The sequence below is a fragment of the Phaenicophaeus curvirostris genome, unplaced genomic scaffold (assembly GCF_032191515.1).
Source record: "Phaenicophaeus curvirostris isolate KB17595 unplaced genomic scaffold, BPBGC_Pcur_1.0 scaffold_101, whole genome shotgun sequence".
In the NCBI taxonomy this organism is placed as follows: Eukaryota; Metazoa; Chordata; class Aves; order Cuculiformes; family Cuculidae; genus Phaenicophaeus; species Phaenicophaeus curvirostris.
In genome coordinates this window covers 239,307-382,255 of record NW_027206722.1, presented here as the reverse complement: position 1 = coordinate 382,255, position 142,949 = coordinate 239,307, and positions in this window count along the sequence as shown.

Sequence of the window (142,949 nt, the reverse complement as noted above, 5' to 3'; positions counted from 1 at the left end):
TTGCTTTACCTTTCCTTGACTTGCTTTACGTTGCTTTACTTTGGTTTACGTTGCTTTACGTTTCATTACCTTGCCTTGCCTTGCTTTACGTTGCTTTACTTTGCTTTACGTTGCTTTACGTTTCATTACCTTGCCTTGCCTTGCTTAACGTTGCTTTACACGCTTTACCTTGCCTTGCCTTGCTTTACGTTGCTTTACGTTGCTTTACGTTGCCTTGCCTTGCTTTACGTTGCTTTACCTTGCTTTACGTTGCTTTACCTTGCCTTGCCTTGCTTTACATTGCTTTACGTTGCTTTACGTTGCTTTACCTTGCCTTGCCTTGCTTTACATTGCTTTACGTTGCTTTACGTTGCTTTACCTTGCCTTGCCTTGCTTTACGTTGCTTTACGTTGCTTTGCCTTGCCTTGATTTACGTTGCTTTACTTTGCTTTACGTTGCTTTACGTTGCTTTATCTTGCCTTGCTTTGCTTTACGTTGCTTTACTTTGATTTACGTTGCTTTACCTTGACTTGCCTTGCTTTACATTGCTTTACGTTGCTTTACGTTGCTTTACCTTGCACTGCCTTGCTTTACGTTGCTTTACGTTGCTTTACGTTGCTTTACCTTGCCTTGCCTTGCTCTACGTTGTTTTACATTGCTTTACGTTGCTTTACCTTGCCTTGCCTTGTTTTACGTTGCTTTAAGTTGCTTTACGTTACTTTACCTGGCCTTGCATTGCTTTCCGTTGCTTTACGTTGCTTTACGTTGCTTTACCTTGCCTTGCCTTGCTTTACGTTGCTTTACTTTGCTTTACGTTGCTTTACGTTGCCTTGCCTTGCTTTACGTTGCTTTACGTTGCTTTGCCTTGCTTTACGCTGCTTTACCTTGCCTTGCCTTGCTTTACGTTGCTTTACGTTGCTTTACGTTGCTTTATGTTGCTTTGCCTTGCCTTGCTTTACGTTGCTTTACGTTGCTTTGCCTTGCTTTGCCTTGCTTTGCCTTGCCTTGCTTTACGTTGCTTTACGTTGCTTTACGCTGCTTTACCATGCCTTGCCTTGCTTTACGTTGCTTTACGTTGCTTTACCTTGCCTTGCCTTGCTTTACGTTGCTTTACGTTGCTTTACCTTGCCTTGCCTTGCTCTACGTTGCTTTACATTGCTTTAGGTTGCTTTACCTTGCCTTGCATTGTTTTACGTTGCTTTAAGTTGCTTTACGTTGCTTTACCTTGCCTTGCCTTGCTTTACGTTGCTTTACGTTGCTTTACGTTGCTTTACCTTGCCTTGCCTTGCTTTACGTTGCTGTACCTTGCCTTGCCTTGCTTTATGTTCCTTTACGTTGCTTTGCCTTGCTTTACGTTGCTTTACGTTGCTTTACGTTGCTTTGCCTTGCCTTGCTTTACGTTGCTTTACGTTGCTTTACGTTGCTTTGCCTTGCTTTGCCTTGCTTTACGTTGCCTTGCGTTACGTTGCTTTACGTTGCTTTGCCTTGCTTAGCCTTGCTTTGCCTTGCCTTGTCTTGCTTTACGTTTCTTTACGTTGCTTTGCCTTGCCTTCCTTTATGTTGCTTTACTTTGCTTTACGTTGCCTTGCTTTACGTTGCTTTACGTTGCTTTACGTTGCTTTACCTTGCCTTGCTTTACGTTGCTTTACCTTGCTTTAGGTTGCTTTACGTTGCTTTGCCTTGATTGCCTTGCTTTGCCTTGCCTTGATTACGTTGCTTTACTTTGCTTTACTTTGCTTTACCTTGCCTTGCCTTGCTTTACGTTGCTTTACGTTGCTTTACGTTGCTTTACCTTGCCTTGCCTTGCTTTACGTTGCTTTACGTTGCTTTACGTTGCTTTACCTTGCCTTGCCTTGCTCTACGTTGCTTTACATTGCTTTACGTTGCTTTACCTTGCCTTGCATTTTTTTACGTTGCTTTAAGTTTCTTTACATTGCTTTACCTTGCCTTGCCTTGCTTTACGTTGCTTTACGTTGCTTTATGTTGCTTTACCTTGCCTTGCCTTGCTTTACGTTGCTTTACGTTGCTTTACGTTGCTTTGCCTTGCCTTGATTTACGTTGCTTTACGTTGCTTTACGTTGCTTTGTCTTGCTTTGCCTTGCTTTACTTTGCCTTGCTTTACGTTGCTTTACGTTGCTTTGCCTTGCTTAGCCTTGCTTTGCCTTGCCTTGCCTTGCTTTACGTTTCTTTACGTTTCTTTGCCTTGCCTTGCTTTATGTTGCTTTACTTTGCTTTACATTGCCTTGCTTTACGTTGCTTTACGTTGCTTTACGTTGCTTTACCTTGCCTTGCTTTACGTTGCTTTACCTTGCATTAGGTTGCTTTACGTTGCTTTGCCTTGCTTTGCCTTGCTTTGCCTTGCCTTGATTACGTTGCTTTACGTTGCTTTACGTTGCTTTACGTTGCCTCGCTTTACGTTGCTTTACGTTGCTTTACGTTGCTTTACATTGCTTTGCCATGCCTTCCCTTGCTTTACATTGCTTTACGTTGCTTTACGTTGCATTGCTTTACATTGCTTTACGTTGCCTTGCTTTACGTTGCTTTACGTTGACTTGCTTTACGTTGCTTTACGTTGCTTTACGTTGCTTTGGTTTACGTTGATTTACGTTGCTTTATGTTCCCTTGCTTTACGTTGTTTTACGTTGCTTTACTTTGCTTTACGTTGCCTTGCTTTACGTTGCTTTACGTTGCTTTACGTTGCTTTGCCTTGCCTTGCCTTACCTTGCTTTACGTTGCTTTACGTTGCTTTACGTTGCTTTACCTTGCCTTGCATTGCTTTACGTTGCTTTACGTTGCTTTACGTTGCCTTGCCTTGCTTTACGTTGCTTTACGTTGCTTTACCTTGCCTTGCCTTCCTTTACGTTCCTTTGCGTTACTTTACGTTGCTTTACCTTGCCTTGCCTTGCTTTACGATGCTTTACGTTGCTTTACCTTGCCTTGCCTTGCTTTACGTTGCTTTACGTTGCTTTACGTTGCTTTACCTTGCCTTCCCTTGCTTTAAGTTGCTTTACGTTGCCTTGCCTTGCTTTACGTTGCTTTACGTTACTTTACGTTGCTTTACCTTGCCTTGCCTTGCTTTATGTTGCTTTACGTTGCTTTATGTTGCTTTACCTTGCCTTGCCTTGCTTTACGTTGCTTTACGTTGCTTTACCTTGCCTTGCCTTGCTTTACGTTGCTTTACGTTGCTTTGCCTTGCCTTGCCTTGCTTTACATTGCTTTACGTTGCTTTACCTTGCCTTGCCCTGCTTTACATTGCTTTACGTTACCTTGCTTTACGTTGCCTTGCCTTTCTTTACGTTGCTTTACGTTGCCTTGCCTTGCTTTACGTTGCCTTGCTTTACGTTGCTTTATGTTGATTTACGTTGCCTTGCTTTACGTTGCTTTACGTTGCTTTACGTTGCCTTGCTTTACGTTGCTTTACGTTGCCTTGCTTTCGTTGCCTTGCTTTACGTTGCTTTACGTTCCCATGCTTTACGTTGCTTGACGTTGCCTTCGTTTAGGTTGCTTTACGTTGCTTTACGTTGCCTTGCTTGACGTTGCTTTACGTTGCTTTACGTTGCCTTGCTTGACGTTGCTTTACGTTGCCTTGGTTTACGTTGCTTTACGTTGCCTTGCTTTACGTTGTTTTACGTTGCCTTGCTTGACGTTGCTTTACGTTGCTATGCGTTGCCTTGCTTTACGTTGCTTTACGTTGCCTTGCTTTACGTTGCTTTACGTTGCCTTGCTTTACTTTGCCTTGCTTTACGTTGCTTTACGTTGCCTTGCTTTACGTTGCTTTATCTTGCTTTACGTTGCTTTACGTTGCGTTGCTTTACGTTGCCTTGCTTTACGTTGCTTTACATTGCCTTGCCTTGCCTTACGTTGCTTTACGTTGCTTTACGTTGCTTTACCTTGCCCTGCCTTGCTTTACGTTGCTTTACGTTGTTTTACGTTGCTTTACCTTGCCTTGCCTTGCTCTATGTTGTTTTACATTGCTTTACGTTGCTTTACCTTGCCTTGCCTTTTTTTACGTTGCTTTAAGTTGCTTGACGTTACTTTACTTTGCCTTGCATTGCTTTACTTTGCTTTACGTTGCTTTACGTTGCTTTACCTTGCCTTGCCTTGCTTTACGTTGCTTTACTTGCTTTACCTTGCTTTACGCTGCTTTACCTTGCCTTGCCTTGCTTTACGTTGCTTAACGCTGCTTTACGTTTCTTTACCTTGCCTTGCCTTGCTTTACGTTGCTTTACGTTGCTTTACGTTGCTTTACCTTGCCTTGCCTTGCTTTACGTTGCTTTACGTTGCTTTACGTTGCTTTATATTGCTTTGCCTTGCCTTGCTTTACGTTGCTTTACGTTGCTTAACGTTGCTTTGACTTGCCTTTCTTTACGTTGCTTTACGTTGCTTTACGTTGCTTTGCCTTGCTTTCCCTTGCTTTGACTTGCCTTGCTTTACCTTGCTTTACGTTGCTTTACGTTGCTTTGCCTTGCTTGATTTGCTTTGCCTTGCCTTGCTTTACGTTGCTTTACGTTGCTTTACCTTCCCTTGCCTTGCTTTACGTTGCTTTACGTTGCTTTACGTTGCTTTGCCTTGCTTTACTTTGCTTTACGTTGCTTTACGTTGCTTTACGTTGCTTTGCCTTCCTTTACGTTGCTTTACGTTGCTTTGCCTTACTTTACTTTGCTTTACGTTGCTTTACGTTGCTTTACGTTGCTTTACGTTGCCTTACCTTGCTTTAAGTTGCTTTAGGTTGCTTTAGGTTGCTTTACCTTGCCTTGCCTTGCTTTACGTTGCTTTACGTTGCCTTCCCTTGCTTTACGTTGGTTTACGTTGCTTTATGTTGCTTTACCTTTCCTTGACTTGCTTTACGTTGCTTTACTTTGCTTTACGTTTCATTACCTTGCCTTGCCTTGCTTTACGTTGCTTTACATGCTTTACCTTGCCTTGCCTTGCTTTACGTTGCTTTACGTTGCTTTACGTTGCCTTGCCTTGCTTTACGTTGCTTTACGTTGCGTTACGTTGCTTTACCTTGCCTTGCCTTGCTTTACATTGCTTTACGTTGCTTTACGTTGCTTTACCTTGTCTTGCCTTGCTTTACATTGCTTTACGTTGCTTTACGTTGCTTTACCTTGCCTTGCCTTGCTTTACGTTGCTTTACGTTGCTTTGCCTTGCCTTGATTTACGTTGCTTTACTTTGCTTTACGTTGCTTTACGTTGCTTTACGTTGCCTTGCTTTGCTTTACGTTGCTTTACTTTGATTTACGTTGCTTTACCTTGCCTTGCCTTCCTTTACATTGCTTTACGTTGCTTTACGTTGCTTTACCTTGCCCTGCCTTGCTTTACGTTGCTTTAAGTTGCTTTACGTTGCTTTACCTTGCCTTGCCTTGCTCTACGTTGTTTTACATTGCTTTAAGTTGCTTTACCTTGCCTTCCCTTGTTTTACGTTGCTTTAAGTTGCTTTACGTTACTTTACCTGGCCTTGCATTGCTTTCCGTTGCTTTACGTTGCTTTACGTTGCTTTACCTTGCCTTGCCTTGCTTTACGTTGCTTTACTTTGCTTTACGTTGCTTTACGTTGCCTTGCCTTGCTTTACGTTGCTTTACGTTTCTTTGCCTTGCTTTACGCTGCTTTACCTTGCCTTGCCTTGCTTTACGTTGCTTTACGTTGCTTTACGCTGCCTTAAGTTGCTTTACCTTGCTTTGCCTTGCTTTACGTTGCTTTACGTTGCTTTACGTTGCTTTGCCTTGCCTTGCTTTACGTTCCTTTACGTTGCTTTGCCTTGCTTTGCCTTGCTTTGCCTTGCCTTGCTTTACGTTGCTTTACGCTGCTTTACCTTGCCTTGCCTTGCTTTACGTTGCTTTACGTTGCTTTACCTTGCCTTGCCTTGCTTTACGTTGCTTTACGTTGCTTTACCTTGCCTTGCCTTGCTCTACGTTGCTTTACATTGCTTTAGGTTGCTTTACCTTGCCTTGCATTGTTTTACGTTGCTTTAAGTTGCTTTACGTTGCTTTAACTTGCCTTGCCTTGCTTTACGTTGCTTTACGTTGCTTTACGTTGCTTTACCTTGCCTTCCCTTGCTTTACGTTGCTGTACCTTGCCTTGCCTTGCTTTATGTTCCTTTACGTTGCTTTGCCTTGCTTTACGTTGCTTTGCCTTGCTTTGCCTTGCTTTGCCTTGCCTTGATTACCTTGCTTTACGTTGCTTTACGTTGCTTTACGTTGCCTCGCTTTACGTTGCTTTACGTTGCGTTACGTTGCTTTACGTTGCTTTGCCATGCCTTGCCTTGCTTTACATTGCTTTACGTTGCTTTAGGTTGCATTGCTTTACGTTGCTTTACGTTGCCTTGCTTTACGTTGCTTTACGTTGCTTTGCCTTGCCTTGCTTTACGTTGCTTTACGTTGCTTTACGTTGCTTTGCCTTGCTTTGCCTTGCTTTACGTTGCCTTGCGTTACGTTGCTTTACGTTGCTTTGCCTTGCTTAGCCTTGCTTTGCCTTGCCTTGCCTTGCTTTACGTTTCTTTACATTGCTTTGCCTTGCCTTGCTTTATGTTGCTTTACTTTGCTTTACGTCGCCTTGCTTTACGTTGCTTTACGTTGCTTTACGTTGCTTTACCTTGCTTTAGGTTGATTTACGTTGCTTTGCCTTGATTGCCTTGCTTTGCCTTGCCTTGATTACGTTGCTTTACGTTGCTTTACGTTGCTTTACGTTGCTTTACATTGCATTGCTTTACGTTGCTTTACGTTTCCTTGCTTTACGTTTCTTTACGTTGCTTTACGTTGACTTGCTTTACGTTGCTTTACGTTGCTTTACGTTGCTTTGCTTTACGTTGTTTACGTTGCTTTACGTTGCCTTGCTTTACGTTGATTTACGTTGCTTTACGTTGCTTTACGTTTACTTGCTTTACGTTGCTTTACGTTGCTTTACGTTGCCTTGCCTTGCCTTACTTTACGTTGCTTTACGTTGCCTTGCTTTACGTAGCCTTGCTTTACGTTGCTTTACGTTGCTTTACGTTGCTTTGCTTTACGTTGCCTTGCTTTACGTTGCCTTGCTTTACGTTGCTTTACGTTACCTTGCTTTACGTTGCCTTGCTTTACGTTGCCTTGCTTTACGTTGCTTTACATTGTTTTACGTTGCCTTGATTTACGTTGCTTTACGTTGCTTTATGTTGCCTTGCTTTACGTTGCTTTAAGTTGCTTTACGTTGCCTTGCTTCACGTTGCTTTACGTTGCTTTACGTTGCTTTGCCTTGCCTTGCTTTACGTTGCATTACGTTGCTTTACGTTCCTTTACGTTGCGTTACCTTGACTTGCCTTGCCTTGCCTTGCTTTACGTAGGTTTACATTGTTTTACCTTGCCTTGCCTTGCCTTACCTTGCTTTACGTTGCTTTACGTTGCTTTACGTTGCTTTACCTTGCCTTGCCTTGCTTTACGTTGCTTTACGTTCCTTTACGTTGCCTTTCTTTACGTTGCATTACGTTGCTTTACGTTGCCTTGCCTTGCCTTGCTTTACGTTGCTTTACGTTGCTTTACGTTGCCTTGCTTTACGTTGCTTTACGTTGCTTTACGTTGCTTTACGTTGCTTTACATTGCCTTTCTTTACGTTGCTTTTCGTTGCTTTGTGTTGCTTTGCCTTGCCTTGCTTTACGTTGCTTTGTGTTGCTTTACCTTGCCTTCCTTTACGTTGCTTTACGTTGCTTTACCTTGCCTTGCCTTGCTTTACGTTGCTTTACTTTGCTTTACTTTGCGTTACCTTGACTTGCCTTGCCTTGCCTTGCTTTACGTAGCTTTACGTCGCTTTACCTTGCCTTGCCTTGCTTTACATTGCTTTACGTTGCTTTACCTTGCCTTACCTTGCTTTACATTGCTTTACGTTGCTTTACTTTGCCTTGCCTTGCTTTAAGTTGCTTTACGTTGCTTTACGTTGCTTTACCTTGCCTTGCCTTGCTTTACGTTGCTTTACGTTGCTTTACGTTGACTTGCTTTACGTTGTTTTACGTTGCTTTACGTTGCTTTGCTTTACGTTGATTTACGTTGCTTTACGTTGCCTTGCTTTACGTTGTTTTACGTTGCTTTACATTGCTTTACGTTGCCTTGCTTTACGTTGCTTTATGTTGCTTTACATTGCTTTACGTTGCTTTGCCTTGCCTTGCCTTGCCTTACCTTGCTTTACGTTGCTTTACGTTGCTTTACGTTGCTTTACCTTGTCTTGCCTTGCTTTACGTTGCTTTACGTTTCTTTACGTTGCTTTACCTTGCCTTGCCTTGCTTTACGTTGCTTTACGTTGCTTTACGTTGCTTTACCTTGCCTTGCCTTGCTCTCCGTTGCTTTACATTGCTTTACATTGCTTTAACTTGCCTTGCATTTTTTACGTTGCTTTAAGTGGCTTTACGTTGCTTTACCTTGCCTTGCCTTGCTTTACGTTGCTTTACGTTGCTTTACCTTGCCTTGCCTTGCTTTATGTTGCTTTACTTTGCTTTACGTTGCTTTACCTTAACTTGCCTTGCTTTATGTTGCTTTACGTTGCTTTGCCTTGCTTTACTTTGCTTTACGTTTCTTTACGTTGCTTTATGTTGCTTTGCCTTGCCTTGATTTACGTTGCTTTACGTTGCTTTACCTTGCCTTGCCTTGCTTTACGTTGCTTTACGTTGCTTTACGTTGCCTTACCTTGCTTTAAGTTGCTTTACGTTGCTTTAGGTTGCTTTACCTTGCCTTGCCTTGCTTTACGTTGCTTTACGTTGCTTTACCTTGCCTTGCCTTCCTTTACGTTGCTTTACGTTGCCTTCCCTTGCTTTACGTTGGTTTACGTTGCTTTATGTTGCTTTACCTTTCCTTGACTTGCTTTACGTTGCTTTACTTTGCTTTACGTTTCATTACCTTGCCTTGCCTTGCTTTACGTTGCTTTACACGCTTTACCTTGCCTTGCCTTGCTTTACGTTGCTTTACGTTGCCTTGCCTTGCTTTACGTTGCTTTACGTTGCTTTACGTTGCTTTACCTTGCCTTGCCTTGCTTTACATTGCTTTACGTTGCTTTACGTTGCTTTACCTTGCCTTGCCTTGCTTTACATTGCTTTACGTTGCTTTACGTTGCTTTACCTTTCCTTGCCTTGCTTTACGTTGCTTTACGTTGCTTTGCCTTGCCTTGATTTACGTTGCTTTACTTTGCTTTACGTTGCATTACGTTGCTTTACGTTGCCTTGCTTTGCTTTACGTTGCTTTACTTTGATTTACGTTGCTTTACCTTGCCTTGCCTTGCTTTACATTGCTTTACGTTGCTTTACGTTGCTTTACCTTGCCCTGCCTTGCTTTACGTTGCTTTACGTTGTTTTACGTTGCTTTACCTTGCCTTGCCTTGCTCTACGTTTTTTTACATTGCTTTACGTTGCTTTACCTTGCCTTCCCTTGTTTTACGTTGCTTTAAGTTGCTTTACGTTACTTTACCTGGCCTTGCATTGCTTTCCGTTGCTTTACGTTGCTTTACGTTGCTTTACCTTGCCTTGCCTTGCTTTACGTTGCTTTACTTTGCTTTACGTTGCTTTACGTTGCCTTGCCTTGCTTTACGTTGCTTTACGTTTCTTTGCCTTGCTTTACGCTGCTTTACCTTGCCTTGCCTTGCTTTACGTTGCTTTACGTTGCTTTACGCTGCCTTACGTTGCTTTACCTTGCTTTGCCTTGCTTTACGTTGCTTTACGTTGCTTTACGTTGCTTTATGTTGCTTTGCCTTGCCTTGCTTTACGTTGCTTTACGTTGCTTTGCCTTGCTTTGCCTTGCTTTACGTTGCTTTACGCTGCTTTACCTTGCCTTGCCTTGCTTTACGTTGCTTTACGTTGCTTTACCTTGCCTTGCCTTGCTTTACGTTGCTTTACGTTGCTTTACGTTGCTTTACCTTGCCTTGCCTTGCTCTACGTTGCTGTACATTGCTTTAGGTTGCTTTACCTTGCCTTGCATTGTTTTACGTTGCTTTAAGTTGCTTTACGTTGCTTTAACTTGCCTTGCCTTGCTTTACGTTGCTTTACGTTGCTTTACGTTGCTTTACCTTGCCTTCCCTTGCTTTACGTTGCTGTACCTTGCCTTGCCTTGCTTTATGTTCCTTTACGTTGCTTTGCCTTGCTTTACGTTGCTTTGCCTTGCTTTGCCTTGCTTTGCCTTGCCTTGATTACGTTGCTTTACGTTGCTTTACGTTGCTTTACGTTGCCTCGCTTTACGTTGCTTTACGTTGCTTTACGTTGCTTTACGTTGCTTTGCCATGCCTTGCCTTGCTTTACATTGCTTTACGTTGCTTTAGGTTGCATTGCTTTACGTTGCTTTACGTTGCCTTGCTTTACGTTGCTTTACGTTGCTTTGCCTTGCCTTGCTTTACGTTGCTTTACGTTGCTTTACGTTGCTTTGCCTTGCTTTGCCTTGCTTTACGTTGCCTTGCGTTACGTTGCTTTACGTTGCTTTGCCTTGCTTAGCCTTGCTTTACGTTGCCTTGCTTTACGTTCTTTACGTTGCTTTACGTTGCTTTGCCATGCCTTGCCTTGCTTTACATTGCTTTACGTTGCTTTAGGTTGCATTGCTTTACGTTGCTTTACGTTGCCTTGCTTTACGTTTCTTTACGTTGCTTTGCCTTGCTTTGCTTTATGTTGCTTTACTTTGCTTTACGTTGCCTTGCTTTACGTTGCTTTACGTTGCTTTACCTTGGCTTGCTTTACGTTGCTTTACCTTGCTTTAGGTTGATTTACGTTGCTTTGCCTTGATTGCCTTGCTTTGCCTTGCCTTGATTACGTTGCTTTACGTTGCTTTACGTTGCTTTACGTTGCTTTACGTTGCTTTACATTGCATTGCTTTACGTTGCTTTACGTTTCCTTGCTTTACGTTTCTTTACGTTGCTTTACGTTGACTTGCTTTACGTTGCTTTACGTTGCTTTACGTTGCTTTGCTTTACGTTGTTTACGTTGCTTTACGTTGCCTTGCTTTACGTTGATTTACGTTGCTTTACGTTGCTTTACGTTTACTTGCTTTACGTTGCTTTACGTTGCTTTACGTTGCCTTGCCTTGCCTTACTTTACGTTGCTTTACGTTGCCTTGCTTTACGTAGCCTTGCTTTACGTTGCTTTACGTTGCTTTACGTTGCGTTGCTGTACGTTGCCTTGCTTTACGTTGCTTTACGTTACCTTGCTTTAAGTTGCCTTGCTTTACGTTGCCTTGCTTTACGTTGCTTTACATTGTTTTACGTTGCCTTGCTTTACGTTGCTTTACGTTGCTTTATGTTGCCTTGCTTTACGTTGCTTTAAGTTGCTTTACGTTGCCTTGCTTCACGTTGCTTTACGTTGCTTTACGTTGCTTTACCTTGCCTTGCCTTGCTTTACGTTGCTTTACGTTCCTTTACGTTGCCTTTCTTTACGTTGCATTACGTTGCTTTACGTTGCCTTGCCTTGCCTTGCTTTACGTTGCTTTACGTTGCCTTGCTTTACGTTGCTTTACGTTGCTTTACGTTGCTTTACATTGCCTTTCTTTACGTTGCTTTTCGTTGCTTTACGTTGCTTTGCCTTGCCTTGCTTTACGTTGCATTACGTTGCTTTACGTTCCTTTACGTTGCGTTACCTTGACTTGCCTTGCCTTGCCTTGCTTTACGTAGGTTTACGTTGTTTTACCTTGCCTTGCCTTGCCTTACCTTGCTTTACGTTGCATTACGTTGCTCTACGTTGCCTTGCCTTGCCTTGCTTTACGTTGCTTTACGTTCCTTTACGTTGCCTTGCTTTACGTTGCTTTACGTTGCTTTACGTTGCTTTACATTGCCTTTCTTTACGTTGCTTTTCGTTGCTTTACGTTGCTTTGCCTTGCCTTGCTTTACGTTGCTTTGTGTTGCTTTACCTTGCCTTCCTTTACGTTGCTTTACGTTGCTTTACCTTGCCTTGCCTTGCTTTACGTTGCTTTACGTTGCTTTACGTTGCCTTACCTTGCTTTAAGTTGCTTTACGTTGCTTTAGGTTGCTTTACCTTGCCTTGCCTTGCTTTACGTTGCTTTACGTTGCTTTACCTTGCCTTGCCTTGCTTTACGTTGCTTTACGTTGCCTTCCCTTGCTTTACGTTGGTTTACGTTGCTTTATGTTGCTTTACCTTTCCTTGACTTTCTTTACGTTGCTTTACTTTGCTTTACGTTGCTTTACGTTTCATTACCTTGCCTTGCCTTGCTTTACGTTGCTTTACACGCTTTACCTTGCCTTGCCTTGCTTTACGTTGCTTTACGTTGCTTTACGTTGCCTTGCCTTGCTTTACGTTGCTTTACGTTGCTTTACGTTGCTTTAACTTGCCTTGCCTTGCTTTACATTTCTTTACGTTGCTTTACGTTGCTTTACCTTGCCTTGCCTTGCTTTACATTGCTTTACGTTGCTTTACGTTGCTTTACCTTGCCTTGCCTTGCTTTACCTTGCTTTACGTTGCTTTGCCTTGCCTTGATTTACGTTGCTTTCCTTTGCTTTACGTTGCTTTACGTTGCTTTACCTTGCCTTCCCTTGTTTTACGTTGCTTTAAGTTGCTTTACGTTACTTTACCTGGCCTTGCATTGCTTTCCGTTGCTTTACGTTGCTTTACGTTGCTTTACCTTGCCTTGCCTTGCTTTACGTTGCTTTACTTTGCTTTACGTTGCTTTACGTTGCCTTGCCTTGCTTTACGCTGCTTTACCTTGCCTTGCCTTGCTTTACGTTGCTTTACGTTGCTTTACGCTGCCTTACGTTGCTTTACCTTGCTTTGCCTTGCTTTACGTTGCTTTACGTTGCTTTACGTTGCTTTATGTTGCCTTTCCTTGCCTTGCTTTACGTTGCTTTACGTTGCTTTGCCTTGCTTTGCCTTGCTTTGCCTTGCCTTGCTTTACGTTGCTTTACGTTGCTTTACGCTGCTTTACCTTGCCTTGCCTTGCTTTACGTTGCTTTACGTTGCTTTACCTTGCCTTGCCTTGCTTTACGTTGCTTTACGTTGCTTTACGTTGCTTTACCTTGCCTTGCCTTGCTCTACGTTGCTTTACATTGCTTTAGGTTGCTTTACCTTGCCTTGCATTGTTTTACGTTGCTTTAATTTGCTTTACGTTGCTTTACCTTGCCTTGCCTTGCTTTACGTTGCTGTACCTTGCCTTGACTTGCTTTATGTTCCTTTACGTTGCTTTACGTTGCTTTGCCTTGCTTAGCCTTGCTTTGCCTTGCCTTGCCTTGCTTTACGTTTCTTTACGTTGCTTTGCCTTGCCTTGCTTTATGTTGCTTTACTTTGCTTTACGTTGCCTTGCTTTACGTTGCTTTACGTTGCTTTACGTTGCTTTACCTTGCCTTGCTTTACGTTGCTTTACGTTGATTTACGTTGCCTTGCTTCACGTTGCTTTACGTTGCTTTACGTTGCCTTGCTTTACGTTGCTTTACGTTGCTTTAAGTTGCCTTGCTTTACGTTGCCTTGCTTTACGTTGCTTTACGTTGCTTTACGTTGCCTTCCTTTACGTTGCTTTACGTTGCTTTACGTTGCCTTGCTTTATGTTACCTTGCTTTACGTTGCTTTACGTTGCTTTACGTTGCCTTGCTTTACGTGGCCATGCTTTACGTTGCTTTACGTTGCTTTACGTTGCCTTGCTTTACGTTCCCTTGCTTTACGTTGCTTTACGTTGCTTTGCCTTGCCTTGCTTTACGTTGGTATGCCTTGCCTTGCTTTACGTTGCTTTACTTTGCTTTACGTTGCTTTACGTTGCTTTACGTTGCCTTGCTTTACGTTGCTTTACGTTGCCTTGTTTTACGTTGCCTTGCTTTACGTTGCTTTACGTTGCTTTACGTTGCCTTGCTTTACGTTGCATTACGTTGCTTTACGTTGCTTTACGTTGCCTTGCATTACGTTGCTTTACGTTGCTTTACTTTGCCTTGCTTTACGTTGCTTTACGTTGCTTTACGTTGCCTTGCTTTACGTTGCTTTACGTTGCTTTACGTTGCCTTGCTTTACCTTCCCTTGCTTTACGTTGCTTTACGTTGCTTTACGTTGCTTTAAGTTCCTTTACTTTGCCTTTCTTTACGTTGCTTTACGTTGCTTTACGTTGCCTTGCCTTGCCTTGCTTTACGTTGCTTTACGTTGCTTTACGTTGCCTTGCATTACGTTGCTTTAAGTTGCCTTGCTTTACGTTGCTTTACGTTGCTTTACGTTGCTTTACGTTGCCTTTCTTTAGGTTGCTTGTGTTGCTTTACGTTGCCTTGCCTTGCCTTGCTTTACTTTGCTTTAAGTTGCTTTGCCTTGCCTTGCTTTACGTTGCTTTACGTTGCTTTGCCTTGCTTTGCCTTCCCGTGCTTTTCGTTTCTTTACGTTGCTTTACGTTGCTTTGCCTTGCCTTGCTTTACGTTGCATTACGTTGCTTTATGTTGCTTTACGTTGCGTTACCTTGACTTGCCTTGCCTTGCCTTGCTTTACGTAGGTTTACGTTGTTTTACCTTGCCTTGCCTTGCCTTACCTTGCTTTACGTTGCTTTACGTTGCTTTACGTTGCTTTACCTTGCCTTGCCTTGCTTTACGTTGCTTTACGTTCCTTTACGGTGCCTTTCTCTACGTTGCTTTAGGTTGCTTTACGTTGCCTTGCCTTGCCTTGCTTTACGTTGCTTTACGTTGCTTTATGTTGCCTTGCTTTACGTTGCTTTACGTTGCTTTACGTTGCTTTACATTGCCTTTCTTTACGTTGCTTTTCGTTGCTTTACGTTGCTTTGCCTTGCCTTGCTTTACGTTGCTTTGCGTTGCTTTACCTTGCCTTGCCTTCCTTTACGTAGCTTTACGTTGCTTTACGTTGCTTTACCTTGCCTTGCCTTGCTTTACGTTGCTTTACTTTGCTTTACGTTGCGTTACCTTGACTTGCCTTGCTTTACATTGCTTTACGTTGCTTTACCTTGCCTTACCTTGCTTTACATAGCTTTATGTTTCTTTACTTTGCCTTGCCTTGCTTTAAAATGCTTTACGTTGCTTTACGTTGCTTTACCTTGCCTTGCCTTGCTTTATGTTGCTTTACGTTGCTTTACGTTCACTTGCTTTACGTTGCTTTACGTTGCTTTACGTTGCCTTGCTTTACGTTGTTTTACGTTGCTTTACGTTGCTTTACCTTGCCTTCCCTTGCTTTACGTTGCTGTACCTTGCCTTGCCTTGCTTTATGTTCCTTTACGTTGCTTTGCCTTGCTTTATGTTGCTTTGCCTTGCTTTGCCTTGCTTTGCCTTGCCTTGATTACGTTGCTTTACGTTGCTTTACGTTGCTTTACGTTGCTTTACATTGCATTGCTTTACGTTGCTTTACGTTTCCTTGCTTTACGTTTCTTTACGTTGCTTTACGTTGACTTGCTTTACGTTGCTTTACGTTGCTTTACGTTGCTTTGCTTTACGTTGTTTACGTTGCTTTACGTTGCCTTGCTTTACGTTGATTTACGTTGCTTTACGTTGCTTTACGTTTACTTGCTTTACGTTGCTTTACGTTGCTTTACGTTGCCTTGCCTTGCCTTACTTTACGTTGCTTTACGTTGCCTTGCTTTACGTAGCCTTGCTTTACGTTGCTTTACGTTGCTTTACGTTGCTTTGCTTTACGTTGCCTTGCTTTACGTTGCTTTACGTTACCTTGCTTTACGTTGCCTTGCTTTACGTTGCCTTGCTTTACGTTGCTTTACATTGTTTTACGTTGCCTTGCTTTACGTTGCTTTACGTTGCTTTATGTTGCCTTGCTTTACGTTGCTTTAAGTTGCTTTACGTTGCCTTGCTTCACGTTGCTTTACGTTGCTTTACGTTGCTTTGCCTTGCCTTGCTTTACGTTGCATTACGTTGCTTTACGTTCCTTTACGTTGCGTTACCTTGACTTGCCTTACCTTGCCTTGCTTTACGTAGGTTTACGTTGTTTTACCTTGCCTTGCCTTGCCTTACCTTGCTTTACGTTGCTTTACGTTGCTTTACGTTGCTTTACCTTGCCTTGCCTTGCTTTACGTTGCTTTACGTTCCTTTACGTTGCCTTTCTTTACGTTGCATTACGTTGCGTTACGTTGCCTTGCCTTGCCTTGCTTTACGTTGCTTTACGTTGCCTTGCTTTACGTTGCTTTACGTTGCTTTACGTTGCTTTACATTTCCTTTCTTTACGTTGCTTTTCGTTGCTTTACGTTGCTTTGCCTTGCCTTGCTTTACGTTGCATTACGTTGCTTTACGTTCCTTTACGTTGCGTTACCTTGACTTGCCTTGCCTTGCCTTGCTTTACGTAGGTTTACGTTGTTTTACCTTGCCTTGCCTTGCCTTACCTTGCTTTACGTTGCTTTACGTTGCTTTACGTTGCTTTACCTTGCCTTGCCTTGCTTTACGTTGCTTTACGTTCCTTTACGTTGCCTTTCTTTACGTTGCATTACGTTGCTTTACGTTGCCTTGCCTTGCCTTGCTTTACGTTGCTTTACGTTCCTTTACGTTGCCTTGCTTTACGTTGCTTTACGTTGCTTTACGTTGCTTTACATTGCCTTTCTTTACGTTGCTTTTCGTTGCTTTACGTTGCTTTGCCTTGCCTTGCTTTACGTTGCTTTGTGTTGCTTTACCTTGCCTTCCTTTACGTTGCTTTACGTTGCTTTACCTTGCCTTGCCTTGCTTTACGTTGCTTTACTTTGCTTTACTTTGCGTTACCTTGACTTGCCTTGCCTTGCCTTGCTTTACGTAGCTTTACGTTGCTTTACCTTGCCTTGCCTTGCTTTACATTGCTTTACGTTGCTTTACCTTGCCTTACCTTGCTTTACATTGCTTTACGTTGCTTTACTTTGCCTTGCCTTGCTTTAAGTTGCTTTACGTTGCTTTACGTTGCTTTACCTTGCCTTGCCTTGCTTTACGTTGCTTTACGTTGCTTTACGTTGACTTGCTTTACGTTGTTTTACGTTGCTTTACGTTGCTTTGCTTTACGTTGATTTACGTTGCTTTACGTTGCCTTGCTTTACGTTGTTTTACGTTGCTTTACGTTGCTTTACGTTGCCTTGCTTTACGTTGCTTTATGTTGCTTTACATTGCTTTACGTTGCTTTGCCTTGAATGCCTTGCCTTACCTTGCTTTACGTTGCTTTACGTTGCTTTACGTTGCTTTACCTTGTCTTGCCTTGCTTTACGTTGCTTTACGTTTCTTTACGTTGCTTTACCTTGCCTTGCCTTGCTTTACGTTGCTTTACGTTGCTTTACGTTGCTTTACCTTGCCTTGCCTTGCTCTCCGTTGCTTTACATTGCTTTACATTGCTTTACCTTGCCTTGCATTGTTTTACGTTGCTTTAAGTGGCTTTACGTTGCTTTACCTTGCCTTGCCTTGCTTTACGTTGCTTTACGTTGCTTTACCTTGCCTTGCCTTGCTTTATGTTGCTTTACTTTGCTTTACGTTGCTTTACCTTAACTTGCCTTGCTTTATGTTGCTTTACGTTGCTTTGCCTTGCTTTACTTTGCTTTACGTTGCTTTACGTTGCTTTACGTTGCTTTGCCTTGCCTTGCCTTGCTTTACGTTGCTTTACGTTGCTTTACGTAGCCTTACCTTGCTTTAAGTTGCTTTACGTTGCTTTAGGTTGCTTTACCTTGCCTTGCCTTGCTTTACGTTGCTTTACGTTGCTTTACCTTGCCTTGCCTTGCTTTACGTTGCTTTACGTTGCCTTCCCTTGCTTTACGTTGGTTTACGTTGCTTTATGTTGCTTTACCTTTCCTTGACTTGCTTTACGTTGCTTTACTTTGCTTTACGTTGCTTTACGTTTCATTACCTTGCCTTGCCTTGCTTTACGTTGCTTTACACGCTTTACCTTGCCTTGCCTTGCTTTACGTTGCTTTACGTTGCTTTACGTTGCCTTGCCTTGCTTTACGTTGCTTTACGTTGCTTTACGTTGCTTTAACTTGCCTTGCCTTGCTTTACATTTCTTTACGTTGCTTTACGTTGCTTTACCTTGCCTTGCCTTGCTTTACATTGCTTTACGTTGCTTTACGTTGCTTTACCTTGCCTTGCCTTGCTTTACCTTGCTTTACGTTGCTTTGCCTTGCCTTGATTTACGTTGCTTTACTTTGCTTTACGTTGCTTTACGTTGCTTTACCTTGCCTTCCCTTGTTTTACGTTGCTTTAAGTTGCTTTACGTTACTTTACCTGGCCTTGCATTGCTTTCCGTTGCTTTACGTTGCTTTACGTTCCTTTACCTTGCCTTGCCTTGCTTTACGTTGCTTTACTTTGCTTTACGTTGCTTTACGTTGCCTTGCCTTGCTTTACGCTGCTTTACCTTGCCTTGCCTTGCTTTACGTTGCGTTACGTTGCTTTACGCTGCCTTACGTTGCTTTACCTTGCTTTGCCTTGCTTTACGTTGCTTTACGTTGCTTTACGTTGCTTTATGTTGCCTTGCCTTGCCTTGCTTTACGTTGCTTTACGTTGCTTTGCCTTGCTTTGCCTTGCTTTGCCTTGCCTTGCTTTACGTTGCTTTACGTTGCTTTACGCTGCTTTACCTTGCCTTGCCTTGCTTTACGTTGCTTTACGTTGCTTTACCTTGCCTTGCCTTGCTTTACGTTGCTTTACGTTGCTTTACGTTGCTTTACCTTGCCTTGCCTTGCTCTACGTTGCTTTACATTGCTTTAGGTTGCTTTACCTTGCCTTGCCTTGCTTTACGTTGCTGTACCTTGCCTTGACTTGCTTTATGTTCCTTTACGTTGCTTTACGTTGCTTTGCCTTGCTTAGCCTTGCTTTGCCTTGCCTTGCCTTGCTTTACGTTTCTTTACGTTGCTTAGCCTTGCCTTGCTTTATGTTGCTTTACTTTGCTTTACGTTGCCTTGCTTTACGTTGCTTTACGTTGCTTTACGTTGCTTTACCTTGCCTTGCTTTACGTTGCTTTACGTTGATTTACGTTGCCTTGCTTCACGTTCCTTTACGTTGCTTTACGTTGCCTTGCTTCACGTTCCTTTACGTTGCTTTACGTTGCCTTGCTTTACGTTGCTTTACGTTGCCTTCCTTTACGTTGCTTTACGTTGCTTTACGTTGCTTTACGTTGCCTTGCTTTATGTTACCTTGCTTTACGTTGCTTTACGTTGCTTTACGTTGCCTTGCTTTACGTGGCCATGCTTTACGTTGCTTTACGTTGCTTTACGTTGCCTTGCTTTACGTTCCCTTGCTTTACGTTGCTTTACGTTGCTTGACGTTGCCTTGTTTTACGTTGCTGTACGTTGCTTTACGTTGCCTTCCTTACGTTGCCTTGCTTTACGTTGCTTTACGTTGCTTTGCCTTGCCTTGCTTTACGTTGGTATGCCTTGCCTTGCTTTACGTTGCTTTACTTTGCTTTACGTTGCTTTACGTTGCTTTACGTTGCCTTGCTTTACGTTGCTTTACGTTGCCTTGTTTTACGTTGCCTTGCTTTACGTTGCTTTACGTTGCTTTACGTTGCCTTGCATTACGTTGCTTTACGTTGCTTTACTTTGCCTTGCTTTACGTTGCTTTACGTTGCTTTACGTTGCCTTGCTTTACGTTGCTTTACGTTGCTTTACGTTGCCTTGCTTTACCTTCCCTTGCTTTACGTTGCTTTACGTTGCTTTACGTTGCTTTAAGTTCCTTTACGTTGCCTTTCTTTACGTTGCTTTACGTTGCTTTACGTTGCCTTGCCTTGCCTTGCTTTACGTTGCTTTACGTTGCTTTACGTTGCCTTGCATTACGTTGCTTTAAGTTGCCTTGCTTTACGTTGCTTTACGTTGCTTTACGTTGCTTTACGTTGCCTTTCTTTAGGTTGCTTGTGTTGCTTTACGTTGCCTTGCCTTGCCTTGCTTTACTTTGCTTTACGTTGCTTTGCCTTGCCTTGCTTTACGTTGCTTTACGTTGCTTTGGCTTGCTTTGCCTTCCCGTGCTTTTCGTTTCTTTACGTTGCTTTACGTTGCTTTGCCTTGCCTTGCTTTACGTTGCATTACGTTGCTTTACGTTGCTTTACGTTGCGTTACCTTGACTTGCCTTGCCTTGCCTTGCTTTACGTAGGTTTACGTTGTTTTACCTTGCCTTGCCTTGCCTTACCTTGCTTTACGTTGCTTTACGTTGCTTTACGTTGCTTTACCTTGCCTTGCCTTGCTTTACGTTGCTTTACGTTCCTTTACGTTGCCTTTCTCTACGTTGCTTTAGGTTGCTTTACGTTGCCTTGCCTTGCCTTTCTTTACGTTGCTTTACGTTGCTTTATGTTGCCTTGCTTTACGTTGCTTTACGTTGCTTTACGTTGCTTTACGTTGCTTTACATTGCCTTTCTTTACGTTGCTTTTCGTTGCTTTACGTTGCTTTGCCTTGCCTTGCTTTACGTTGCTTTGCGTTGCTTTACCTTGCCTTGCCTTCCTTTACGTAGCTTTACGTTGCTTTACGTTGCTTTACCTTGCCTTGCCTTGCTTTACGTTGCTTTACTTTGCTTTACGTTGCGTTACCTTGACTTGCCTTGCCTTGCTTTACGTAGCTTTACGTTGCTTTACCTTGCCTTGCCTTGCTTTACATTGCTTTACGTTGCTTTACCTTGCCTTACCTTGCTTTACATAGCTTTATGTTTCTTTACTTTGCCTTGCCTTGCTTTAAGTTGCTTTACGTTGCTTTACGTTGCTTTACCTTGCCTTGCCTTGCTTTATGTTGCTTTACGTTGCTTTACGTTGACTTGCTTTACGTTGCTTTACGTTGCTTTACGTAGCTTTGCTTTACGTTGATTTACGTTGCTTTACGTTGCCTTGCTTTACGTTGTTTTACGTTGCTTTACGTTGCTTTACCTTGCCTTCCCTTGCTTTACGTTGCTGTACCTTGCCTTGCCTTGCTTTATGTTCCTTTACGTTGCTTTGCCTTGCTTTACGTTGCTTTGCCTTGCTTTGCCTTGCTTTGCCTTGCCTTGATTACGTTGCTTTACGTTGCTTTACGTTGCTTTACGTTGCCTCGCTTTACGTTGCTTTACGTTGCTTTACGTTGCTTTACGTTGCTTTGCCATGCCTTGCCTTGCTTTACATTGCTTTACGTTGCTTTAGGTTGCATTGTTTTACGTTGCTTTACGTTGCCTTGCTTTACGTTGCTTTACGTTGCTTTGCCTTGCCTTGCTTTACGTTGCTTTACGTTGCTTTGCCTTGCTTTGCCTTGCTTTACGTTGCCTTGCTTTACGTTGTTTTACGTTGCTTTACGTTGCTTTACCTTGCCTTGCTTTACGTTGCTTTACCTTGCTTTAGGTTGATTTACGTTGCTTTGCCTTGATTGCCTTGCTTTGCCTTGCCTTGATTACGTTGCTTTACGTTGCTTTACGTTGCTTTACGTTGCATTGCTTTACGTTGCTTTACGTTTCCTTGCTTTACGTTTCTTTACGTTGCTTTACGTTGCCTTGCTTTACGTTGCTTTACGTTGCTTTACGTTGCTTTGCTTTACGTTGTTTACGTTGCTTTACGTTGCCTTGCTTTACGTTGATTTACGTTGCTTTACGTTGCTTTACGTTTACTTGCTTTACGTTGCTTTACGTTGCTTTACGTTGCCTTGCCTTGCCTTACTTTACGTTGCTTTACGTTGCCTTGCTTTACGTAGCCTTGCTTTACGTTGCTTTACGTTGCTTTACGTTGCTTTGCTTTACGTTGCCTTGCTTTACGTTGCTTTACGTTACCTTGCTTTACGTTGCCTTGCTTTCCGTTACCTTGCTTTACGTTGCTTTACATTGTTTTACGTTGCCTTGCTTTACGTTGCTTTACGTTGCTTTATGTTGCCTTGCTTTACGTTGCTTTAAGTTGCTTTACGTTGCCTTGCTTCACATTGCTTTACGTTGCTTTACGTTGCTTTGCCTTGCCTTGCTTTACGTTGCATTACGTTGCTTTACGTTCCTTTACGTTGCGTTACCTTGACTTGCCTTGCCTTGCCTTGCTTTACGTAGGTTTACGTTGTTTTACCTTGCCTTGCCTTGCCTTAGCTTGCTTTACGTTGCTTTACGTTGCTTTACGTTGTTTTACCTTGCCTTGCCTTGCTTTACGTTGCTTTACGTTCCTTTACGTTGCCTTTCTTTACGTTGCATTACGTTGCTTTACGTTGCCTTGCCTTGCCTTGCTTTACGTTGCTTTACGTTGCTTTACGTTGCTTTACATTTCCTTTCTTTACGTTGCTTTTCGTTGCTTTACGTTGCTTTGCCTTGCCTTGCTTTACGTTGCATTACGTTGCTTTACGTTCCTTTACGTTGCGTTACCTTGACTTGCCTTGCCTTGCCTTGCTTTACGTAGGTTTACGTTGTTTTACCTTGCCTTGCCTTGCCTTACCTTGCTTTACGTTGCTTTACGTTGCTTTACGTTGCTTTACCTTGCCTTGCCTTGCTTTACGTTGCTTTACGTTCCTTTACGTTGCCTTTCTTTACGTTGCATTACGTTGCTTTACGTTGCCTTGCCTTGCCTTGCTTTACGTTGCTTTACGTTCCTTTACGTTGCCTTGCTTTACGTTGCTTTACGTTGCTTTACGTTGCTTTACATTGCCTTTCTTTACGTTGCTTTTCGTTGCTTTACGTTGCTTTGCCTTGCCTTGCTTTACGTTGCTTTGTGTTGCTTTACCTTGCCTTCCTTTTCGTTGCTTTACGTTGCTTTACCTTGCCTTGCCTTGCTTTACGTTGCTTTACTTTGCTTTACTTTGCGTTACCTTGACTTGCCTTGCCTTGCCTTGCTTTACGTAGCTTTACGTTGCTTTACCTTGCCTTGCCTTGCTTTACATTGCTTTACGTTGCTTTACCTTGCCTTACCTTGCTTTACATTGCTTTACGTTGCTTTACTTTGCCTTGCCTTGCTTTAAGTTGCTTTACGTTGCTTTACGTTGCTTTACCTTGCCTTGCCTTGCTTTACGTTGCTTTACGTTGCTTTACGTTGACTTGCTTTACGTTGTTTTACGGTGCTTTACGTTGCTTTGCTTTACGTTGATTTACGTTGCTTTACGTTGCCTTGCTTTACGTTGTTTTCCGTTGCTTTACGTTGTTTTCCTTTGCTTTACGTTGCTTTACGTTGCCTTGCTTTACGTTGCTTTATGTTGCTTTACATTGCTTTACGTTGCTTTGCCTTGAATGCCTTGCCTTACCTTGCTTTACGTTGCTTTACGTTGCTTTACGTTGCTTTACCTTGTCTTGCCTTGCTTTACGTTGCTTTACGTTTCTTTACGTTGCTTTACCTTGCCTTGCTTTACGTTGCTTTACGTTGCTTTACGTTGCTTTACCTTGCCTTGCCTTGCTCTCCGTTGCTTTACATTGCTTTACATTGCTTTACCTTGCCTTGCATTGTTTTACGTTGCTTTAAGTGGCTTTACGTTGCTTTACCTTGCCTTGCCTTGCTTTACGTTGCTTTACGTTGCTTTACCTTGCCTTGCCTTGCTTTATGTTGCTTTCCTTTGCTTTACGTTGCTTTACCTTAACTTGCCTTGCTTTATGTTGCTTTACGTTGCTTTGCCTTACTTTACTTTGCTTTACGTTGCTTTACGTTGCTTTACGTTGCTTTGCCTTGCCTTGATTTACGTTGCTTTACCTTGCCTTGCCTTGCTTTACGTTGCTTTACGTTGCTTTACGTTGCCTTACCTTGCTTTAAGTTGCTTTACGTTGCTTTAGGTTGCTTTACCTTGCCTTGCCTTGCTTTACGTTGCTTTACGTTGCTTTACCTTGCCTTGCCTTGCTTTACGTTGCTTTACGTTGCCTTCCCTTGCTTTACGTTGGTTTACGTTGCTTTATGTTGCTTTACCTTTCCTTGACTTGCTTTACGTTGCTTTACTTTGCTTTACGTTGCTTTACGTTTCATTACCTTGCCTTGCCTTGCTTTACGTTGCTTTACACGCTTTACCTTGCCTTGCCTTGCTTTACGTTGCTGTACCTTGCCTTGACTTGCTTTATGTTCCTTTACGTTGCTTTACGTTGCTTTGCCTTGCTTAGCCTTGCTTTGCCTTGCCTTGCCTTGCTTTACGTTTCTTTACGTTGCTTTGCCTTGCCTTGCTTTATGTTGCTTTACTTTGCTTTACGTTGCCTTGCTTTACGTTGCTTTACGTTGCTTTACGTTGCTTTACCTTGCCTTGCTTTACGTTGCTTTACGTTGATTTACGTTGCCTTGCTTCACGTTGCTTTACGTTGCTTTACGTTGCCTTGCTTTACGTTGCTTTACGTTGCTTTAAGTTGCCTTGCTTTACTTTGCCTTGCTTTACGTTGCTTTACGTTGCCTTCCTTTACGTTGCTTTACGTTGCTTTACGTTGCTTTACGTTGCCTTGCTTTATGTTACCTTGCTTTACGTTGCTTTACGTTGCTTTACGTTGCCTTGCTTTACGTGGCCATGCTTTACGTTGCTTTACGTTGCTTTACGTTGCCTTGCTTTACGTTCCCTTGCTTTACGTTGCTTTACGTTGCTTGACGTTGCCTTGTTTTACGTTGCTGTACGTTGCTTTACGTTGCCTTCCTTACGTTGCCTTGCTTTACGTTGCTTTACGTTGCTTTGCCTTGCCTTGCTTTACGTTGGTATGCCTTGCCTTGCTTTACGTTGCTTTACTTTGCTTTACGTTGCTTTACGTTTCTTTGCGTTGCCTTGCTTTACGTTGCTTTACGTTGCCTTGTTTTACGTTGCCTTGCTTTACGTTGCTTTACGTTGCTTTACGTTGCCTTGCTTTACGTTGCATTACGTTGCTTTACGTTGCTTTACGTTGCCTTGCATTACGTTGCTTTACGTTGCTTTACGTTGCCTTGCTTTACGTTGCTTTACGTTGCTTTACGTTGCCTTGCTTTACGTTGCTTTACGTTGCTTTACGTTGCCTTGCATTACGTTGCTTTACGTTGCCTTGCCTTGCCTTGCTTTACGTTGCTTTACGTTGCTTTACGTTGCCTTGCATTACGTTGCTTTAAGTTGCCTTGCTTTACGTTGCTTTACGTTGCTTTACGTTGCTTTAAGTTCCTTTACGTTGCCTTTCTTTACGTTGCTTTACGTTGCTTTACGTTGCCTTGCCTTGCCTTGCTTTACTTTGCTTTACGTTGCTTTGCCTTGCCTTGCTTTACGTTGCTTTACGTTGCTTTGCCTTTCTTTGCCTTCCCGTGCTTTTCGTTTCTTTACGTTGCTTTACGTTGCTTTGCCTTGCCTTGCCTTACCTTGCTTTACGTTGCTTTACGTTGCTTTACGTTGCTTTACCTTGCCTTGCCTTGCTTTACGTTGCTTTACGTTCCTTTACGTTGCCTTTCTCTACGTTGCTTTTGGTTGCTTTACGTTGCCTTGCCTTGCCTTGCTTTACGTTGCTTTACGTTGCTTTATGTTGCCTTGCTTTACGTTGCTTTACGTTGCTTTACGTTGCTTTACATTGCCTTTCTTTACGTTGCTTTTCGTTGCTTTACGTTGCTTTGCCTTGCCTTGCTTTACGTTGCTTTGCGTTGCTTTACCTTGCCTTGCCTTCCTTTACGTAGCTTTACGTTGCTTTACGTTGCTTTACCTTGCCTTGCCTTGCTTTACGTTGCTTTACTTTGCTTTACGTTGCGTTACCTTGACTTGCCTTGCCTTGCCTTGCTTTACGTAGCTTTACGTTGCTTTACCTTGCCTTGCCTTGCTTTACATTGCTTTACGTTGCTTTACCTTGCCTTACCTTGCTTTACATAGCTTTATGTTTCTTTACTTTCCCTTGCCTTGCTTTAAGTTGCTTTACGTTGCTTTACGTTGCTTTACCTTGCCTTGCCTTGCTTTATGTTGCTTTACGTTGCTTTACGTTGACTTGCTTTACGTTGCTTTACGTTGCTTTACGTAGCTTTGCTTTACTTTGATTTACGTTGCTTTACGTTGCCTTGCTTTACGTTGTTTTACGTTGCTTTACGTTGCTTTACGTTGCCTTGCTTTACGTTGTTTTATGTTGCTTTACATTGCTTTACGTTGCTTTGCCTTGCCTTGCCTTGCCTTACCTTGCTTTACGTTGCTTTACGTTGCTTTACGTTGCTTTACCTTGTCTTGCCTTGCTTTACGTTGCTTTACGTTGGTTTACCTTGCCTTCCCTTGCTTTACGTTGCTTTACGCTGCTTTACCTTGCCTTGCCTTTCTTTACGTTGCTTTGCGTTGCTTTACGTTGCTTTACCTTGCCTTGCCTTGCTTTACGTTGCTTTACGTTGCTTTACCTTGCCTTGCCTTGACTTGCCTTGCTTTAAGTAGCTTTACGTTGCTTTACGTTGCTTTACCTTGCCTTCCCTTGCTTTACGTTGTTTTACGCTGCTTTACCTTGCCTTGCCTTTCTTTACGTTGCTTTGCGTTGCTTTACGTTGCTTTACCTTGCCTTGCCTTGCTTTACGTTGCTTTACGTTGCTTTACCTTGCCTTTCCTTGCTTTACGTTACTTTACGTTGCCTTGCCTTGCTTTACGTTGCTTTACGTTACTTTACGTTGCTTTACCTTGCCTTGCCTTGCTTTATGTTGCTTTACGTTGCTTTATGTAGCTTTACCTTGCGTTACCTTGCTTTACGTTGCTTTACGTTGCTTTACCTTGCCTTGCCTTGCTTTAGGTTGCTTTACGTTGCCTTGCCTTGCCTTACGTTCTTTACGTTGCCTTGCTTTACGTTGCCTTGCCTTGCCTTACATTGCTTTTCGTTGCCTTGCTTTACGTTTCGTTGCCTTGCTTTACGTTCCTTTACGTTGCCTTGCTTTACGTTGCCTTGCCTTGTTTTACGTTGCTTTACGTTGCCTGTTTACGTTGCCTTACATTGCTTTACGTTGCTTTACGTTGCCTTGCTTTACGTTGCTTTACGTTGCCTTGCTTTACGTTGCTTTTCATTGCCTTGCTTTACGTTGCCTTGCTTTACGTTGCTTTACGCTGCCTTGCTTTACGTTGCTTTACGTTTCCTTGGTTTACGTTGCTTAACGTTGCCTTGCTTTACGTTGTTTTACGTTGCCTTGCTTGACGTTGCTTTACGTTGCTTTACGTTGCCTTGCTTTACGTTGCTTTACGTTGCCTTGCTTTACGTTGCTTTACGTTGCCTTGCTTTACGTTGCTTTATGTTCCTTTACGTAGCCTTGCTTTACGTTGCCTTGCTTTACGTTGCTTTACGTTGCCTTGCTTTACGTTGCTTTATGTTGCTTTACGTTGCCTTGCTTTATGTTGCTTTACGTTGCTTTACGTTGCGTTACTTTACGTTGCCTTGCTTTACGTTGCCTTGCTTTACGTTGCTTCACGTTGCCTTGCCTTGCCTTACGTTGCTTTACGTTGCTTTACGTTGTCTTGCCTTGCTTTACTTTGCTTTACATTGCCTTGCCTTGCTTTACGTTGCTTTACTTTGCTTTGCCTTGCCTTACGTTGCTTTACGTTGCCTTGCCTTGCTTTACGTTGCTTTACGTTGTTTTACGTTGCCTTGCCTTGCTTTACGTTGCTTTACGTTGCTTTACCTTGCTTTACGTTGCTTTATCTTGCCTGGCATTGCTTTATGTTGCTTTACGTTGCTTTACTTTGATTTACGTTGCTTTACCTTGCCTTGCCTTGCTTTACGTTGCTTTACGTTGCTTTACGTTGCTTTACCTTGCCCTGCCTTGCTTTACGTTCCTTAAAGTTGCTTTACGTTGCTTTACCTTGCCTTGCATTGCTTTACGTTGCTTTACGTTGCTTTACGTTTCTTTACCTTGCCTTGCCTTGCTTTATGTTGATTTACTTTGGTTTGCCTTGATATACGTTGCTTTACGATGCTTTACTTTACTTTATGTTGCTTTGCCTTGCCTTGATTTACGTTGCTTTACGTTGCTTTACGTTGCTTTACGTTGCTTTACCTTGCCTTGCCTTGCTTTAGGTTGCTTTACGTTGTTTGCCTTGCTTTGCACTGCTTTACGTTGCTTTACGTTGCTTTACGTTGCTTTGCCTTGCCTTGCGTTGCTTTACGTTGCTTTACGTTGCTTTACGTTGCATTGCTTTACGTTGCTTTACGTTGCCTTGCTTTATGTTGCTGTGCCTTGCTTTACGTTGCTTTACGTTGACTTGCCTTGCTTTACGTTGCTTTACGTTGCCTTGCTTTACGTTGCCTTGCCTTGCTTTACGTTTCTTTACGTTTCCTTGCCTTGCCTTACGTTGCTTTACGTTGCCTTGCTTTACGTTGCGTTGCCTTGCTTTACGTTGCTTTACGTTGCGTTGCTTTACGTTGCCTTGCCTTTCTTTACGTTGCTTTACGTTGCCTTGCTTTACGTTGCTTTAGTTTGCCTTGCTTGACGTTGCTTTACGTTGCTTTACGTTGCATTGCTTTACGTTCCATTACTTTGCCTTGCTTTACGTTGTTTTACGTTGCCTTCCTTGACGTTGCTTTACGTTGCCTTGCTTTACTTTGCTTTACGTTACTTTATGTTGCTTTACGTTGCCTTGCTTTACGTTGCCTTGCCTTGCCTTACGTTGCTTTACGTTGCCTTGCTTTACGTTGCGTTGCCTTGCTTTACGTAGCTTTACGTTGCGTTGCTTTACGTTGCTTTGCCTTTCTTTACGTTGCTTTACGTTGCCTTGCTTTACGTTGCCTTACCTTGCTTTACGTTGCTTTACATTGCCTTGCTTTACGTTGCTTTACGTTGCCTTGCTTTACGTTGCTTTACGTTTCCTTGCATTACGTTGCTTGACAATGCCTTGGTTTACGTTGCTTTACGTTGCATTGCTTTACGTTGCTTTAGTTTGCCTTGCTTGACGTTGCTTTACGTTGCTTTACGTTGCATTGCTTTATGTTGCTTTACGTTGCCTTGGTTTACCTTGCATTACTTTGCCTTGCTTTACGTTGTTTTACGTTGCCTTCCTTGACGTTGCTTTACGTTGCCTTGCTTTACTTTGCTTTACGTTACTTTATGTTGCTTTACGTTGCCTTGCTTTACGTTGCCTTGCTTTAAGTTGCTTTACGTTGCTTTACGTTGCGTTGCTTTACGTTGCCTTGCTTTACGTTGCTTTACGTTGCCTTGCCTTGCCTTACGTTGCTTTACGTTGCTTTAAGTTGCCTTTACTTGATTTACTTTGCTTTACGTTGCCTTGCCTTGCTTTACGTTGCTTTACGTTGCTTTGCCTTGCCTTACGTTGCTTTACGTTGTCTTGCCTTGCTTTACGTTGCTTTATGTTGTTTTACGTTGCTTTACGTTGCCTTGCCTTGCTTTACGTTGCTTTACGTTGCTTTACGTTGCTTTACCTTGCCTTGCCTTGCTCTCCGTTGCTTTACATTGCTTTACATTGCTTTACCTTGCCTTGCATTGTTTTACGTTGCTTTAAGTGGCTTTACGTTGCTTTACCTTGCCTTGCCTTGCTTTACGTTGCTTTACGTTGCTTTACCTTGCCTTGCCTTGCTTTATGTTGCTTTACTTTGCTTTACGTTGCTTTACCTTAACTTGCCTTGCTTTATGTTGCTTTACGTTGCTTTGCCTTACTTTACTTTGCTTTACGTTGCTTTACGTTGCTTTACGTTGCTTTGCCTTGCCTTGATTTACGTTGCTTTACCTTGCCTTGCCTTGCTTTACGTTGCTTTACGTTGCTTTACGTTGCCTTACCTTGCTTTAAGTTGCTTTACGTTGCTTTAGGTTGCTTTACCTTGCCTTGCCTTGCTTTACGTTGCTTTACGTTGCTTTACCTTGCCTTGCCTTGCTTTACGTTGCTTTACGTTGCCTTCCCTTGCTTTACGTTGGTTTACGTTGCTTTATGTTGCTTTACCTTTCCTTGACTTGCTTTACGTTGCTTTACTTTGCTTTACGTTGCTTTACGTTTCATTACCTTGCCTTGCCTTGCTTTACGTTGCTTTACACGCTTTACCTTGCCTTGCCTTGCTTTACGTTGCTGTACCTTGCCTTGACTTGCTTTATGTTCCTTTACGTTGCTTTACGTTGCTTTGCCTTGCTTAGCCTTGCTTTGCCTTGCCTTGCCTTGCTTTACGTTTCTTTACGTTGCTTTGCCTTGCCTTGCTTTATGTTGCTTTACTTTGCTTTACGTTGCCTTGCTTTACGTTGCTTTACGTTGCTTTACGTTGCTTTACCTTGCCTTGCTTTACGTTGCTTTACGTTGATTTACGTTGCCTTGCTTCACGTTGCTTTACGTTGCTTTACGTTGCCTTGCTTTACGTTGCTTTACGTTGCTTTAAGTTGCCTTGCTTTACTTTGCCTTGCTTTACGTTGCTTTACGTTGCCTTCCTTTACGTTGCTTTACGTTGCTTTACGTTGCTTTACGTTGCCTTGCTTTATGTTACCTTGCTTTACGTTGCTTTACGTTGCTTTACGTTGCCTTGCTTTACGTGGCCATGCTTTACGTTGCTTTACGTTGCTTTACGTTGCCTTGCTTTACGTTCCCTTGCTTTACGTTGCTTTACGTTGCTTGACGTTGCCTTGTTTTACGTTGCTGTACGTTGCTTTACGTTGCCTTCCTTACGTTGCCTTGCTTTACGTTGCTTTACGTTGCTTTGCCTTGCCTTGCTTTACGTTGGTATGCCTTGCCTTGCTTTACGTTGCTTTACTTTGCTTTACGTTGCTTTACGTTGCTTTACGTTGCCTTGCTTTACGTTGCTTTACGTTGCCTTGTTTTACGTTGCCTTGCTTTACGTTGCTTTACGTTGCTTTACGTTGCCTTGCTTTACGTTGCATTACGTTGCTTTACGTTGCTTTACGTTGCCTTGCATTACGTTGCTTTACGTTGCTTTACGTTGCCTTGCTTTACGTTGCTTTACGTTGCTTTACGTTGCCTTGCTTTACGTTGCTTTACGTTGCTTTACGTTGCCTTGCATTACGTTGCTTTACGTTGCCTTGCCTTGCCTTGCTTTACGTTGCTTTACGTTGCTTTACGTTGCCTTGCATTACGTTGCTTTAAGTTGCCTTGCTTTACGTTGCTTTACGTTGCTTTACGTTGCTTTAAGTTCCTTTACGTTGCCTTTCTTTACGTTGCTTTACGTTGCTTTACGTTGCCTTGCCTTGCCTTGCTTTACTTTGCTTTACGTTGCTTTGCCTTGCCTTGCTTTACGTTGCTTTACGTTGCTTTGCCTTTCTTTGCCTTCCCGTGCTTTTCGTTTCTTTACGTTGCTTTACGTTGCTTTGCCTTGCCTTGCCTTACCTTGCTTTACGTTGCTTTACGTTGCTTTACGTTGCTTTACCTTGCCTTGCCTTGCTTTACGTTGCTTTACGTTCCTTTACGTTGCCTTTCTCTACGTTGCTTTTGGTTGCTTTACGTTGCCTTGCCTTGCCTTGCTTTACGTTGCTTTACGTTGCTTTATGTTGCCTTGCTTTACGTTGCTTTACGTTGCTTTACGTTGCTTTACATTGCCTTTCTTTACGTTGCTTTTCGTTGCTTTACGTTGCTTTGCCTTGCCTTGCTTTACGTTGCTTTGCGTTGCTTTACCTTGCCTTGCCTTCCTTTACGTAGCTTTACGTTGCTTTTCGTTGCTTTACCTTGCCTTGCCTTGCTTTACGTTGCTTTACTTTGCTTTACGTTGCGTTACCTTGACTTGCCTTGCCTTGCCTTGCTTTACGTAGCTTTACGTTGCTTTACCTTGCCTTGCCTTGCTTTACATTGCTTTACGTTGCTTTACCTTGCCTTACCTTGCTTTACATAGCTTTATGTTTCTTTACTTTCCCTTGCCTTGCTTTAAGTTGCTTTACGTTGCTTTACGTTGCTTTACCTTGCCTTGCCTTGCTTTATGTTGCTTTACGTTGCTTTACGTTGACTTGCTTTACGTTGCTTTACGTTGCTTTACGTAGCTTTGCTTTACGTTGATTTACGTTGCTTTACGTTGCCTTGCTTTACGTTGTTTTACGTTGCTTTACGTTGCTTTACGTTGCCTTGCTTTACGTTGTTTTATGTTGCTTTACATTGCTTTACGTTGCTTTGCCTTGCCTTGCCTTGCCTTACCTTGCTTTACGTTGCTTTACGTTGCTTTACGTTGCTTTACCTTGTCTTGCCTTGCTTTACGTTGCTTTACGTTGGTTTACCTTGCCTTCCCTTGCTTTACGTTGCTTTACGCTGCTTTACCTTGCCTTGCCTTTCTTTACGTTGCTTTGCGTTGCTTTACGTTGCTTTACCTTGCCTTGCCTTGCTTTACGTTGCTTTACGTTGCTTTACCTTGCCTTGCCTTGACTTGCCTTGCTTTAAGTAGCTTTACGTTGCTTTACGTTGCTTTACCTTGCCTTCCCTTGCTTTACGTTGTTTTACGCTGCTTTACCTTGCCTTGCCTTTCTTTACGTTGCTTTGCGTTGCTTTACGTTGCTTTACCTTGCCTTGCCTTGCTTTACGTTGCTTTACGTTGCTTTACCTTGCCTTTCCTTGCTTTACGTTACTTTACGTTGCCTTGCCTTGCTTTACGTTGCTTTACGTTACTTTACGTTGCTTTACCTTGCCTTGCCTTGCTTTATGTTGCTTTACGTTGCTTTATGTAGCTTTACCTTGCGTTACCTTGCTTTACGTTGCTTTACGTTGCTTTACCTTGCCTTGCCTTGCTTTAGGTTGCTTTACGTTGCCTTGCCTTGCCTTACGTTCTTTACGTTGCCTTGCTTTACGTTGCCTTGCCTTGCCTTACATTGCTTTACGTTGCCTTGCTTTACGTTTCGTTGCCTTGCTTTACGTTCCTTTACGTTGCCTTGCTTTACGTTGCCTTGCCTTGTTTTACGTTGCTTTACGTTGCCTTGCTTTACGTTGCCTTACCTTGCTTTACGTTGCTTTACGTTGCCTTGCTTTACGTTGCTTTACGTTGCCTTGCTTTACGTTGCTTTTCATTGCCTTGCTTTACGTTGCCTTGCTTTACGTTGCTTTACGCTGCCTTGCTTTACGTTGCTTTACGTTTCCTTGGTTTACGTTGCTTAACGTTGCCTTGCTTTACGTTGTTTTACGTTGCCTTGCTTGACGTTGCTTTACGTTGCTTTACGTTGCCTTGCTTTACGTTGCTTTACGTTGCCTTGCTTTACGTTGCTTTACGTTGCCTTGCTTTACGTTGCTTTATGTTCCTTTACGTAGCCTTGCTTTACGTTGCCTTGCTTTACGTTGCTTTACGTTGCCTTGCTTTACGTTGCTTTATGTTGCTTTACGTTGCCTTGCTTTACGTTGCCTTGCTTTATGTTGCTTTACGTTGCTTTACGTTGCGTTACTTTACGTTGCCTTGCTTTACGTTGCCTTGCTTTACGTTGCTTCACGTTGCCTTGCCTTGCCTTACGTTGCTTTACGTTGCTTTACGTTGTCTTGCCTTGCTTTACTTTGCTTTACATTGCCTTGCCTTGCTTTACGTTGCTTTACTTTGCTTTGCCTTGCCTTACGTTGCTTTACGTTGCCTTGCCTTGCTTTACGTTGCTTTACGTTGCTTTACCTTGCTTTACGTTGCTTTATCTTGCCTGGCATTGCTTTATGTTGCTTTACGTTGCTTTACTTTGATTTACGTTGCTTTACCTTGCCTTGCCTTGCTTTACGTTGCTTTACGTTGCTTTACGTTGCTTTACCTTGCCCTGCCTTGCTTTACGTTCCTTAAAGTTGCTTTACGTTGCTTTACCTTGCCTTGCATTGCTTTACGTTGCTTTACGTTGCTTTACGTTTCTTTACCTTGCCTTGCCTTGCTTTATGTTGATTTACTTTGGTTTGCCTTGATATACGTTGCTTTACGATGCTTTACTTTACTTTATGTTGCTTTGCCTTGCCTTGATTTACGTTGCTTTACGTTGCTTTACGTTGCTTTACGTTGCTTTACCTTGCCTTGCCTTGCTTTAGGTTGCTTTACCTTGTTTGCCTTGCTTTGCACTGCTTTACGTTGCTTTACGTTGCTTTACGTTGCTTTGCCTTGCCTTGCGTTGCTTTACGTTGCTTTACGTTGCTTTACGTTGCATTGCTTTACGTTGCTTTACGTTGCCTTGCTTTATGTTGCTGTGCCTTGCTTTACGTTGCTTTACGTTGACTTGCCTTGCTTTACGTTGCTTTACGTTGCCTTGCTTTACGTTGCCTTGCCTTGCTTTACGTTTCTTTACGTTTCCTTGCCTTGCCTTACGTTGCTTTACGTTGCCTTGCTTTACGTTGCGTTGCCTTGCTTTACGTTGCTTTACGTTGCGTTGCTTTACGTTGCCTTGCCTTTCTTTACGTTGCTTTACGTTGCCTTGCTTTACGTTGCTTTAGTTTGCCTTGCTTGACGTTGCTTTACGTTGCTTTACGTTGCATTGCTTTACGTTCCATTACTTTGCCTTGCTTTACGTTGTTTTACGTTGCCTTCCTTGACGTTGCTTTACGTTGCCTTGCTTTACTTTGCTTTACGTTACTTTATGTTGCTTTACGTTGCCTTGCTTTACGTTGCCTTGCCTTGCCTTACGTTGCTTTACGTTGCCTTGCTTTACGTTGCGTTGCCTTGCTTTACGTAGCTTTACGTTGCGTTGCTTTACGTTGCTTTGCCTTTCTTTACGTTGCTTTACGTTGCCTTGCTTTACGTTGCCTTACCTTGCTTTACGTTGCTTTACATTGCCTTGCTTTACGTTGCTTTACGTTGCCTTGCTTTACGTTGCTTTACGTTTCCCTGCATTACGTTGCTTGACAATGCCTTGGTTTACGTTGCTTTACGTTGCATTGCTTTACGTTGCTTTAGTTTGCCTTGCTTGACGTTGCTTTACGTTGCTTTACGTTGCATTGCTTTATGTTGCTTTACGTTGCCTTGGTTTACCTTGCATTACTTTGCCTTGCTTTACGTTGTTTTACGTTGCCTTCCTTGACGTTGCTTTACGTTGCCTTGCTTTACTTTGCTTTACGTTACTTTATGTTGCTTTACGTTGCCTTGCTTTACGTTGCCTTGCTTTAAGTTGCTTTACGTTGCTTTACGTTGCGTTGCTTTACGTTGCCTTGCTTTACGTTGCTTTACGTTGCCTTGCCTTGCCTTACGTTGCTTTACGTTGCTTTAAGTTGCCTTTACTTGATTTACTTTGCTTTACGTTGCCTTGCCTTGCTTTACGTTGCTTTACGTTGCTTTGCCTTGCCTTACGTTGCTTTACGTTGTCTTGCCTTGCTTTACGTTGCTTTATGTTGTTTTACGTTGCTTTACGTTGCCTTGCCTTGCTTTACTTTGCTTTACGTTGCTTTACGTTGCCTTGGCTTGCTTTACTTTGCTTTACGTTGCTTTACGTTGTTTTAGGTTGCCTTGCATTGCTTTACGTTGCTTTACGTTGCTTTACGTTGCTTTACCTTGCCTTGCCTTGCTTTACGTTGCTTTACGTTGCTTTACCTTTCCTTGCCTTGCTTTACATTGCTTTACTTTGCTTTACGTTGCTTTACCTTGCCTTGCCTTGCTTTACGTTGCTTTACGTTGCCTTCCCTTGCTTTACGTTGGTTTACGTTGCTTGATATTGCTTTACATTTCCTTGCCTTGCTTTACGTGGCTTTACTTTGCTTTACGTTGCTTTACGTTTCTTTACCTTACCTTGACTTGCTTTACGTTTCTGTACACGCTTTACCTTGCCTTGCCTTGCTTTACGTTGCTTTACGTTGTTTTACCTTGCCTTGCCTTGCTCTACTTTGCTTTACATTGCTTTACGTTGCTTTACCTTGCCTTGCCTTGTTTTACGTTGCTTTAAGTTGCTTTACGTTGCTTTACCTTGCCTTGCATTGCTTTACGTTGCTTTACGTTGCTTTACGTTCCTTTACCTTGCCTTGCCTTGCTTTACGTTGCTTTACGTTGCTTTGCCTTTATTTACGTTGCTTTACGATGCTTTACTTTACTTTATGTTGCTTTGCCTTGCCTTGATTTACGTTGCTTTACATTGCTTTACGTTGCTTTACCTTGCCTTGCCTTGCTTTAAGTTGCTTTACGTTGTTTGCCTTGCTTCCCCTTGCTTTACGTTGCTTTACGTTGCCTTGCTTTACATTGATTTACGTTGCTTTATGTTGACTTGCTTTACGTTGCTTTACGTTTCTTTACGTTGTTTTGCTTTACGTTGATTTACGTTGCTTTACGTTGCCTTGCTTTACGTTGTTTTACGTTGCTTTACGTTGCTTTACGTTGCCTTGCTTTACGTTTCTTTATGTTGCTTTACCTTGCTTTACATTGCTTTGCCTTGCCTTGCCTTGCCTTGCCTAGCTTTAAGTTGCTTTACGTTGCTTTACGTTGCTTTACCTTGCCTTGCCTTGCTTTACGTTGCTTTACACGCTTTACCTTGCCTTGCCTTGCTTTACGTTGCTTTACGTTGTTTTACGTTGCCTTGCCTTGCTTTACGTTGCTTTACGTTGCTTTACCTTGCCTTGCCTTGCTTTACATTGCTTTACGTTGCTTTACGTTGCTTTACCTTGCCTTGCCTTGCTTTACGTTTCTTTACATTGCTTTACGTTGCGTTACCTTGCCTTGCCTTTCTTTACGTTGCTTTACGTAGCTTTACGTTGCTTTAGGTTGCTTTACCTTGCCTTGCCTTTCTTTACGTTGCTTTACGTTGCTTTACGTTGCTTTACCTTGCCCTGCCTTGCTTTACGTTGCTTTACGTTGCTTTACCTTGCCTTGCCTTGCTCTACGTTGCTTTACATTGCTTTACGTTGCTTTACCTTGCCTTTCCTTGTTTTACGTTGCTTTAAGTTGCTTTACGTTGCTTTACCTTGCCTTGCATTGCTTTAAGTTGCTTTACGTTGTTTGCCTTGCTTCCCCTTGCTTTACGTTGCTTTACGTTGTTTTGCTTTACGTTGATTTACGTTGCTTTACGTTGCCTTGCTTTACGTTGTTTTACGTTGCTTTACGTTGCTTTACGTTGCCTTGCTTTACGTTTCTTTATGTTGCTTTACCTTGCTTTACATTGCTTTGCCTTGCCTTGCCTTGCCTTGCCTAGCTTTAAGTTGCTTTACGTTGCTTTACGTTGCTTTACCTTGCCTTGCCTTGCTTTACGTTGCTTTACACGCTTTACCTTGCCTTGCCTTGCTTTACGTTGCTTTACGTTGTTTTACGTTGCCTTGCCTTGCTTTACGTTGCTTTACGTTGCTTTACCTTGCCTTGCCTTGCTTTACATTGCTTTACGTTGCTTTACGTTGCTTTACCTTGCCTTGCCTTGCTTTACGTTTCTTTACATTGCTTTACGTTGCGTTACCTTGCCTTGCCTTTCTTTACGTTGCTTTACGTAGCTTTACGTTGCTTTAGGTTGCTTTACCTTGCCTTGCCTTTCTTTACGTTCCTTTACGTTGCTTTACGTTGCTTTACCTTGCCCTGCCTTGCTTTACGTTGCTTTACGTTGCTTTACCTTGCCTTGCCTTGCTCTACGTTGCTTTACATTGCTTTACGTTGCTTTACCTTGCCTTTCCTTGTTTTACGTTGCTTTAAGTTGCTTTACGTTGCTTTACCTTGCCTTGCATTGCTTTACGTTGCTTTACGTTGCTTTACGTTGCTTTACCTTGCCTTGCCTTGCTTTACGTTGCTTTACGATGCTTTACTTTACTTTATGCTGCTTTGCCTTGCCTTTCCTTGTTTTACGTTGCTTTAAGTTGCTTTACGTTGCTTTACCTTGCCTTGCATTGCTTTACGTTGCTTTACGTTGCTTTACGTTGCTTTACCTTGCTTTGCCTTGCTTTACGTTTCTTTACGTTGCTTTACGTTGCTTTTCCTTGCCTTGGCTTGCTTTACGTTGCTTTACGTTGCTTTACGTTGCATTGCTTTACGTTGCTTTACGTTGCCTTGCTTTATGTTGCTTTACGTTGCTTTATGTTGACTTGCTTTACGTTGCTTTACGTTTCTTTACGTTGTTTTGCTTTACGTTGATTTACGTTGCTTTACGTTGCCTTGCTTTACATTGTTTTACGTTGCTTTACGTTGCTTTACGTTGCCTTGCTTTACGTTTCTTTATGTTGCTTTACGTTGCTTTACATTGCTTTGCCTTGCCTTGCCTTACCTTGCTTTACGTTTCTTTACGTTGCTTTACGTTGCGTTACCTTCCCTTGCCTTGCCTTGCCTTGCTTTACGTAGCTTTACGTTGCTTTACGTTGCGTTACCTTGCCTTGCCTTGCTTTACGTTGCTTTACATTGCTTTACCTTGCCTTGCCTTGCTTTACGTTGCTTTACGTTGCTTTACCTTGCCTTCCCTTGCTTTACGTTGCTTTACGTTGCCTTGCCTTGCTTTACGTTGCTTTACGTTACTTTACGTTGCTTTACCTTGCCTTGCCTTGCTTTACGTTGCTTTACATAGCTTTACCTTGCCTTGCCTTGCTTTACGTTGCTTTACGTTGCTTTGCCTTGCCTTGCCTTGCTTTACGTTGCTTTACGTTGCTTTACCTTTCCTTGCCTTGCTTTACATTGCTTTACTTTGCTTTACGTTGCTTTACCTTGCCTTGCCTTGCTCTACGTTGCTTTACGTTGCTTTGTCTTGATTTACGTTGCTTTACGATGCTTTACTTTACTTTATGTTGCTTTTCCTTGCCTTGATTTACGTTGCTTTACGTTGCTTTACCTTGCTTTACCTTGCCTTGCCTTGCTTTAGGTTGCTTTACGTTGTTTGCCTTGTTTCGCCTTGCTTTACGTTGCTTTACGTTGCTTTACGTTGCATTGCTTTACGTTGCTTTACGTTGCCTTGCTTTACGTTGCTTTACGTTGCTTTATGTTGACTTGCTTTACGTTGCTTTACGTTTCTTTACGTTGTTTTGCTTTACATTAATTTACGTTGCTTTACGTTGCCTTGCTTTACGTTGTTTTACGTTGCTTTAAGTTGCTTTACGTTGCCTTGCTTTACGTTTCTTTATGTTGCTTTACCTTGCTTTACATTGCTTTGCCTTGCCTTGCCTTGCCTTACCTTGCTTTACGTTGCTTTACGTTGCTTTACGTTGCTTTACCTTGCCTTGCCTTGCTTTACGTTGCTTTACGTTGCTTTACCTTGCCTTCCCTTGCTTTACGTTGCTTTACGTTGCCTTGCCTTGCTTTACGTTGCTTTACGTTACTTTACGTTTCTTTACCTTGCCTTGCCTTGCTCTACGTTGCTTTACGTTTCTTTATGTTGCTTTACCTTGCCTTGCCTTGCTTTACGTTGCTTTACATTGCTTTACCTTGCCTTGCCTTGCTTTACGTTGCTTGACGTTGCTTTGCCTTGTCTTGCCTTGCTTTACGTTGCTTTACGTTGCCTTGCTTTATGTTGCTTTGCCTTGCTTTACGTTGTTTTACGTTGACTTGCCTTGCTTTACGTTGCTTTACGTTGCCTTGCTTTACGTTGACTTGCCTTGCTTTACGTTGCTATACGTTGACTTGCCTTGCTTTACGTTGCCTTGCTTTACGTTCCTTGCCTTGCTTTACGTTGCTTTACGTTGATTTAAGTTGCCTTGCTTTTAGTTGCCTTGCCTTGCCTTGCTTTACGTTGCTTTACGTTGCCTTGCTTTACGTTGCCTTGCCTTGCCTTACGTTGCTTTACGTTCCTTGCTTTACGTTGCGTTGCCTTGCTTTACGTTGCTTTACGTTGCGTTGCTTTACGTTGCCTTGCCTTTCTTTACGTTGCTTTACGTTGCCTTGCTTTACGTTGCCTTACCTTGCTTTACGTTGCTTTACGTTGCCTTGCTTTACGTTGCTTTACGTTGCCTTGCTTTACGTTGCTTTACGTTTCCTTGCATTACGTTGCTTGACAATGCCTTGGTTTACGTTGCTTTACGTTGCATTGCTTTACGTTGCTTTAGTTTGCCTTGCGTGACGTTGCTTTACGTTGCTTTACGTTGCATTGCTTTATGTTGCTTTACGTTGCCTTGGTTTACGTTGCATTACTTTGCCTTGCTTTACGTTGTTTTACGTTGCCTTCCTTGACGTTGCCTTGCTTTAAGTTGCTTTACGTTGCTTTACGTTGCTTTACGTTGCCTTGCTTTACGTTGCCTTGCTTTACGTTGCTTTACGTTGCCTTGCCTTGCCTTACGTTGCTTTACGTTGCTTTAAGTTGCCTTTACTTGATTTACTTTGCTTTACGTTGCCTTGCCTTGCTTTACGTTGCTTTACGTTGCTTTGCCTTGCCTTACGTTGCTTTACGTTGTCTTGCCTTGCTTTACTTTGCTTTACGTTGTTTTACGTTGCTTTACGTTGCCTTGCCTTGCTTTACTTTGCTTTACGTTGCTTTACGTTGCCTTGGCTTGCTTTACTTTGCTTTACGTTGCTTTACGTTGTTTTACGTTGCCTTGCATTGCTTTACGTTGCTTTACGTTGCTTTACGTTGCTTTACCTTGCCTTGCCTTGCTTTACATTGCTTTACTTTGCTTCACGTTGCTTTACCTTGCCTTGCCTTGCTTTACATTGCTTTACTTTGCTTTACGTTGCTTTACCTTGCCTTGCCTTGCTTTACGTAGCTTTACGTTGCCTTCCCTTGCTTTACGTTGGTTTACGTTGCTTGATATTGCTTTACATTTCCTTGCCTTGCTTTACGTTGCTTTACTTTGCTTTACGTTGCTTTACGTTTCTTTACCTTGCCTTGCCTTGCTTTACGTTGCTTTACGTTGTTTTACCTTGCCTTGCCTTGCTCTACGTTGCTTTACATTGCTTTACGTTGCTTTACCTTGCCTTGCCTTGTTTTACGTTGCTTTAAGTTGCTTTACGTTGCTTTACCTTGCCTTGCCTTGCTTTACGTTGCTTTACGTTGCTTTGTCTTGATTTACGTTGCTTTACGATGCTTTACTTTACTTTATGTTGCTTTGCCTTGCCTTGATTTACGTTGCTTTATGTTGCTTTACATTGCTTTACTTTGCTTTACGTTGCTTTACGTTTCTTTACCTTGCCTTGCCTTGCTTTAGGTTGCTTTACGTTGTTTGCCTTGCTTTGCCTTGCTTTACGTTGCTTTACGTTGCTTTGCCTTGCCTTGCGTTGCTTTACGTTGCTTTACGTTGCTTTACGTTGCATTGCTTTACGTTGCTTTACGTTGCCTTGCTTTACGTTGCTTTACGTTGCCTTGCTTTACGTTGCTTTACGTTGCCTTGCTTTACGTTGCTTTACGTTTCTTTACGTTGTTTTGCTTTACGTTGATTTACGTTGCTTTACGTTGCCTTGCTTTACGTTGTTTTACGTTGCTTTACGTTGCTTTATGTTGCTTTACGTTGCTTTACATTGCTTTGCCTTACCTTGCCTTTCCTTACCTTGCTTTACGTTGCTTTACGTTGCTTTACGTTGCTTTACCTTGCCTTGCCTTGCTTTACGTTGCTTTACATTGCTTTACGTTGCGTTACCTTCCCTTGCCTTGCCTTGCCTTTCTTTACGTAGCTTTCAGTTGCTTTACGTTGCGTTACCTTGCCTTGCCTTGCTTTACGTTGCTTTACGTTGCTTCACGTTGCGTTACCTTGCCTTGCCTTGCTTTACGTTGCTTTACGTTGCTTTACCTTGCCTTCCCTTGCTTTACGTTGCTTTACGTTGCCTTGCCTTGCTTTACGTTGCTTTAGGTTACTTTACGTTTCTTTACCTTGCCTTGCCTTGCTCTACGGTGCTTTACGTTTCTTTATGTTGCTTTACCTTGCCTTGCCTTGCTTTAAGTTGCTTTACGTTGCCTTGCTTTACGTTGCCTTGCCTTGACTTACGTTGCTTTACGTTGCCTTACTTTACGTTGCGTTGCCTTGCTTTACGTTGCTTTACGTTGCGTTGCTTTACGTTGCCTTGCCTTTCTTTACGTTGCTTTACGTTGCCTTGCTTTACGTTGCCTTACTTTGCTTTACTTTGCTTTACGTTGCCTTGTTTACGTTGCTTTACGTTGCCTTGCTTTACGTTGCTTTACGTTTCCTTGCATTACGTTGCTTGACAATGCCTTGGTTCACGTTGCTTTACGTTGCATTGCTTTACGTTGCTTTAGTTTGCCTTGCTTGACGTTGCTTTACGTTGCTTTACGTTGCATTGCTTTATGTTGCTTTACGTTGCCTTGGTTTACGTTGCATTACTTTGCCTTGCTTTACGTTGTTTTATGTTGCCTTCCTTGACGTTGCTTTACGTTGCCTTGCTTTACTTTGCTTTACGTTGCTTTACGTTGCGTTGCTTTACGTTGCCTTGCTTTACGTTGCTTTACGTTGCCTTGCCTTGCCTTACGTTGCTTTACGTTGCTTTAAGTTGCCTTTACTTGATTTACTTTGCTTTACGTTGCCTTGCCTTGCTTTACGTTGCTTTACGTTGCTTTGCCTTGCCTTACGTTGTTTTACGTTGCCTTGCATTGCTTTACGTTGCTTTACGTTGCTTTACGTTGCTTTACCTTGCCTTGCCTTGCTTTACGTTGCTTTACGTTGCTTTACCTTTCCTTGCCTTGCTTTACATAGCTTTACTTTGCTTTACGTTGCTTTACCTTGCCTTGCCTTGCTTTACGTTGCTTTACGTTGCCTTCCCTTGCTTTACGTTGGTTTACGTTGCTTGATATTGCTTTACATTTCCTTGCCTTGTTTTACGTTGCTTTACTTTCCTTTACGTTGCTTTACGTTTCTTTACCTTGCCTTGACTTGCTTTACGTTGCTTTACGTTGTTTTACCTTGCCTTGCCTTGCTCTACGTTGCTTTACATTGCTTTACGTTGCTTTACCTTGCCTTGCCTTGTTTTACGTTGCTTTAAGTTGCTTTACGTTGCTTTACCTTGCCTTACATTGCTTTACGTTGCTTTACGTTGCTTTACCTTGCCTTGCCTTGCTTTAAGTTGCTTTACGTTGTTTGCCTTGCTTCCCCTTGCTTTACGTTGCTTTACGTTGCTTTACGTTGCATTGCTTTACGTTGCTTTACGTTGCCTTGCTTTACGTTGCTTTACGTTGCTTTATGTTGACTTGCTTTACGTTGCTTTACGTTTCTTTACGTTGTTTTGCTTTACGTTGATTTACGTTGCTTTACATTGCCTTGCTTTACGTAGTTTTACGTTGCTTTACGTTGCTTTACGTTGCCTTGCTTTACGTTGTTTTACGTTGCTTTACGTTGCTTTACGTTGCCTTGCTTTACGTTTCTTTATGTTGCTTTACCTTGCTTTACATTGCTTTGCCTTGCCTTGCCTTGTCTTACCTTGCTTTACGTTGCTTTACATTGCTTTACGTTGCGTTACCTTCCCTTGCCTTGCCTTGCCTTGCTTTACGTAGCTTTACGTTGCTTTACGTTGCGTTACCTTGCCTTGCCTTGCCTTGCTTTAAGTTGCTTTACGTTGCTTTACGTTGCTTTACCTTGCCTTGCCTTGCTTTACGTTGCTTTACATTGTTTTACGTTGCCTTGCCTTGCTTTACGTTGCTTTACGTTGCTTTACCTTGCCTTGCCTTGCTTTACGTTGCTTTACGTTGCTTTACCTTTCCTTGCCTTGCTTTACATTGCTTTACGTTGCTTTACGTTGCTTTACCTTGCCTTGCCTTGCTTTTCTTTACGTTGCTTTACGTAGCTTTACGTTGCTTTAGGTTGCTTTACCTTGCTTTGTCTTGCTTTACGTTGCTTTACGTTGCTTTACCTTGACTTGCCTTTCTTTACGTTGCTTTACGTTGCTTTACGTTGCTTTACCTTGCCTTGCCTTGCTTTATGTTGATTTACTTTGCTTTGCCTTGATATACGTTACTTTATGATGCTTTACTTTACTTTATGTTGCTTTGCCTTGCCTTGCTTTACGTTGCTTTACGTTGCTTTACGTTGCTTTACCTTGCCTTGCCTTGCTTTAGGTTGCTTTACGTTGTTTGCCTTGCTTTGCCTTGCTTTACGTTGCTTGACGTTGCTTTGACTTGCCTTGCGTTGCTTTACGTTGCTTTACGTTGCTTTACGTTGCATTGCTTTATGTTGCTTTACGTTGCCTTGCTTTACGTTGCTTTACGTTGCTTTATGTTGACTTGCTTTACGTTGCTTTACGTTTCTTTACGTTGTTTTGCTTTACGTTGATTTACGTTGCTTTACGTTGCCTTGCTTTACGTTGTTTTACGTTGCTTTACGTTGCTTTATGTTGCTTTACGTTGCTTTAAATTGCTTTGCCTTGCCTTGCCATTCCTTACCTTTCTTTACGTTGCTTTACGTTGCTTTACGTTGCTTTACCTTGCCTTGCCTTGCTTTACGTTGCTTTACATTGCTTTACGTTGCGTTACCTTCCCTTGCCTTGCCTTGCCTTGCTTTACGTAGCTTTACGTTGCTTTACGTTGCGTTACCTTGCCTTGCCTTGCTTTACGTTGCTTTACGTTGCTTCACGTTGCGTTACCTTGCCTTGCCTTGCTTTACGTTGCTTTACGTTGCTTTACCTTGCCTTCCCTTGTTTTACGTTGCTTTACGTTTCCTTGCCTTGCTTTACGTTGCTTTACGTTACTTTACGTTTCTTTACCTTGCCTTGCCTTGCTCTACGTTGCTTTACGTTTCTTTATGTTGCTTTACCTTGCCTTGCCTTGCTTTACGTTGCTTTACATTGCTTTACCTTGCCTTGCCTTGCTTTACGTTGCTTGACGTTGCTTTGCCTTGCCTTGCCTTGCTTTACGTTGCTTTACGTTGCCTTGCTTTATGTTGCTGTGCCTTGCTTTACGTTGCTTTACGTTGACTTGCCTTGCTTTACGTTGCTTTACGTTGCCTTGCTTTACGTTGACTTGCCTTGCTTTACGTTGATTTACGTTGACTTGCCTTGCTTTACGTTGCCTTGCTTTACGTTGCCTTGCCTTGCTTTACGTTGCTTTACGTTGATTTAAGTTGCCTTGCTTTACGTTGCCTTGCCTTGCCTTGCTTTACGTTGCTTTACGTTGCCTTGCTTTACGTTGCCTTGCCTTGCCTTACGTTGCTTTACGTTGCCTTGCTTTACGTTGCGTTGCCATGCTTTACGTTGCTTTACGTTGCGTTGCTTTACGTTGCCTTGTCTTTCTTTACGTTGCTTTACGTTGCCTTGCTTTACGTTGCCTTACCTTGCTTTACGTTGCTTTACGTTGCCTTGCTTTACGTTGTTTTACGTTGCCTTGCTTTACGTTGCTTTACGTTTCCTTGCATTACGTTGCTTGACAATGCCTTGGTTTACGTTGCTTTACGTTGCATTGCTTTACGTTGCTTTAGTTTGCCTTGCTTGACGTTGCTTTACGTTGCTTTACGTTGCATTGCTTTATGTTGCTTTACGTTGCCTTGGTTTACGTTGCATTACTTTGCCTTGCTTTACGTTGTTTTACGTTGCCTTCCTTGACGTTGCTTTACGTTGCCTTGCTTTACTTTGCTTTACGTTACTTTATGTTGCTTTACGTTGCCTTGCTTTACGTTGCCTTGCTTTAAGTTGCTTTACGTTGCTTTACGTTGCTTTACGTTGCGTTGCTTTACGTTGCCTTGCTTTACGTTGCTTTACGTTGCCTTGCCTTGCCTTACGTTGCTTTACGTTGCTTTAAGTTGCCTTTACTTGATTTACTTTGCTTTACGTTGCCTTGCCTTGCTTTACGTTGCTTTACGTTGCTTTGCCTTGCCTTACGTTGCTTTACGTAGTCTTGCCTTGCTTTACGTTGCTTTATGTTGTTTTACGTTGCTTTACGTTGCCTTGCCTTGCTTTACGTTGCTTTACGTTGCTTTACGTTGTTTTAGGTTGCCTTGCATTGCTTTACGTTGCTTTACGTTGCTTTACGTTGCTTTACCTTGCCTTGTCTTGCTCTACGTTGCTTTACGTTTCTTTATGTTGCTTTACCTTGCCTTCCCTTGCTTTACGTTGCTTTACATTGCTTTACCTTGCCTTGCCTTGCTTTACGTTGCTTGACGTTGCTTTGCCTTGCCTTGCCTTGCTTTACGTTGCTTTACGTTGCCTTGCTTTATGTTGCTTTGTCTTGCTTTACGTTGTTTTACGTTGCCTTGCTTTACGTTGCCTTGCCTTGCTTTAAGTTGCTTTACGTTGCCTTGCTTTACGTTGCCTTGCCTTGCTTTACGTTGCTTTACGTTGACTTGCCTTGCTTTACGTTGCCTTGCTTTACGTTGCCTTGCCTTGCTTTACGTTGCTTTACGTTGATTTAAGTTGCCTTGCTTTACGTTGCCTTGCCTTGCCTTGCTTTACGTTGCTTTACCTTGCCTTGCTTTACGTTGCCTTGCCTTGACTTACGTTGCTTTACGTTGCTTTACGTTGCTTTACCTTGCCCTGCCTTGCTTTACGTTGCTTTACGTTGCTTTACTTTGCTTTACCTTGGCTTGCCTTGCTCTACGTTGCTTTACATTGCTTTACGTTGCTTTACCTTGCCTTTCCTTGTTTTACGTTGCTTTAAGTTGCTTTACGTTGTTTTACCTTGCCTTGCATTGCTTTACGTTGCTTTACGTTGCTTTACGTTGCTTTACCTTGCCTTGCCTTGCTTTATGTTGATTTACTTTGCTTTGCCTTGATATACGTTACTTTATGATGCTTTACTTTACTTTATGTTGCTTTGCCTTGCCTTGCTTTACGTTGCTTTACGTTGCTTTACGTTGCTTTACGTTGCTTTACCTTGCCTTGCCTTGCTTTAGGTTGCTTTACGTTGTTTGCCTTGCTTTGCCTTGCTTTACGTTGCTTTACGTTGCTTTGACTTGCCTTGCGTTGCTTTACGTTGCTTTACGTTGCTTTACGTTGCATTGCTTTATGTTGCTTTACGTTGCCTTGCTTTACGTTGCTTTACGTTGCTTTATGTTGACTTGCTTTACGTTGCTTTACGTTTCTTTACGTTGTTTTGCTTTACGTTGATTTACGTTGCTTTACGTTGCCTTGCTTTACGTTGTTTTACGTTGCTTTATGTTGCTTTATGTTGCTTTACGTTGCTTTAAATTGCTTTGCCTTGCCTTGCCTTTCCTTACCTTTCTTTACGTTGCTTTACGTTGCTTTACGTTGCTTTACCTTGCCTTGCCTTGCTTTACGTTGCTTTACATTGCTTTACGTTGCGTTACCTTCCCTTGCCTTGCCTTGCCTTGCTTTACGTAGCTTTACGTTGCTTTACGTTGCGTTACCTTCTCTTGCCTTGCTTTACGTTGCTTTACGTTGCTTCACGTTGCGTTACCTTGCCTTGCCTTGCTTTACGTTGCTTTACGTTGCTTTACCTTGCCTTCCCTTGCTTTACGTTGCTTTACGTTGCCTTGCCTTGCTTTACGTTGCTTTACGTTACTTTACGTTTCTTTACCTTGCCTTGCCTTGCTCTACGTTGCTTTACGTTTCTTTATGTTGCTTTACCTTGCCTTGCCTTGCTTTACGTTGCTTTACATTGCTTTACCTTGCCTTGCCTTGCTTTACGTTGCTTGACGTTGCTTTGCCTTGCCTTGCCTTGCTTTACGTTGCTTTACGTTGCCTTGCTTTATGTTGCTGTGCCTTGCTTTACGTTGCTTTACGTTGACTTGCCTTGCTTTACGTTGCTTTACGTTGCCTTGCTTTACGTTGCCTTGCCTTGCTTTACGTTGATTTACGTTGACTTGCCTTGCTTTACGTTGCCTTGCTTTACGTTGCCTTGCCTTGCTTTACGTTGCTTTACGTTGATTTAAGTTGCCTTGCTTTACGTTGCCTTGCCTTGCCTTGCTTTACGTTGCTTTACGTTGCCTTGCTTTACGTTGCCTTGCCTTGCCTTACGTTGCTTTACGTTGCCTTGCTTTACGTTGCGTTGCCATGCTTTACGTTGCTTTACGTTGCGTTGCTTTACGTTGCCTTGTCTTTCTTTACGTTGCTTTACGTTGCCTTGCTTTACGTTGCCTTACCTTGCTTTACGTTGCTTTACGTTGCCTTGCTTTACGTTGTTTTACGTTGCCTTGCTTTACGTTGCTTTACGTTTCCTTTCATTACGTTGCTTGACAATGCCTTGGTTTACGTTGCTTTACGTTGCATTGCTTTACGTTGCTTTAGTTTGCCTTGCTTGACGTTGCTTTACGTTGCTTTACGTTGCATTGCTTTATGTTGCTTTACGTTGCCTTGGTTTACGTTGCATTACTTTGCCTTGCTTTACGTTGTTTTACGTTGCCTTCCTTGACGTTGCTTTACGTTGCCTTGCTTTACTTTGCTTTACGTTACTTTATGTTGCTTTACGTTGCCTTGCTTTACGTTGCCTTGCTTTAAGTTGCTTTACGTTGCTTTACGTTGCTTTACGTTGCGTTGCTTTACGTTGCCTTGCTTTACGTTGCTTTACGTTGCCTTGCCTTGCCTTACGTTGCTTTACGTTGCTTTAAGTTGCCTTTACTTGATTTACTTTGCTTTACGTTGCCTTGCCTTGCTTTACGTTACTTTACGTTGCTTTGTTTTGCCTTACGTTGCTTTACGTTGTCTTGCCTTGCTTTACGTTGCTTTATGTTGTTTTACGTTGCTTTACGTTGCCTTGCCTTGCTTTACTTTGCTTTACGTTGCTTTACGTTGTTTTAGGTTGCCTTGCATTGCTTTACGTTGCTTTACGTTGCTTTACGTTGCTTTACCTTGCCTTGCCTTGCTTTACGTTGCTTTACGTTGCCTTCCCTTGCTTTACGTTGGTTTACGTTGCTTTATATTGCTTTACATTTCCTTGCCTTGCTTTACGTTGCTTTACTTTGCTTTACGTTGCTTTACGTTTCTTTACCTTGCCTTGACTTGCTTTACGTTTCTTTACACGCTTTACCTTGCCTTGCCTTGCTTTACGTTGCTTTACGTTGTTTTACCTTGCCTTGCCTTTCTCTACGTTGCTTTACGTTGCTTTGTCTTGATTTACGTTGCTTTACGATGCTTTACTTTACTTTATGTTGCTTTGCCTTGCCTTGATTTATGTTGCTTTACGTTACTTTACGTTGCTTTACGTTGCCTTGCCTTGCTTTAGGTTGCTTTACGTTGTTTGCCTTGTTTCGCCTTGCTTTACGTTGCTTTACGTTGCTTTACGTTGCATTGCTTTACGTTGCTTTATGTTGCCTTGCTTTACGTTGCTTTACGTTGCTTTATGTTGACTTGCTTTACGTTGCTTTACGTTTCTTTACGTTGTTTTGCTTTACATTAATTTACGTTGCTTTACGTTGCCTTGCTTTACGTTGTTTTACGTTGCTTTAAGTTGCTTTACGTTGCCTTGCTTTACGTTTCTTTATGTTGCTTTACCTTGCTTTACATTGCTTTACGTTGCTTTACCTTGCCTTCCCTTGCTTTACGTTGCTTTATGTTGCCTTGCCTTGCTTTATGTTGTTTTACGTTGCTTTATGTTACTTTACGTTTCTTTACCTTGCCTTGTCTTGCTCTACGTTGCTTTACGTTTCTTTATGTTGCTTTACCTTGCCTTGCCTTGCTTTACGTTGCTTTACATTGCTTTACCTTGCCTTGCCTTGCTTTACGTTGCTTGACGTTGCTTTGCCTTGCCTTGCCTTGCTTTACGTTGCTTTACGTTGCCTTGCTTTATGTTGCTTTGTCTTGCTTTACGTTGTTTTACGTTGCCTTGCTTTACGTTGCCTTGCCTTGCTTTAAGTTGCTTTACGTTGCCTTGCTTTACGTTGCCTTGCCTTGCTTTACGTTGCTTTACGTTGACTTGCCTTGCTTTACGTTGCCTTGCTTTACGTTGCCTTGCCTTGCTTTACGTTGCTTTACGTTGATTTAAGTTGCCTTGCTTTACGTTGCCTTGCCTTGCCTTGCTTTACGTTGCTTTACGTTGCCTTGCTTTACGTTGCCTTGCCTTGCCTTACGTTGCTTTACGTTGCCTTGCTTTACGTTGCGTTGCCTTGCTTTACGTTGCTTTACGTTGCGTTGCTTTACGTTGCCTTGCCTTTCTTTACGTTGCTTTACGTTGCCTTGCTTTACGTTGCCTTACCTTGCTTTACGTTGCTTTACGTTGCCTTGCTTTACGTTGCTTTACGTTTCCTTGCATTACGTTGCTTGACAATGCCTTGGTTTACGTTGCTTTACATTGCATTGCTTTACGTTGCTTTAGTTTGCCTTGCTTGACGTTGCTTTACGTTGCTTTACGTTGCATTGCTTTATGTTGCTTTACGTTGCCTTGGTTTACGTTGCATTACTTTGCCTTGCTTTACGTTGTTTTACTTTGCCTTCCTTGACGTTGCTTTACGTTGCCTTGCTTTACTTTGCTTTACGTTACTTTATGTTGCTTTACGCTGCCTTGCTTTACGTTGCCTTGCTTTAAGTTGCTTTACGTTGCTTTACGTTGCTTTACGTTGCCTTGCTTTACGTTGCTTTACGTTGCCTTGCCTTGCCTTACGTTGCTTTACGTTGCTTTAAGTTGCCTTTACTTGATTTACTTTGCTTTACATGGCCTTGCCTTGCTTTACGTTGCTTTGCCTTGCCTTACGTTGCTTTACGTTGTCTTGCCTTGCTTTACTTTGCTTTATGTTGTTTTACGTTGCTTTACGTTGCCTTGCCTTTCTTTACTTTGCTTTACGTTGCTTTACGTTGCCTTGGCTTGCTTTACTTTGCTTTACGTTGCTTTACGTTGTTTTACGTTGCCTTGCATTGCTTTACGTTGCTTTACGTTGCTTTACGTTGCTTTACCTTGCCTTGCCTTGCTTTACATTGTTTTACTTTGCTTTACGTTGCTTTATCTTGCCTTGCCTTGCTTTACATTGCTTTACTTTGCTTTACGTTGCTTTACCTTGCCTTGCCTTGCTTTACGTTGCTTTACGTTGCCTTCCCTTGCTTTACGTTGGTTTACGTTGCTTGATATTGCTTTACATTTCCTTGCCTTGCTTTACGTTGCTTTACTTTGCTTTACGTTGCTTTACGTTTCTTTACCTTGCCTTGACTTGCTTTACGTTTCTTTACACGCTTTACCTTGCCTTGCCTTGCTTTACGTTGCTTTACGTTGTTTTACCTTGCCTTGCCTTGCTCTACGTTGCTTTACATTGCTTTACGTTGCTTTACCTTGCCTTGCCTTGCTTTACGTTGCTTTACGTTGTTTTACCTTGCCTTGCCTTGCTTTACATTGCTTTACTTTGCTTTACGTTGCTTTACCTTGCCTTGCCTTGCTTTACGTTGCTTTACGTTGCCTTCCCTTGCTTTACGTTGGTTTACGTTGCTTGATATTGCTTTACATTTCCTTGCCTTGCTTTACGTTGCTTTACTTTGCTTTACGTTGCTTTACGTTTCTTTACCTTGCCTTGACTTGCTTTACGTTTCTTTACACGCTTTACCTTGCCTTGCCTTGCTTTACGTTGCTTTACGTTGCTTTACGTTGCATTGCTTTACGTTGCTTTACGTTGCCTTGCTTTACGTTGCTTTACGTTGCATTATGTTGACTTGCTTTACGTTGCTTTATGTTTCTTTACGTTGTTTTGCTTTACGTTGATTTACGTTGCTTTACGTTGCCTTGCTTTACGTTGTTTTACGTTGCTTTACGTTGCTTTACGTTGCCTTGCTTTACGTTTCTTTATGTTGCTTTACCTTGCTTTACATTGCTTTGCCTTGCCTTGCCTTGCCTTACCTTGCTTTACGTTGCTTTACATTGCTTTACGTTGCGTTACCTTCCCTTGCCTTGCCTTGCCTTGATTTACGTAGCTTTACGTTGCTTTACGTTGCGTTACCTTGCCTTGCCTTGCCTTGCTTTAAGTTGCTTTACGTTGCTTTACGTTGCTTTACCTAGCCTTGCCTTTCTTTACGTTGCTTTACGTTGCTTTACCTTGCCTTGCCTTGCTTTACGTTGCTTTACATTGCTTTACCTTGCCTTGCCTTGCTTTACGTTGCTTTACGTTGTTTTACGTTGCCTTGCCTTGCTTTACGTTGCTTTACGTTGCTTTACCTTGCCTTGCCTTGCTTTACGTTGCTTTACGTTGCTTTACCTTTCCTTGCCTTGCTTTACATTGCTTTACGTTGCTTTACGTTGCTTTACCTTGCCTTGCCTTGCTTTACGTTTCTTTACGTTGCTTTACGTTGCGTTACCTTGCCTTGCTTTTCTTTACGTTGCTTTACGTAGCTTTACGTTGCTTTAGGTTGCTTTACCTTGCTTTGTCTTGCTTTACGTTGCTTTACGTTGCTTTACCTTGCCTTGCCTTTCTTTACGTTGCTTTACGTTGCTTTACGTTGCTTTACCTTGCCCTGCCTTGCTTTACGTTGCTTTACGTTGCTTTACGTTGCTTTACCTTGGCTTGCCTTGCTCTACGTTGCTTTACATTGCTTTGCGTTGCTTTACCTTGCCTTTCCTTGTTTTACGTTGCTTTAAGTTGCTTTACGTTGCTTTACCTTGCCTTGCATTGCTTTACGTTGCTTTACGTTGCTTTACGTTGCTTTACCTTGCCTTGCCTTGCTTTATGTTGATTTACTTTGCTTTGCCTTGATATACGTTACTTTACGATGCTTTACTTTACTTTATGTTGCTTTGCCTTGCCTTGATTTACGTTGCTTTACGTTGCTTTACGTTGCTTTACCTTGCCTTGCCTTGCTTTAGGTTGCTTTACGTTGTTTGCCTTGCTTTGCCTTGCTTTAAGTTGCTTTACGTTGCTTTGACTTGCCTTGCGTTGCTTTACGTTGCTTTACGTTGCTTTACGTTGCTTTAGGTTGCATTGCTTTACGTTGCTTTACGTTGCCTTGCTTTACGTTGCTTTACGTTGCTTTATGTTGACTTGCTTTACGTTGCTTTACGTTTCTTTACGTTGTTTTGCTTTACGTTGATTTACGTTGCTTTACGTTGCCTTGCTTTACGTTGTTTTACGTTGCTTTACGTTGCTTTATGTTGCTTTACGTTGCTTTACATTGCTTTGCCTTGCCTTGCCTTTCCTTACCTTGCTTTACGTTGCTTTACGTTGCTTTACGTTGCTTTACCTTGCCTTGCCTTGCTTTACGTTGCTTTACATTGCTTTACGTTGCGTTACCTTCCCTTGCCTTGCCTTGCTTTACGTAGCTTTACGTTGCTTTACGTTGCGTTACCTTGCCTTGCCTTGCTTTACGTTGCTTTACGTTGCTTCACGTTGCGTTACCTTGCCTTGCCTTGCTTTACGTTGCTTTACGTTGCTTTACCTTGCCTTCCCTTGCTTTACGTTGCTTTACGTTGCCTTGCCTTGCTTTACGTTGCTTTACGTTACTTTACGTTTCTTTACCTTGCCTTGCCTTGCTCTACGTTGCTTTACGTTTCTTTATGTTGCTTTACCTTGCCTTGCCTTGCTTTACGTTGCTTTACATTGCTTTACCTTGCCTTGCCTTGCTTTACGTTGCTTTACGTTGCTTTACCTTTCCTTGCCTTGCTTTACATTGCTTTAAGTTGCATTACGTTGCTTTACCTTGCCTTGCCTTGCTTTACGTTTCTTTACGTTGCTTTACGTTGCGTTACCTTGCCTTGCTTTTCTTTACGTTGCTTTACGTAGCTTTACGTTGCTTTAGGTTGCTTTACCTTGCTTTGTCTTGCTTTACGTTGCTTTACGTTGCTTTACCTTGCCTTGCCTTTCTTTACGTTGCTTTATGTTGCTTTACGTTGCTTTACCTTGCCCTGCCTTGCTTTACGTTGCTTTACGTTGCTTTACGTTGCTTTACCTTGGCTTGCCTTGCTCTACGTTGCTTTACATTGCTTTACGTTGCTTTACCTTGCCTTTCCTTGTTTTACGTTGCTTTAAGTTGCTTTACGTTGTTTTACCTTGCCTTGCATTGCTTTACGTTGCTTTACGTTGCTTTACGTTGCTTTACCTTGCCTTGCCTTGCTTTATGTTGATTTACTTTGCTTTGCCTTGATATACGTTACTTTACGATGCTTTACTTTACTTTATGTTGCTTTGCCTTGCCTTGATTTACGTTGCTTTACGTTGCTTTACGTTGCTTTACCTTGCCTTGCCTTGCTTTAGGTTGCTTTACGTTGTTTGCCTTGCTTTGCCTTGCTTTACGTTGCTTTACGTTGCTTTGACTTGCCTTGCGTTGCTTTACGTTGCTTTACGTTGCTTTACGTTGCATTGCTTTACGTTGCTTTACGTTGCCTTGCTTTACGTTGCTTTACGTTGCTTTATGTTGACTTGCTTTACGTTGCTTTACGTTTCTTTACGTTGTTTTGCTTTACGTTGATTTACGTTGCTTTACCTTGCCTTGCTTTACGTTGTTTTACGTTGCTTTACGTTGCTTTATGTTGCTTTACGTTGCTTTACATTGCTTTGCCTTGCCTTGCCTTTCCTTACCTTGCTTTACTTTGCTTTACGTTGCTTTACGTTGCTTTACCTTGCCTTGCCTTGCTTTACGTTGCTTTACATTGCTTTACGTTGCGTTACCTTCCCTTGCCTTGCCTTGCCTTGCTTTACGTAGCTTTACGTTGCTTTAAGTTGCGTTACCTTGCCTTGCCTTGCTTTACGTTGCTTTACGTTGCTTCACGTTGCGTTACCTTGCCTTGCCTTGCTTTACGTTGCTTTACGTTGCTTTACCTTGCCTTCCCTTGCTTTACGTTGCTTTACGTTGCCTTGCCTTGCTTTACGTTGCTTTACGTTACTTTACGTTTCTTTACCTTGCCTTTCCTTGTTTTACGTTGCTTTACGTTTCTTTATGTTGCTTTACCTTGCCTTGCCTTGCTTTACGTTGCTTTACATTGCTTTAACTTGCCTTGCCTTGCTTCACGTTGCTTGACGTTGCTTTGCCTTGCCTTGCCTTGCTTTACGTTGCTTTACGTTGCCTTGCTTTATGTTGCTGTGCCTTGCTTTACGTTGCTTTACGTTGACTTGCCTTGCTTTACGTTGCTTTACGTTGCCTTGCTTTACGTTGCCTTGCCTTGCTTTACGTTGATTTACGTTGACTTGCCTTGCTTTACGTTGCCTTGCTTTACGTTGCCTTGCCTTGCTTTACGTTGCTTTACGTTGATTTAAGTTGCCTTGCTTTACGTTGCCTTGCCTTGCCTTGCTTTACGTTGCTTTACGTTGTTTTACCTTGCCTTGCCTTTCTCTACGTTGCTTTACGTTGCTTTGTCTTGATTTACGTTGCTTTACGATGCTTTACTTTACTTTATGTTGCTTTGCCTTGCCTTGATTTATGTTGCTTTACGTTGCTTTACGTTGCTTTACGTTGCCTTGCCTTGCTTTAGGTTGCTTTACGTTGTTTGCCTTGTTTCGCCTTGCTTTACGTTGCTTTACGTTGCTTTACGTTGCATTGCTTTACGTTGCTTTATGTTGCCTTGCTTTACGTTGCTTTACGTTGCTTTATGTTGACTTGCTTTACGTTGCTTTACGTTTCTTTACGTTGTTTTGCTTTACATTAATTTACGTTGCTTTACGTTGCCTTGCTTTACGTTGTTTTACGTTGCTTTAAGTTGCTTTACGTTGCCTTGCTTTACGTTTCTTTATGTTGCTTTACCTTGCTTTACATTGCTTTACGTTGCTTTACCTTGCCTTCCCTTGCTTTACGTTGCTTTACGTTGCCTTGCCTTGCTTTACGTTGCTTTACGTTGCTTTACGTTACTTTACGTTTCTTTACCTTGCCTTGTCTTGCTCTACGTTGCTTTACGTTTCTTTATGTTGCTTTACCTTGCCTTCCCTTGCTTTACGTTGCTTTACATTGCTTTACCTTGCCTTGCCTTGCTTTACGTTGCTTGACGTTGCTTTGCCTTGCCTTGCCTTGCTTTACGTTGCTTTACGTTGCCTTGCTTTATGTTGCTTTGTCTTGCTTTACGTTGTTTTACGTTGCCTTGCTTTACGTTGCCTTGCCTTGCTTTAAGTTGCTTTACGTTGCCTTGCTTTACGTTGCCTTGCCTTGCTTTACGTTGCTTTACGTTGACTTGCCTTGCTTTACGTTGCCTTGCTTTACGTTGCCTTGCCTTGCTTTACGTTGCTTTACGTTGATTTAAGTTGCCTTGCTTTACGTTGCCTTGCCTTGCCTTGCTTTACGTTGCTTTACCTTGCCTTGCTTTACGTTGCCTTGCCTTGACTTACGTTGCTTTACGTTGCTTTACGTTGCTTTACCTTGCCCTGCCTTGCTTTACGTTGCTTTACGTTGCTTTACTTTGCTTTACCTTGGCTTGCCTTGCTCTACGTTGCTTTACATTGCTTTACGTTGCTTTACCTTGCCTTTCCTTGTTTTACGTTGCTTTAAGTTGCTTTACGTTGTTTTACCTTGCCTTGCATTGCTTTACGTTGCTTTACGTTGCTTTACGTTGCTTTACCTTGCCTTGCCTTGCTTTATGTTGATTTACTTTGCTTTGCCTTGATATACGTTACTTTATGATGCTTTACTTTACTTTATGTTGCTTTGCCTTGCCTTGCTTTACGTTGCTTTACGTTGCTTTACGTTGCTTTACGTTGCTTTACCTTGCCTTGCCTTGCTTTAGGTTGCTTTACGTTGTTTGCCTTGCTTTGCCTTGCTTTACGTTGCTTTACGTTGCTTTGACTTGCCTTGCGTTGCTTTACGTTGCTTTACGTTGCTTTACGTTGCATTGCTTTATGTTGCTTTACGTTGCCTTGCTTTACGTTGCTTTACGTTGCTTTATGTTGACTTGCTTTACGTTGCTTTACGTTTCTTTACGTTGTTTTGCTTTACGTTGATTTACGTTGCTTTACGTTGCCTTGCTTTACGTTGTTTTACGTTGCTTTATGTTGCTTTATGTTGCTTTACGTTGCTTTAAATTGCTTTGCCTTGCCTTGCCTTTCCTTACCTTTCTTTACGTTGCTTTACGTTGCTTTACGTTGCTTTACCTTGCCTTGCCTTGCTTTACGTTGCTTTACATTGCTTTACGTTGCGTTACCTTCCCTTGCCTTGCCTTGCCTTGCTTTACGTAGCTTTACGTTGCTTTACGTTGCGTTACCTTCTCTTGCCTTGCTTTACGTTGCTTTACGTTGCTTCACGTTGCGTTACCTTGCCTTGCCTTGCTTTACGTTGCTTTACGTTGCTTTACCTTGCCTTCCCTTGCTTTACGTTGCTTTACGTTGCCTTGCCTTGCTTTACGTTGCTTTACGTTACTTTACGTTTCTTTACCTTGCCTTGCCTTGCTCTACGTTGCTTTACGTTTCTTTATGTTGCTTTACCTTGCCTTGCCTTGCTTTACGTTGCTTTACATTGCTTTACCTTGCCTTGCCTTGCTTTACGTTGCTTGACGTTGCTTTGCCTTGCCTTGCCTTGCTTTACGTTGCTTTACGTTGCCTTGCTTTATGTTGCTGTGCCTTGCTTTACGTTGCTTTACGTTGACTTGCCTTGCTTTACGTTGCTTTACGTTGCCTTGCTTTACGTTGCCTTGCCTTGCTTTACGTTGATTTACGTTGACTTGCCTTGCTTTACGTTGCCTTGCTTTACGTTGCCTTGCCTTGCTTTACGTTGCTTTACGTTGATTTAAGTTGCCTTGCTTTACGTTGCCTTGCCTTGCCTTGCTTTACGTTGCTTTACGTTGCCTTGCTTTACGTTGCCTTGCCTTGCCTTACGTTGCTTTACGTTGCCTTGCTTTACGTTGCGTTGCCATGCTTTACGTTGCTTTACGTTGCGTTGCTTTACGTTGCCTTGTCTTTCTTTACGTTGCTTTACGTTGCCTTGCTTTACGTTGCCTTACCTTGCTTTACGTTGCTTTACGTTGCCTTGCTTTACGTTGTTTTACGTTGCCTTGCTTTACGTTGCTTTACGTTTCCTTTCATTACGTTGCTTGACAATGCCTTGGTTTACGTTGCTTTACGTTGCATTGCTTTACGTTGCTTTAGTTTGCCTTGCTTGACGTTGCTTTACGTTGCTTTACGTTGCATTGCTTTATGTTGCTTTACGTTGCCTTGGTTTACGTTGCATTACTTTGCCTTGCTTTACGTTGTTTTACGTTGCCTTCCTTGACGTTGCTTTACGTTGCCTTGCTTTACTTTGCTTTACGTTACTTTATGTTGCTTTACGTTGCCTTGCTTTACGTTGCCTTGCTTTAAGTTGCTTTACGTTGCTTTACGTTGCTTTACGTTGCGTTGCTTTACGTTGCCTTGCTTTACGTTGCTTTACGTTGCCTTGCCTTGCCTTACGTTGCTTTACGTTGCTTTAAGTTGCCTTTACTTGATTTACTTTGCTTTACGTTGCCTTGCCTTGCTTTACGTTGCTTTACGTTGCTTTCCCTTGCCTTACGTTGCTTTACGTTGTCTTGCCTTGCTTTACGTTGCTTTATGTTGTTTTACGTTGCTTTACGTTGCCTTGCCTTGCTTTACTTTGCTTTACGTTGCTTTACGTTGTTTTAGGTTGCCTTGCATTGCTTTACGTTGCTTTACGTTGCTTTACGTTGCTTTACCTTGCCTTGCCTTGCTTTACGTTGCTTTACGTTGCCTTCCCTTGCTTTACGTTGGTTTACGTTGCTTTATATTGCTTTACATTTCCTTGCCTTGCTTTACGTTGCTTTACTTTGCTTTACGTTGCTTTACGTTTCTTTACCTTGCCTTGACTTGCTTTACGTTTCTTTACACGCTTTACCTTGCCTTGCCTTGCTTTACGTTGCTTTACGTTGTTTTACCTTGCCTTGCCTTTCTCTACGTTGCTTTACGTTGCTTTGTCTTGATTTACGTTGCTTTACGATGCTTTACTTTACTTTATGTTGCTTTGCCTTGCCTTGATTTATGTTGCTTTACGTTACTTTACGTTGCTTTACGTTGCCTTGCCTTGCTTTAGGTTGCTTTACGTTGTTTGCCTTGTTTCGCCTTGCTTTACGTTGCTTTACGTTGCTTTACGTTGCATTGCTTTACGTTGCTTTATGTTGCCTTGCTTTACGTTGCTTTACGTTGCTTTATGTTGACTTGCTTTACGTTGCTTTACGTTTCTTTACGTTGTTTTGCTTTACATTAATTTACGTTGCTTTACGTTGCCTTGCTTTACGTTGTTTTACGTTGCTTTAAGTTGCTTTACGTTGCCTTGCTTTACGTTTCTTTATGTTGCTTTACCTTGCTTTACATTGCTTTACGTTGCTTTACCTTGCCTTCCCTTGCTTTACGTTGCTTTATGTTGCCTTGCCTTGCTTTATGTTGTTTTACGTTGCTTTATGTTACTTTACGTTTCTTTACCTTGCCTTGTCTTGCTCTACGTTGCTTTACGTTTCTTTATGTTGCTTTACCTTGCCTTGCCTTGCTTTACGTTGCTTTACATTGCTTTACCTTGCCTTGCCTTGCTTTACGTTGCTTGACGTTGCTTTGCCTTGCCTTGCCTTGCTTTACGTTGCTTTACGTTGCCTTGCTTTATGTTGCTTTGTCTTGCTTTACGTTGTTTTACGTTGCCTTGCTTTACGTTGCCTTGCCTTGCTTTAAGTTGCTTTACGTTGCCTTGCTTTACGTTGCCTTGCCTTGCTTTACGTTGCTTTACGTTGACTTGCCTTGCTTTACGTTGCCTTGCTTTACGTTGCCTTGCCTTGCTTTACGTTGCTTTACGTTGATTTAAGTTGCCTTGCTTTACGTTGCCTTGCCTTGCCTTGCTTTACGTTGCTTTACGTTGCCTTGCTTTACGTTGCCTTGCCTTGCCTTACGTTGCTTTACGTTGCCTTGCTTTACGTTGCGTTGCCTTGCTTTACGTTGCTTTACGTTGCGTTGCTTTACGTTGCCTTGCCTTTCTTTACGTTGCTTTACGTTGCCTTGCTTTACGTTGCCTTACCTTGCTTTACGTTGCTTTACGTTGCCTTGCTTTACGTTGCTTTACGTTTCCTTGCATTACGTTGCTTGACAATGCCTTGGTTTACGTTGCTTTACATTGCATTGCTTTACGTTGCTTTAGTTTGCCTTGCTTGACGTTGCTTTACGTTGCTTTACGTTGCATTGCTTTATGTTGCTTTACGTTGCCTTGGTTTACGTTGCATTACTTTGCCTTGCTTTACGTTGTTTTACTTTGCCTTCCTTGACGTTGCTTTACGTTGCCTTGCTTTACTTTGCTTTACGTTACTTTATGTTGCTTTACGCTGCCTTGCTTTACGTTGCCTTGCTTTAAGTTGCTTTACGTTGCTTTACGTTGCTTTACGTTGCCTTGCTTTACGTTGCTTTACGTTGCCTTGCCTTGCCTTACGTTGCTTTACGTTGCTTTAAGTTGCCTTTACTTGATTTACTTTGCTTTACATGGCCTTGCCTTGCTTTACGTTGCTTTGCCTTGCCTTACGTTGCTTTACGTTGTCTTGCCTTGCTTTACTTTGCTTTATGTTGTTTTACGTTGCTTTACGTTGCCTTGCCTTGCTTTACTTTGCTTTACGTTGCTTTACGTTGCCTTGGCTTGCTTTACTTTGCTTTACGTTGCTTTACGTTGTTTTAGGTTGCCTTGCATTGCTTTACGTTGCTTTACGTTGCTTTACGTTGCTTTACCTTGCCTTGCCTTGCTTTACATTGTTTTACTTTGCTTTACGTTGCTTTATCTTGCCTTGCCTTGCTTTACATTGCTTTACTTTGCTTTACGTTGCTTTACCTTGCCTTGCCTTGCTTTACGTTGCTTTACGTTGCCTTCCCTTGCTTTACGTTGGTTTACGTTGCTTGATATTGCTTTACATTTCCTTGCCTTGCTTTACGTTGCTTTACTTTGCTTTACGTTGCTTTACGTTTCTTTACCTTGCCTTGACTTGCTTTACGTTTCTTTACACGCTTTACCTTGCCTTGCCTTGCTTTACGTTGCTTTACGTTGTTTTACCTTGCCTTGCCTTGCTCTACGTTGCTTTACATTGCTTTACGTTGCTTTACCTTGCCTTGCCTTGCTTTACGTTGCTTTACGTTGTTTTACCTTGCCTTGCCTTGCTTTACATTGCTTTACTTTGCTTTACGTTGCTTTACCTTGCCTTGCCTTGCTTTACGTTGCTTTACGTTGCCTTCCCTTGCTTTACGTTGGTTTACGTTGCTTGATATTGCTTTACATTTCCTTGCCTTGCTTTACGTTGCTTTACTTTGCTTTACGTTGCTTTACGTTTCTTTACCTTGCCTTGACTTGCTTTACGTTTCTTTACACGCTTTACCTTGCCTTGCCTTGCTTTACGTTGCTTTACGTTGCTTTACGTTGCATTGCTTTACGTTGCTTTACGTTGCCTTGCTTTACGTTGCTTTACGTTGCATTATGTTGACTTGCTTTACGTTGCTTTATGTTTCTTTACGTTGTTTTGCTTTACGTTGATTTACGTTGCTTTACGTTGCCTTGCTTTACGTTGTTTTACGTTGCTTTACGTTGCTTTACGTTGCCTTGCTTTACGTTTCTTTATGTTGCTTTACCTTGCTTTACATTGCTTTGCCTTGCCTTGCCTTGCCTTACCTTGCTTTACGTTGCTTTACATTGCTTTACGTTGCGTTACCTTCCCTTGCCTTGCCTTGCCTTGATTTACGTAGCTTTACGTTGCTTTACGTTGCGTTACCTTGCCTTGCCTTGCCTTGCTTTAAGTTGCTTTACGTTGCTTTACGTTGCTTTACCTAGCCTTGCCTTTCTTTACGTTGCTTTACGTTGCTTTACCTTGCCTTGCCTTGCTTTACGTTGCTTTACATTGCTTTACCTTGCCTTGCCTTGCTTTACGTTGCTTTACGTTGTTTTACGTTGCCTTGCCTTGCTTTACGTTGCTTTACGTTGCTTTACCTTGCCTTGCCTTGCTTTACGTTGCTTTACGTTGCTTTACCTTTCCTTGCCTTGCTTTACATTGCTTTACGTTGCTTTACGTTGCTTTACCTTGCCTTGCCTTGCTTTACGTTTCTTTACGTTGCTTTACGTTGCGTTACCTTGCCTTGCTTTTCTTTACGTTGCTTTACGTAGCTTTACGTTGCTTTAGGTTGCTTTACCTTGCTTTGTCTTGCTTTACGTTGCTTTACGTTGCTTTACCTTGCCTTGCCTTTCTTTACGTTGCTTTACGTTGCTTTACGTTGCTTTACCTTGCCCTGCCTTGCTTTACGTTGCTTTACGTTGCTTTACGTTGCTTTACCTTGGCTTGCCTTGCTCTACGTTGCTTTACATTGCTTTGCGTTGCTTTACCTTGCCTTTCCTTGTTTTACGTTGCTTTAAGTTGCTTTACGTTGTTTTACCTTGCCTTGCATTGCTTTACGTTGCTTTACGTTGCTTTACGTTGCTTTACCTTGCCTTGCCTTGCTTTATGTTGATTTACTTTGCTTTGCCTTGATATACGTTACTTTACGATGCTTTACTTTACTTTATGTTGCTTTGCCTTGCCTTGATTTACGTTGCTTTACGTTGCTTTACGTTGCTTTACCTTGCCTTGCCTTGCTTTAGGTTGCTTTACGTTGTTTGCCTTGCTTTGCCTTGCTTTAAGTTGCTTTACGTTGCTTTGACTTGCCTTGCGTTGCTTTACGTTGCTTTACGTTGCTTTAGGTTGCATTGCTTTACGTTGCTTTACGTTGCCTTGCTTTACGTTGCTTTACGTTGCTTTATGTTGACTTGCTTTACGTTGCTTTACGTTTCTTTACGTTGTTTTGCTTTACGTTGATTTACGTTGCTTTACGTTGCCTTGCTTTACGTTGTTTTACGTTGCTTTACGTTGCTTTATGTTGCTTTACGTTGCTTTACATTGCTTTGCCTTGCCTTGCCTTTCCTTACCTTGCTTTACGTTGCTTTACGTTGCTTTACGTTGCTTTACCTTGCCTTGCCTTGCTTTACGTTGCTTTACATTGCTTTACGTTGCGTTACCTTCCCTTGCCTTGCCTTGCTTTACGTAGCTTTACGTTGCTTTACGTTGCGTTACCTTGCCTTGCCTTGCTTTACGTTGCTTTACGTTGCTTCACGTTGCGTTACCTTGCCTTGCCTTGCTTTACGTTGCTTTACGTTGCTTTACCTTGCCTTCCCTTGCTTTACGTTGCTTTACGTTGCCTTGCCTTGCTTTACGTTGCTTTACGTTACTTTACGTTTCTTTACCTTGCCTTGCCTTGCTCTACGTTGCTTTACGTTTCTTTATGTTGCTTTACCTTGCCTTGCCTTGCTTTACGTTGCTTTACATTGCTTTACCTTGCCTTGCCTTGCTTTACGTTGCTTTACGTTGCTTTACCTTTCCTTGCCTTGCTTTACATTGCTTTAAGTTGCTTTACGTTGCTTTACCTTGCCTTGCCTTGCTTTACGTTTCTTTACGTTGCTTTACGTTGCGTTACCTTGCCTTGCTTTTCTTTACGTTGCTTTACGTAGCTTTACGTTGCTTTAGGTTGCTTTACCTTGCTTTGTCTTGCTTTACGTTGCTTTACGTTGCTTTACCTTGCCTTGCCTTTCTTTACGTTGCTTTATGTTGCTTTACGTTGCTTTACCTTGCCCTGCCTTGCTTTACGTTGCTTTACGTTGCTTTACGTTGCTTTACCTTGGCTTGCCTTGCTCTACGTTGCTTTACATTGCTTTACGTTGCTTTACCTTGCCTTTCCTTGTTTTACGTTGCTTTAAGTTGCTTTACGTTGTTTTACCTTGCCTTGCATTGCTTTACGTTGCTTTACGTTGCTTTACGTTGCTTTACCTTGCCTTGCCTTGCTTTATGTTGATTTACTTTGCTTTGCCTTGATATACGTTACTTTACGATGCTTTACTTTACTTTATGTTGCTTTGCCTTGCCTTGATTTACGTTGCTTTACGTTGCTTTACGTTGCTTTACCTTGCCTTGCCTTGCTTTAGGTTGCTTTACGTTGTTTGCCTTGCTTTGCCTTGCTTTACGTTGCTTTACGTTGCTTTGACTTGCCTTGCGTTGCTTTACGTTGCTTTACGTTGCTTTACGTTGCATTGCTTTACGTTGCTTTACGTTGCCTTGCTTTACGTTGCTTTACGTTGCTTTATGTTGACTTGCTTTACGTTGCTTTACGTTTCTTTACGTTGTTTTGCTTTACGTTGATTTACGTTGCTTTACCTTGCCTTGCTTTACGTTGTTTTACATTGCTTTACGTTGCTTTATGTTGCTTTACGTTGCTTTACATTGCTTTGCCTTGCCTTGCCTTTCCTTACCTTGCTTTACTTTGCTTTACGTTGCTTTACGTTGCTTTACCTTGCCTTGCCTTGCTTTACGTTGCTTTACATTGCTTTACGTTGCGTTACCTTCCCTTGCCTTGCCTTGCCTTGCTTTACGTAGCTTTACGTTGCTTTAAGTTGCGTTACCTTGCCTTGCCTTGCTTTACGTTGCTTTACGTTGCTTCACGTTGCGTTACCTTGCCTTGCCTTGCTTTACGTTGCTTTACGTTGCTTTACCTTGCCTTCCCTTGCTTTACGTTGCTTTACGTTGCCTTGCCTTGCTTTACGTTGCTTTACGTTACTTTACGTTTCTTTACCTTGCCTTTCCTTGTTTTACGTTGCTTTACGTTTCTTTATGTTGCTTTACCTTGCCTTGCCTTGCTTTACGTTGCTTTACATTGCTTTAACTTGCCTTGCCTTGCTTCACGTTGCTTGACGTTGCTTTGCCTTGCCTTGCCTTGCTTTACGTTGCTTTACGTTGCCTTGCTTTATGTTGCTGTGCCTTGCTTTACGTTGCTTTACGTTGACTTGCCTTGCTTTACGTTGCTTTACGTTGCCTTGCTTTACGTTGCCTTGCCTTGCTTTACGTTGATTTACGTTGACTTGCCTTGCTTTACGTTGCCTTGCTTTACGTTGCCTTGCCTTGCTTTACGTTGCTTTACGTTGATTTAAGTTGCCTTGCTTTACGTTGCCTTGCCTTGCCTTGCTTTACGTTGCTTTACGTTGCCTTGCTTTACGTTGCCTTGCCTTGCCTTACGTTGCTTTACGTTGCCTTGCTTTACGTTGCGTTGCCATGCTTTACGTTGCTTTACGTTGCGTTGCTTTACGTTGCCTTGTCTTTCTTTACGTTGCTTTACGTTGCCTTGCTTTACGTTGCCTTACCTTGCTTTACGTTGCTTTACGTTGCCTTGCTTTACGTTGCTTTACGTTGCCTTGCTTTACGTTGCTTTACGTTTCCTTGCATTACGTTGCTTGACAATGCCTTGGTTTACGTTGCTTTACGTTGCATTGCTTTACGTTGCTTTAGTTTGCCTTGCTTGACGTTGCTTTACGTTGCTTTACGTTGCATTGCTTTATGTTGCTTTATGTTGCCTTGGTTTACGTTGCATTACTTTGCCTTGCTTTACGTTGTTTTACGTTGCCTTCCTTGACGTTGCTTTACGTTGCCTTGCTTTACTTTGCTTTACGTTACTTTATGTTGCTTTACGTTGCCTTGCTTTACGTTGCCTTGCTTTAAGTTGCTTTACGTTGCTTTACGTTGCTTTACGTTGCGTTGCTTTACGTTGCCTTGCTTTACGTTGCTTTACGTTGCCTTGCCTTGCCTTACGTTGCTTTACGTTGCTTTAATTTGCCTTTACTTGATTTACTTTGCTTTACGTTGCCTTGCCTTGCTTTACGTTGCTTTACGTTGCTTTGCCTTGCCTTACGTTGCTTTACGTAGTCTTGCCTTGCTTTACGTTGCTTTATGTTGTTTTACGTTGCTTTACGTTGCCTTGCCTTGCTTTACTTTGCTTTACGTTGCTTTACGTTGTTTTAGGTTGCCTTGCATTGCTTTACGTTGCTTTACGTTGCTTTACGTTGCTTTACCTTGCCTTGCCTTGCTTTACGTTGCTTTACGTTGCCTTCCCTTGCTTTACGTTGGTTTACGTTGCTTGATATTGCTTTACATTTCCTTGCCTTGCTTTACGTTGCTTTACTTTGCTTTACGATGCTTTACGTTTCTTTACCTTGCCTTGCCTTGCTTTACGTTGCTTTACGTTGTTTTACCTTGCCTTGCCTTGCTCTACGTTGCTTTACGTTGCTTTGTCTTGATTTACGTTGCTTTACGATGCTTTACTTTACTTTATGTTGCTTTGCCTTGCCTTGATTTATGTTGCTTTACGTTGCTTTACGTTGCTTTACCTTGCCTTGCCTTGCTTTAGGTTGCTTTACGTTGTTTGCCTTGTTTCGCCTTGCTTTACGTTGCTTTACGTTGCTTTACGTTGCCTTGCTTTACGTTGCTTTACGTTGCCTTGCTTTACGTTGCTTTACGTTGCTTTATGTTGACTTGCTTTACGTTGCTTTACGTTTCTTTACGTTGTTTTGCTTTACATTAATTTACGTTGCTTTACGTTGCCTTGCTTTACGTTGTTTTACGTTGCTTTAAGTTGCTTTACGTTGCCTTGCTTTACGTTTCTTTATGTTGCTTTACCTTGCTTTACATTGCTTTGCCTTGCCTTGCCTTGCCTTACCTTGCTTTACGTTGCTTTACGTTGCTTTACGTTGCTTTACCTTGCCTTGCCTTGCTTTACGTTGCTTTACGTTGCTTTACCTTGCCTTGCCTTGCTTTACGTTGCTTTACGTTGCCTTGCCTTGCTTTACGTTGCTTTACGTTACTTTACGTTTCTTTACCTTGCCTTGTCTTGCTCTACGTTGCTTTACGTTTCTTTATATTGCTTTACCTTGCCTTGCCTTGCTTTACGTTGCTTTACATTGCTTTACCTTGCCTTGCCTTGCTTTACGTTGCTTGACGTTGCTTTGCCTTGCCTTGCCTTGCTTTAGGTTGCTTTACGTTGCCTTGCTTTATGTTGCTTTGTCTTGCTTTACGTTGTTTTACGTTGCCTTGCTTTACGTTGCCTTGCCTTGCTTTACGTTGCTTTACGTTGCCTTGCTTTACGTTGCCTTGCCTTGCTTTATGTTGCTTTACGTTGACTTGCCTTGCTTTACGTTGCCTTGCTTTACGTTGCCTTGCCTTGCTTTACGTTGCTTTACGTTGATTTAAGTTGCCTTGCTTTACGTTGCCTTGCTTTACGTTGCCTTGCCTTGCCTTACGTTGCTTTACGTTGCCTTGCTTTACGTTGCGTTGCCTTGCTTTACATTGCTTTACGTTGCGTTGCTTTACGTTGCCTTGCCTTTCTTTACGTTGCTTTACGTTGCCTTGCTTTACGTTGCCTTACCTTGCTTTACGTTGCTTTACGTTGCCTTGCTTTACGTTGCTTTACGTTGCCTTGCTTTACGTTGCTTTACGTTTCCTTGCATTACGTTGCTTGACAATGCCTTGGTTTACGTTGCTTTACGTTGCATTGCTTTACGTTGCTTTAGTTTGCCTTGCTTGACGTTGCTTTACGTTGCTTTTCGTTGCATTGCTTTATGTTGCTTTACGTTGCCTTGGTTTACGTTGCATTACTTTGCCTTGCTTTACGTTGTTTTACGTTGCCTTCCTTGACGTTGCTTTACGTTGCCTTGCTTTACTTTGCTTTACGTTACTTTATGTTGCTTTACGTTGCCTTGCTTTACGTTGCCTTGCTTTAAGTTGCTTTACGTTGCTTTACGTTGCTTTACGTTGCCTTGCTTTACGTTGCTTTACGTTGCCTTGCCTTGCCTTACGTTGCTTTACGTTGCTTTAAGTTGCCTTTACTTGATTTACTTTGCTTTACGTTGCCTTGCCTTGCTTTACGTTGCTTTACGTTGCTTTTCCTTGCCTTACGTTGCTTTACGTTGTCTTGCCTTGCTTTACTTTACTTTACGTTGTTTTACGTTGCTTTACGTTGCCTTTCCTTGCTTTACTTTGCTTTACGTTGCTTTACGTTGCCTTGGCTTGCTTTACTTTGCTTTACGTTGCTTTACGTTGTTTTACGTTGCCTTGCATTGCTTTACGTTGCTTTACGTTGCTTTACGTTGCTTTACCTTGCCTTGCCTTGCTTTACATTGTTTTACTTTGCTTTACGTTGCTTTATCTTGCCTTGCCTTGCTTTACATTGCTTTACTTTGCTTTACGTTGCTTTACCTTGCCTTGCCTTGCTTTACGTTGCTTTACGTTGCCTTCCCTTGCTTTACGTTGGTTTACGTTGCTTGATATTGCTTTACATTTCCTTGCCTTGCTTTACGTTGCTTTACTTTGCTTTACGTTGCTTTACGTTTCTTTACATTGCCTTGACTTGCTTTACGTTTCTTTACACGCTTTACCTTGCCTTGCCTTGCTTTACGTTGCTTTACGTTGTTTTACCTTGCCTTGCCTTGCTCTACGTTGCTTTACATTGCTTTACGTTGCTTTACCTTGCCTTGCCTTGTTTTACGTTGCTTTAAGTTGCTTTACGTTGCTTTACCTTGCCTTGCATTGCTTTACGTTGCTTTACGTTGCTTTACGTTGCTTTACCTTGCCTTGCCTTGCTTTACGTTGCTTTACGTTGCTTTGCCTTTATTTACGTTGCTTTACGATGCTTTACTTTACTTTATGTTGCTTTGCCTTGCCTTGATTTACGTTTCTTTACATTGCTTTACGTTGCTTTACCTTGCCTTGCCTTGCTTTAAGTTGCTTTACGTTGTTTGCCTTGCTTCCCCTTGCTTTACGTTGCTTTACGTTGCTTTACGTTGCATTGCTTTACGTTGCTTTACGTTGCCTTGCTTTACGTTGCTTTACGTTGCTTTATGTTGACTTGCTTTACGTTGCTTTACGTTTCTTTACGTTGTTTTGCTTTACGTTGTTTTACGTTGCTTTACGTTGCCTTGCTTTACGTTGTTTTACGTTGCTTTACGTTGCTTTACGTTGCCTTGCTTTACGTTTCTTTATGTTGCTTTACCTTGCTTTACATTTCTTTGCCTTGCCTTGCCTTGCCTTGCCTTGCTTTACGTTGCTTTACATTGCTTTACGTTGCGTTACCTTCCCTTGCCTTGCCTTGCCTTGCTTTACGTAGCTTTACGTTGCTTTACGTTGCGTTACCTTGCCTTGCCTTGCCTTGCTTTAAGTTGCTTTACGTTGCTTTACGTTGCTTTACGTTGCTTTAACTTGCCTTGCCTTGCTTTACGTTGCTTTACGTTGCTTTACCTTTCCTTGCCTTGCTTTACATTGCTTTACGTTGCTTTACGTTGCTTTACCTTGCCTTCCCTTGCTTTACGTTTCCTTACGATGCTTTACGTTGCGTTACCTTGCCTTGCCTTGCTTTACGTTGCTTTACGTAGCTTTATGTTGCTTTAGGTTGCTTTACCTTGCCTTGTCTTGCTTTACGTTGCTTTACGTTGCTTTACCTTGCCTTGCCTTTCTTTACGTTGCTTTACGTTGCTTTACGTTGCTTTACCTTGCCCTGCCTTGCTTTACGTTGCTTTACGTTGCTTTACGTTGCTTTACCTTGCCTTGCCTTACTCTACGTTGCTTTACATTGCTTTACGTTGCTTTAACTTGCCTTTCCTTGTTTTACGTTGCTTTAAGTTGCTTTACGTTGCTTTACCTTGCCTTGCATTGCTTTACGTTGCTTTACGTTGCTTTACGTTGCTTTACCTTGCCTTGCCTTGCTTTATGTTGATTTACTTTGTTTTGCCTTCATATACGTTGCTTTATGATGCTTTACTTTACTTTATGTTGCTTTGCCTTGCCTTGATTTACGTTGCTTTACGTTGCTTTACGTTGCTTTACGTTGCTTTACCTTGCCTTGCCTTGCTTTAGGTTGCTTTACGTTGTTTGCCTTGCTTTGCCTTGCTTTACGTTGCTTTACGTTGCTTTACGTTGCTTTGCCTTGCCTTGCGTTGCTTTACGTTGCTTTACGTTGCTTTACGTTGCCTTGCTTTACGTTGCTTTACGTTGCCTTGCTTTACGTTGCTTTATGTTGACTTGCTTTACGTTGCTTTACGTTTCTTTACGTTGTTTTGCTTTACGTTGCTTTACGTTGCTTTACGTTGCCTTGCTTTACGTTGTTTTACGTTGCTTTACGTTGCTTTACATTGCTTTGCCTTGCCTTGCCTTTCCTTACCTTGCTTTACGTTGCTTTACGTTGCTTTACGTTGCTTTACCTTGCCTTGCCTTGCTTTACGTTGCTTTACATTGCTTTACGTTGCGTTACCTTCCCTTGCCTTGCCTTGCCTTGCTTTACGTAGCTTTACGTTGCTTTACGTTGCGTTACCTTGCCTTGCCTTGCTTTACGTTGCTTTACGTTGCTTCACGTTGCGTTACCTTGCCTTGCCTTGCCTTGCCTTGCTTTACGTAGCTTTACGTTGCTTTACGTTGCGTTACCTTGCCTTGCCTTGCCTTGCTTTAAGTTGCTTTACGTTGCTTTACGTTGCTTTACGTTGCTTTAACTTGCCTTGCCTTGCTTTACGTTGCTTTACGTTGCTTTACCTTTCCTTGCCTTGCTTTACATTGCTTTACGTTGCTTTACGTTGCTTTACCTTGCCTTGCCTTGCTTTACGTTTCTTACGTTGCTTTACGTTGCGTTACCTTGCCTTGCCTTTCTTTACGTTGCTTTACGTAGCTTTATGTTGCTTTAGGTTGCTTTACCTTGCCTTGTCTTGCTTTACGTTGCTTTACGTTGCTTTACCTTGCCTTGCCTTTCTTTACGTTGCTTTACGTTGCTTTACGTTGCTTTACCTTGCCCTGCCTTGCTTTACGTTGCTTTACGTTGCTTTACGTTGCTTTACCTTGCCTTGCCTTACTCTACGTTGCTTTACATTGCTTTACGTTGCTTTAACTTGCCTTTCCTTGTTTTACGTTGCTTTACGTTGCTTTACCTTGCCTTGCATTGCTTTACGTTGCTTTACGTTGCTTTACGTTGCTTTACCTTGCCTTGCCTTGCTTTATGTTGATTTACTTTGTTTTGCCTTCATATACGTTGCTTTACGATGCTTTACTTTACTTTATGTTGCTTTGCCTTGCCTTGATTTACGTTGCTTTACGTTGCTTTACGTTGCTTTACGTTGCTTTACCTTGCCTTGCCTTGCTTTAGGTTGCTTTACGTTGTTTGCCTTGCTTTGCCTTGCTTTACGTTGCTTTACGTTGCTTTACGTTGCTTTGCCTTGCCTTGCGTTGCTTTACGTTGCTTTACGTTGCTTTACGTTGCCTTGCTTTACGTTGCTTTACGTTGCCTTGCTTTACGTTGCTTTATGTTGACTTGCTTTACGTTGCTTTACGTTTCTTTACGTTGTTTTGCTTTACGTTGATTTACGTTGCTTTACGTTGCCTTGCTTTACGTTGTTTTACGTTGCTTTACGTTGCTTTACATTGCTTTGCCTTGCCTTGCCTTTCCTTACCTTGCTTTACGTTGCTTTACGTTGCTTTACGTTGCTTTACCTTGCCTTGCCTTGCTTTACGTTGCTTTACATTGCTTTACGTTGCGTTACCTTCCCTTGCCTTGCCTTGCCTTGCTTTACGTAGCTTTACGTTGCTTTACGTTGCGTTACCTTGCCTTGCCTTGCTTTACGTTGCTTTACGTTGCTTCACGTTGCGTTACCTTGCCTTGCCTTGCTTTACGTTGCTTTACGTTGCTTTACCTTGCCTTCCCTTGCTTTACGTTGCTTTACGTTGCCTTGCCTTGCTTTACGTTGCTTTACGTTACTTTACGTTTCTTTACCTTGCCTTGCCTTGCTCTACGTTGCTTTACGTTTCTTTATGTTGCTTTACCTTACCTTGCCTTGCTTTACGTTGCTTTACATTGCTTTACCTTGCCTTGCCTTGCTTAACGTTGCTTGACGTTGCTTTGCCTTGCCTTGCCTTGCTTTACGTTGCTTTACGTTGCCTTGCTTTACGTTGCCTTGCCTTGCTTTACGTTGCCTTGCTTTACGTTGCTTTACGTTGCCTTACGTTGCCTTGCTTTACGTTGCCTTGCTTTAACTTACCTTGCCTTGCCTTGCTTTAAGTTGCTTTACATTGCCTTGCTTTATGTTGCTTTACCTTGTCTTGCTTTACGTTGCCTTGCCTTGCCTTGATTTACGTTGCTTTACGTTTCCTTGCTTTACGTTGCTGTACGTTGCCTTGCTTTACGTTGCCTTGCCTTGCCTTGCTTTACGTTGCTTTATGTTGCCTTGCTTTACGTTGCCTTGCCTTTCCTTGCTTTAAGTTGCTGTATGTTGCCTTGCCTTACGTTGATTTAAGTTGCCTTGCTTTACCTTGCCTTACTTTAGGTTGCCTTGCTTTACGTTGCTTTACGTTGCCTTGCTTTACGTTGCCTTGCTTTACGTTGCTTTACGTTGCCTTGCTTTACGTTGATTTACGTTGCCTTGCTTTATGTTGCTTTAGGTTGCCTTGCTTTACGTTGCCTTGCCTTGCCTTGCTTAACGTTGCTTTACGTTGCCTTGCCTTGCCTTGCTTTACGTTGCTTTACGTTGCCTTGCTTTACGTTGTTTTATGTTGCCTTGCTATACGTTACCTTGACTTGCCTTGCTTTAAGTTGCTTTACGTTGCCTTGCTTTACGTTGCTATACGTTGTCTTGCTTTACGTTGCCTTGCCTTGCCTTGATTTACGTTGCTTTACGTTGCCTTGCTTTACGTTGCTTTACGTTGCCATTGTTTTACTTTGCCTTAGCTTCCCTTGCTTTAAGTTGCTTTTCGTTGCCTTGCTTTATGTTGCTTTATGTTGCCTTGCTTTACGTTGCCTTGCCTAGCCTTGCTTTACGTTGCTTTACGTTGCCTCGCTTTACGTTGCTTTACGTTGCCTTCCTTTACGTTGCCTTACTTTACTTTGCCTTGCCTTTCCTTGCTTTAAGTTTCTGTACCTTGCCTTGCCTTACGTTGCTTTACGTTGCCTTGCTTTACCTTCCCTTACTTTAGGTTGCCTTGCTTTACGTTGCTTTAAGTTGCCTTGCTTTACCTTGCTTTACGTTCCCTTACGTTGTCTTGCTTTAAGTTGCCTTGCTTTATGTTGCCTTACGCTGCCTTGACTTGCTTTACGTTGCTTTACGTTGCCTTGCTTTACGTTGCCTTGCTTTACGTTGCTTTACGTTGCCTTGCTTTACGTTGCTTTACGTTGCCTTGCTTTATGTTGTCTTGCCTTGCCTTGCTTTACGTTGTTTTACGTTGCCTTGCTTTACGTTGATTTACGTTGCCTTGCTTTACGTTGCTTTACGTTGTCTTGCTTTACGTTGCCTTACTTTGCATTGATTTACGTTGCTTTACGTTGCCTTGCTTTACGTTGCCTTGCCTTGCCTTGCTTTACGTTGCTTTACGTTGCCTTGCTTTACATTGCTTTACGTTGCCTTGCTTTACGTTGACTTGCCTTGCCTTGCTTTACGTTGCTTTACGTTGCCTTGCTTTATGTTGCCTTGCTTTACGTTGCTTTACGTTGTCCTGCTTTACGTTGCCTTACTTTATGTTGCTTTACGTTGCCTTACTTTACATTGCCTTGCTTTACGTTGCCTTGCCTTGCTTTACCTTGCCTTGCTTTACGTTGCTTTACGTTGCCTTACGTTGCCTTGCTTTACGTTGCCTTGCTTTAACTTACCTTGCCTTGCCTTGCTTTAAGTTGCTTTACATTGCCTTGCTTTATGTTGCTTTACCTTGTCTTGCTTTACGTTGCCTTGCCTTGCCTTGATTTACGTTGCTTTACGTTGCCTTGCTTTACGTTGCTTTACGTTGCCATTGTTTTACGTTGCCTTGCCTTGCCTTGCTTTACGTTGCTTTTCGTTGCCTTGCTTTACGTTGCTTTATGTTGCCTTGCTTTACGTTGCCTTGCCTTTCCTTGCTTTAAGTTGCTGTACGTTGCCTTGCCTTACGTTGATTTAAGTTGCCTTGCTTTACCTTGCCTTACTTTAGGTTGCCTTGCGTTACGTTGCTTTACGTTGCCTTGCTTTACGTTACTTTACGTTGCCTTGCTTTACGTTGCCTTGCTTTAAGTTGCCTTGCTTTACGTTGCTTTACGTTGCCTTGCGATACGTTGCCTTGCTTTACGTTGCTTTACGTTGCCTTGCTTTACGTTGATTTACGTTGCCTTGCTTTATGTTGCTTTAGGTTGCCTTGCTTTACGTTGCCTTGCCTTGCCTTGCTTAACTTTGCTTTACGTTGCCTTGCCTTGCCTTGCTTTACGTTGCTTTACGTTGCCTTGCTTTACGTTGTTTTATGTTGCCTTGCTATACGTTACCTTGACTTGCCTTGCTTTAAGTTGCTTTACGTTGCCTTGCTTTACGTTGCTATACGTTGTCTTGCTTTACGTTGCCTTGCCTTGCCTTGATTTACGTTGCTTTACGTTGCCTCGCTTTACGTTGCTTTACGTTGCCTTCCTTTACGTTGCCTTACTTTACTTTGCCTTGCCTTTCCTTGCTTTAAGTTTCTGTACGTTGCCTTGCCTTACGTTGCTTTACGTTGCCTTGCTTTACCTTCCCTTACTTTAGGTTGCCTTGCTTTACGTTGCTTTAAGTTGCCTTGCTTTACCTTGCTTTACGTTCCCTTACGTTGTCATGCTTTAAGTTGCCTTGCTTTATGTTGCTTTACGCTGACTTGCCTTGCTTTACTTTGCTTTACGTTGCCTTGCTTTACGTTGCCTTGCTTTATGTTGCTTTACGCTGACTTGCCTTGCTTTACTTTGCTTTACGTTGCCTTGCTTTACGTTGCCTTGCTTTACGTTGCTTTACGTTGCCTTGCTTTACGTTGCCTTGCTTTACGTTGCTTTACGTTGCCTTGCTTTATGTTGTCTTGCCTTGCCTTGCTTTACGTTGTTTTACGTTGCCTTGCTTTACGTTGATTTACGTTGCCTTGCTTTACGTTGCTTTACGTTGTCTTGCTTTACGTTGCCTTACTTTGCATTGATTTACGTTGCTTTACGTTGCCTTGCTTTACGTTGCCTTGCCTTGCCTTGCTTTACGTTGCTTTACGTTGCCTTGCTTTACATTGCTTTACGTTGCCTTGCTTTACGTTGATTTGCCTTGCCTTGCTTTACGTTTCTTTACGTTGCCTTGATTTACGTTGCCTTGCCTTGCCTTGCTTTACGTTTCTTTAAGTTGCCTCGCTTTACGTTGCTTTACGTTGCCACGCTTTATGTTTCTTTACGTTGCCTTGCTTTACGTTGCCTTGCCTTGCCTTGCTTTACGTTGCTTTACCTTGCCTTGCTTTACGTTCCTTTACATTGCCTTGCTTTACGTTGCCTTACTTTATGTTGCCTTGCTTTACGTTGCTTTAAGTTGCCTTGCTTTACGATGCTTTATATTGCCTTGATTTACGTTGCCTTGCTTTACGTTTCCTTGCTTTACGTTGCTTTACGTTCCCTTATGTTGCCTTGCCTTGCTCTACGTTGCTTTTTGTTTCCTTGCTTTACGTTGATTTACGTTGCCTTGCTTTACGTTGCCTTGCTTTACGTTGCCTTGATTTACGTTGCCTTTATTTACGTTGCCTTGCCTTGCCTTGCTTTACGTTATATTACTTTGCCTTGCTTTACGTTTCTTTGCCTTGCCTGGATTTACGTTGCCTTGCTTTACGTTGCTTTACCTTGCCTTGCTATACGTTGCTTTACGTTGCCTTACTTTACGTTGATTTACGTTGCCTTGCTTTACGCTGCCTTGCCTTGCCTTGCTTTATGGGTCTTTACGTTGCCTTGCTTTACGTTGCCTTGCCTTGCTTTACGTTGCTTTAAGTTGCCTTGCTTTACGTTGCTTTACGTTGCCTTGCTTTACGTTACCTTGACTTGCCTTGCTTTATGTTGCTTTACGTTGCCTTGCTTTACGTTGCTTTACGTGGCCTTGCTTTACGTTGCTTTACTTTGCCTTGCTTTACGTTGATTTACGTTGCCTTCCTTTACATTGTTTTACGTTGCCTTACTTTACGTTGCCTTGTTTTACGTTGCTTTACGTTGCTTTACGTTGCCTTGCTTTACGTTGCCTTGCTTTACTTAGCTTTACGTTGCCTTACGTTGCCTTGCTTTACATTGCCTTGCTTTACTTTGCTTTACGTTGCCTTGCTTTACGTTGCTTTACGTTGTCTTGCTTTACGTTGCCTTACGTTGGCTTACTTTACGTTGCCTTACTTTACGTTGCCTTGCTTTACGTTGCTTTACGTTGCCTTACATTGCCTTGATTTAAGTTGCCTTGCTTTACGTTGCTTTACGTTGCCTTGCTTTACATTGCTTTACGTTGCCTTGCATTGCGTTGCCTTGCTTTACGTTGCCCTTCCTTGCTTTACGTTGCCTTGCTTTACGTTGCCTTGCCTTGCCTTGCTTTATGTTGCGTTGCGTTGCCTTACTTTATGTTGCTTTACGTTGCCTTGATTTACATTGCCTTGCCTTGCCTTGCTTTACTTTTTTTTTACGTTGCCTTGCTTTACGTTGCCTTGCCTTGCCTTGCTTTACGTTGCTTTACGTTGCCTTGCTTTACGTTGCTTTACGTTGCCTTGCTTTACGTTGCTTTACGTTGCCTTGCTTTATGTTGCTTTACGTTGCCTTGCTTTACGTTGCCTTACGTAGCCTTGCTTTACGTTGCCTTTCTTTACGTTGCTTTACGTTGCCTTGCTTTACGTTGCCTTACTTTACGTTGCTTTACGTTGCCTTGCTTTACGTTGCCTTGCTTTACGTTGATTTACGTTGCCTTGCTTTACGTTGCCTTACTTTAGGTTGCCTTGCTTTACGTTGCTTTACGTTGCCTTGCTTTACGATGCTTTATGTTGCCTTGCTTTACGTTGCTTTACGTTGCCTTGCTTTACGTTGCCTTGCTTTACATTGCTTTACGTTGCCTTACGTTGCCTTGCTTTACGTTGCCTTGCTTTACATTGCTTTACGTTGCCTAATTTTATGTTGCTGTACGTTTCCTTGCTTTACGTTGCCTTGATTTATGTTACTTTAAGTTGCCTTGCTTTACCTTGCCTTGCTTTACTTTGCCTTACGTTGCCTTGCTTTACGTTGCCTTGCTTTACGTTGCCTTACGTTGCATTGCTTTACGTTGCCTTGCTTTACGTTGCTTTACGTTGCCTTGCTTTACGTTGCCTTACGTTGCCTTGCTTTACGTTGCCTTACGTTGCCTTGCTTTACGTTGAATTATGTTGCCTTACTTTACGTTACCTTGCTTTACGTTGCTTAACATTGCCTTGCTTTACGTTGCCTTCCTTTACGTTGCTTTACTTTGCCTTACTTTACCTTGCCTTACGTTGCCTTACTTTACGTTGCCTTGCTTTACGTTGATTTCCGTTGCCTTGCTTTACGTTGCTTTACATTGCCTTAGTTTACGTTGCCTTGCTTTACCTTGCCTTGCTTTACGTTGCTTTAACTTGCCTTGCTTTGCGTTGCCTTGCTTTACGTTGCCTTACTTTACGCTGCTATAAGTTGCCTTACTTTACGTTGCTTTACGTTGCCTTACTTTACGTTCCCTTGCTTTACTTTGCTTTACGTTGCCTTACTTTACGTTGCCTTGCTTTACGTTGCTTTACTTTACGTTGCTTTACGTTGCCTTGTTTTAGGTTTCCTTACTTTACGTTGCCTTACTTTCATTGCCTTACGTTGCCTTAATTTACGTTGCCTTCCTTTACATTCCTTTACGTTGCCTTGCTTTACGTTGCCTTGCTTTACGTTGCTTTACGTTGCCTTGCTTTACGTTGCCTTGCTTTACGTTGCTTTATGTTGCTTTGCTTTACGTTGCCTTGCTTTACATTGCTTTACGTTGCCTTGCTTTACGTTGCCTTACATTACGTTGCTTTACGATGCCTTGCTTTACGCTGCCTTGCTTTACGTTGCTTTATGTAGCCTTGCTTTACGTTGCCTTGATTTACGTTGCCTTACTTTACGTTGACTTCCTTTACGTTGCTTTACGTTGCCTTATTTTACGTTGCCTTGCTTTACATTAACTTACTTTAAGTTTCTTTACGTTTCCTTATTTTACGTTGCCTTGCTTTAAGTTGCCTTACGTTGCCTTACTTTACCTTGCTTTACGTTGCCTTGCTTTATGTTACTTAACGTTTCCTTGCTTTACGTTGCCTTACTTTACGTTGCATTACGTTGCCTTACTGTATGTTGCCTTACTTTATGTTGCTATACGTTGCCTTGCTTTACCTTGCCTTGCTTTACGTTTCTTTAACTTTCCTTGCTTTACGTTGCCTTGCTTTACGTTGCTTTACGTTGCCTTGCTTTACGTTGCCTTGCTTTACGTTGCCTTACTTTACACTACTTTACGTTTCCTTGCTTTACGTTGCCTTGCTTTACGTTGCTTTAAGTTTCCTTCATTTACGTTGCCTTGATTTACGTTGACTTCCTTTACGTTGCCTTCCTTTACTTTGCTTTACGTTGCCTTGCTTTACGTTGCCTTACTTTACGTTGCTTTACGTTGCCTTGCTTTACGTTGCCTTGCTTTACGTTGCCTTGCTTTACGTTGCTTTATGTTGCCTTGCTTTAAGTTGCCTTGCTTTACATTGCTTTACTTTGCCTTTCTTTATGTTGCCTTGCTTTACGTTTCTCTACGTTGCCTTAATTTACTTTGCCTTGCTTTACGTTGCCTTGCTTTACGTTGCTTTATGTTGCTTTGCTTTACGTTGCCTTGCTTTACATTGCTTTACGTTGCCTTGCTTTACATTGCCTTACATTACGTTGCTTTACGATGCCTTGCTTTACGTTGCTTTATGTTGCCTTGCTTTACGTTGCCTTGATTTACGTTGCCTTACTTTACGTTGCCTTGCTTTACATTGCTTTACGTTGCCTTGCTTTACGTTAACTTAAAGTTGCTTTACATTGCCTTATTTTACGTTGCCTTACTTTACGTTGCTTTACGTTGCCTTGCTTTATGTTACTTAACGTTTCCTTGGTTTACGTTGCCTTACTTTACGTTGCATTACGTTGCCTTACTTTACGTTGCCTTTCTTTATGTTGCTATATGTTGCCTTGCTTTACCTTGCCTTGCTTTACGTTTCTTTAACTTTCCTTGCTTTACGTTGCCTTGCTTTACGTTGCTTTACGTTGCCTTGCTTTACGTTGCCTTGCTTTACGTTGCCTTACTTTACAATAATTTACGTTGCCTTACTTTACGTTGCTTTACATTGCCTTCTATTACGTTGCCTTGCTTTACGTTGCTTTACGTTGCCTTACTTTACGTTGCCTTGCTTTACGTTGCCTTTCTTTACGTTGCTTTACGTTGCCTTCCTTTACGTTGCTTTATGTTGCCTTGCTTTACATTGCCTTGATTTACGTTGCCTTACTTTACGTTGCCTTCCTTTACGTTGCCTTCCTTTACGTTGCTTTACGTTGCCTTACTTTACGTTGCCTTGCTTTACGTTAACTTACTTTAAGTTGCTTTACGTTGCCTTATTTTACGTTGCCTTGCTTTACGTTGCCTTACGTTGCCTTACTTTACGTTGCTTTACGTTGCCTTGCTTTATGTTACTTAACGTTTCCTTGCTTTACGTTGCCTTACTTTACGTTGCATTACGTTGCCTTACTTTACGTTGCCTTACTTTATGTTTCTATACGTTGCCTTGCTTTACCTTGCCTTGCTTTACGTTTCTTTAACTTTCCTTGCTTTACGTTGCCTTGCTTTACGTTGCCTTGCTTTACGTTGCCTTACTTTACACTACTTTACGTGTCCTTACTTTACGTTGCTTTACATTGCCTTCTATTACGTTGCCTTGCTTTACGTTGCTTTACGTTGCCTTGCTTTACGTTGCCTTGCTTTACGTTGCCTTGCTTTACGTTGCTTTAAGTTTCCTTCATTTACGTTGCCTTGATTTACGTTGCCTTCCTTTACGTTGCCTTCCTTTACGTTGCTTTACGTTGCCTTACTTTACGTTGCCTTGCTTTACGTTACCTTACTTTACGTTGCTTTACGTTGCCTTAGTTTACGTTGCCTTGCTTTACGTTTCCTTACTTTGCCTTGGTTCACGTTGCCTTGCTTGATGTTGCTTTACGTTGCCTTGTTTTACTTTGCCTTACTTTACGTTGCTTTACGTTGCCTTAATTTACGTTGCCTTACGTAGCCTTACTTTACGTTGCCTTACTTTACGCTGCCTTACGTCACCTTGCTTTAAGTTCCCTTGCTTTATGTTGCTTTACGTTGTCTTGCTTTACGTTGCCTTGCTTTACGTTGCCTTGCTTTACGTTGCGATGCTTTACGTTGCTTTACGTTGCCTTGCTTTACGTTGCCCTGCTTTACGTTGCTTTACATTGCCTTCCTTTACGTTGCCTTGCTTTACGTTGCTTTACGTTGCCTTAATTTACGTTGCCTTGCTTTACGTTGCTTTACATTCCTTTACTTTACGTTGCCTTGCTTTACGTTGCCTTAGTTTACGTTGCTTTACGTTGCCTTGCTTTCCCTTGCCTTACTTTACGGTGCCTTGCGTTACGTTGCTTTACGTTGCCATACGTTACGTTGCCTTGCTTTACGTTGCCATACTTTACGTTGCATTACATTGCCTTACTTTATGTTGCCTTGCTTTACGTTGCCTTGCTTTACGTTGCCTTCCATTACGTTGCCTTTCTTTACGTTGCCTTACGTTGCCTTTCTTTACGTTGCCTAACTTTACTTTGCTTTACGTTGCTTTGCTTTACGTTGCCTTGCTTTACGTTGCCTTACTTTACGTTGCTTTACGTTGCCTTGCTTTACGTTGCCTTGCTTTACGTTGCCTTGCTTTACGTTGCTTTACGTTGCCTTCCTTTACGTTGCCTTGCTTTACATTGCTTTACTTTGCCTCGCTTTATGTTGCCTTGCTTTACGTTTCTCTATGTTGCCTTAATTTACTTTGCCTTGCTTTACGTTGCCTTCCTATATGTTGCTTTACATTGCCTTACTCTACGTTGCCTTACTTTACGTTGCTTTACATTGCCTTGCTTTACATTGCCTTGCTGTACGTTGCCTTGCTTTACGTTGCTTTACGTTGCCTTGCTTTACGTTGCCTTGCTTTACGTTGCTTTACGTTGCCTTGCTTTACGTTGCTTTACGCTGCCTTGCTTTACGTTGCCTTACTTTACGTTGCTTTACGTTGCCTTAATTTACATTGCCTTAATTTACGTTGCCTTGCTTTACGTTGCCTTGCTTTACGTTGCCTTGATTCACGTTGCCTTACTTTACGTTGCCTTCCTTTACGTTGCTTTACGTTGCCTTACTTTACGTTGCCTTGCTTTACGTTAACTTACTTTAAGTTGCTTTACGTTGCCTTATTTTACGTTGCCTTGCTTTACGTTGCCTTACGTTGCCTTACTTTACCTTGCTTTACGTTGCCTTGCTTTATGTTACTTAACGTTGCCTTGCTTTACGTTGCCTTACTTTACGTTCCATTACGTTGCCTTACTTTACGTTGCCTTACTTTATGTTGCTATACGTTGCCTTGCTTTACCTTGCCTTGCTTTACGTTTCTTTAACTTTCCTTGCTTTACGTTGCCTTGCTTTACGTTGCTTTACGTTGCCTTGCTTTACGTTGCCTTACTTTACGTTGCTTTACATTGCCTTCTATTTACGTTGCCTTGCTTTACGTTGCTTTACGTTGCCTTGCTTTACGTTGCCTTGCTTTACGTTACCTTGCTTTACGTTGCTTTAAGTTTCCTTCATTTACGTTGCCTTGATTTACGTTGCCTTCCTTTACGTTGCCTTCCTTTACGTTGCTTTACGTTGCCTTACTTTACGTTGCCTTGCTTTACGTTACCTTACTTTACGTTGCTTTACGTTGCCTTAGTTTACGTTGCCTTGCTTTACGTTGCCTTACTTTGCCTTGGTTCACGTTGCCTTGCTTGATGTTGCTTTACGTTGCCTTGCTTTACGTTGCCTTACTTTACGTTGCTTTACATTGCCTTAATTTACGTTGCCTTGTTTTACTTTGCCTTACTTTACGTTGCTTTACGTTGCCTTAATTTACGTTGCCTTACGTAGCCTTACTTTACGTTGCCTTACTTTACGCTGCCTTACGTCACCTTGCTTCAAGTTCCCTTGCTTTACGTTGCTTTACGTTGTCTTGCTTTACGTTGCCTTGCTTTACGTTGCCTTGCTTTACGTTGCGATGCTTTACGTTGCTTTACGTTGCCTTGCTTTACGTTGCCCTGCTTTACGTTGCTTTACATTGCCTTGCTTTACGTTGCCCTGCTTTACGTTGCTTTACATTGCCTTACTTTACGTTGCCTTGCTTTACGTTGCTTTACGTTGCCTTAATTTACGTTGCCTTGCTTTACGTTGCTTTACATTCCTTTAATTTACGTTGCCTTGCTTTACGTTGCCTGGCTTTACGTTGTTTTACGTTACCTTCCTTTACGTTGCCATGCTTTACGTTGCCTTACTTTACGTTGCTTTACGTTGCCTTGCTTTCCCTTGCCTTACTTTACGGTGCCTTGCGTTACGTTGCTTTACGTTGCCATACGTTACGTTGCCTTGCTTTACGTTGCCATACTTTACGTTTCATTACATTGCCTTACTTTACATTGCCTTGCTTTACGTTGCCTTGCTTTACGTTGCCTTCCATTACGTTGCCTTTCTTTACGTTGCCTTACGTTGCCTTTCTTTACGTTGCCTAACTTTACTTTGCTTTACGTTGCTTTGCTTTACGTTGCCTTGCTTTACGTTGCCTTACTTTACGTTGCTTTACGTTGCCTTGCTTTACGTTGCCTTGCTTTACGTTGCCTTGCTTTACGTTGCTTTATGTTGCCTTGCTTTACGTTGCCTTGCTTTACATTGCTTTACTTTGCCTTGCTTTAGGTTGCCTTGCTTTACGTTTCTCTATGTTGCCTTAATTTACTTTGCCTTGCTTTACGTTGCCTTCCTTTATGTTGCTTTACGTTGCCTTACTCTACGTTGCCTTACTTTACGTTGCTTTACATTGCCTTGCTTTACATTGCCTTGCTGTACGTTGCCTTGCTTTACGTTGCTTTACGTTGCCTTACTTTACGTTGCTTAACGTTGCCTTGCTTTACGTTGCCTTGCTTTACGTTGCTTTACGCTGCCTTGCTTTACGTTGCCTTACTTTACGTTGCTTTACGTTGCCTTAATTTACATTGCCTTAATTTACGTTGCCTTGCTTTACGTTGCCTTGCTTTACGTTGCTTTACGTTGCCTTACTTTACGTTGTCTTACTTTACGATGCTTTACGTTGCCTTTCTTTACGTTGCCTTGCTTTACGTTGCCTTGATTTAAGTTGCCTTGCTTTATGTTGCCTTACTTTACGTTGCTTTACGTTGCCTTGCTTTACGTTGCCTTACTTTACTTTCCTTTACCTTGCCTTGCTTTACGTTGCTTTACGTTGCCTTGCTTTACATTGCTTTACGTTGCCTAGATTTACGTTGCCTTACTTTACGTTGCCTTGCTTTACATTGCTTTACGTTGCCTTGCTTTACGTTGCTTTACGTTGCCTTGCTTTAAGTTGCCTTGCTTTACGTTGCTTTACGTTGCCTTCCTTTACGTTGCTTTGCTTTACATTGCTTTACGTTGCCTTGCTTTACCTTGCCTTGCTTTATGTTTCTTTATGTTGCCTTGCTTTACGTTGCCTTGCTTTACATTGCCTTACTTTAAGTTGTGTTACTTTACGTTGCCTTACTCTACGTTGCCGTACTTTACGTTGCTTTACATTGCCTTGCTTTACGTTGCCTTGCTTTACGTTGCCTTGCTTTACGTTGCTTTACGCTGCCTTGCTTTAAGCTGCCTTGCTTTACTTTGCCTTGCTTTACGTTGCTTTACGTTGCCTTACTTTACGTTGCTTTACGTTGCCTTGCTTTACGTTGCCTTACTTTACGTTGCCTTGCTTTAAGTTGCTTTACGTTGCCTTACTTTACGTTGCCTTACTTTACGTTGCTTTACGTTGCCTTGCTTTACGTTGCCTTGCTTTACGTTGCTTTACGTTGCCTTGCTTTACGTTGCTTTACTTTACGTTGCTTTACGTTGCCTTGCTTTACGTTGCCTTGATTTACGTTGCCTTACTTTACGTTGCCTTACGTTGCCTTACATTACGTTGCCTTACTTTACGTTGCTTTACGTTGCCTTGCTTTACGTTTCATTGCTTTACGTTGCTTTACGTTGCCTTGCTTTACGTTGCCTTGCTTTACGTTGCTTTACGTTGCCTTGCTTTACGTTGCTTTGCTTTACGTTGCTTTACGTTGCCCTGCTTTACGTTGCCTTACTTTACGTTGCTTTAAGTTGCCTAGTTTTAGTTTGCCTTACTTTACATTGCTTTACGTTGCCTTGCTTTACGTTGCTTTACGTCGCCTTGCTTTACGTTGCCTTGATTTACGTTGCCTTACTTTACGTTGCCTTACGTTGCCTTACATTACGTTGCCTTACTTTACGTTGCTTTACGTTGCCTTGCTTTACGTTTCATTGCTTTACGTTGCTTTACGTTGCCTTGCTTTACGTTGCCTTGCTTTACGTTGCTTTGCTTTACGTTGCTTTACGTTGCCCTGCTTTACGTTGCCTTCCTTTACGTTGCTTTAAGTTGCCTAGTTTTAGTTTGCCTTGCTTTACATTGCTTTACGTTGCCTTGCTTTACCTTGCCTTGCTTTACGTTTGTTTACGTTGCCTTGATTTACGTTGCCTTGCTTTACGTTGCCTTACTTTACGTTGCTTTACGCTGCCTTGGTTTAAGCTGCCTTGCTTTACGTTGCCTTGCTTTACGTTGCTTTACGTTGCCTTACTTTACGTTGCTTTACGTTGCCTTGCTTTAAGTTGCCTTACTTTACGTTGCCTTGCTTTAAGTTGCCTTACTTTACGTTGCCTTACTTTACGTTGTCTTACTTTACGTTGATTTACGTTGCCTTGCTTTACGTTGCCTTGCTTTACGTTGCTTTACGTTGCCTTGCTTTACGTTGCCTTACTTTACGTTGCTTTACGTTGCCTTGCTTTACGTTGCCTTGCTTTACGTTGCCTTACATTACGTTGCCTTACTTTACGTTGCTTTACGTTGCTTTGCTTTACGTTGCCTTGCTTTACGTTGCCTTGCTTTACGTTGCTTTACGTTGTCTTGCTTTACGTTGCCTAGCTTTACGTTGCTTTACGTTGCCTTGCTTTACGTTGCCTTCCTTTACATTGCTTTACGTTGCCTTGCTTTACGTCGCCTTGCTTTACGTTTCGTTACGATGGCTTGATTTACGTTGCCTTGCTTTACGTTGCTTTACGTTGCCTTACTTTACGTTACTTAACGTTGCCTTAATTTACGTTGCTTTACGTTGTCTTACTTTACGTTGCCTTTAATTTACATTGCTTTACGTTGCCTTACTTTACGTCGCCATGCTTTACGTTTCCTTAATTTACGTTGCTTTACGTTGCCTTACTTTACGTTGTCTTACTTTACGTTGATTTACTTTGCCTTGCATTACGTTGCCTTGCTTTACGTTGATTTACGTTGTCTTGCTTTACGTTGCCTTGCTTTACGTTGCCTTACTTTAAGTTGCTTTACTTTGCCTTACGTTCTGTTGCTTTATGTTGCCTTACTTTACGTTGCCTTACTTTACGTTGCTTTACGTTGCCTTACTTTACGTTGCCTTACTTTACTTTGCCTTGCTTTACGTTGCCTTGCTTTACGTTGCTTTACATTTTTTTGCTTTATGTTATCTAACTTTACGTTGCTTTACGTTGCCTTACTTTACGTTGCCTTGCTTTACGTTGCCTTGCTTTAATTTGCTTTGCTTTACGTTGCTTTACGTTGCCTTGCTTTCGTTGCCTTACTTTACATTGCTTTACTTTGCCTTGCTTTACCTCCTTACTTTACGTTGCCTTACTTGCCTTAATTTACGTTGCCTTACTTTACTTTCCTTTACCTTGCCTTGCTTTACCGTGCTTTACGTGGCCTTGCTTTACGTTGCTTTACATTGCCTTACTTTACATTGCCTTGCTTTACGTTGCCTTGCTTTACGTTGCCTTCCATTACGTTGCCTTTCTTTACGTTGCCTTACGTTGCCTTTCTTTACGTTGCCTAACTTTACTTTGCTTTACGTTGCTTTGCTTTACGTTGCCTTGCTTTACGTTGCCTTACTTTACGTTGCTTTACGTTGCCTTGCTTTACGTTGCCTTGCTTTACGTTGCCTTGCTTTACGTTGCTTTATGTTGCCTTGCTTTACGTTGCCTTGCTTTACATTGCTTTACTTTGCCTTGCTTTAGGTTGCCTTGCTTTACGTTTCTCTATGTTGCCTTAATTTACTTTGCCTTGCTTTACGTTGCCTTCCTTTATGTTGCTTTACGTTGCCTTACTCTACGTTGCCTTACTTTACGTTGCTTTACATTGCCTTGCTTTACATTGCCTTGCTGTACGTTGCCTTGCTTTACGTTGCTTTACGTTGCCTTACTTTACGTTGCTTAACGTTGCCTTGCTTTACGTTGCCTTGCTTTACGTTGCTTTACGCTGCCTTGCTTTACGTTGCCTTACTTTACGTTGCTTTACGTTGCCTTAATTTACATTGCCTTAATTTACGTTGCCTTGCTTTACGTTGCCTTGCTTTACGTTGCTTTACGTTGCCTTACTTTACGTTGTCTTACTTTACGATGCTTTACGTTGCCTTTCTTTACGTTGCCTTGCTTTACGTTGCCTTGATTTAAGTTGCCTTGCTTTATGTTGCCTTACTTTACGTTGCTTTACGTTGCCTTGCTTTACGTTGCCTTACTTTACTTTCCTTTACCTTGCCTTGCTTTACGTTGCTTTACGTTGCCTTGCTTTACATTGCTTTACGTTGCCTAGATTTACGTTGCCTTACTTTACGTTGCCTTGCTTTACATTGCTTTACGTTGCCTTGCTTTACGTTGCTTTACGTTGCCTTGCTTTAAGTTGCCTTGCTTTACGTTGCTTTACGTTGCCTTCCTTTACGTTGCTTTGCTTTACATTGCTTTACGTTGCCTTGCTTTACCTTGCCTTGCTTTATGTTTCTTTATGTTGCCTTGCTTTACGTTGCCTTGCTTTACATTGCCTTACTTTAAGTTGTGTTACTTTACGTTGCCTTACTCTACGTTGCCGTACTTTACGTTGCTTTACATTGCCTTGCTTTACGTTGCCTTGCTTTACGTTGCCTTGCTTTACGTTGCTTTACGCTGCCTTGCTTTAAGCTGCCTTGCTTTACTTTGCCTTGCTTTACGTTGCTTTACGTTGCCTTACTTTACGTTGCTTTACGTTGCCTTGCTTTACGTTGCCTTACTTTACGTTGCCTTGCTTTAAGTTGCTTTACGTTGCCTTACTTTACGTTGCCTTACTTTACGTTGCTTTACGTTGCCTTGCTTTACGTTGCCTTGCTTTACGTTGCTTTACGTTGCCTTGCTTTACGTTGCTTTACTTTACGTTGCTTTACGTTGCCTTGCTTTACGTTGCCTTGATTTACGTTGCCTTACTTTACGTTGCCTTACGTTGCCTTACATTACGTTGCCTTACTTTACGTTGCTTTACGTTGCCTTGCTTTACGTTTCATTGCTTTACGTTGCTTTACGTTGCCTTGCTTTACGTTGCCTTGCTTTACGTTGCTTTACGTTGCCTTGCTTTACGTTGCTTTCCTTTACGTTGCTTTACGTTGCCCTGCTTTACGTTGCCTTACTTTACGTTGCTTTAAGTTGCCTAGTTTTAGTTTGCCTTACTTTACATTGCTTTACGTTGCCTTGCTTTACGTTGCTTTACGTCGCCTTGCTTTACGTTGCCTTGATTTACGTTGCCTTACTTTACGTTGCCTTACGTTGCCTTACATTACGTTGCCTTACTTTACGTTGCTTTACGTTGCCTTGCTTTACGTTTCATTGCTTTACGTTGCTTTACGTTGCCTTGCTTTACGTTGCCTTGCTTTACGTTGCTTTGCTTTACGTTGCTTTACGTTGCCCTGCTTTACGTTGCCTTCCTTTACGTTGCTTTAAGTTGCCTAGTTTTAGTTTGCCTTGCTTTACATTGCTTTACGTTGCCTTGCTTTACGTTGCTTTACGTCGCCTTGCTTTACGTTGCCTTGCTTTACATTGCTTTACGTTGCCTTGCTTTACCTTGCCTTGCTTTACGTTTGTTTACGTTGCCTTGATTTACGTTGCCTTGCTTTACGTTGCCTTACTTTACGTTGCTTTACGCTGCCTTGGTTTAAGCTGCCTTGCTTTACGTTGCCTTGCTTTACGTTGCTTTACGTTGCCTTACTTTACGTTGCTTTACGTTGCCTTGCTTTAAGTTGCCTTACTTTACGTTGCCTTGCTTTAAGTTGCCTTACTTTACGTTGCCTTACTTTACGTTGTCTTACTTTACGTTGATTTACGTTGCCTTGCTTTACGTTGCCTTGCTTTACGTTGCTTTACGTTGCCTTGCTTTACGTTGCCTTACTTTACGTTGCTTTACGTTGCCTTGCTTTACGTTGCCTTGCTTTACGTTGCCTTACATTACGTTGCCTTACTTTACGTTGCTTTACGTTGCTTTGCTTTACGTTGCCTTGCTTTACGTTGCCTTGCTTTACGTTGCTTTACGTTGTCTTGCTTTACGTTGCCTAGCTTTACGTTGCTTTACGTTGCCTTGCTTTACGTTGCCTTCCTTTACATTGCTTTACGTTGCCTTGCTTTACGTCGCCTTGCTTTACGTTTCGTTACGATGGCTTGATTTACGTTGCCTTGCTTTACGTTGCTTTACGTTGCCTTACTTTACGTTACTTAACGTTGCCTTGCTTTACGTTGCTTTACCTTGCTTTACGTTGCCTTGCTTTACGTTGCTTTACGTTGCCTTCCTTTACGTTGCCTTAATTTACGTTGCTTTACGTTGTCTTACTTTACGTTGCCTTTAATTTACATTGCTTTACGTTGCCTTCCTTTACGTTGCTTTGCTTTACATTGCTTTACGTTGCCTTGCTTTACCTTGCCTTGCTTTATGTTTCTTTATGTTGCCTTGCTTTACGTTGCCTTGCTTTACATTGCCTTACTTTAAGTTGTGTTACTTTACGTTGCCTTACTCTACGTTGCCGTACTTTACGTTGCTTTACATTGCCTTGCTTTACGTTGCCTTGCTTTACGTTGCCTTGCTTTACGTTGCTTTACGCTGCCTTGCTTTAAGCTGCCTTGCTTTACTTTGCCTTGCTTTACGTTGCTTTACGTTGCCTTACTTTACGTTGCTTTACGTTGCCTTGCTTTACGTTGCCTTACTTTACGTTGCCTTGCTTTAAGTTGCTTTACGTTGCCTTACTTTACGTTGCCTTACTTTACGTTGCTTTACGTTGCCTTGCTTTACGTTGCCTTGCTTTACGTTGCTTTACGTTGCCTTGCTTTACGTTGCTTTACTTTACGTTGCTTTACGTTGCCTTGCTTTACGTTGCCTTGATTTACGTTGCCTTACTTTACGTTGCCTTACGTTGCCTTACATTACGTTGCCTTACTTTACGTTGCTTTACGTTGCCTTGCTTTACGTTTCATTGCTTTACGTTGCTTTACGTTGCCTTGCTTTACGTTGCCTTGCTTTACGTTGCTTTACGTTGCCTTGCTTTACGTTGCTTTGCTTTACGTTGCTTTACGTTGCCCTGCTTTACGTTGCCTTACTTTACGTTGCTTTAAGTTGCCTAGTTTTAGTTTGCCTTACTTTACATTGCTTTACGTTGCCTTGCTTTACGTTGCTTTACGTCGCCTTGCTTTACGTTGCCTTGATTTACGTTGCCTTACTTTACGTTGCCTTACGTTGCCTTACATTACGTTGCCTTACTTTACGTTGCTTTACGTTGCCTTGCTTTACGTTTCATTGCTTTACGTTGCTTTACGTTGCCTTGCTTTACGTTGCCTTGCTTTACGTTGCTTTGCTTTACGTTGCTTTACGTTGCCCTGCTTTACGTTGCCTTCCTTTACGTTGCTTTAAGTTGCCTAGTTTTAGTTTGCCTTGCTTTACATTGCTTTACGTTGCCTTGCTTTACCTTGCCTTGCTTTACGTTTGTTTACGTTGCCTTGATTTACGTTGCCTTGCTTTACGTTGCCTTACTTTACGTTGCTTTACGCTGCCTTGGTTTAAGCTGCCTTGCTTTACGTTGCCTTGCTTTACGTTGCTTTACGTTGCCTTACTTTACGTTGCTTTACGTTGCCTTGCTTTAAGTTGCCTTACTTTACGTTGCCTTGCTTTAAGTTGCCTTACTTTACGTTGCCTTACTTTACGTTGTCTTACTTTACGTTGATTTACGTTGCCTTGCTTTACGTTGCCTTGCTTTACGTTGCTTTACGTTGCCTTGCTTTACGTTGCCTTACTTTACGTTGCTTTACGTTGCCTTGCTTTACGTTGCCTTGCTTTACGTTGCCTTACATTACGTTGCCTTACTTTACGTTGCTTTACGTTGCTTTGCTTTACGTTGCCTTGCTTTACGTTGCCTTGCTTTACGTTGCTTTACGTTGTCTTGCTTTACGTTGCCTAGCTTTACGTTGCTTTACGTTGCCTTGCTTTACGTTGCCTTCCTTTACATTGCTTTACGTTGCCTTGCTTTACGTCGCCTTGCTTTACGTTTCGTTACGATGGCTTGATTTACGTTGCCTTGCTTTACGTTGCTTTACGTTGCCTTACTTTACGTTACTTAACGTTGCCTTAATTTACGTTGCTTTACGTTGTCTTACTTTACGTTGCCTTTAATTTACATTGCTTTACGTTGCCTTACTTTACGTCGCCATGCTTTACGTTTCCTTAATTTACGTTGCTTTACGTTGCCTTACTTTACGTTGTCTTACTTTACGTTGATTTACTTTGCCTTGCATTACGTTGCCTTGCTTTACGTTGATTTACGTTGTCTTGCTTTACGTTGCCTTGCTTTACGTTGCCTTACTTTAAGTTGCTTTACTTTGCCTTACGTTCTGTTGCTTTATGTTGCCTTACTTTACGTTGCCTTACTTTACGTTGCTTTACGTTGCCTTACTTTACGTTGCCTTACTTTACTTTGCCTTGCTTTACGTTGCCTTGCTTTACGTTGCTTTACATTTTTTTGCTTTATGTTATCTAACTTTACGTTGCTTTACGTTGCCTTACTTTACGTTGCCTTGCTTTACGTTGCCTTGCTTTAATTTGCTTTGCTTTACGTTGCTTTACGTTGCCTTGCTTTCGTTGCCTTACTTTACATTGCTTTACTTTGCCTTGCTTTACCTCCTTACTTTACGTTGCCTTACTTGCCTTAATTTACGTTGCCTTACTTTACTTTCCTTTACCTTGCCTTGCTTTACCGTGCTTTACGTGGCCTTGCTTTACGTTGCTTTACATTGCCTTACTTTACATTGCCTTGCTTTACGTTGCCTTGCTTTACGTTGCCTTCCATTACGTTGCCTTTCTTTACGTTGCCTTACGTTGCCTTTCTTTACGTTGCCTAACTTTACTTTGCTTTACGTTGCTTTGCTTTACGTTGCCTTGCTTTACGTTGCCTTACTTTACGTTGCTTTACGTTGCCTTGCTTTACGTTGCCTTGCTTTACGTTGCCTTGCTTTACGTTGCTTTATGTTGCCTTGCTTTACGTTGCCTTGCTTTACATTGCTTTACTTTGCCTTGCTTTAGGTTGCCTTGCTTTACGTTTCTCTATGTTGCCTTAATTTACTTTGCCTTGCTTTACGTTGCCTTCCTTTATGTTGCTTTACGTTGCCTTACTCTACGTTGCCTTACTTTACGTTGCTTTACATTGCCTTGCTTTACATTGCCTTGCTGTACGTTGCCTTGCTTTACGTTGCTTTACGTTGCCTTACTTTACGTTGCTTAACGTTGCCTTGCTTTACGTTGCCTTGCTTTACGTTGCTTTACGCTGCCTTGCTTTACGTTGCCTTACTTTACGTTGCTTTACGTTGCCTTAATTTACATTGCCTTAATTTACGTTGCCTTGCTTTACGTTGCCTTGCTTTACGTTGCTTTACGTTGCCTTACTTTACGTTGTCTTACTTTACGATGCTTTACGTTGCCTTTCTTTACGTTGCCTTGCTTTACGTTGCCTTGATTTAAGTTGCCTTGCTTTATGTTGCCTTACTTTACGTTGCTTTACGTTGCCTTGCTTTACGTTGCCTTACTTTACTTTCCTTTACCTTGCCTTGCTTTACGTTGCTTTACGTTGCCTTGCTTTACATTGCTTTACGTTGCCTAGATTTACGTTGCCTTACTTTACGTTGCCTTGCTTTACATTGCTTTACGTTGCCTTGCTTTACGTTGCTTTACGTTGCCTTGCTTTAAGTTGCCTTGCTTTACGTTGCTTTACGTTGCCTTCCTTTACGTTGCTTTGCTTTACATTGCTTTACGTTGCCTTGCTTTACCTTGCCTTGCTTTATGTTTCTTTATGTTGCCTTGCTTTACGTTGCCTTGCTTTACATTGCCTTACTTTAAGTTGTGTTACTTTACGTTGCCTTACTCTACGTTGCCGTACTTTACGTTGCTTTACATTGCCTTGCTTTACGTTGCCTTGCTTTACGTTGCCTTGCTTTACGTTGCTTTACGCTGCCTTGCTTTAAGCTGCCTTGCTTTACTTTGCCTTGCTTTACGTTGCTTTACGTTGCCTTACTTTACGTTGCTTTACGTTGCCTTGCTTTACGTTGCCTTACTTTACGTTGCCTTGCTTTAAGTTGCTTTACGTTGCCTTACTTTACGTTGCCTTACTTTACGTTGCTTTACGTTGCCTTGCTTTACGTTGCCTTGCTTTACGTTGCTTTACGTTGCCTTGCTTTACGTTGCTTTACTTTACGTTGCTTTACGTTGCCTTGCTTTACGTTGCCTTGATTTACGTTGCCTTACTTTACGTTGCCTTACGTTGCCTTACATTACGTTGCCTTACTTTACGTTGCTTTACGTTGCCTTGCTTTACGTTTCATTGCTTTACGTTGCTTTACGTTGCCTTGCTTTACGTTGCCTTGCTTTACGTTGCTTTACGTTGCCTTGCTTTACGTTGCTTTCCTTTACGTTGCTTTACGTTGCCCTGCTTTACGTTGCCTTACTTTACGTTGCTTTAAGTTGCCTAGTTTTAGTTTGCCTTACTTTACATTGCTTTACGTTGCCTTGCTTTACGTTGCTTTACGTCGCCTTGCTTTACGTTGCCTTGATTTACGTTGCCTTACTTTACGTTGCCTTACGTTGCCTTACATTACGTTGCCTTACTTTACGTTGCTTTACGTTGCCTTGCTTTACGTTTCATTGCTTTACGTTGCTTTACGTTGCCTTGCTTTACGTTGCCTTGCTTTACGTTGCTTTGCTTTACGTTGCTTTACGTTGCCCTGCTTTACGTTGCCTTCCTTTACGTTGCTTTAAGTTGCCTAGTTTTAGTTTGCCTTGCTTTACATTGCTTTACGTTGCCTTGCTTTACGTTGCTTTACGTCGCCTTGCTTTACGTTGCCTTGCTTTACATTGCTTTACGTTGCCTTGCTTTACCTTGCCTTGCTTTACGTTTGTTTACGTTGCCTTGATTTACGTTGCCTTGCTTTACGTTGCCTTACTTTACGTTGCTTTACGCTGCCTTGGTTTAAGCTGCCTTGCTTTACGTTGCCTTGCTTTACGTTGCTTTACGTTGCCTTACTTTACGTTGCTTTACGTTGCCTTGCTTTAAGTTGCCTTACTTTACGTTGCCTTGCTTTAAGTTGCCTTACTTTACGTTGCCTTACTTTACGTTGTCTTACTTTACGTTGATTTACGTTGCCTTGCTTTACGTTGCCTTGCTTTACGTTGCTTTACGTTGCCTTGCTTTACGTTGCCTTACTTTACGTTGCTTTACGTTGCCTTGCTTTACGTTGCCTTGCTTTACGTTGCCTTACATTACGTTGCCTTACTTTACGTTGCTTTACGTTGCTTTGCTTTACGTTGCCTTGCTTTACGTTGCCTTGCTTTACGTTGCTTTACGTTGTCTTGCTTTACGTTGCCTAGCTTTACGTTGCTTTACGTTGCCTTGCTTTACGTTGCCTTCCTTTACATTGCTTTACGTTGCCTTGCTTTACGTCGCCTTGCTTTACGTTTCGTTACGATGGCTTGATTTACGTTGCCTTGCTTTACGTTGCTTTACGTTGCCTTACTTTACGTTACTTAACGTTGCCTTGCTTTACGTTGCTTTACCTTGCTTTACGTTGCCTTGCTTTACGTTGCTTTACGTTGCCTTCCTTTACGTTGCCTTAATTTACGTTGCTTTACGTTGTCTTACTTTACGTTGCCTTTAATTTACATTGCTTTACGTTGCCTTACTTTACGTCGCCATGCTTTACGTTTCCTTAATTTACGTTGCTTTACGTTGCCTTACTTTACGTTGTCTTACTTTACGTTGATTTACTTTGCCTTGCATTACGTTGCCTTGCTTTACGTTGATTTACGTTGTCTTGCTTTACGTTGCCTTGCTTTACGTTGCCTTACTTTAAGTTGCTTTACTTTGCCTTACGTTCTGTTGCTTTATGTTGCCTTACTTTACGTTGCCTTACTTTACGTTGCTTTACGTTGCCTTACTTTACGTTGCCTTACTTTACTTTGCCTTGCTTTACGTTGCCTTGCTTTACGTTGCTTTACATTTTTTTGCTTTATGTTATCTAACTTTACGTTGCTTTACGTTGCCTTACTTTACGTTGCCTTGCTTTACGTTGCCTTGCTTTAATTTGCTTTGCTTTACGTTGCTTTACGTTGCCTTGCTTTCGTTGCCTTACTTTACATTGCTTTACTTTGCCTTGCTTTACCTCCTTACTTTACGTTGCCTTACTTGCCTTAATTTACGTTGCCTTACTTTACTTTCCTTTACCTTGCCTTGCTTTACCGTGCTTTACGTGGCCTTGCTTTACGTTGCTTTACGTTGCCTTACTTTACGTTGCCTTGCCTTACGTTGTTTTACGTTGTCTTACTTTACGTTACTTTACTTCACGTTGCCTTGCCTTACGTTGCCTTACTTTATGTTGCCTTACTTTACGTTGCCTTACTATACGTTTCCTTGCCTTACGTTGCTTTACGTTGCCGTACTTTACGTTGCCTTACTTTACGTTGCCTTGCCTTACGTTGCCTTACTTTACATTGCCTTACATTGCTTTACGTTGCCTTACTTTACATTACCCTACTTTACGTTGCCTTTACTTTACGTTGCCTAAATTTATGTTGCTTTACGTTGCCTTACTTTACGTTGCCTTTCCTTACGTTGTCTTGCCTTACGTTGCCTTACTTCACGTTGCCTTGCCTTACGTTGCTTTACGTTTCTTTACGTTCCCTTACTTTACGTTGCCTTTCCTGACGTTGCCTTGCCTTGCCTTACGTTGCCTTAATTTATGTTGCCTTACGTTGCTTTACGCTGCCTTACTTTACGTAGCTTTACGTTGCCTTGCTTTAATTTGCCTTGCTTTACGTTGCTTTACGTTGCCTTGCTTTCGTTGCCTTACTTTACATTGCTTTACGTTGCCTTACTTTACGTTGCCTTGCTTTACGTCCTTACTTTACGTTGCCTTACTTTACGTTGCTTTACGTTCCCTTGCTTTGCGTTGCCTTGCTTTACGTTGCTTTACGTTGCCTTGCTTTACGTTGCCTTGTTTTACGTTGCCTTGCTTTATGTTGCTTTACGTTGCCTTGCTTTACGTTGCTTTACGTTGCCTTGCTTTAATTTGCCTTACTTTACGTTGCTTTACGTTGCCTTTATTTACGTTGCCTTGCTTTACATTGCTTTACGTTTCCTTGCTTTACGTTGCCTTGCTTTACGTTGCTTTACGTTGCCTTGCTTTAAGTTGCCTTGCTTTACGTTGCCTTGCTTTACATTGCCTTACTTTACGTTGCTTTACGTTGCCTTACTTTACGTTGCCTTGCTTTACGTTGCCTTGCTTTACGTTGCTTTACGTTACCTTACTATATCTTACCTTACTTTATGTTGCCTTACTTTACGTTGCTTTACGTTGCCTTGCTTTACGTTGCCTTACTTTACTTTCCTTTACCTTGCCTTGCTTTACGTTGCTTTACGTGGCCTTGCTTTACCTTGCCTTGCTTTACGTTTGTTTACGTTGCCTTGATTTACGTTGCCTTGCTTTACGTTGCCTTACTTTACGTTGCTTTACGCTGCCTTGGTTTAAGCTGCCTTGCTTTACGTTGCCTTGCTTTACGTTGCTTTACGTTGCCTTACTTTACGTTGCTTTACGTTGCCTTGCTTTAAGTTGCCTTACTTTACGTTGCCTTGCTTTAAGTTGCTTTACGTTGCCTTACTTTACGTTGTCTTACTTTACGTTGCTTTACGTTGCCTTGCTTTACGTTGCCTTGCTTTACGTTGCTTTACGTTGCCTTGCTTTACGTTGCCTTACTTTACGTTGCTTTACGTTGCCTTGCTTTACGTTGCCTTGCTTTACGTTGCCTTGCTTTACGTTGCCTTACTTTACGTTGCTTTACGTTGCTTTGCTTTACGTTGCCTTGCTTTACGTTGCCTTGCTTTACGTTGCTTTACGTTGTCTTGCTTTACGTTGCCTAGCTTTACGTTGCTTTACGTTGCCTTGCTTTACGTTGCCTTCCTTTACATTGCTTTACGTTGCCTTGCTTTACGTCGCCTTGCTTTACGTTTCGTTACGATGGCTTGATTTACGTTGCCTTGCTTTACGTTGCTTTACGTTGCCTTACTTTACGTTGCTTTACGTTGCCTTACTTTACGTTACTTAACGTTGCCTTGCTTTACGTTGCTTTACCTTGCTTTACGTTGCCTTGCTTTACGTTGCTTTACGTTGCCTTCCTTTACGTTGCCTTAATTTACGTTGCTTTACGTTGTCTTACTTTACGTTGCCTTTAATTTACATTGCTTTACGTTGCCTTACTTTACGTCGCCATGCTTTACGTTTCCTTAATTTACGTTGCTTTACGTTGCCTTACTTTACGTTGTCTTACTTTACGTTGATTTACTTTGCCTTGCATTACGTTGCCTTGCTTTACGTTGATTTACGTTGTCTTGCTTTACGTTGCCTTGCTTTACGTTGCCTTACTTTAAGTTGCTTTACTTTGCCTTACGTTCTGTTGCTTTATGTTGCCTTACTTTACGTTGCCTTACTTTACGTTGCTTTACGTTGCCTTACTTTACGTTGCCTTACTTTACTTTGCCTTGCTTTACGTTGCCTTGCTTTACGTTGCTTTACATTTTTTTGCTTTATGTTATCTAACTTTACGTTGCTTTACGTTGCCTTACTTTACGTTGCCTTGCTTTACGTTGCCTTGCTTTAATTTGCTTTGCTTTACGTTGCTTTACGTTGCCTTGCTTTCGTTGCCTTACTTTACATTGCTTTACTTTGCCTTGCTTTACCTCCTTACTTTACGTTGCCTTACTTGCCTTAATTTACGTTGCCTTACTTTACTTTCCTTTACCTTGCCTTGCTTTACCGTGCTTTACGTGGCCTTGCTTTACGTTGCTTTACGTTGCCTTACTTTACGTTGCCTTGCCTTACGTTGTTTTACGTTGTCTTACTTTACGTTACTTTACTTCACGTTGCCTTGCCTTACGTTGCCTTACTTTATGTTGCCTTACTTTACGTTGCCTTACTATACGTTTCCTTGCCTTACGTTGCTTTACGTTGCCGTACTTTACGTTGCCTTACTTTACGTTGCCTTGCCTTACGTTGCCTTACTTTACATTGCCTTACATTGCTTTACGTTGCCTTACTTTACATTACCCTACTTTACGTTGCCTTTACTTTACGTTGCCTAAATTTATGTTGCTTTACGTTGCCTTACTTTACGTTGCCTTTCCTTACGTTGTCTTGCCTTACGTTGCCTTACTTCACGTTGCCTTGCCTTAAGTTGCTTTACGTTTCTTTACGTTCCCTTACTTTACGTTGCCTTTCCTGACGTTGCCTTGCCTTGCCTTACGTTGCCTTAATTTATGTTGCCTTACGTTGCTTTACGCTGCCTTACTTTACGTAGCTTTACGTTGCCTTGCTTTAATTTGCCTTGCTTTACGTTGCTTTACGTTGCCTTGCTTTCGTTGCCTTACTTTACATTGCTTTACGTTGCCTTACTTTACGTTGCCTTGCTTTACGTCCTTACTTTACGTTGCCTTACTTTACGTTGCTTTACGTTCCCTTGCTTTGCGTTGCCTTGCTTTACGTTGCTTTACGTTGCCTTGCTTTACGTTGCCTTGTTTTACGTTGCCTTGCTTTATGTTGCTTTACGTTGCCTTGCTTTACGTTGCTTTACGTTGCCTTGCTTTAATTTGCCTTACTTTACGTTGCTTTACGTTGCCTTTATTTACGTTGCCTTGCTTTACATTGCTTTACGTTGCCTTGCTTTACGTTGCCTTGCTTTACGTTGCTTTACGTTGCCTTGCTTTACGCTGCCTTGCTTTACGTTGCTTTATGTAGCCTTGCTTTACGTTGCCTTGATTTACGTTGCCTTACTTTACGTTGACTTCCTTTACGTTGCTTTACGTTGCCTTATTTTACGTTGCCTTGCTTTACATTAACTTACTTTAAGTTTCTTTACGTTGCCTTATTTTACGTTGCCTTGCTTTAAGTTGCCTTACGTTGCCTTACTTTACCTTGCTTTACGTTGCCTTGCTTTATGTTACTTAACGTTTCCTTGCTTTACGTTGCCTTACTTTACGTTGCATTACGTTGCCTTACTGTATGTTGCCTTACTTTATGTTGCTATACGTTGCCTTGCTTTACCTTGCCTTGCTTTACGTTTCTTTAACTTTCCTTGCTTTACGTTGCCTTGCTTTACGTTGCTTTACGTTGCCTTGCTTTACGTTGCCTTGCTTTACGTTGCCTTACTTTACACTACTTTACGTTTCCTTGCTTTACGTTGCCTTGCTTTACGTTGCTTTAAGTTTCCTTCATTTACGTTGCCTTGATTTACGTTGACTTCCTTTACGTTGCCTTCCTTTACTTTGCTTTACGTTGCCTTGCTTTACGTTGCCTTACTTTACGTTGCTTTACGTTGCCTTGCTTTACGTTGCCTTGCTTTACGTTGCCTTGCTTTACGTTGCTTTATGTTGCCTTGCTTTAAGTTGCCTTGCTTTACATTGCTTTACTTTGCCTTTCTTTATGTTGCCTTGCTTTACGTTTCTCTACGTTGCCTTAATTTACTTTGCCTTGCTTTACGTTGCCTTGCTTTACGTTGCTTTATGTTGCTTTGCTTTACGTTGCCTTGCTTTACATTGCTTTACGTTGCCTTGCTTTACATTGCCTTACATTACGTTGCTTTACGATGCCTTGCTTTACGTTGCTTTATGTTGCCTTGCTTTACGTTGCCTTGATTTACGTTGCCTTACTTTACGTTGCCTTGCTTTACATTGCTTTACGTTGCCTTGCTTTACGTTAACTTAAAGTTGCTTTACATTGCCTTATTTTACGTTGCCTTACTTTACGTTGCTTTACGTTGCCTTGCTTTATGTTACTTAACGTTTCCTTGGTTTACGTTGCCTTACTTTACGTTGCATTACGTTGCCTTACTTTACGTTGCCTTTCTTTATGTTGCTATACGTTGCCTTGCTTTACCTTGCCTTGCTTTACGTTTCTTTAACTTTCCTTGCTTTACGTTGCCTTGCTTTACGTTGCTTTACGTTGCCTTGCTTTACGTTGCCTTGCTTTACGTTGCCTTACTTTACAATAATTTACGTTGCCTTACTTTACGTTGCTTTACATTGCCTTCTATTACGTTGCCTTGCTTTACGTTGCTTTACGTTGCCTTACTTTACGTTGCCTTGCTTTACGTTGCCTTTCTTTACGTTGCTTTACGTTGCCTTCCTTTACGTTGCTTTATGTTGCCTTGCTTTACATTGCCTTGATTTACGTTGCCTTACTTTACGTTGCCTTCCTTTACGTTGCCTTCCTTTACGTTGCTTTACGTTGCCTTACTTTACGTTGCCTTGCTTTACGTTAACTTACTTTAAGTTGCTTTACGTTGCCTTATTTTACGTTGCCTTGCTTTACGTTGCCTTACGTTGCCTTACTTTACGTTGCTTTACGTTGCCTTGCTTTATGTTACTTAACGTTTCCTTGCTTTACGTTGCCTTACTTTACGTTGCATTACGTTGCCTTACTTTACGTTGCCTTACTTTATGTTGCTATACGTTGCCTTGCTTTACCTTGCCTTGCTTTACGTTTCTTTAACTTTCCTTGCTTTACGTTGCCTTGCTTTACGTTGCCTTGCTTTACGTTGCCTTACTTTACACTACTTTACGTGTCCTTACTTTACGTTGCTTTACATTGCCTTCTATTACGTTGCCTTGCTTTACGTTGCTTTACGTTGCCTTGCTTTACGTTGCCTTGCTTTACGTTGCCTTGCTTTACGTTGCTTTAAGTTTCCTTCATTTACGTTGCCTTGATTTACGTTGCCTTCCTTTACGTTGCCTTCCTTTACGTTGCTTTACGTTGCCTTACTTTACGTTGCCTTGCTTTACGTTACCTTACTTTACGTTGCTTTACGTTGCCTTAGTTTACGTTGCCTTGCTTTACGTTTCCTTACTTTGCCTTGGTTCACGTTGCCTTGCTTGATGTTGCTTTACGTTGCCTTGTTTTACTTTGCCTTACTTTACGTTGCTTTACGTTGCCTTAATTTACGTTGCCTTACGTAGCCTTACTTTACGTTGCCTTACTTTACGCTGCCTTACGTCACCTTGCTTTAAGTTCCCTTGCTTTATGTTGCTTTACGTTGTCTTGCTTTACGTTGCCTTGCTTTACGTTGCCTTGCTTTACGTTGCGATGCTTTACGTTGCTTTACGTTGCCTTGCTTTACGTTGCCCTGCTTTACGTTGCTTTACATTGCCTTCCTTTACGTTGCCTTGCTTTACGTTGCTTTACGTTGCCTTAATTTACGTTGCCTTGCTTTACGTTGCTTTACATTCCTTTACTTTACGTTGCCTTGCTTTACGTTGCCTTACTTTACGTTGCTTTACGTTGCCTTGCTTTCCCTTGCCTTACTTTACGGTGCCTTGCGTTACGTTGCTTTACGTTGCCATACGTTACGTTGCCTTGCTTTACGTTGCCATACTTTACGTTGCATTACATTGCCTTACTTTATGTTGCCTTGCTTTACGTTGCCTTGCTTTACGTTGCCTTCCATTACGTTGCCTTTCTTTACGTTGCCTTACGTTGCCTTTCTTTACGTTGCCTAACTTTACTTTGCTTTACGTTGCTTTGCTTTACGTTGCCTTGCTTTACGTTGCCTTACTTTACGTTGCTTTACGTTGCCTTGCTTTACGTTGCCTTGCTTTACGTTGCCTTGCTTTACGTTGCTTTATGTTGCCTTCCTTTACGTTGCCTTGCTTTACATTGCTTTACTTTGCCTCGCTTTATGTTGCCTTGCTTTACGTTTCTCTATGTTGCCTTAATTTACTTTGCCTTGCTTTACGTTGCCTTCCTATATGTTGCTTTACATTGCCTTACTCTACGTTGCCTTACTTTACGTTGCTTTACATTGCCTTGCTTTACATTGCCTTGCTGTACGTTGCCTTGCTTTACGTTGCTTTACGTTGCCTTGCTTTACGTTGCCTTGCTTTACGTTGCTTTACGTTGCCTTGCTTTACGTTGCTTTACGCTGCCTTGCTTTACGTTGCCTTACTTTACGTTGCTTTACGTTGCCTTAATTTACATTGCCTTAATTTACGTTGCCTTGCTTTACGTTGCCTTGCTTTACGTTGCCTTGATTCACGTTGCCTTACTTTACGTTGCCTTCCATTACGTTGCTTTACGTTGCCTTACTTTACGTTGCCTTGCTTTACGTTAACTTACTTTAAGTTGCTTTACGTTGCCTTATTTTACGTTGCCTTGCTTTACGTTGCCTTACGTTGCCTTACTTTACCTTGCTTTACGTTGCCTTGCTTTATGTTACTTAACGTTGCCTTGCTTTACGTTGCCTTACTTTACGTTGCATTACGTTGCCTTACTTTACGTTGCCTTACTTTATGTTGCTATACGTTGCCTTGCTTTACCTTGCCTTGCTTTACGTTTCTTTAACTTTCCTTGCTTTACGTTGCCTTGCTTTACGTTGCTTTACGTTGCCTTGCTTTACGTTGCCTTACTTTACGTTGCTTTACATTGCCTTCTATTTACGTTGCCTTGCTTTACGTTGCTTTACGTTGCCTTGCTTTACGTTGCCTTGCTTTACGTTACCTTGCTTTACGTTGCTTTAAGTTTCCTTCATTTACGTTGCCTTGATTTACGTTGCCTTCCTTTACGTTGCCTTCCTTTACGTTGCTTTACGTTGCCTTACTTTACGTTGCCTTGCTTTACGTTACCTTACTTTACGTTGCTTTACGTTGCCTTAGTTTACGTTGCCTTGCTTTACGTTGCCTTACTTTGCCTTGGTTCACGTTGCCTTGCTTGATGTTGCTTTACGTTGCCTTGCTTTACGTTGCCTTACTTTACGTTGCTTTACATTGCCTTAATTTACGTTGCCTTGTTTTACTTTGCCTTACTTTACGTTGCTTTACGTTGCCTTAATTTACGTTGCCTTACGTAGCCTTACTTTACGTTGCCTTACTTTACGCTGCCTTACGTCACCTTGCTTCAAGTTCCCTTGCTTTACGTTGCTTTACGTTGTCTTGCTTTACGTTGCCTTGCTTTACGTTGCCTTGCTTTACGTTGCGATGCTTTACGTTGCTTTACGTTGCCTTGCTTTACGTTGCCCTGCTTTACGTTGCTTTACATTGCCTTACTTTACGTTGCCTTGCTTTACGTTGCTTTACGTTGCCTTAATTTACGTTGCCTTGCTTTACGTTGCTTTACATTCCTTTAATTTACGTTGCCTTGCTTTACGTTGCCTGGCTTTACGTTGTTTTACGTTACCTTCCTTTACGTTGCCATGCTTTACGTTGCCTTACTTTACGTTGCTTTACGTTGCCTTGCTTTCCCTTGCCTTACTTTACGGTGCCTTGCGTTACGTTGCTTTACGTTGCCATACGTTACGTTGCCTTGCTTTACGTTGCCATACTTTACGTTTCATTACATTGCCTTACTTTACATTGCCTTGCTTTACGTTGCCTTGCTTTACGTTGCCTTCCATTACGTTGCCTTTCTTTACGTTGCCTTACGTTGCCTTTCTTTACGTTGCCTAACTTTACTTTGCTTTACGTTGCTTTGCTTTACGTTGCCTTGCTTTACGTTGCCTTACTTTACGTTGCTTTACGTTGCCTTGCTTTACGTTGCCTTGCTTTACGTTGCCTTGCTTTACGTTGCTTTATGTTGCCTTGCTTTACGTTGCCTTGCTTTACATTGCTTTACTTTGCCTTGCTTTAGGTTGCCTTGCTTTACGTTTCTCTATGTTGCCTTAATTTACTTTGCCTTGCTTTACGTTGCCTTCCTTTATGTTGCTTTACGTTGCCTTACTCTACGTTGCCTTACTTTACGTTGCTTTACATTGCCTTGCTTTACATTGCCTTGCTGTACGTTGCCTTGCTTTACGTTGCTTTACGTTGCCTTACTTTACGTTGCTTAACGTTGCCTTGCTTTACGTTGCCTTGCTTTACGTTGCTTTACGCTGCCTTGCTTTACGTTGCCTTACTTTACGTTGCTTTACGTTGCCTTAATTTACATTGCCTTAATTTACGTTGCCTTGCTTTACGTTGCCTTGCTTTACGTTGTTTTACGTTGCCTTACTTTACGTTGTCTTACTTTACGATGCTTTACGTTGCCTTTCTTTACGTTGCCTTGCTTTACGTTGCCTTGATTTAAGTTGCCTTGCTTTATGTTGCCTTACTTTACGTTGCTTTACGTTGCCTTGCTTTACGTTGCCTTACTTTACTTTCCTTTACCTTGCCTTGCTTTACGTTGCTTTACGTTGCCTTGCTTTACATTGCTTTACGTTGCCTAGATTTACGTTGCCTTACTTTACGTTGCCTTGCTTTACATTGCTTTACGTTGCCTTGCTTTACGTTGCTTTACGTTGCCTTGCTTTAAGTTGCCTTGCTTTACGTTGCTTTACGTTGCCTTCCTTTACGTTGCTTTGCTTTACATTGCTTTACGTTGCCTTGCTTTACCTTGCCTTGCTTTATGTTTCTTTATGTTGCCTTGCTTTACGTTGCCTTGCTTTACATTGCCTTACTTTAAGTTGTGTTACTTTACGTTGCCTTACTCTACGTTGCCGTACTTTACGTTGCTTTACATTGCCTTGCTTTACGTTGCCTTGCTTTACGTTGCCTTGCTTTACGTTGCTTTACGCTGCCTTGCTTTAAGCTGCCTTGCTTTACTTTGCCTTGCTTTACGTTGCTTTACGTTGCCTTACTTTACGTTGCTTTACGTTGCCTTGCTTTACGTTGCCTTACTTTACGTTGCCTTGCTTTAAGTTGCTTTACGTTGCCTTACTTTACGTTGCCTTACTTTACGTTGCTTTACGTTGCCTTGCTTTACGTTGCCTTGCTTTACGTTGCTTTACGTTGCCTTGCTTTACGTTGCTTTACTTTACGTTGCTTTACGTTGCCTTGCTTTACGTTGCCTTGATTTACGTTGCCTTACTTTACGTTGCCTTACGTTGCCTTACATTACGTTGCCTTACTTTACGTTGCTTTACGTTGCCTTGCTTTACGTTTCATTGCTTTACGTTGCTTTACGTTGCCTTGCTTTACGTTGCTTTACGTTGCCTTGCTTTACGTTGCTTTGCTTTACGTTGCTTTACGTTGCCCTGCTTTACGTTGCCTTACTTTACGTTGCTTTAAGTTGCCTAGTTTTAGTTTGCCTGACTTTACATTGCTTTACGTTGCCTTGCTTTACGTTGCTTTACGTCGCCTTGCTTTACGTTGCCTTGATTTACGTTGCCTTACTTTACGTTGCCTTACGTTGCCTTACATTACGTTGCCTTACTTTACGTTGCTTTACGTTGCCTTGCTTTACGTTTCATTGCTTTACGTTGCTTTACGTTGCCTTGCTTTACGTTGCCTTGCTTTACGTTGCTTTGCTTTACGTTGCTTTACGTTGCCCTGCTTTACGTTGCCTTCCTTTACGTTGCTTTAAGTTGCCTAGTTTTAGTTTGCCTTGCTTTACATTGCTTTACGTTGCCTTGCTTTACGTTGCTTTACGTCGCCTTGCTTTACGTTGCCTTGCTTTACATTGCTTTACGTTGCCTTGCTTTACCTTGCCTTGCTTTACGTTTGTTTACGTTGCCTTGATTTACGTTGCCTTGCTTTACGTTGCCTTACTTTACGTTGCTTTACGCTGCCTTGGTTTAAGCTGCCTTGCTTTACGTTGCCTTGCTTTACGTTGCTTTACGTTGCCTTACTTTACGTTGCTTTACGTTGCCTTGCTTTAAGTTGCCTTACTTTACGTTGCCTTGCTTTAAGTTGCCTTACTTTACGTTGCCTTACTTTACGTTGTCTTACTTTACGTTGATTTACGTTGCCTTGCTTTACGTTGCCTTGCTTTACGTTGCTTTACGTTGCCTTGCTTTACGTTGCCTTACTTTACGTTGCTTTACGTTGCCTTGCTTTACGTTGCCTTGCTTTACGTTGCCTTACATTACGTTGCCTTACTTTACGTTGCTTTACGTTGCTTTGCTTTACGTTGCCTTGCTTTACGTTGCCTTGCTTTACGTTGCTTTACGTTGTCTTGCTTTACGTTGCCTAGCTTTACGTTGCTTTACGTTGCCTTGCTTTACGTTGCCTTCCTTTACATTGCTTTACGTTGCCTTGCTTTACGTCGCCTTGCTTTACGTTTCGTTACGATGGCTTGATTTACGTTGCCTTGCTTTACGTTGCTTTACGTTGCCTTACTTTACGTTACTTAACGTTGCCTTGCTTTACGTTGCTTTACCTTGCTTTACGTTGCCTTGCTTTACGTTGCTTTACGTTGCCTTCCTTTACGTTGCCTTAATTTACGTTGCTTTACGTTGTCTTACTTTACGTTGCCTTTAATTTACATTGCTTTACGTTGCCTTACTTTACGTCGCCATGCTTTACGTTTCCTTAATTTACGTTGCTTTACGTTGCCTTACTTTACGTTGTCTTACTTTACGTTGATTTACTTTGCCTTGCATTACGTTGCCTTGCTTTACGTTGATTTACGTTGTCTTGCTTTACGTTGCCTTGCTTTACGTTGCCTTACTTTAAGTTGCTTTACTTTGCCTTACGTTCTGTTGCTTTATGTTGCCTTACTTTACGTTGCCTTACTTTACGTTGCTTTACGTTGCCTTACTTTACGTTGCCTTACTTTACTTTGCCTTGCTTTACGTTGCCTTGCTTTACGTTGCTTTACATTTTTTTGCTTTATGTTATCTAACTTTACGTTGCTTTACGTTGCCTTACTTTACGTTGCCTTGCTTTACGTTGCCTTGCTTTAATTTGCTTTGCTTTACGTTGCTTTACGTTGCCTTGCTTTCGTTGCCTTACTTTACATTGCTTTACTTTGCCTTGCTTTACCTCCTTACTTTACGTTGCCTTACTTGCCTTAATTTACGTTGCCTTACTTTACTTTCCTTTACCTTGCCTTGCTTTACCGTGCTTTACGTGGCCTTGCTTTACGTTGCTTTACGTTGCCTTACTTTACGTTGCCTTGCCTTACGTTGTTTTACGTTGTCTTACTTTACGTTACTTTACTTCACGTTGCCTTGCCTTACGTTGCCTTACTTTATGTTGCCTTACTTTACGTTGCCTTACTATACGTTTCCTTGCCTTACGTTGCTTTACGTTGCCGTACTTTACGTTGCCTTACTTTACGTTGCCTTGCCTTACGTTGCCTTACTTTACATTGCCTTACATTGCTTTACGTTGCCTTACTTTACATTACCCTACTTTACGTTGCCTTTACTTTACGTTGCCTAAATTTATGTTGCTTTACGTTGCCTTAGTTTACGTTGCCTTTCCTTACGTTGTCTTGCCTTACGTTGCCTTACTTCACGTTGCCTTGCCTTAAGTTGCTTTACGTTTCTTTACGTTCCCTTACTTTACGTTGCCTTTCCTGACGTTGCCTTGCCTTGCCTTACGTTGCCTTAATTTATGTTGCCTTACGTTGCTTTACGCTGCCTTACTTTACGTAGCTTTACGTTGCCTTGCTTTAATTTGCCTTGCTTTACGTTGCTTTACGTTGCCTTGCTTTCGTTGCCTTACTTTACATTGCTTTACGTTGCCTTACTTTACGTTGCCTTGCTTTACGTCCTTACTTTACGTTGCCTTACTTTACGTTGCTTTACGTTCCCTTGCTTTGCGTTGCCTTGCTTTACGTTGCTTTACGTTGCCTTGCTTTACGTTGCCTTGCTTTACGTTGCCTTGCTTTATGTTGCTTTACGTTGCCTTGCTTTACGTTGCTTTACGTTGCCTTGCTTTAATTTGCCTTACTTTACGTTGCTTTACGTTGCCTTGCTTTACGTTGCCTTGCTTTACGTTGCTTTACGTTGCCTTGCTTTAAGTTGCCTTGCTTTACGTTGCCTTGCTTTACATTGCCTTACTTTACGTTGCTTTACGTTGCCTTACTTTACGTTGCCTTGCTTTACGTTGCCTTGCTTTACGTTGCTTTACGTTACCTTACTATATCTTACCTTACTTTATGTTGCCTTACTTTACGTTGCTTTACGTTGCCTTGCTTTACGTTGCCTTACTTTACTTTCCTTTACCTTGCCTTGCTTTACGTTGCTTTACGTGGCCTTGCTTTACCTTGCCTTGCTTTACGTTTGTTTACGTTGCCTTGATTTACGTTGCCTTGCTTTACGTTGCCTTACTTTACGTTGCTTTACGCTGCCTTGGTTTAAGCTGCCTTGCTTTACGTTGCCTTGCTTTACGTTGCTTTACGTTGCCTTACTTTACGTTGCTTTACGTTGCCTTGCTTTAAGTTGCCTTACTTTACGTTGCCTTGCTTTAAGTTGCTTTACGTTGCCTTACTTTACGTTGTCTTACTTTACGTTGCTTTACGTTGCCTTGCTTTACGTTGCCTTGCTTTACGTTGCTTTACGTTGCCTTGCTTTACGTTGCCTTACTTTACGTTGCTTTACGTTGCCTTGCTTTACGTTGCCTTGCTTTACGTTGCCTTGCTTTACGTTGCCTTACTTTACGTTGCTTTACGTTGCTTTGCTTTACGTTGCCTTGCTTTACGTTGCCTTGCTTTACGTTGCTTTACGTTGTCTTGCTTTACGTTGCCTAGCTTTACGTTGCTTTACGTTGCCTTGCTTTACGTTGCCTTCCTTTACATTGCTTTACGTTGCCTTGCTTTACGTCGCCTTGCTTTACGTTTCGTTACGATGGCTTGATTTACGTTGCCTTGCTTTACGTTGCTTTACGTTGCCTTACTTTACGTTACTTAACGTTGCCTTGCTTTACGTTGCTTTACCTTGCTTTACGTTGCCTTGCTTTACGTTGCTTTACGTTGCCTTCCTTTACGTTGCCTTAATTTACGTTGCTTTACGTTGTCTTACTTTACGTTGCCTTTAATTTACATTGCTTTACGTTGCCTTACTTTACGTCGCCATGCTTTACGTTTCCTTAATTTACGTTGCTTTACGTTGCCTTACTTTACGTTGTCTTACTTTACGTTGATTTACTTTGCCTTGCATTACGTTGCCTTGCTTTACGTTGATTTACGTTGTCTTGCTTTACGTTGCCTTGCTTTACGTTGCCTTACTTTAAGTTGCTTTACTTTGCCTTACGTTCTGTTGCTTTATGTTGCCTTACTTTACGTTGCCTTACTTTACGTTGCTTTACGTTGCCTTACTTTACTTTGCCTTGCTTTACGTTGCCTTGCTTTACGTTGCTTTACATTTTTTTGCTTTATGTTATCTAACTTTACGTTGCTTTACGTTGCCTTACTTTACGTTGCCTTGCTTTACGTTGCCTTGCTTTAATTTGCTTTGCTTTACGTTGCTTTACGTTGCCTTGCTTTCGTTGCCTTACTTTACATTGCTTTACTTTGCCTTGCTTTACCTCCTTACTTTACGTTGCCTTACTTGCCTTAATTTACGTTGCCTTACTTTACTTTCCTTTACCTTGCCTTGCTTTACCGTGCTTTACGTGGCCTTGCTTTACGTTGCTTTACGTTGCCTTACTTTACGTTGCCTTGCCTTACGTTGTTTTACGTTGTCTTACTTTACGTTACTTTACTTCACGTTGCCTTGCCTTACGTTGCCTTACTTTATGTTGCCTTACTTTACGTTGCCTTACTATACGTTTCCTTGCCTTACGTTGCTTTACGTTGCCGTACTTTACGTTGCCTTACTTTACGTTGCCTTGCCTTACGTTGCCTTACTTTACATTGCCTTACATTGCTTTACGTTGCCTTACTTTACATTACCCTACTTTACGTTGCCTTTACTTTACGTTGCCTAAATTTATGTTGCTTTACGTTGCCTTACTTTACGTTGCCTTTCCTTACGTTGTCTTGCCTTACGTTGCCTTACTTCACGTTGCCTTGCCTTAAGTTGCTTTACGTTTCTTTACGTTCCCTTACTTTACGTTGCCTTTCCTGACGTTGCCTTGCCTTGCCTTACGTTGCCTTAATTTATGTTGCCTTACGTTGCTTTACGCTGCCTTACTTTACGTAGCTTTACGTTGCCTTGCTTTAATTTGCCTTGCTTTACGTTGCTTTACGTTGCCTTGCTTTCGTTGCCTTACTTTACATTGCTTTACGTTGCCTTACTTTACGTTGCCTTGCTTTACGTCCTTACTTTACGTTGCCTTACTTTACGTTGCTTTACGTTCCCTTGCTTTGCGTTGCCTTGCTTTACGTTGCTTTACGTTGCCTTGCTTTACGTTGCCTTGTTTTACGTTGCCTTGCTTTATGTTGCTTTACGTTGCCTTGCTTTACGTTGCTTTACGTTGCCTTGCTTTAATTTGCCTTACTTTACGTTGCTTTACGTTGCCTTTATTTACGTTGCCTTGCTTTACATTGCTTTACGTTGCCTTGCTTTACGTTGCCTTGCTTTACGTTGCTTTACGTTGCCTTGCTTTACGCTGCCTTGCTTTACGTTGCTTTATGTAGCCTTGCTTTACGTTGCCTTGATTTACGTTGCCTTACTTTACGTTGACTTCCTTTACGTTGCTTTACGTTGCCTTATTTTACGTTGCCTTGCTTTACATTAACTTACTTTAAGTTTCTTTACGTTGCCTTATTTTACGTTGCCTTGCTTTAAGTTGCCTTACGTTGCCTTACTTTACCTTGCTTTACGTTGCCTTGCTTTATGTTGCTTTACGTTGCCTTGCTTTACGTTGCTTTACGTTGCCTTGCTTTAATTTGCCTTACTTTACGTTGCTTTACGTTGCCTTTATTTACGTTGCCTTGCTTTACATTGCTTTACGTTGCCTTGCTTTACGTTGCCTTGCTTTACGTTGCTTTACGTTGCCTTGCTTTAAGTTGCCTTGCTTTACGTTGCCTTGCTTTACATTGCCTTACTTTACGTTGCTTTACGTTGCCTTACTTTACGTTGCCTTGCTTTACGTTGCTTTACGTTACCTTACTATATCTTACCTTACTTTATGTTGCCTTACTTTACATTGCTTTACGTTGCCTTGCTTTACGTTGCCTTACTTTACTTTCCTTTACGTGGCCTTGCTTTACGTTGCTTTACGTGGCCTTGCTTTACGTTGCTTTACGTTGCCTTACTTTACGTTTGCATACTTTACGTTGCTTTACGTTGCCTTGCTTTACGTTGCCTTACTTTACGTTGTTTTACGTTGCCTTACTATACGTTGCCTTGCTTTACGTTGCCTTACTTTATGTTGCTTTACGTTGCCTTACTTTACGATGCCTTACTTTACGTTGCTTTACTTTTCCTTACTTTACTTTGCTTTACTTTACGTAGCCTTGCTTTACATTGCCTTGCTTTACGTTGCCTTACTTTACTTTTCCTTACTTTACGTTGCTTTACGTTGCCTTACTTTACGTTGCTTTACGTTGCCTTACTTTACGTTCCCTTACTTTAACTTGCTTTACGTTGCCTTACTTTACGTTGCCTTGCTTTACGTTGCCATACTTTACGTTGCTTTACGTTGCCTTACTTTACGATGCCTTTCTTTACGTTGCTTTACGTTGCCTTACTTTACGTTGCCTTACTTTACGTTGCCTTGCTTTACGTTGCCTTGCTTTACGGTGCCTTGCTTTACGGTGCCTTGCTTTACGGTGCCTTACTTTAACTTGCCTTACTTTACGTTGCTTTACGTTGCCTTAATTTATGCTGCTTTACCTTGCCTTACTTTACGTTGCCTTCCTTTAAGTTGCTTTACGTTGCCTTACTTTATGTTGCCTTACTTTACGTTGCCTTCCTTTAAGTTGCCTTGCTTTACGTTGATTTACATTGCTTTACTTTACGTTGCTTTACGTTGCCTTACTTTACGTTGCCTTATTTTACGTTGTTTTACATTGCCTTACTTTACGTTGCCTTACTTTACGTTGCCTTGCCTTACGTTGCTTTACGTTGCCTTACTTAAGGTTGCCTTGCCTTACATTGCTTTATGTTCCTTACTTTACATTACCATACTTTACGTTGCCTTGCCTTACGTTGCTTTACGTTGCCTTACATTACGTTGCCTTGCCTTACGTTGCTTTACGTTGCCTTACTTAAGGTTGCCTTGCCTTACATTGCTTTATGTTCCTTACTTTACATTACCATACTTTACGTTGCCTTGCCTTACGTTGCTTTACGTTGCCTTACATTACGTTGCCTTACTTTACGTTGCTTTGCCTTACGTTGCTTTACGTTGCCTTGCTTTATGTTGCCTTAATTTACGTTGCTTTACGTTGCCTTACTATACGTTGCCTTACTTTACGTTGCCATGACTTACGTTGCTTTACGTTGCCTTTCTTTACGTTGCCTTACTTTACGTTCCCTTGCCTTACTTTGCTTTACGTTGTCTTACTTTACGTTAACTTACTTTACGTTGCCTTGCCTTATGTTGCCTTACTTTACGTTGCCTTTCTTTACATTGCTTTACGTTGCGTTACTTTACATTGCCTTACTTCACATTGCCTTGCCTTACGTTGCCTTACTTTACGTTGCCTTAATTTACGTTGCCTTACTTTACGTTTCCTTGCCTTACGTTGCTTTACGTTGCCTTACTTCACGTTGCCTTACTTTACGTTGCCTTGCCTTACGTTGCTTTACGTTTCTTTACGTTGCCTTACTTTACGTTGCCTTACTTTACGTTGCTTTACGTTGCCTTGCTTTAATTTGCCTTGCTTTACGTTGCTTTACGTTGCCTTGCTTTCGTTGCCTTACTTTACATTGCTTTACGTTGCCTTACTTTACGTTGCCTTGCCTTATGTTGCCTTGCCTTGCCTTACGTTGCCTTAATTTATGTTGCCTTACGTTGCTTTACGTTGCCTTTACTTTACGTTGCCTTACCTTGCTTTACGTAGCCTTACTTTACCTTGCCTTTACTTTACGTTGCCTTGCTTTACGTTGCCTTACTTTACATTGCTTTACGTTGCCTTACTTTACATTGCCTTACTTTACGTTGCTTTACGTTGCCTTGCTTTAATTTGCCTTGCTTTACGTTGCTTTACGTTGCCTTGCTTTCGTTGCCTTACTTTACATTGCTTTACGTTGCCTTACTTCACGTTGCCTTGCTTTACGTTGCCTTGCTTTACGTTGCTTTACGTTGCCTTGCTTTATGTTGCCTTGCTTTACCTTGCCTTGCTTTACGTTGCTTTACGTTGCCTTGCTTTATGTTGCCTTGGTTTACATTGCTTTACGTTGCCTTGCTTTACGTTGCCTTGCTTTACGTTGCCATGCTTTACGTTGCCTTGCTTTACATTGCCTTACTTTACGTTGCTTTACGTTGCCTTGCTTTATGTTGCCTTGCTTTACGTTGCCTTGCTTTACATTGCCTTACTTTACGTTGCTTTACGTTGCCTTACTTTACGTTGCCTTGCTTTACGTTACCTTACTTTACTTTCCTTTAACTTGCCTTGCTTTACGTTGCTTTACGTGGCCTTGCTTTACGTTGCTTTACGTTGCCTTACTTTACGTTGCCTTAATTTACGTTGCTTTACGTTGCCTTACTTTACGTTGCCTTAATTTACGTTGCTTTACGTTGCCTTACTTTACAACGCCTTACTTTACGTTGCTTTACTTTTCCTTACTTTACGCTGCCTTACTTTAAGTTGCCTTGCTTTACGTTGATTTACGTTGCCTTGCTTTACGTTGCTTTACGTTGCCTTGTTTTACGTTGCTTTATGTTGCCTTACTTTACGTTGCCTTGCTTTACGTTGTCTTAATTTACGTTGCCTTACTTTACTTTGCTTTACGTTGCCTTACTTTACGTTGCCTTACTTTACGTTGCCTTGCTTTACGTTGCCTTGCTTTACGTTGATTTACGTTGCCTTACTTTACGTTGCTTTACGTAGCCTTACTTTACGTTGCCTTGCTTTACGTTGCCTTACTTTATGTTGCCTTGCCTTACGTTGCTTTACGTTGCCTTATTTAATGTTGCCTTGCCTTACATTGCTTTATGTTGCCTTACTTTACATTACCATACTTTACGTTGCCTTGCCTTACGTTGCTTTATGTTGCCTGACTTTACGTTGCCTTACTTTACGTTGCTTTACGTTGCCTTACTTTACGTTGCCTTACTTTACGTTCCCTTGCCTTACGTTGCTTTACGTTGTCTTACTTTACGTTAACTTACTTTACGTTGCCTTGCCTTATGTTGCCTTACTTTACGTTGTCTTAGTTTACATTGCTTTACGTTGCCTTACTTTACATTGCCTTACTGCACGTTGCCTTGCCTTACGTTGCCTTACTTTACGTTGCCTTACGTTGCTTTATGTTGCCTTACTTTACATTGCCTTACTCTACGTTGCCTTTACTTTACATTGCCTTACTCTACGTTGCCTTTACTTTACGTTGCCTAAATTTATGTTGCTTTATGTTGCCTTAAATTACGTTGCCTTTCCTTACGTTGCCTTGCCTTACGTTGCTTTACGTTGCCTTACTTCACGTTGCCTTTCTTTACGTTGCCTTGCCTTACGTTGCTTTACATTTCTTTACGTTGTCTTACTTTACGTTGCCTTTCCTTACGTTGCCTTGCCTTGCCTTACGTTGCCATAATTTATGTTGCCTTACGTTGCTTTACGTTGACTTACTTTACGTTGCCTGACGTTGTTTTACGTTGCCTTACTTTAGGTTGCCTTTACTTTACGCTGCCTTGCCTTACGTTGCCTTATTTTACGTTGCCTTACTTCACGTTGCCTTGCCTTACGTTGCTTTACGTTGCCTTACTTTACGTTGCCTAACTTTACGTTGCCTTGACTTACGTTGCCTTACTTTACGTTGCCTTACTTTACGTTGCTTTACGTTGCCTTACTATACGTTGCTTTACGTTGACTTACTATACGTTGCCTTACTTTACGTTGCCTTGCCATACGTTGCTTTACGTTGCATTACTTTACGTTGCCTTGAATTACGTTGCCTTACTTTACGATGCCTTACGTTGCTTTACGTTGCCTTACTTTAGGTTGCCTTACTTTACGTTGCCTTTATTTACGTTGCATTACTTTATGTTGCTTTACGTTGCCTTACTTTACGTTGCCTTTATTTACGTTGCCTTTCCTTATATTCCCTTGCCTTGCCTTGCCTTACCTTACGTTGCCTTGCCTTGCCTTGCCTTACGTTGCCTTCCTTTATGTCGCCTTACGTTGCTTTACGTTGCCTTACTTTACTTTGCCTTACTTGACGTTACTTTACATTGCCTTACTTTACCTTCCTTTACGTTGCCTTACTCTACGTTGCCTTAATCTACGTTGCCTTATTTACGTTGCTTTACGTTGCCTTACTCTACTTTGCCTTACTTTACGTTGCTGTACATTGCCTTGCTTTACATTGCCTTGCTTTACGTTGCCTTGCTTTACGTTTCCTTACTTTACGTTGCTTTACGTTGCCTTTACTTTACATTGCCTTACTTTACGTTGCCTTTTCTTACGTTGTTTTACGTTGCCTTACTTAAGGTTGCCTTGACTTACATTGCTTTACGTTGCCTTTCTTTACGTTGCCTTACTTTACGTTCCCTGCCTTACGTTGCTTTACGTTGTCTTACTTTACGTTACCTTACTTTACGTTGTCTTGCCTTATGTTGCCTTACTTTACGTTGCCTTACTTTACATTGCTTTACGTTGCCTTACTTTACATTGCCTTACTTCAAGTTGCCTTGCCTTACGTTGCCTTAATTTTACGTTGCCTTACTTTACGTTGCCTTACTTTACGTTTCCTTGCCTTACGTTGCTTTACGTTTCCTTACTTTACGTTGCCTTACTTTACGTTGCCTTGCCTTACGTTGCCTTAATTTACGTTGCCTTACGTTGCTTTACATTGCCTTACTTTACGTTGCCTTACTTTACGATGCCTTGCCTTACGTTGCTTTCCGTTTCCTTACTTTACGTTGCCTAACTTTACGTTGCCTTGCCTTACGTTGCCTTACTTTACGTTGCCTTACTTTTCGTTGCTTTACGTTTCCTTACTTTACGTTGCTTTAGGTTGACTTACTTTACGTTGCCTTACTTTACGTTGCCTTGCCATACGTTGCTTTACGTTGCATTACTTTACGTTGCCTTGAATTACGTTGCCTTACTTTACATTGCCTTACGATGCTTACGTTGCCTTTCTTTACGTTGCCTTACGTTACGCTGCTTTACGTTGCCTTACTTACGTTGCCTTACTTTACGTTGCCTTGTCTTACGTTGCTTTATGTTGCCTTTCTTTACGTTGCCTTACTTTACGTTCCCTTGCCTTACGTTGCTTTACGTTGTCTTACTTTACGTTACCTTATTTTACGTTGCCTTTGCCTTATGTTGCCTTACTTTACGTTGCCTTACTTTACATTCCTGTACGTTGCCTTACTTTACATTGCCTTACTTCACGTTGCCTTGCCTTACGTTTCCTTACTTTACGTTGCCTTACTTTACGTTTCCTTGCCTTACTTTGCTTTACGTTGCCGTACTTTACGTTGCCTTACTTTAAGTTGCCTTGCCTTACGTTGCCTTACTTTACGTTGCCTTACGTTGCTTTACGTTGCCTTACTTTACATTGTCTTACTTTACGTTGCCTTTACTTTACGTTGCCTAAATTTATGTTGCTTTACGTTGCCTTACTTTACGTTGCCTTACCTTACGTTGCCTTGCCTTACGTTGCTTTACGTTTCTTTACGTTTCCTTACTTTACGTTGCCTTACTTTACGTTGCCTTGCCTTACGTTGCCTAGCCTTGCCTTACGTTTCTTTAATTTATGTTGCCTTACGTTGCTTTACGTTGCCTTACTTTACATTGCCTTACGTTGCTTTAGGTAGCCTTACTTTACGTTGCCTTTACTTTACGTTGCATTGCTTTACGTTGCCTTACTTTACGTTGCCTTACTTTACGTTGCTTTACGTTGCCTTGCTTTAATTTTCCTTGCTTTTCGTTGCTTTACGTTGCCTTGCTTTCGTTGCCTTACTTTACATTGCTTTACGTTGCCTTACTTTACGTTGCCTTGCTTTACGTCCTTACTTTACGTTGCCTTACGTTGCCTTACTTTACGTTGCCTTACTTTGCGTTGCTTTACCTTGCCTTGCTTTACGTTGCCTTGCTTTACGTTGCTTTATGTTGCCTTGCTTTACGTTGCCTTGCTTTACGTTGCTTTACGTTGCCTTGCTTTATGTTGCCTTACTTTACGTTGCTTTACGTTGCCTTTATTTACGTTGCCATACTTTACGTTGCTTTACGTTGCCTTTATTTACGTTGCCATGCTTTACGTTGCTTTACGTTGCCTTGCTTTACGTTGCCTTGCTTTACGTTGCCTTGCTTTACGATGCCTTACTTTACGTTGCTTTACGTTGCCTTACTTTACGTTGCCTTGCTTTACTTTGCTTTACGTTACCTTACTTTATCTTGCCTTACTTTATGTTGCCTTACTTTACGTTGCTTTACGTTGCCTTGCTTTACGTTGCCTTACTTTACTTTCCTTTACCTTGCCTTGCTTTACGTTGCTTTACGTTGCCTGGCTTTACGTTGCTTTACGTTGTCTTACTTTACGTTGCCTTACTTTACGTTGCCTTACATTACGTTGCTTTACGTTGCCTTACTTTACATTGCCTTGCTTTACGTTGCCTTGCTTTACGTTGCTTTACGTTGTCTTGTTTTACGTTGCTTTACGTTGCCTTACTTCACGTTGCCTTGCTTTACGTTGTCTTAATTTACGTTGCCTTACTTTACTTTGCTTTACGTTGCCTTACTTTACGTTGCCTTACTTTACGTTGCCTTACTTTACTTTGCCTTACTTTACCTTGCTTTACGTTGCCTTTACTTTACGTTGCCTTACTTTACGTTGCCTTACTTTACGTTGCTTTACGTTGCCTTTACTTTACGTTGCCTTACTTTACGTTGCCTTGCCTTACGTTGCTTTACGTTGCCTTACATTACGTTGCCTTACTTTACGTTGCCTTGCCTTACGTTGCTTTACGTTGCCTTACTTTACGTTGCCTTACTTTACGTTGCTTTACGTTGCCTTACTTTACGTTGCCTTGCCTTACGTTGCTTTACGTTGCCTTTCTTTACGTTGCCTTACTTTACGTTCCCTTGCCTTACGTTTCTTTACCTTGTCTTACTTTACGTTACCTTACTTTACGTTGCCTTGCCTTATGTTGCCTTACGTTACGTTGTCTTACTTTACATTGCTTTACGTTGCCTTACTTTACATTGCCTTACTTCACGTTGCCTTGCCTTACGTTGCCTTACCTTACGTTGCCTTACCTTACGTTGACTAACTTTACGTTGCCTTACTTTACGTTTCCTTTCCTTACGTTGCTTTACGTTGCCGTAATTTACTTTGCCTTACTTTACGTTGCCTTGCCTTACGTTGCCTTACTTTACGTTGCCTTACGTTTCTTTACGTTGCCTTACCTTACATTGCCTTATTTTACGTTGCCTTACTTTACGTTGCCTTGCCTTACGTTGCTTTACGTTGCCTTACTTCACGTTGCCTTACTTTACGTTGCCTTGCCTTACGTTGCTTTACGTTTCTTTACGTTGCTTACTTTACGTTGCCTTGCCTTACGTTGCCTTGCCTTGCCTTACGTTGCCTTAATTTATGTTGCCTTACGTTGCTTTACGTTGCCTTACTTTACGTTGCCTTACGTTGCTTTACGTTGTCTTACTTTATGTTGCCTTTACTTTACGTTGCCTTGCCCTACGTTGCCTTGTCTTGCCTTACGTTGCCTTACTTTACGTTGCCTTACTTTACATTGCCTTGCCTTACGTTGCTTTACGTTGCCTTACTTTACGTTGCCTATCTTTACGTTGCCTTGCCTTACGTTGCCTTACTTTACGTTGCCTTACTTTACGTTGCTTTACGTTGCCTTACTTTACGTTGCTTTACGTTGACTTACTTTACGTTGCCTTACTTTACGTTGCCTTGCCATACGTTGCTTTACGTTGCATTACTTTACGTTGCCTTGAATTACGTTGCCTTTACATTACGATACCTTACGTTGCTTTACGTTGCCTTACTTTCCGTTGCCTTACTTTACGTTGCCTTTACTTTACGTTGCATTACTTTATGTTGCTTTACGTTGCCTTAATTCACGTTGCCTTTCCTTACGTTGCCTTGCCTTACGTTGCTTTATTTTGCCTTTCTTTACGTTGCCTTGCCTTACCTTACGTTGCCTTGCCTTGCCTTGACTTACGTTGCCTTACTTTACGTTGCCTTACGTTGCTTTACATTGCCTTACTTTATGTTGCCTTCCTTTACGTTGCCTTACTTTCCTTTACGTTGTTTTACTTTACGTTGCCTTTATTTACATTGCCTTGCCTTATGTTCCCTTGCCTTGCCTTGACTTTCCTTACGTTGCCTTGCCTTGCCTTACGTTCCCTTACTTTAGGTTGCTTTACGTTGCCTTACTTTACGTTGCCTTACTTTACTTTGCCTTACTTTACGTTGCCTTACGTTTATTTACATTGCCTTACTTTACGTTGCCTTACTTTACCTTGCCTTGCCTTACGTTGCCTTGCCTTGCCTTGCCTTACGTTGCCTTACTTTACGTCGCCTTACGTTGCTTTACGTTGCCTTACTTTACGTTGCCTTACTTTACGTTGCCTTAATTTACGTTGCATTACTTTACGTTTCTTTACGTTGCCTTACTCTACGTCGCCTTACTCTACGTTGCCTAATTTACGTTGCTTTACGTTGCATTACTCTACCTTGCCTTACTTTAAGTTGCTGTACATTGCCTTGCTTTACATTGACTTGCTTTACGTTGCCTTGCTTTATGTTGCCTTTACTTTACGTTGCCTTAATTTACGTTGCTTTACGTTGCCTTTACTTTACGTTGCCTTACTTTACGTTGCCTTGCCTTACGTTGCTTTACGTTGCCTTACTTAAGGTTTCCTTGCCTTACATTGCTTTATGTTGGCTTACTTTACATTACCATAATTTACGTTGCCTTGCCTTACGTTGCTTTACGTTGCCTTACATTACGTTGCCTTACTTTACGTTGCCTTGCCTTACGTTGCTTTACGTTGCCTTACTTTACGTTGCCTTACTTTATGTTGCTTTACGTTGCCTTACTTTACATTGCCTTACTTTATGTGGCCTTGCCTTACGTTGCTTTACGTTGCCTTTCTTTACGTTGCCTTACTTTACGTTCCCTTGCCTTACGTTGCTTTACGTTGTGTTACTTTTCATTGCCTTACTTCATGTTGCCTTGCCTTACGTTGCCGTACTTTACGTTGCCTTACTTTACGTTGCCTTGCCTTACGTTGCCTTACTTTCCGTTGCCTTACTTTACGTTGCTTTACGTTGCCTTACTTTACATTGCCTTATTTTACGTTGCCTTACTTTACATTGCCTTACTTTACCTTGCCTTTACTTTACGTTGCCGTACTTTACGTTGCCTTACTTTACGTTGCCTTGCCTTACGTTGCCTTACTTTCCGTTGCCTTACTTTACGTTGCTTTACGTTGCCTTGGTTTACGTTGCCTTGCTTTACGTTGCCTTACTTTACGTTGCCTTACTTTACATTACTTTACGTTGCCTTACTTTACGTTGCCTTACTTTACGTTGCCTTGCCTTACGTTGCTTTACGTTGCCTTACTTTACGTTGCCTTACTTTACGTTCCCTTACGTTGCCTTACTTTACGATGCCTTACCTTACGTTGCCTTGCCTTACGTTGCTTTACGTTGCCTTTCTTTACGTTGCCTTACTTCACGTTGCCTTGCCATACGTTGCCTTACTTTACGTTGCCTTACTTTACGTTGCCTTACTTTACGTTTCCTTGCCTTATGTTGCTTTACGTTGCCTTACTTTACGTTGCCTTACGTTGCTTTACATTGCATTACTTTACGTTGCCTTACTTTACGATGTCTTGCCTTACGTTGCTTTACGTTTCCTTACTTTACGTTGCCTAACATTACGTAGCCTAACTTTACGTTGCCTTACTTTACATTGCCTTACGTTGCTTTACGTTGCCTTACTTTACGTTGCCTTACTTTACGCTGCTTTACGTTGCCTTACTTTACGTTGCCTTACTTTACGTTGCCTTGCCTTACGTTGCTTTACTTTGCCTTTCTTTACGTTGCCTTACTTTACGTTCCCTTGCCTTATGTTGCTTTACGTTGTCTTACTTTACGTTGCCTTACTTTACGTTTCCTTACTTTACGTTGCCTTACTTTACGTTGCCTTGCCTTACTTTGCTTTACGTTTCCGTACTTTACGTTGCCTTAATTTACGTTGCCTTGCCTTACGTTGCCTTACTTTACGTTGCCTTACGTTGCTTTACGTTGCCTTATTTTACATTGACTTACTTTACGTTGCCTTTACTTTACGTTGCCTAAATTTACGTTGCTTTACGTTGCCTTACTTTAGGTTGCTTTTCCTTACGTTGCCTTGCCTTACGTTGCTATACGTTGCCTTACTTCACGTTGCCTTACTTTACGTTGCCTTGCCTTACGTTGCTTTACGTTTCTTTACGTTGCCTTACTTTACGTTGCCTTGCCTTACGTTGCATTGCCTTGTCTTACGTTGCCTTAATTTATGTTGCCTTACGTTGCTTTACGTTGCATTACTTTACGTTGCCTTACGTTGCTTTACGTAGCCTTACTTTACGTTGCCTTTACTTTACGTTGCCTTGCTTTACGTTGCCTTACTTTACATTGCTTTCCGTTGCCTTACTTTACGTTGCCTTGCTTTACGTTGCTTTACGTTGCCTTACATTACGTTGCCTTACTTTACGTTGCCTTGCCTTACGTTGCTTTACGTTGCCTTACTTTACGTTGCCTTACTTTACGTTGCTTTACGTTGCCTTACTTTACGTTGCCTTGCCTTACGTTGCTTTACGTTGCCTTTCTTTACGTTGCCTTACTTTACGTTCCCTTGCCTTACGTTTCTTTACCTTGTCTTACTTTACGTTACCTTACTTTACGTTGCCTTGCCTTATGTTGCCTTACGTTACGTTGTCTTACTTTACATTGCTTTACGTTGCCTTACTTTACATTGCCTTACTTCACGTTGCCTTGCCTTACGTTGCCTTACCTTACGTTGCCTTACCTTACGTTGACTAACTTTACGTTGCCTTACTTTACGTTTCCTTTCCTTACGTTGCTTTACGTTGCCGTAATTTACTTTGCCTTACTTTACGTTGCCTTGCCTTACGTTGCCTTACTTTACGTTGCCTTACGTTTCTTTACGTTGCCTTACCTTACATTGCCTTATTTTACGTTGCCTTACTTTACGTTGCCTTGCCTTACGTTGCTTTACGTTGCCTTACTTCACGTTGCCTTACTTTACGTTGCCTTGCCTTACGTTGCTTTACGTTTCTTTACGTTGCTTACTTTACGTTGCCTTGCCTTACGTTGCCTTGCCTTGCCTTACGTTGCCTTAATTTATGTTGCCTTACGTTGCTTTACGTTGCCTTACTTTACGTTGCCTTACGTTGCTTTACGTTGTCTTACTTTATGTTGCCTTTACTTTACGTTGCCTTGCCCTACGTTGCCTTGTCTTGCCTTACGTTGCCTTACTTTACGTTGCCTTACTTTACATTGCCTTGCCTTACGTTGCTTTACGTTGCCTTACTTTACGTTGCCTATCTTTACGTTGCCTTGCCTTACGTTGCCTTACTTTACGTTGCTTTACGTTGCCTTACTTTACGTTGCTTTACGTTGACTTACTTTACGTTGCCTTACTTTACGTTGCCTTGCCATACGTTGCTTTACGTTGCATTACTTTACGTTGCCTTGAATTACGTTGCCTTTACATTACGATACCTTACGTTGCTTTACGTTGCCTTACTTTCCGTTGCCTTACTTTACGTTGCCTTTACTTTACGTTGCATTACTTTATGTTGCTTTACGTTGCCTTAATTCACGTTGCCTTTCCTTACGTTGCCTTGCCTTACGTTGCTTTATTTTGCCTTTCTTTACGTTGCCTTGCCTTACCTTACGTTGCCTTGCCTTGCCTTGACTTACGTTGCCTTACTTTACGTTGCCTTACGTTGCTTTACATTGCCTTACTTTATGTTGCCTTCCTTTACGTTGCCTTACTTTCCTTTACGTTGTTTTACTTTACGTTGCCTTTATTTACATTGCCTTGCCTTATGTTCCCTTGCCTTGCCTTGACTTTCCTTACGTTGCCTTGCCTTGCCTTACGTTCCCTTACTTTAGGTTGCTTTACGTTGCCTTACTTTACGTTGCCTTACTTTACTTTGCCTTACTTTACGTTGCCTTACGTTTATTTACATTGCCTTACTTTACGTTGCCTTACTTTACCTTGCCTTGCCTTACGTTGCCTTGCCTTGCCTTGCCTTACGTTGCCTTACTTTACGTCGCCTTACGTTGCTTTACGTTGCCTTACTTTACGTTGCCTTACTTTACGTTGCCTTAATTTACGTTGCATTACTTTACGTTTCTTTACGTTGCCTTACTCTACGTCGCCTTACTCTACGTTGCCTAATTTACGTTGCTTTACGTTGCATTACTCTACCTTGCCTTACTTTAAGTTGCTGTACATTGCCTTGCTTTACATTGACTTGCTTTACGTTGCCTTGCTTTATGTTGCCTTTACTTTACGTTGCCTTAATTTACGTTGCTTTACGTTGCCTTTACTTTACGTTGCCTTACTTTACGTTGCCTTGCCTTACGTTGCTTTACGTTGCCTTACTTAAGGTTTCCTTGCCTTACATTGCTTTATGTTGGCTTACTTTACATTACCATAATTTACGTTGCCTTGCCTTACGTTGCTTTACGTTGCCTTACATTACGTTGCCTTACTTTACGTTGCCTTGCCTTACGTTGCTTTACGTTGCCTTACTTTACGTTGCCTTACTTTATGTTGCTTTACGTTGCCTTACTTTACGTTGCCTTACTTTATGTGGCCTTGCCTTACGTTGCTTTACGTTGCCTTTCTTTACGTTGCCTTACTTTACGTTCCCTTGCCTTACGTTGCTTTACGTTGTGTTACTTTTCATTGCCTTACTTCACGTTGCCTTGCCTTACGTTGCCGTACTTTACGTTGCCTTACTTTACGTTGCCTTGCCTTACGTTGCCTTACTTTCCGTTGCCTTACTTTACGTTGCTTTACGTTGCCTTACTTTACGTTGCCTTGCTTTACATTGCTTTATGTTGGCTTGATTTACGTTGCCTTACTTTACCTTGCTTTACGTTGCCTTTCTTTACCTTGCTTTACGTTTCCTTACTTTACGTTGCCTTGCTTTACGTTGCCATACTTTACGTTGCTTTACGTTGCCTTACTTTACTATGTCTTACTTTACGTTGCTTAACTTTGCCTTACTTTACGTTGCCTTACTTTACGTTGCCTTACTTTACGTTGCTTTACGTTGCCTTACTTTACGTTGCTTTACGTTGCCTTACTTTACGTTGCCTTGCTTTACGTTGCCTTGGTTTACGTTGCCTTGCTTTACGTTGCCTTACTTTACGTTGCCTTGCCTTACGTTGCTTTACGTTGCCTTACTTTACGTTGCCTTACTTTACGTTCCCTTACGTTGCCTTACTTTACGATGCCTTACCTTACGTTGCCTTGCCTTACGTTGCTTTACGTTGCCTTTCTTTACGTTGCCTTACTTCACGTTGCCTTGCCATACGTTGCCTTACTTTACGTTGCCTTACTTTACGTTGCCTTACTTTACGTTTCCTTGCCTTACGTTGCTTTACGTTGCCTTACTTTACGTTGCCTTACGTTGCTTTACATTGCCTTACTTTACGTTGCCTTACTTTACGATGTCTTGCCTTACGTTGCTTTACGTTTCCTTACTTTACGTTGCCTAACATTACGTAGCCTAACTTTACGTTGCCTTACTTTACATTGCCTTACGTTGCTTTACGTTGCCTTACTTTACGTTGCCTTACTTTACGCTGCTTTACGTTGCCTTACTTTACGTTGCCTTACTTTACGTTGCCTTGCCTTACGTTGCTTTACTTTGCCTTTCTTTACGTTGCCTTACTTTACGTTCCCTTGCCTTATGTTGCTTTACGTTGTCTTACTTTACGTTGCCTTACTTTACGTTTCCTTACTTTACGTTGCCTTACTTTACGTTGCCTTGCCTTACTTTGCTTTACGTTTCCGTACTTTACGTTGCCTTAATTTACGTTGCCTTGCCTTACGTTGCCTTACTTTACGTTGCCTTACGTTGCTTTACGTTGCCTTATTTTACATTGACTTACTTTACGTTGCCTTTACTTTACGTTGCCTAAATTTACGTTGCTTTACGTTGCCTTACTTTAGGTTGCTTTTCCTTACGTTGCCTTGCCTTACGTTGCTATACGTTGCCTTACTTCACGTTGCCTTACTTTACGTTGCCTTGCCTTACGTTGCTTTACGTTTCTTTACGTTGCCTTACTTTACGTTGCCTTGCCTTACGTTGCATTGCCTTGTCTTACGTTGCCTTAATTTATGTTGCCTTACGTTGCTTTACGTTGCATTACTTTACGTTGCCTTACGTTGCTTTACGTAGCCTTACTTTACGTTGCCTTTACTTTACGTTGCCTTGCTTTACGTTGCCTTACTTTACATTGCTTTCCGTTGCCTTACTTTACGTTGCCTTGCTTTACGTTGCTTTACGTTGCCTTGCTTTCGTTGCCTTACTTTACATTGCTTTACGTTGCCTTACTTTACGTTGCCTTGCTTTACGTCCTTTCTTTACGTTGCCTTTACGTTGCCTTACTTTACGTTGCCTTACTTTACGTTGCTTTACGTTGCCTTGCTTTACGTTGCCTTGCTTTACGTTGCTTTACGTTGCCTTGCTTTACGTTGCCTTGCTTTACGTTGCCTTGCTTTACGTTGCTTTACGTTGCCTTGCTTTATGTTGCCTTACTTTACGTTGCTTTACGTTGCCTTTATTTACGTTGCCTTGCTTTACATTGCTTTACGTTGCCTTGCTTTACGTTGCCTTGCTTTACGCTGCTTTACGTTGCCTTGCTTTACGTTGCCTTGCTTTACGTTGCCTTACTTTACGTTGCCTTACTTTACGTTGCCGTACTTTACTTTGCTTTACGTTGCCTTACTTTATGTTGCCTAACTTTACGTTGCCTTGCTTTACGTTGCCTTACTTTACGTTGCCTTGCCTTACGTTGCTTTACGTTGCCTTACTTTACGTTGCCTTACTTTATGTTGCTTTACGTTGCCTTAGTTTACGTTGCTTTACGTTGCCTTTCTTTACGTTGCTTTACGTTGCCTTACTTTACGTTGCCTTACTTTACGTGGCCTTGCCTTACGTTGCTTTACGTTGCCTTTCTTTACGTTGCCTTACTTTACGTTCCCTTGCCTTACGTTGCTTTACGTTGTCTAACTTTTCATTGCCTTACTTCACGTTGCCTTGCCTTACGTTGCCGTACTTTATGTTGCCTTACTTTACGTTGCCTTGCCTTACGTTGCCTTACTTTCCGTTGCCTTACTTTAGGTTGCTTTACCTTGCCTTACTTTACATTGCCTTATTTTACGTTGCCTTACTTTACATTGCCTTACTTTACCTTGCCTTTACTTTACGTTGCCTAAATTTAAGTTGCTTTATGTTGCCTTAATTTACGTTGCCTTTCCTTACGTTGCCTTGCCTTACGTTGCTTTACGTTGCCTTACTTCACGTTGCCTTACTTTACGTTGCCTTACTTTACATTGCTTTACGTTGTCTTACTTTACCTTGCTTTACGTTGCCATACTTTATGTTGCTTTACGTTGCCTTACTTTACGATGCCTTACTTTACGTTGCCTTTCTTTACGTTGCCTTACTTTACTTTCCTTTACCTTGCCTTGCTTTACGTTGCTTTACGTCGCCTTGCTTTACGTTGCTTTACGTTGCCTTACTTTACGTTGCCTTACTTTAGGTTGCTTTACGTTGCCTTACTTTACGTTGCCTTACTTTACCTTGCTTTACGTTGCCTTCCTTTACCTTGCATTACGTTGCCTTACTTTACCTTGCTTTACGTTGCCTTACTTTACGTTGCCTTGCTTTACGTTGCCATACTTTATGTTGCTTTACGTTGCCTTACTTTACTATGTCTTACTTTACGTTGCTTAACTTTGCCTTACTTTACGTTGCCTTACTTTACGTTGCCTTGCTTTACGTTGCCTTGTTTACGTTGCCTTACTTTACGTTGCCTTACTTTACGTTGCTTTACGTTGCCTTACTTTACGTTGCCTTCTTTTATGTTGCTTTACGTTGCCTTACTTTACGTTGCCTTCCTTTACGTTGCCTTGGTTTACGTTGCCTTGCTTTACGTTGCCTTACCTTACGTTGCCTTACTTTACGTTACTTTACGTTGCCTTACTTTACGTTGCCTTACTTTACGTTGCCTTGCCTTAAGTTGCTTTACGTTGCCTTACTTTACGTTTCCTTACGTTACTTTACATTGCCTTACTTTACGTTCCTTTACGTTGCCTTACTTTACGATGCCTTGCCTTACGTTGCTTTACGTTTCCTTACTTTACGTTGCCTAACATTACGTAGCCTAACTTTACGTTGCCTTGCCTTACGTTGCCTTACTTTTCGTTGCCTTACTTTACGTTGCTTCACGTTGCCTTACTTTACGTTGTTTACGTAGACTTACTTTACGTTTCCTTACTTTACGTTGCCTTGCCATACGTTGCTTTACGTTGCATTACTTTACGTTGCCTTGAATTACGTTGCCTTACTTTACATTGCCTTACGTTGCTTTACGTTGCCTTACTTTACGTTGCCTTACTTTACGCTGCTTTACGTTGCCTTACTTTACGTTGCCTTACTTTACGTTGCCTTGCCTTATGTTGCTTTACGTTGTCTTACTTTATGTTACCTTACTTTACGTTGCCTTGCCTTATGTTGCCTTACTTTACGTTGCCTTACTTTACGTTGCCTTGCCTTACGTTGCCTTACTTTACGTTTCCTTACTTTACGTTGCCTTACTTTACGTTGCCTTGCCTTACTTTGCTTTACGTTTCCGTACTTTACGTTGCCTTAATTTACGTTGCCTTGCCTTACGTTGCCTTACTTTACGTTGCCTTACGTTGCTTTACGTTGCCTTATTTTACATTGACTTACTTTACGTTGCCTTTACTTTACGTTGCCTAAATTTATGTTGCTTTACTTTGCCTTACTTTAGGTTGCTTTTCCTTACGTTGCCTTGCCTTACGTTGCTTTACGTTGCCTTACTTCACGTTGCCTTACTTTACGTTGCCTTGCCTTACGTTGCTTTACGTTTATTTACGTTGCCTTACTTTACGTTGCCTTGCCTTACGTTGCATTGCCTTGTCTTACGTTGCCTTAATTTATGTTGCCTTACGTTGCTTTACGTTGCATTACTTTACGTTGCCTTACGTTGCTTTACGTAGCCTTACTTTCCGTTGCCTTTACTTTACGTTGCCTTGCTTTACGTTGCCTTACTTTACATTGCTTTACGTTGCCTTACTTTACGTTGCCTTACTTTACGTTGCTTTACGTTGCCTTGCTTTAATTTGCCTTGCTTTACGTTGCTTTACGTTGCCTTGCTTTCGTTGCCTTACTTTACATTGCTTTACGTTGCTTTACTTTACGTTGCCTTGCTTTACGTCCTTCCTTTACGTTGCCTTACTTTACGTTGTCTTAATTTACGTTGCCTTACTTTACTTTGCTTTACGTTGCCTTACTTTATGTTGCCTAACTTTACGTTGCCTTGCTTTACGTTGCCTTGCTTTACGTTGATTTACGTTGCCTTGCTTTACATTGCCTTACTTTACGTTACCTTGCTTTATGTTGCCTTGCTTTACGTTGCCTTGCTTTACATTGCTTTACGTTGCCTTGCTTTACGTTGCCTTGCTTGACGTTGCCTTGCTTTACATTGCTTTACGTTGCCTTGCTTTACGTTGCCTTGCTTGACGTTGCTTTACGTTCCCTTACTTTAGGTTGCCTTGCTTTACGTTGCCTTACTTTACGTTGCTTTACGTTGCCTTACTTTACGTTCCCTTGCTTTATGTTGCCTTGCTTTACGTTGCCTTGCTTTACGTTGCCTTACTTTACGTTGCTTTACGTTGCTTGCTTTATGTTGCCTTGCTTTACGTTGCCTTGCTTTACGTTGCTTTACGTTGCCTTTCTTTACGTTGCCTTACTTTACATTGCCTTGCTTTACATTGCTTTATTTTACGTTGCTTTACGTTGCTTTACTTTGCCTTTCTTTACGTTGCTTTACGTTGCCTTGCTTTACGTTGCCTTTCCTTGCCTTGCTTTATGTTGCTTTACGTTGCCTTGCTTTACGTTGCCTTGCGTTGCCTTGGTTTACGTTGCTTTACATTGCCTTGCTTTGCGTTGTTTTACGTTGCCTTGCCTTGCTTTACGTTGCTTTACGTTGCATTGCTTTACGTTGCTTTACGTTGCCTTGCTTTGCGTTGCCTTTCCTTGCCTTGCTTTACGTTTCTTTACGTTGCCTTGCTTCACGTTGCTTTACGTTGCCTTGCTTTACGTTGCCTTAATTTACGTTGCCTTGCCTTGCCTTGCTTTACGTTGCTTTACGTTGCCTTGCTTTAAGTTGCTTTACATTGCCTTGCTTTACGATTCCTTGCCTTGCCTTGCTTTACGTTGCCTTGCTTTACGTTCCTTTACGTTGCCTTGCTTTGCGTTGCCTTGCCTTGCCTTGCTTTATGTTGCTTTACGTTGCCTTGCTTCACGTTGCTTTACGTTGCCTTGATTTACGTTGCCTTGCCTTGCCTTGCTTTATGTTGCTTTACGTTGCCTTGGTTTATGTTGCTTCACGTTACCTTGCTTTACGTTGCCTTACCTTGCTTTACGTTGCTTTACGTTGCCTTGCTTTACTTTGCTTTACGTTGCCTTGCTTTACGTTGCCATACCTTGCCTTGCTTTACATTGCTTTACGTTGCCTTGCTTTACGTTGCTTTATGTTGCCTTGCTTTACATTGCCTTACTTTACGTTACCTTACTTTACGTTGCTTTACGTTGCCTTGCTTTAAGTTGCCTTGCTTTATGTTTCTTTACGTTGCCTAGCTTTACGTTGCCTTGGTTTACGTTGCTTTACGTTGCCTTGCTTTACGTTGCCTTACGTTGCCTTGCTTTACGTTGCCTTGCTTTAGGTTGCTTTACGTTGCCTTGCTTTACGTTGCCTTAAGTTGCCTTTCTTTACGTTGCCTTGCTTTACGTTGCTTTATGTTGCCTTGCTTTACGTTGCTTTACGTTTCCTTACTTTATGTTGCCTTACGTTGCCTTACCTTACGTTGCCTTGCTTTACGTTGCCTTACGTTGCCTTACTTTACGTTGCCTTGCTTTAGGTTGCTTTACATTGCCTTGATTTACATTGCCTTGCTTTACGTTGCTTTATATTACCTTACTTTACGTTGCCTTGCTTTACGTTGCTTTACTTTACGTTGCTTTACTTTACGTTGCCTTACGTAGCCTTACTTTACGTTGCCTTACTTGACGTTGCTTTACGTTGCCTTGCTTTACGTTGCTTTACGTTGCCTTGCTTTACATTGCCTTGCTTTACATTGCTTTACGTTGGCTTGATTTACATTGCCTTACTTTACGTTGCTTTACGTTGCCTTACTTTACGTTGCCTTACGTTGCCTTACTTTACGTTGCTTTACGTTGCCTTGCTTTACGTTGCCTTGTTTTACGTTGCCTTACGTTGCCTTACTTTACGTTGCCTTTCATTACGTTGCCTTACTTTACATTGCTTTACGTTGCCTTTCTTTACGTTACCTTACATTACGTTGCCTTACATTGCCTTAACTTACGTTGCCTTACCTTAGGTTGCCTTACCTTACGTTGCCTTACGTTGCCTTAACTTACGTTGCCTTACGTTGCCATACGTTGCCTTACCTTACGTTACCTTACTTTGCCTTACCTTACGTTGCCTTACTTTACGTTGCTTTACCTTACGTTGCCTTACGTTGCCTTACCTAAATTTGCCGTACTTTACGTTGCCTTATATTACGTTGCCTTACTTTACGTTGCCTTACGTTGCCTTACCTTACGTTCCCTTTCCTTACGTTGCCTAACTTTACGTTGCTTTACCTTATGTTGCCTTACGTTGCCTTACCTTACGTTGCCTTACGTTGCCTTACGTTACGTTGCCTTACTTTACGTTGCCTAACCTTACGTTGCCTTACGTTGCCTTACTTTACGTTGCCTTACATTGCCTTGCCTTACGTTGCCTTACCTTTCGTTGCCTTAGGTTGCCTTAACTTATGTTGCCTTACGTTGCCTTACCTTACGTTGACTTACTTTACGTTGCCTTACCTTACGTTGCCTTACCTTTCTTTGCCTTACCTTACGTTGCCTTACGTTGCCTTGCCTTACGTGGCCTTACGTTACCTTGCCTTACGTTGCCTTGCCTTACGTTGTCTTACGTTGCCTTACCTTACGTTGCCTTACGTTGCCTTACCTTACGTTGCCTTACGTTGCCTTACCTTACGTTGCCTTACGTTGCCTTACCTTACGTTGCCTTACGTTGCCTTACCTTACGTTGTCTTACGTTGCCTTACCTTACGTTGCTTTACCTTACGTTGCCTTACGTTGCCTTATTTACGTTGCCTTACGTTACGTTGCCTTAAGTTGCCTTTCCTTACGTTGCCTTACGTTGCCTTACCTTACATTGCCTTACTTTTCCTTAAATTACGTTGCCTTTCCTTACGTTGCCTTGCCTTACGTTTCCTTGCCTTTCGTTGCCTTACCTTACGTTGCCTTAATTTGCCTTACCTAACGTTGCCTTACTTTGCCTTACCTTAGCTTAAGTTGCCTTACCTTAAGTTGCCTTACCTTACGTTGCCTTACCTTACGTTGCCTTACCTTTCCTTGACTTACGTTGCCTTGCCTTACATTACGTTGCCTTACCTTACGTTCCCTTGCCTTGCCCTGCCGTAGTTGTCTTACGATGCTTTACCTTGCCTTACCTTCCCTTGCCCTGCCTTGCATTGCCTTACGTTGCCTTACGTTGCCTTACCTTACCTTACTTTGCCTTACGTTGCCTTACCTTACCTTACGTTGCCTTGCCTTACGTTGCCTTACGTTGCCTTATATTACGTTGCCTTACTTTACCTTACCTTACGTTGCCTTACGTTGCCTTACCTTTACGTTGCCTTACGTTGCCTTACCTCACCTTACGTTGCCTTACGTTGCCTTACCTTACGTTGCCTTACTTTACGTTGCCTTGCCTTACCTTAAGTTGCCTTAGGTTGCCTTACCTTACGTTACATTGCCTTACCTTACGTTGCCTTAAATTACGTTGCCTTACGTTGCCTTAGCCAACGTTGCCTTACGTTTCCTTACCTTACGTTTCCTTACCTTACGTTGCTTTACCTTACGTTTCCTTACGTTTCCTTACCTTACGTTGCCTTACCTTACGTTGCCTTACGTTGCCTTGCCTTACTTTGCCTTACCTTACGTTGCCTTACGGTGCCTTACCTTACGTTGTCTTAACTTAGGTTGCCTTGCCTTACGTTGCCTTACGTTGCCTCACCTTACGTTGCCTTGCCTTACGTTGCCTTACCTTACGTTGCCTTACGTTGCCTTACCTTACGTTTCCTTACGTTGCCTTACCTTAATTGCCTTACCTTACGTTGCCTTACCTTACGTTGCCTTACGTGGCCTTACTTTGCCTTATATTACGTTGCCTTACCTTACGTTGCCTTACCTTACGTTGCCTTACCTTACGTTTCCTTGCCTTACGTTGCCTTACTTTGACTTACTTTGCCTTACCTTACGTTGCCTTACCTTACTTTGCCTTACGCTGCCTTACCTTACGTTGCCTTACCTTACGTTGCCTTGCCTTATGTTGCTTTACCATACGTTTCCTTACGTTGCTTTACTTTACGTTGCCTTTCCTTATGTTGCCTTACGTTGCCTTACCTTACGTTGCTTTCCCTTATGTTGCCTTACGTTGCCTTACCTTACGTTGCCTTACGTTACCTTACGTTGCCTTGCCTTACGTTGCCTTACGTTGCCTTACCTTACGTTGCCTTACGTTGCCTTACCTTACGTTGCCTTGCCTTACGTTTCCTTACGTTGCCTTTCCTTATATTGCCTTACCTTACGTTGCCTTACGTTGCCTTGCCTTACGTTGCCTTGCCTTATGTTGCCTTACGTTGCCTTACCTTACGTTGCCTTAAGTTGCCTTTCCTTACGTTGCCTTACCTTGCCTTAAATTACTTTGCCTTGCCTTACGTTGCCTTACCTTACGTTGCCTTACCTTTCGTTGCCTTGCCTTACGTTGCCTTGCCTTACGTTGCCTTACCTTACGTTGCCTTACCTTACGTCGCCTTACCTTTACGTTGCCTTATCTTACGTAGCCTTACGTTTCCTTGACTTACATTGCCTTGCCTTACCTTACGTTTCCTTACCTTACGTTCCCTTGCCTTGCCCTGCTGTAAGTTGTCTTACGATGCTTTACCTTACCTTACCTTACCTTCCCTTGCCCTGCCTTGCCTTACCTTATGTTGCCTTACGTTGCCTTACCTTACCTTACGTTGCCTTACGTTGCCTTACCTTACCTTACGTTGCCTTGCCTTACCTTACTTTGCCTTACCTTACCTTACGTTGCCTTACGTTGCCTTAACTTACGTTGCCTTACGTTGCCTTGCCTTACGTTACGTTTCCTTACGTTGCCTTACCTTACGTTGCCTTGCCTTACGTTGCCTTACCTTACGTTTCCTTGGCTTACGTTGTCTTAACTTACATTGCCTTACCTTACGTTGCCTTGCCTTACCTTACGTTGCCTTACCTTACGTTGCCTTAGGTTGCCTTACTTACGTTGCTTTACCTTACGTTGCCTTAAATTACGTTGCCTTACGTTGCCTTAGCCAACGTTGCCTTATGTTGCCTTGCCTTACGTTCCCTTATGTTGCCTTTACCTTACGTTGCCTTACCTTACCTTACGTTGCCTTAACTTACGTTGCCTTACCATACGTTGCCTTACATAGCCTTACCTTACATTGCCTCACGTTGCCTTACCTTACGTTGCCTTACTTTGCCTTATCTTACCTTGCCTTAACTTACGTTGCCTTACCTTACGCAGCCTTACCCTACGTTGCCTTAATTTCCCTTACCTTAAGTTGCCTTACGTTGCCTTACCTTACGTTGCCTTACTTTGCCTTATCTTACCTTGCCTTAACTTACGTTGCCTTACCTTACGCAGCCTTACCCTACGTTGCCTTAATTTCCCTTACCTTAAGTTGCCTTACGTTGCCTTACCTTACGTTGCCTTACCTTACGTTGCCTTACATTGCCTTACCTTACGTTGCCTTACCTTACGTTGCCTTACTTTTCCTTACGTTGCCTTGCCTTACGTTGCCTTGCCTTACGTTGCCTTACGTTTCCTTGCCTTACTTTACTTTGCCTTACCTTACGTTGCCTTGCCTTAAGTTTCCTTGCCTTAAGTTGCCTTACCTTACGTTGCCTTACTTTGCCTTATCTTACCTTTCCTTAACTTACGTTGCCTTACCTTACGTTGCCTTACCTTACGTTGCCTTAATTACGTTGCCTTACGTTGCCTTACCTTACGTTGCCTTACGTTGCCTTAACTTACGTTGCCTTACGTTGCCTTTACCTTACGTTGCCTTACGTTGCCTTACCTTACCTTACGTTGCCTTACCTTACGTTGCCTTACGTTGCCTTACCTTACGTTGCCTTACGTTGCCTTGCCTTATGTTGCCTTACCTTACGTTGCCTTCTATTACCTTACGTTACCTTACCTTGCCTTAACTTACCTTACCTTGCCTTACCTTACTTTGCCTTACCTTGCCTTACCTTACCTTGCCTTACCTTACTTTACCTTAACTTGCCTTTCCTTACCTTACCTTCCTTTACCTTACCGTACCTTACCTTACTTTAACTTACCTTGCCTTACCTTAACTTACTTTACCTACCCTTCCCTTCCTTAACTTTTCTTACCTTACCTTACCTTGCCTTACCTTATTTACCTTACCTTGCCTTTCCTTACTTTACCTTACCTTGCCTTGCCTTGCCTTACTTTACCTAACCTTGCCTTGCCTTACTTTACCTTACCTTGCCTTGCCTTGCCTTACTTTACCTTACCTTGCCTTACCTTGCCTTGCCTTACGTTACCTTACCTTGCCTCACTTTATCTTACCTTACTTTACCTTACCTTGCCTTACTTTACCTTACCTTACCTTAACTTACCTTCCCTTACCTTGCCTTACCTTATTTTACCTTACCTTGCCTTACCTTACTTTACCTTACCTTGCCTTGCCTTTCTTTACCTTACCTTGCCTTACCTTACTTTACCTTAATTTAACTTACCTTCCCTTACCTTACGTTACCTTATCTTGCCTTACCTTACCTTTCCTGACCTAATATTACCTTACCTTGCCTTACCTTAATTTACCGTACCTTGCTTACCTTACCTTACCTTACTTTGCCTTACTTTAACTTACCTTGCCTTACCTTACCTTGCCTTGCCTTAACTTAGTTTGCCTTACCTTACCTTTCCTTGCCTTATCTTACTTTACCTTACCTTACCTTGCCTTAACTTACCTTAATTTACCTTACCTTACCTTACTTTACCTTACCTTGCCTTCCCTTCCCTTCCATAAATTTTCTTTCCTTACATTACCTTCCCTTACCTTACTTTACCTTACCTTTCCTTACTTTACCTTACATTGCCTTACCTTTCCTTACTTTACCTTACATTGCCTTACCTTACTTTAACTTACTTTACGTTACCTTGCCTTGCCTTACTTTACCTTAACTTGCCTTTCCTTACCTTACTTTTCCTTACCTTGCCTTGCCTTACTTTACCTTAACTTGCCTTACCTTTCCTTACTTTACCTTACCTTGCCTTGCCTTACTTTACCTTACTTTACCTTACCTTGCCTTGCCTTACTTTACCTTACTTTACCTTACCTTGCCTTGCCTTACTTTACCTTACCATGCCTTGCCTTACGTTACCTTACATTGCCTTACCTTACCTTACCTTGCCTTAACTTGCCTTGCCTTACTTTATCTTACCTTACTTTTTCTTACCTTGTCTTACCTTACTTTACCTTACCTTGCCTTACCTTCCCTTCCCTCCCTTCCTTAACTTTTCTTACCTTACCTTACCTTGCCTTACCTTACTTTACCTTACCTTACCTTGCCTTACCTTACTTTAACTTACCTTGCCTTACCTTACCTTACTTTACCTTAGCTTGCCTTAATTATCTTACATTACCTTACCTTGCCTTACCTTACCTTACCTTGCCTTACCTTACTTTACCTTACCTTGCCTTACCTTACTTTAAATTACCTTACCTTATTTACCTTACCTTGCCTTACCTTACCTTTCCTTACCATACTTTACCTTACCTTGCCTTACCTTACTTTACCTTACCTTGCCTTACCTTACTTTAAATTACCTTACCTTATTTACCTTACCTTGCCTTACCTTACCTTTCCTTACCATACTTTACCTTACCTTGCCTTACCTTACCTTGCTTTACCTTACCTTGCCTACCTTACCTTACCTTGCCTTCCCTTCCATTACGTTCCCTTCCCTTCCTTAACTTTTCTTACCTTACCTTACCTTTTCTTACCTTACCTTGCCTTACCTTACTTTACCTTACCTTGCCTTACCTTACCTTACTTCACATTACCTTGCCTTACCTTACCTTACTTTACCTTCCCTTCCCTTTCCTTCCTTAAATTTTTTACCTTACCCTGCCTTGCCTTACTTTACCTTACCTTGCCTTGCCTTACGTTACCTTACATTGCCTTACCTTACCTTACTTTACCTTACCTTGCCTTACCTTGCCTAACTTTACCTTACCTTACCTTACCTTGTCTAACCTTGCCTTACCTTACTTTACCTCACCTTGCCTTACCTTGCCTTACCTTAAGTTACCTTACCTTGCCTTACCTTCTCTTACCTTACTTTACCTTACCTTGCCTTATCTTGCCTTACCTTAATTTACCTTACCTTGCCTTATCTTGCCTTACCTTGCCTTACCTTACTTTACCATACCTTGACTTACCTTCTCTTCCCTCCCTTTCTTAACTTTTCTTACCTTACCTTGCCTTGCCTTACCTTACTTTACCTTACCTTAATCTACCTTACCTTGCCTTACCTTATCTTACCTTACTTTACCTTACCTTGCCTTACCTTATCTTACTTTACCTTACCTCGCCTTCCCTTCCCTTCCCTTCCCTTCCCTTCCCTTCCCTTCCCTTCCCTTCCCTTCCCTTCCCACTCCTTCCCACCCCTTCCTTAACTTTTCTTACCTTCCCTTCCCTTCCCTTACCTTATTTTACCTTACCTTTCCTTACCTTACCTTACTTTACTTTACCTTACCTTGCCTTCCCTTCCTTAACTTTTCTTACCTTCCCTTCCCTTCCCTTCCCTTACCTTGCCTTCCCTTACCTTACTTTATCTTACCTTGCCTTACTTTACCTTACCTTGCCTTACCTTACCTTGCCTTGCCTTCCCTTACCTTACTTTACCTTACCTTGCCTTACCTTACCTTACCTTACTTTACCTTACTTTGCCTTACCTTACCTTACTTTGCCTTACCTTACCTTACTTTACCTTACCTTGCCTTACCTTCCCTTCCCTTCCCTTACCTTACTTTCCCTTACTTTGCCTTACCTTACCTTGCCTTACCTTACGTTACCTTAATTTACCTTACCTTGCCTTACTTTACTGCCGCGATTGAGAGACGGGACAATACTTGATACAAGCAAAAAGTGTCAATTTTATTGTGTTTTTAAGACATATATATACTAGTTACAAGAAGCGTGTTTCAAACTGATTGGTCCTTACACTAAACTAAGCGATCACAGATTGGTTAATACAAAAAAGCTTTTTTCAAACATGTACTTCCTTCAGTAACAACAATAGTTCCTCTTATCAAGGTGACTGTCTCGCAACCACAGACACCTGTGCTCATCCTCACGTAGCCAGTACTCTTTTGTTCCTTCTAAACAAAGGCCTTATCTTGCTCTTCCCAAGGCCTGCGGCCGACTAATTCCAGCACGTCCAGCACGTCCTCCTTTATCAACTGTTCTCTGCTGGGGGTCTTCCTGAAGCTAGCCAAATCCTGTCCTACATCTCCCCCTTCCTGTTGCACAACAAGAATCTTCTTCATAGAACGCGCCATTAGTCCTTGCAGGCATTGTAATAGGCATGGCAAAAAGAGTAGTAAAAGAATAAAGACCACCAAAACATACACAATCATTTTTACAAGACTCCTTAACCACCCCGACAGTCCCCATCCTTCAAAGAGCTTATCTAACCAATCCCAACTGTCACTTTGTTGAAGTCTGGAGACTCCCACCTTGAGCTGTTGGGTGCTCATATGAATAGATTCCGAGTGATCGGAGAGATTCATACAACACATACCTTCAAAATCTTCACAACCATGTCCCTGTGCCAAAAGCAAAAAATCTATTGCAGCTCTATTTTGCAGGGTAGCATGTCGCACACTGTCTACATCTAATAAAAGTCCAGAAAGAGCACTGCTAGTAGCGTTTGTTTGTTTTGCCAGCCAACAGCCGAGTTTATCTAGGGTTGCCAGTGCTTTTGCAGCTGCACTCCCGGGTAACAAAAGAGAAGTGGCAAAGCGTGGGCCAAAAGACCAAAACTCCACATTGTCATCACACTCAGAGGTATATGTATGGACACTTCGTCTTGCCCTGTGGGAAAGGCGATGTTGCAAAATCGTGGATGTATTGGGAGTTAGAACAGATAGACGTCCAAGACTACATGGTCCTCCTTTTATATGAGAGGGGATCATGGGCCATGCTCTGTCTCCGCAAATAAAAAATATTCCTGGTGGTAATAAAAGGGGAACATTGCTAGACTTGGACAATTTCATTGCTGTATAATTACACCAAATAGCAGCGTTTTTAAAGATGGGGTGGACGGGGGAAACATCCCATGCCTTGGACTGATTTTTCCCTGTATAGTTAAACCTGACACAAAAATCCATTTTTACTGATCCAAGGAGTTCAATCTCCTGTGGCTCTAGGGTGGCAAGTGGAAGATATGGGGTCCACGCATCCCAGCAGTTGGTGACATTCCTGGATATGCCCTTTTGAAAGAGGGTTTCCAGGAGAAACTTAGGTATTGGCCACTCCCCTAGTGGCAATCCCACAAGACACGTAGAAAATGGATTATTAGGAGAGGCAGTGGCAAGGCACAACGTATCTTGTCCTGTGAGATTTGCTAGTGTCACCCATATATTGACCTTGGGTAGTGCAGGCAGGAATGGGTAACTCTGCGTGCTCCCCAACATAATCATGATAAAAACTACTAGCTGAGGAACAACTTTTTGCCCCTTTCTAGCTTCCAAGCAAACCGTCTTTTGCATCTTTCTTTTGTTTGATTCCAGTCCTGTTTAAGGACGGCCTATATGGCGGGGTACTAGGTTTGTCCTGCTACACTCTAAATTACAGATTACAACCTCTCGTGCCCTTTTTCCCACTAAATTACCCCAATTTATATATTCACATAAATATCGGTCATTCCCTAATGATTAATGCCCTATAACAAGCAAAAGTTTAACTACAACAATCTCCTTTTCTAAACAGTCTTCACACCATCACCTGGCGAGAGTTGCTCGGTGCAACCACTCCTTCTCACACGTGTAACATATACACAAGACCCAAGGGTCACAAGATTTACATAAGGCACAAATGATTCCAACAATGAGTGTTTCTCTGCCCTGGTTCATACAGTTTTTTCACGTTTCCAGCGTTCAGTCCCTGTTGTCCCGATCTTCTTCAGGAAATTCATCAAATTGTTTTCCGGGAGACTGGTCCTGAGGGTGACTGAGGTTTTCACCAGATGATTGTTGTAAGGATTCACGGAAGGGTCGCACATTCTTTGCCGGGATCCATCGTGGACCTTTCTCTGTGGAGACACAAGCATAACCTCTGCCCCATGTAACAAGAGGATATGGTCCCATGACCTTACCTGTTTCTGGGTCGCGAACCAGTACTGGGGCTTTGACTCGCACCTCGAGTGACACAGCTGTATTAAAATGTCGAACAATTGGAGGGTTGTTATCTATCAAAGAACAATTTAAAAAATTAAAAACATACAAGGCTTTCTGCAAACGCTCCTCAGGAGTGACGGTTCCTATTCCCCCTTTTTGTTGTTGCATCAGGCGTTTCAGTGATTGGTGAGAACGCTCAATCAAAGATTGACCTGTGGGGGAATGAGGAATACCAGTAATATGGGTTATACCCCAAGAGTCAAAGAATACTTTTGTTGCGGTTGAGATATATGCAGGGCCATTATCCGTTTTTATTTGAGAGGGTATAGCCAAAGTGGCAAAGGCACGCATCAAATGTTTATGGACGTCACGTGCTTTTTCTCCTGTGTGACAAGAAGCGAACAAGGCGCCGGAAAAGGTGTCTATAGAAGAGTGAATATTCTTCAGTTTGCCAAACTCCGGAAAGCGAGTTACATCTGTTTGCCATAGCTGTAAACTTTGTAGTCCTCTGGGATTAACTCCTCCTGCTATCGATGGAAAAGAATGTCTTTGGCAGTCAGGACATACAGCAACGATATTAGATGCTTGCTGAGAGGTGAGGCCAAACTGCCGTTTGAGACCTCCAACATTCTGGTGAAAAAAGGAATGGCTAAGTCTAGCCTGTGCTTTGCGATCGGGCAATACCTGCACTGGTAATGTCAATAAATCGGCCTGTCTATTTCCTTCTGCAATAAAGCCAGGTAGAGAAGTGTGTGACCTAACATGCATAACAAAATAGGGGTGAGGGCGAGAGTCCAAAAGAAAAATAAGCTCCTGTAACAAGGCAAATAAGTTAGGATGTGAAAGGTCACGCAATAAAGATGCTTCGGCTCTCTCTACAATCCCTGCAACATAAGCAGAATCAGTAACAAGATTAAGTGGTGTGGTCCACCTTCGGAAAACTCGAACTACTGCAGTCAGTTCCACTATTTGGGGGGATCCAAGAACGGTGTCTATGTCCGAGTTCCATCGTTCATGTTGGTCATCCCACCATAGAATAACTGACTTATGTGTTTTTCCAGACCCATCTGTAAATACAGTAAAGGCCTGCAATGGCTGATCACTCCTTTTCGGCTTAGGCATTAAACGAAAATCAGCATTAAGTAACTTATGTGAAGGTGGATGGGATGTGAGTTGACCCGCATAGTCAGTTAGTGCCATAGTAAAGGCATCTGATTGTTGATAAAGCCACTGTAAATACATATTCGTTACAGGTAAGCAAATACAAGTAAAATCTACTCCTGATAATGCCAGCAAACGTTGCCTGGCCTTAATTATCAAACAGGCAAACATTTCATGCTGAGTCAAAATAGTTTTTGAAGATTGATTCGGCAAAAAAATCCATTCAATAATTAACAGTGGGTCTGATTTTTCAAAATCCCATTGAAATATCAGGGCATGAGGCTGTCGAGCGGGATTTAAAATAATCAGGTAAAAAGGTAATTCGGGAGCCCACCGATGTGCTTGTTTAAAGCTGATTGCCGTAGCAACCTTTTGTAAGGAGTCAATGGCCTCAGGGCCAAGACTGCGGTGGGAACGCAAGTCAGTGTCTCCCTTGAGCAGCCTGAACAAGGGGCCTAAGTCCGTGTTAGAAATTCCCAACAGCGTCCGGACCCAATTGATTGTACCTAATAGTCTCTGTACATCATGTAAATTTTTTACGTCTGTTCGTATCTGTAAAGGTTGCGGAATTACGGATTGACCCCTTATACGCCAGCCCAAATATTTCCATGGTGATGTTTTTTGAATTTTTTCCGGCGCAATACAAAGGCCTGCCGAATCGACGGCGGTCATGACAAGGGCTATGGCTTCCTCCATGACCTCGTGGCGTTGTGCAGCCACTAAAATATCATCCATGTAATGATATAGTAAAGCACTGGGCGCAACGGTCCTGACAGGGCTAAGCACTTTAGCCACATACCACTGACAGATTGTAGGGCTATTCTTCATTCCTTGTGGCAGCACAACCCACTGGTATCTTTGCAACGGAGCTTGCATGTTAACGCTTGGAACGGAAAAAGCGAATTTAGGAGCATCATTTGGATGCAGGGGGATATTGAAAAAACAATCTTTGAGATCGATAACAGTCAAATGCCAATCTCGAGGGATCATAGTAGGGGACGGAAGGCCGGGTTGTAGGGCCCCCATGTCTTCCATAGCATCATTAATTTTTCTAAGATCATGGAGCAAGCGCCATTTGCCAGACTGTTTTTTGATAACAAAAATAGGTGAATTCCAAGGACTGGTAGAAGGCACAATATGTCCTTTCAGCAATTGTTCAGCAACTAATTCTTGAAGGGGGCGAAGCTTTTCCAGTGGAAGGGGCCATTGATCCACCCAAATGGGGGTATCAGTTTTCCAGGTTATTTTCAGGGTGTCGCGCACTTCAATGGCCCCATCTAAAAATGGGTCCGAATAGACATTCCCCACTGGGACAACACATCACGCCCCCACAAAATCATGGGAACTGGCAATACAAAAGGCTTAATGGAGGCTATGTGTCCCTCTGGACCTTGAATTTGGATCAATTCCAGACTCTGGTGACTGCTACCAGTCCCACCAATTCCAGCTAATGTTTGGGAAACATTGGTTAAAGGCCATTGTGGTGGCCATTTGGCCTGTGATATTACAGTAACATCAGCTCCAGTGTCGATAATCCCACTGAGCACTATTTGTTGTTTCCCACGAATGAGGGTACATTGACATAGGGGTCGTTTTTGAGAGATAGACTGCACCCACAAAATTTGTGGGTCCCCTGTAGACCCGAACCCTCCCCTCCTTTGATAGGGTTGGCGAGAATCAGGGGAATCCGTTCCCATGGGAATCAGCACCAATTGTGCTATACAGCTACCTTTCGGTACTGTACAGGGGGGAAATGGGGTCCATGCCATGATTTTAATTTCATTAACACTGTCCGAGTCAATGACCCCCGGTAATACAAAAAGTCCCGACAAGGTAGTAGATGACCTTCCTAACAATAACACTTGTGTCCTAGGGGGTAAAGGTCCCAAAACATTTGTCAATAATAAGTGAACCAAAGAATCTAATAGTGTTACTGTGTGTGTGGTTGCCAGGTCCAGTCCGGCACTACCTGCTGTTGCTGGGCGAAGACTTGAGGCGGCGCTCTTTCCCTCCAGGGGTGTTGAAAGGTTGGCTGCGGTATTTGTGTCTGCACGCGTCGCTGCCCCGCGCTCTGTGGTCGGTTTCCCTGTATCAGTTGTCCCTGAAAATCATACTTGGCGCGACACTGATTAGCATAATGGCGCCCTTTTCGGCATCTGGGACAAATTCCAGGTGCTTGGGGCCGAGTTCCAGCATTAGTACTTAAACAATTTTTTCTCAGATGGCCGGGCTTGCCGCAACCATAACAATTCCCCGGTCCTGTTGGACTTATCGGGGTGCGCATGGCTGCAAAAGCTGCAGCCATAGTTTCAAATTTATGATCCATAGTACCAATTCTGTTACAAGCCTCCACCATTTCAATCAACGTAGGATTCTGGTTCGGGAGAGATTTTAACAGTTTCTTACAATCCGCATTAGCGTTCTCGATAGCTAATTTCAGCAATAAAATTTCCCGGGCCTCTGCATTATCTATTTGTCGTTCCAAGGCCTGTTTTAATCTGTCTATAAACTGCATATAAGGCTCTTGGGGTTCCTGGGTAATAGTAGTAAACACTTTTTGTGGTTTTTGAGAATCAGGGACTTTCAAAAAAGCCTTTTTGGCCTCTTCACGGGTCGCCTCAAGGGCCTCCTGTGGGATTCGAACCTGGTCCACAGGGTTGGTATGTCGTCCTGTCCCTGTAAGATGTTCTATGGTTAGCGCGGCTATATCAGTATTACCATGACCCACATAAGTCAAAAGAAGTGCCTGTAGTCCCCCCCTCCAGTGAGCTTCCCATAAAGAATATTGTGTAGGCGTCAGTAACAATTGTGCTAAAGATTTTAAATCATGTGGAGTCATGACATAGGTATCAAAGACAGAGGACAATAGACTTACAAAATACGGAGAGGAGAGTCCATGTTCAGTTACCGTACGGCGCAATTCCTTAATAACTGGGAAAGAAAGAGCCTCCCACTTGGCCCCCCGACCTTGATAAATAACGGGGGCTACTATGGTTTTTGCGATTTCAAACTCTCCCTTCTTTAAGGCTTGACGCCTTATATTAATCCACACATCATGTGGATCGGGGGGGTAGAGGTCTGGTCCCTTTTCAGGGTCCACCGGTCCTGGATCAAAGGGATCCTCCTCAGGAGGATAGCTAGCAGCACACACCTCCAACGGCGCAGCAGGTTTCCCATCCTCTGGCAAAAGTGAGGGCATGGCAGGAGTGTCCTCCTCTCTTTCTGCCTTGTCTTGCTGACTTTTTTCTTGCGCTTTCAAAGTCTCAAAAATACTTCTCCACCACGGGAGCATGCGCTGCGCTTCGGCATTCCCTATAGTTGCTGCATCCCACAGTTTCACCCCCACATCATCCCAGAGTTCCCGTGTAAAGATAGTGGATGCAGTTACGGTGGGTATTTTCGCCTGTACCCATTTAAGTATTACTTTAAGATCATGCCCAGAGATATTTTTCCCATGCTTTTGAAGAAGGGCTTTCATAAGTTCATATACGTCTCTTTCAGGGGAAGAAGCCTGGTTCCCCATTTTCCCGTTTCCCACAGCTCACCTCTATGCTCCAGAGGGATTATTTACCGGCCGGTTCCTGCTTCCTTTCAGCAGCTCATTCAACGTTCTGTGGAACTCGTGGCATGTCACCAGATAGATGGTTCTCTGACCCTTGGCAATCACGTCGGTATCACGTCGGGGTCACCAATTTGCCGCGATTGAGAGACGGGACAAT